Source organism: Medicago sativa, chromosome 8 (genome assembly GCF_051527215.1).
Source record: "Medicago sativa cultivar Bolivia chromosome 8, Bolivia_mono, whole genome shotgun sequence".
In the NCBI taxonomy this organism is placed as follows: domain Eukaryota; kingdom Viridiplantae; phylum Streptophyta; class Magnoliopsida; order Fabales; family Fabaceae; genus Medicago; species Medicago sativa.
The window spans coordinates 65,650,610-65,794,788 of NC_140756.1; the positions used below are offsets into that span (position 1 = coordinate 65,650,610).

Consider the following 144,179-nt stretch of genomic DNA (forward strand, 5'->3'; position numbering starts at 1 on the left):
CTTACGATGTTCCAAACGATGTTCCAACACAGGACACAGTAAACAGATGTTGTATATGATGTTTAGAACATTAAGCTAACAGACATAAATATAATAAAGCAAATAATAGACAGGAAAGAAAAGAGGCACAGAGAATTGTTAACCCAGTTCGGTGCAACGTCACCTACATCTGGGGGCTACCAAGCCAGGAAGGAAATCCACTAGTGCAGTCCGTATTCAAAAGCTCTCAGCAAACCACGTTTGCACTTATGACCTAGGACCTACCCCAACTAGACTTCAACCTAGGAACTCCTAGATTTGAGATCCCATCTCACTCCCTTACAACAGATCACAATCCCCTGTGATTCCCAAATTACAAACTCAATTCAAATGAGGTTACCCTCGAAAAACAACAACTTGCAACCTTGCTTAAAAGCTTAGATGCAGTCCACAATCTACCTAGCTCATTGCTTAAAAGCTTCGAAGTAGTGCAAAGTATTACAACTCAAAGCACAGTCCTAAACATGTATCAAGATGATACACGAAAGGCTCACAATATGTATGACTCAAAACCTAAACAAAACTCTATTTGTAAACCAATGTCTTGAATGAATATCTTAAGGTCTTGCAGCCTTTTATATACTGAAGCAAGGCGTGTCATTCCTTCAATCATGCTTCAGATTGGATCAGTGACTTCTTCATTAAGCAATGGACGGATATAGAAACTCCTATAAAATAGGCTTTATTAAAAGTCTCATAAAAATACTTTCCTAAGTCATTCCATCAATTCCTTAAGAAATCACATATGTTCTGATCTCTTCATAATTGCACACGGTTCATACCAACACATGCTGGTGTGGATTCCTTCAATCAAGCAAGCGCGTACGTAAACATAGGTCAGGCCTAGAATGTACAGAACAACTCTTAATGTTGGAACATTATGTTCCACATCTTAAGTGAATATTTGTTTTAGGCAAAAGTGAAGCCAACATACAAATATCCAACAATCTCCCCCTTTGGCAAATTTTTGGCTAAAACAAATTCAGCCCACACCTGTTAAAAACAGAGAGATAGCACACGCAACCTTTCCTTCAATCTTCACAAATAAAATCTTCCTTGAAGAAAGGTTCATATTCTCAGACTTCCAAAAGATACCAAAATATAGTTCTTCAGTCTTCACACATGATCTTCAGGACTAGAAGAATTATATTACAGGTCTTAGATACTGCTTTCATACACAACAATTAACATATGGAAATGAGCAGACTAGAAGGTATCAGAGAGAAGATCAGAGTTATGCAGCAAAGGACGTATAAGGAAAAATAAATTCATGTACATCCTAAACAGACAGTCAACTGTCACAACACGCTACTTAGAGAAATAGGAATATAGTACTCAGTAGCTCAAATCATCAGGATGTCTTAACATCCACAGGAACATTCAGGGACACAGAAGCTTACTCCCCCTCAAGGAGTACAAACAGATATTCTTTACTCCCCCTGAATATATGCAAAAAAAAATTTTTTTAAAACCAACACGAATACAAAAAAAAAATAACCAGAAGGCCAGAATCGGATGTCTCAACATCCTCAAGCACATAGTCAGGTAACATACAGCAAAGATATACCTACTCCCCCTTTTTAGCCATAAAATATGTCAAGATGTGATAAAAGCATAAATTACAGCTAAAAGTACCTGACATTTTGAACAGTGGTTGCTATTCCTCATGGATGCAAACACCCAGCTTGCTTCGTAGTTTCTCAAATTGCTTGATATCTAAGGCTTTTGTGAAGATGTCAGCCAGTTGTTCTTCAGTTGTTACATGCTCCAGAGTTACAATTTTGTCTTCAACAAGATCTCTAATGAAGTGATGTCGTATGTCAATGTGTTTTGTTCTGCTATGTTGTATAGGATTTTTGGAAATGTTGATAGCACTTAGATTGTCACAGTACAATGTTAGAACATTTTGTCGAACATCATACTCTTCCAGCATTTGCTTCATCCAGACTAACTGAGAGCAGCTACTACCTGCAGTAATATATTCTACCTCTGCGGTTGATAGAGACACAGAATTTTGTTTCTTGCTGAACCAAGACACCAAATTGTTTCTAAGGAAGAAACAGCCTCCTGAAGTACTTTTTCTGACATCTGCACTACCTGCCCAATCTGCATCATAATAGCCAATCAACCTGCAACTTCCACCGTGAGAATAGAGAATCCCATAGTCTGTGGTGTCGTTTATGTACTTCAGAATCCTTTTAACTTGAACAAGATGACTCATTTTAGGATCTGCTTGATATCTAGCACAAACCCCTACAGCAAAGGTTATGTCAGGTCTGCTTGCTATAAGATATAGGAGACTTCCAATCATGCTTCTGTACAGGCTTTGATCAACAGCTACACCATTTTCATCTTTGGATAGTTTTACATGAGTGGCTGCTGGTGTTCTTTTATGACTGGTTTTGTCCAGACCAACCCTTGTCACAAAATTCCTGGAATACTTGCTTTGACGGATACAAATGGTGTTCGTTATTTGCAAACCCAGAAAATAGATCACTATTCCTTCCAGCCTCTTCTTAGTCCCAGATTGTATTTGATAAATCAAATGTGGAAACATTTGATTCGACATTCCACCAAGCACAATATTATCAAGGTAGGTAAGGATAACCAGAAATCTTTCACGTTCTTTTGTTTTAGACCAGGTTTTGTCTGCATCACTTTTCTTGTACTCTTGAATGTTACAGGATTCTGAGAATCTTTTAAGCCAAGGTCTGGAAGCTTGCTCAAGGTACGGACAAGCTTTCTTGTACATAAGGACAGAAAAACATGAGTCATCATAAACTCTGTGTTCTTCTACACAGACATCTTTTTGAAGCTACCCATCATTATCCTTTAGAATAAGAGTTACACATACCAGAAGACAGATGAATTTAAACTCAACTATAGAGTCAAGGATTTCAACAATTTTGAACTTTTCTTCTAAAGCAGGACCTTGTATTGCTAGTTTGGCCTTGTTCCCTGTCACATCATCAGAACTGATATTGGAAATAGATTTGGTTTCAATAGTATTTTTAGTATCTGGCATAGACACCAAATCTCCGCCCATACTTCCTCCACCTTCAGTATCTTCAACTTGAGTAGTGGCAGATATCTTATGATGTTCAATCATTATTCGCAACATCTCAATTTGTTCCTCATATTCTGAGTCCCATTTGTAACAGTTGTCTCTAGATCTGACCCCTTTCATTATGGTTTCTCCTTCTTTGTTCACAACTCTGCATCCAGTCTTCCTGAAGGTAACTTCTAGATCCCGATCACACAACTGACTTATGCTAATTAGGTTTGAGTGGAGTCCTTCGACCAGAAACACATTAGTTAACTTAGGTAACTTGCTCATCTTAAGGCTTCCTATTCCTATAACTCTGGCTTTAAAGTTATCAGCAAAGGTAACAGGGCCAACATCAACCTGTCTCAAGTTTTCAAAGTAATTGTATTCACCAGTCATATGTCTAGAACAGCCACTATCAAAGAACCAACCCTTCTCATCAGATGTTGCTGGGGATGTATGAATCATCAGTCCCACACATTTAGATTTCCTTTCTTTATAAGTTTCACTCTCTACAGATCTGGATTGATACAGTTCAGGTGTTTTGCACAGATTGAAACACAACAGAGTTTTATGTCCTTGTAAGTTGCTAGGAGGACATTTCCAGGTGGAAAACTCTTTTTCAGGCTTAGTTAGGAGAGGTCTTGACGGATGTTCTAACATTTTGCCAGGGTTATCCACTGTGCTGGAAGAAGTTACAAAGTTTAACTTTTCAGCTGGGTTCACACTTTTATCTATCTCATGCTGATATAGAGACTGGACATAGTTACTAATCTTATGTTCATTTGTCAAGGGTTCATGAGTATGTTCTATGTCATTAGGTTCTTCTATTGTTTGACCATCTAACAACCTAGTAAAAACATTAGTTCCAGCACTCATCATTGTAACTTGTTGTGAGGCATTGTTAGGATGAGATTTGACAGATATTACCTTATGATTAAGATCAGAAATTTTGCTAGAATGATTAGTTCTTTTATACTGGAGCTGGTTGATAATCTCATCATGCCCTGCTAGGAGCTTAGACATGTCTGTATCATCATAGTCAGGTATCACAATTTCCTTACCAGAAAGGTCTTTATCAGAAGAATTATACAGGGGTATCATCCTTCCAGTCAAGGTAGTGACAATTTTGGCAGCATCTCCTTCACCATATCCATCTTCATCATCAGACCAAGAAACCAACATCCCTTTCTTTTGTTTCTTGAGCAAGGTTGCACATTCAGTTCTAATGTGACCATAACCTCCACATTCAAAGCATTGCACTCCTTTTTATTGAACATTTTTGTCATTATTTCTGTCATACCTTGGATTGCTTTGTTGCTTGTCAATGTTGAATCGGATGTTTTGCCGACTGCCTCTGATTCTGCTATTGACTTGTTTCAAAATTCTGTTGAACTGTCTACCCAGCATAGCCATATCATCTGCAATTTTGTCATCTTCTGTATCTTCATACCACTCATCATCATCAGCTGCATTTGCTGTAAGAGCAATACCTTTACCTTTCTTCTCACCTTTGTTGTCAACAACAAGCTCATAGTTCTATAAAGAGCCTATGAGTTCTTCCACTTGCATACTGGAGACATCCTGAGATTCTTCAATAGTTATCACCTTCATATCGAATTTCTTTGGAAGGGATCTGAGAATCTTTCTCACCAATTTTTCATCTGACAACTTTTCACCAAGAGAATCAAATGAATTTGCAATGTCTAAGACATTCATGTAGTAGTCTTGGATGGTCTCATCCTCCTGCATTTTCAGATTCTCAAATTTGGTTGTTAAGAGCTGAATTCTTGAGCTCTTTACTTTTGAGGTTCCTTCATGTGCTGTCTTGAGGATGTCCCAATCATCTTTGGCAACATCACACTTTTTGATGAGTCTGAACATATTTTTGTCTACCCCATTGAAGAGAGCATTCAACGCCTTTGAATTTGCGAGTGACAGTTAATCTTCAGGAGCAGTCCACTCCTCTTCTGGTTTCAGGACAGTTGTTTTGTTTCCATCTTTATCAAGGACAACTGGATGTTCCCAACCTCTTAACACTGCTTTCCAGGTTTTGTTGTCTATGGACTTGAGATATGCACACATACGTGATTTCCAGTAGTCATAATTGGTTCCATCTAACAGAGGTGGTCTGTTAATGAATCCTCCTTCTTTCTCCATATTGCCAGAATAGATCTCCTCTGGATCTCACCCAATAACAGGCAGGGTGCCTGCTCTGATGCCAATTGTTATTCTGGCACGTTAGACTTACGATGTTCCAAACGATGTTCCAACACAGGACACAGTAAACAGATGTTGTATATGATGTTTAGAACATTAAGCTAACAGACATAAATATAATAAAGCAAATAATAGACAGGAAAGAAAAGAGGCACAGAGAATTGTTAACCAAGTTCGGTGCAACGTCACCTACATTTGGGGGCTACAAAGCCAGGAAGGAAATCCACTAGTGCAGTCCGTATTCAAAAGCTCTCAGCAAACTACGTTTGCACTTATGACCTAGGACCTACCCCAACTAGACTTCAACCTAGGAACTCCTAGATTTGAGATCCCATCTCACTCCCTTACAACATATCACAATCCCCTGTGATTCCCAAATTACAGACTCAATTCAAATGAGGTTACCCTCGAAAAGCAACAACTTGCAACCTTGCTTAAAAGCTTAGATGCAGTCCACAATCTACCTAGCTCCTTGCTTAAAAGCTTCGGAGTAGTGCACAGTATTACAACTCAAAGCACAGTCCTAAACATGTATCAAGATGATACACGAAAGGCTCACAATATGCATGACTCAAAACCTAAACAAAACTCTATTTGTAAACCAATATCTTGAATGAATATCTTCAGGTCTTGCAGCCTTTTATATACTGAAGCAAGGCGTGTCATTCCTTCAATCATGCTTCAGATTGGATCAGTGACTTCTTCATTAAGCAATGGACGGATATAGAAACTCCTATAAAATAGGCTTTATTAAAAGTCTCATAAAAATACTTTCCTAAGTCATTTCATCAATTCCTTAAGAAATCACATATGTTCTGATCTCTTCATAATTGCACACGGTTCATACCAACACATGCTGGTGTGGATTCCTTCAATCAAGCAAGCGCGTGCGTAAACATAGGTCAGGCCCAGAACGTACAGAACAACTCTTAATGTTGGAACATTATGTTCCACATCTGAAGTGAATATTTGTTTTAGGCAAAAGTGAAGCCAACATACAAATATCCAACATGATATTATACCGAATAGGGACTAAGGTCTTAAAATCACACTTAATTTCAAAGGGATAGAAAAAGGAGAAGAGAAGAAGAATAACTCGTTAACACAAGCTAGATGGAGAAGAGAGAAAGAGTTCTCAGCAACTCAATAGGACTCTTTGATGTGATTTTTGAACAGAATGGAGTCCTCTATTTATATAGAGATTTTGTAACTGTTTTAACTAAAATTGCGGCAACAGTTACTCTAATGGTTAAGATCAAAAGGAAGCTTAATCATTAATCAGTTCAACAACACTTGTGGATAAGATAAAAAAAAAAAAATCAAATCCACAAAAGTGGAGGAAACAAACTCATTGGATATGACTGAAGGAACTAGGAAATTCAGTTAAATTTTTATTCTTATCACAACCAACATAAGTTATATTTATGGAAAGTGATATCTATGAATAAAAATAATAATGACTATTATATTTTTATCATTATCAAGTATTTAAAATTAAATATTGCAATTTAAACAATACTAATGTGTGTGTTCTATTTTACGTGGGACACCTACTCTCTATTTTTTCTATTCACATCACACTAGCTCAAAGTCTTATTACTTTGGTGTTTAATCTCTTCCAATTTCATTTCAACTTCACACCAATGTTTCAACATTCACTTTAAAGGTGAAATTCTTGCCTTGGGTAGTTGATTGCTTGAGTCAACGCAAAGAGTATAAAATAAGATAAGATATATATTCCTCATAAAAAAAAACTATTTCCACTATAATAAGTATAAGTAAATGAGGCTGAAGTTCCACAAGAACCTATATTCATGCCACCCACCTATATGCAGAAACTAAGTATTTGCTTCTACATCATAATTTTATGAGAATTTTTGTTGTTGTTTAAATTGTAGGTAGAGCAGGATACTTCTCAATGTCAAGACGTATGACAAAAGGGTATAAAATGGAACCACAATACATGTGATTCCCAATCTTAATCCCAGTGGTCAATGAAAATTTGGGATCATAGTAATGTGTTGTAGGTTTTCCTTCCAAGTCCACAGTGATAACTCCTCCGTTCTTTGACAAATTCAGACTTGAAACTTTTTTTGTGATGATTGCCAGAACCTTCCTAATGAAAGGGTATTTGAGCATTATGTCCAGTTCAGGAGAAAATGCCTGACAGAAGAAATACACAAACAACAACATTAATCTAATATGAGTTACCAATACATATAAGGGAAATGCTAACATGTGTCTATAAAGGCACATGTTAATGTATTAAACATAGAAATTTTGTATTGAAAATTTTGCTAAATTATTTCTCAACAAGTGAAATAATTCATGTGAATTAATTTTTCTCAATAAATTTACTATTTTTAGAATCCTTAACATGTGCTCTAAGTGAACAAGTTAGCAAGACCCAACATATAATTAGCACTTTTCTGTTCATTGTACAAATGGCCTTAAGAAAAACCTAAATTGGATGTCACATTTTTTTGGTAAATTAACATCGATCTTATCCCTTTTGTGTGTGTGTGTGTGAATTGGTATCTTCTGCCCACAATTGTAGAGATTAATCTCTTGAGTCGAATATGACGATAATGAATGACAAAACTCTACTTCTATAAATTTAACACTTCAATAAATAGTTAATAAAAATAAAATAGTGACATCAAATGATACCGTGGCTATTCCAATCCAGTACTGCCCATGTCCATCATAATGAATGTTATCAGGCATGCCAGGGAGGTCACAAAACTTTTCTGTGCTACCTTTTTTTGGGCCATGTATGTAATATTTCTTGCAATTCATCCTGCAACATTATCCCATAAAATAAAAATAAGTCCAATAACATTTAGAAGTAGGTCATTGTTTTTCCCATCCTATGAGTTTCTCGCACGCCCTATTCGAATTCTAAAATCTGAAATGTTTGAACGTGTTTTTTAAGTTTTATGGGGTGTTCATACTGTTCCGGTTATATAATCGAAACTACATAGGGCACGCGAGAAATCAACAATGTGAGAAAAGAATGATTCTTAGAAGTATGCAAGTAACATGGCTTGATCCCAAATTTCAATAAAGCACACCCCTTAGTTTGATGGAAATTTATTTGAGAATATGTATGCTATTTTCATTTTTCAAATTATTTTGACACTTTGATTTTACAATGTTTTTACTTCTTTTTTTATGTTCATGAAGACAATGATTTTTACTTTTATACTTGTACTAACAAGGTGATAAACAACTTACATGGAGGTTTCACAAAAGACGACAAAATTTTGATCCGGTGAGACTGCAACTCCATTAGGAAAGTAGAGGTCACTCACTAGTAGGGTTGTCTTTTTTGTTGATGGATTATAGCTCAGAAATCTACCATTAGGTTTGCCTTCTAATATATCTAGGACAGAATCCTTGATTGAGTATTTGGATGAAGCGTCGGTGAAATAAATAGTACCATCATGTGCTACATCAACCCCATCTGTTATTTTGAATATTAGGCCATCAATCTCAGTCACAAGTACTTCAATCTCTTTTTCTCTTGTTACTCTCAGTAGTCCCTGTAGCATATCATTGATTAATTAATTAGATTAGTGAATGAGTGGGTCACAAGCCATGCATGATGTGCCCACTAAATAAATAATAATGTATCATTTCAATAAAATTGTCTTTGCTCTTCCAAAAAAAAATGATAATGTAACTTGTCACAATTTAGTCCAATGATTTAACGCAAGAAAGAAAAGAATCTATAAAAACATAACAATCGACAATGATATTTTGGCTAATCATACACGAGGTATTTTGTAGTAACTATTTGGAAGAATTACATGCTGTCACATATGACTTTTTTGTTTCTTGTGAAAAAATCTTTCATTTTTATCAACTTTTGGGGACTTCTATGGTCCTGTCTTCTGCCCCTCGTTTCACCCAAAAAGAGGAGTAGCACTTTGGTGCCATAGCTTTGGTGCCATTGGTGCCATAGCTTGCATCTCCACCACACAGACACACATCACACATACATCCCCACACACATCAATGGCTAGGATTTCCCCAATGGCACCAATGACACCAAAACTATGTCATGGAAGTATTTCCCCAAAAAGAGGTCCCGTCTCAATTTTCCGTTTTTTACATTTTTTTATTTAAGTGAAATTTAATTTAATTTTTTAAATATTTTTTTATTTAAGTGGAATTTAATTTGTTTTACGAAAGTTACATTAAAGAGATGCACCCTATAAAGAGTGATGCTACCGATGGAAAGTTGTATCGCTACATGTGATGGAAGGATTGCCCCTATTTATAAACACATTGTGCCATCTCATATTCGATGTGAGATTCTTAACACACCCCCTCACGTCCAGAACCGGACATCTGGAGCATGGACATAAATGATGGGTGACCTGATAACGGAAACCTAATAGCAGGTGATCCAACGGATCTTGGAGGAGGCTCTGATACCACTTAGAAATTGTGGTTGGGCCTAACACAACTCCAGAAAACTGGCTTCTGAGGTAAGTATTGCCCCCACTTATAAACATATTGTCAGACCATCTCATATCCGATGTGAAACTCTTAACATTGCTAGCTATTTTTTAATTCACGATGCATTCGGGATAAGAATATTGTATAAAGTGTGTTTACACTAACACCCAATAAAATCCTACTGTTTTCTCAAGTCATTTTTTTAAATGAAATATTAAAAAAATTGCTCTGTCCATTTTTCAGTATCCCACCCCGTGAATGGTGGCTCTACATAAAAATAATTTGGACTGTCACGGTTTCAACAAGTCACTACTATAACATAAATTTCTGCATGGTCAAAAACAATAATATTTAGAATATACAATCAGTACTTTTCTTAAAACTCAAAAACAATACACCCTCCGGTCACTATTATAAGCAAAAATTAACATTTTAGATTCATTTATTAAATGATGTATGTGGTCTATAATAATGACCACATACATAATTAGGGAGCCTCTAATATGGACCCCTTTTTTAAGGACCACCCATAGTCCTTGCTAAATGACCTACAATAGTGGGTTGACACACTTCTTCTATGTTTACATAGATGGCTTCCATTTGAATCTTTATTTTGACTGGGCTTTTGCAATCAAAACCAGTAAATCATCTAATTCACTACAAATCACTATCTCACTCCTCGTCACCACAACTTTAATTTCACCATTCAACAAAATCTTAAGTTCAAATTTAACAATTTAACATAGCCATCCAAAATGGTTTCCGGTTCACAAACGTCATTCCCCTCTAAGCCAAACTGAGATTCAATTGCTACTCTAGCTTTTGAATAAGTCATTAAGCACAAAAGACAAGCTTCAATATGTTTTTTGAGAAAAAGGGCAAACAAAGCTAGCGTGATTGCAATTGTTAATGCTTTCACGCTCTTCGCATAAACAACTACAATCAACACCTCCATTATAATCACTTTCATACAACACCTCCATTATAATGGCTCCATGGACCGAGGATGTTAAGCGGATAAAACGTCATGAATAGGTGGTTTCAGAATCAACGGTGGTGACAGATCAAGCATTTCGTGGTTGTTGCATTCTTTGTGCGGGAGTTGTTCATCCTGATAGACTTGAAATGGATGGGAAAATAATAAAAAGTTAAACCGTACAAAATCTATACCGGAATGGAAGTGTAATTACCTGCTATTCCAGGTCATTTACTAAGGACCATGGGTGGACCCTAAAAAAAAGGGTCCATATTAGGGGCTCCCACATAATTAATTAAATGTAAAATGTAGATTTTTGTTTATAACAGTGACCGGAAGGTGTATTCTTCAAATGTCACATCTTGAGATGAACTAGAACTCACGGCACTCAAGTATTTCCCATATTCATGGCATGGGTGCCGGCTGCAAAGTTAGTTTTTTTTTGGTTACATAAAAGTTTAGGTTGGTTCGGCTCCGGTCATCACCAGGGTCAGGACACGCCTCTGGGTCCAAAGGACACTTATAGATGTACTTACAGATCATCCACCAACACTGTCCTCACATCGGCAGAGGGAATCGAACACACAACCTTCTGCAAGAAAATGGACCGTTCCTTACCAACTGAGTCAACGTGTGAAGTTAGTTATTCTGTGATGAGTTTTATAGTGAGATTTGAGATCCATATGGAGAACGTGGGAAGATGGGAAGATATGACAAAATAATAAACATGTCATATGTCGGAAAATGTGGGCTTCTTTATTTTAATTTAATTAATACATTTTTTTGAACAAGAAATTAATTAATATAATTTTTGATGTGACACGATAACAAAATTTGATTGGTCTACTTTGCATAAATAATTTACACCGTGCATGTCCATTGCACTCTAATTTATATTTTTTTTTTGTACAACCGGAAAAAAATTATATAACTCTTGTTACAATATTCACAATAAATATTAATAAGTATTTAAAAATTATTTGTACCAAAAAAAAAAGTATTTAAAAATTATTTCAAGACTTTTTTTTAAAAGAAGTTATTTCAAGACTAAAAAAAAAGATAGTTAATACATCTACAAATACCTATATTTTTAGTTGGATGCATTTGTAGAAATATTCACAGTAAATTTTAAAAATACTTAAAAGTTATTTCAAGACTTTGTTTTTCGACGGAAATTATTTCAAGATTTAAAAAAAGATAGTTAATCTTGAATAAATCAAAGATAGTTAATACTATAGCAAAATATTTGATGACTTTAAGGGTAGTGAGTTGACATTCTAAATCGATTTTTCACACATAACCAATCAAAATATGTAGAATTGTTGTAGGAAAATAGTTTTGTATTGTCAATCCACCATCTTCAAACTCATATTATATATGTGATTCATTGAAATTGATTTCTTATTTTAATATGTTCGTTTGAGGGATTTGTTTTATTTCAACCTATTCTTAGATTTTAAGAAAAAATCAATGGTTTTTTTTTTTGGTCAAGTCAATGGTTTTTTTTAGAAAAACTAAAACAATCCTGGGGGCTGGAACAGTAATTGCCTTAACTTTTTTTTACCTTAAAAAAAGAAAAAATTTAGTTGATTTCCATTTGCAGAAAAAACATTCAGATACAACATTTATATGACAACCAGTTACCTTATCTGCGTCTGCAACAATAAGTTCACCATTTCCATCAAAAGCCAAACCAAGTGGTCTTCCACCAGTGTTAACCCAATCTTCAACCACCGATTCATTCACTGTGATTCTCTTAATCCACCCATCTTCACAACTAGTATAAACCAAAGCCTTATCAGCGTCGTATACCAAATCTTCAGGTCCAAAAAGTTCTCCTTCTGCAACTTTTTCAGATCCTAATCTCATGTTGTTGTTACGTAAAGGAGCGGTTGTAGTGGACCGGGTTTGTTTGTCAAGGGGGAAAACAACCGGTTCGAAAGGGTCGAGCCGGTAGAAAACCGCTGAGGCTATAATAACTGGGAGAATTATAGCTATGAACGGTGTGAAAAGAGATGTTCTTGTTCTTGTTTGAGTTCTTGTGTTTGTGTTTGACTCAGACATCTTGGAACTGGTGAGGTTTAGTACTGGTGGGTGGTGATTTGTTTATGTTTCAATAGAGTTGAGTTGAATTGTATATAAATACAACGTTGTTTGTTTATTTTTTTGACGTCTTGTAAAGTTGTTTGTTGATGATAACAATGCAAGTTAAGTAAAAGAAGAGGCATGTGGCACAAGTAATGAAACAGTGGACTAGTAAGAGTTGTGTTGGATATATATGGAATACTATAATATTTATCTTTTTTGACCAATTCTTAAAAAAAAAAAAAAATCTTTTTTGACCAATCACACGATACTTATAGTCATGATCTGTCATTATCTTTTTTTAACAAGTATAATATAGTCATATGATGGATCAGTTTATGATATATATTGTCACCACAAAAATAATAATAATAATAAAAATAATAATAAATAATCACTGTTATCTCTCCTTTCGTCGCTAAAGTCACGGTTAACACATTTATCTTCATCATTCATTTTGAGTGAATCACCAACTTCACCTACAACGTTGTCAACACTAACAAGACAACCGACATCCTATGCATAATTTTTTTTTTTTTGACAAAATGCATTTGCACATTAATAATGAGTACACTAATATTTAATGATATTAATTTGGTAAAATTATTATTTTTTTCTTTTATTTATGGGTGCTGCTAACCGGTGCCTCCGGGGCACCGGTTAAGGAACAATAAAATTAATGAATTCCACTTAATTCACTTCAATTAAATTGAAAAATTAGTCAACTTAATTAAAATAGAAAAACGCTGCATTAAATACTCTTTAATGTATTCTTTTTTTTAATCATATTTTTTTTTTGAATCCACTTTCTTCATTTCATATCTTAACAATTATTTTTCTCTTCCTGTGAATTTTACTCTAATCGATCTTTTTTTCTGTGAATTTTCTTAATCACTTTTTTCTTTCAAACCAATTAACGGGAAAGTCTATACTCAAACCAGTTTTTTTCCATGAATTTTTTTTTTCTTCCGGTGAAAAAACCTATTTTTTTTATTAAAAGCTGTAGAAATAATTAAACTAAGACAAGACATTATAAAGTCCAAAATAAAGTTGCAATTCCAAAGATAATAGAATATGGTACCTGCAGAATTGAATTATACTGAAGGCAGAGAGATCATAGATAACTGTTGGAAGTCATATGGCTTTGAGAATTGAGAGAGTATTGAATATAGCTTTTATTAATTTTAATTAGTTGACTTATTTTTTTTTTTTTTTTGATTACAATTAGTTGACTTATTTTACTGTGAGGTCTACGTTACCCTCTCTTGTTTAGGGGGTAATTACCCTCCCATGATATCAACCAATCAAAATGTAATATACATAGACAACATTAAATGTCAAATAAATGAGTCAATTTTTTATAAGAATCTCTCAAAAAAATAGAATTTTTTAACAAACCATGAATTAAATATGATTTTTTTATATTTTTTGCAGTAAAAAAATCATATTTAATTCATATTTTCTTAAAAAATTCTATTTTCTTTTTGAATAGATTTTTACAATATTTTTCACAATATCATTGAAAAATACAAAGACTACACATGATTTGACTTAAAAATAGAGACCAAAACTGGTGACTAAAATTTTTATAGAGACTAAAAGTTGAAGGAAAATTTCAGAGGAACCAAAACGAAAAGTTGATATATTTATATGGACCAAAAAATATTTAACCCAAAATATTATATTGATATTATAGAAGAGACAAATAATTTGAGACAAAGAAAAATAGTTAATAAAACATGTAATTTGAGATGAAGGGATTAGTTTTTCATGTGTTACCTTGTATTCTTGAAACAACTCCCCCCCCACCCCTCGTTTTTTCCGAGTTAAGATCATCTTCATTTATGTCTTTCTCCATTTCTTCCATTTTGAGAGATACACAAATTTTTTTGAAAAAAGTATAATATAATTAATGATGGTGGAACCCACTTAGTAGTAAGACCAACCATCTATTTTTTGTGTCTATCTCTCTCCAAATTGCAAATTACATTTATTTTGCCAAATGGAGAGGATCTTAACCAGTTTTTCCCTTCTAAAAAGGGTATGATTAACTATCATAATTTTGTAACAAAAAAAAAAGGGAATGTTAACTTGCGCCCTTAAGACACAAGTTAATGAGTTAAATGTAGAAAATTTTAGTTGGAATTCGTGCATTGAATTTAATTTCTTAACTTTTATTGATTGATTACACAAACATGAATAAAATATTTCTATTTTTAGGTTGTTTAACATGTGCCCTTAAGGCACGAGTTAGCATGACCCAAAAAAATTATCTCAATTTTGTTTTTGGCATAAATCAGGTATCATTCGCGCAGAATTTTTTTTTAAGAGTTTTTGAACCAAGGACCATAATTAAATTAAAAGAGCATACACCATCTCATATAAGTGTTTTTGGGTAGTTATCAAATTTTTTAATGAAGCTATATTTGACTATATTAGTAGATCTATTTAATGCATCACAATTTCCGATGTGAGTGGATTTTATTTTTGCTTTTGTTTTTCGGGAAATGTTAACTTGTGTCCTTGGGGCATAAGTTAAGAAGACAAATGTAGAAAGTTTTTCTTGGAACTTGTGCATTTAATGTCTTAAAAGTTGCAAAAGTTATACTTTCATTATAAAATTTATTTTTAATTTCTTTTTTAAGCTCCTTAACTTGTGCCCTTAGGGCACAAGTTAACATAACCCTTGTTTTTCTTATAAGAAGACAAATGATGAAAATACATGTTAAAATTCATATTTATACTCTCTCATCTCTATTATATATATTTGCCTTAATTTTTTTTGAAAAGTACACTTGGCACTCTTCTATGTTAAACTTCATTTAATGTATTACACACTTAAGCATCACTAATACACATGTGCACCTCATCATCTAATTTTAGCTTGATTATTGGCTATTGATAAATCATTGTTAAATATTAACACATGTTTGACCTTTCCATTTATTACAATTGATACCGATATGAATGTCAATACAAAAGTGGCATCCTATAAGAATATTCTCTCTATTGAACCTACAACCATTTCATTTTGTATGTGTATTTCCACTAATCAAACAATCACCCTTTAATGTCCATAAATGTCTTATAATTACGTGTGAAAAAAGTTCTAATTTAAGATATGCATCAACAATTGTATTGCTCAATTTTTCTCTATAAATATTGGTTCAACTTTCACCATTTCATATTCATTCAAAGAATTCAGAATGCTTTCCAAATATCGTAACGAAAGTTGTATAAGATGGTGGTTCGGGTAAAAAGGTGTTTTCATTTATACTATTTTCTGTTAGTTTTCTCTCATTGTATTGTTTTTATTTGGTAGTATTATCTATCATTTTTTTTAAGTCACTTATAAATTCTAGACTTCTTTATCAAAGTCCAGGGATTATGGATCTAATATGTAACGTGGAGGCTAGACCTAGAAATTAGACATCTAAATTTTGAACTCACACCTTTCAAGCGATCATTTGATATCAAGATCAACACGTAGCAGCAGTACAATTTCGTCCAAGAATTTTTGAAGAATATTAAGATTGAGAAGGATTGATAAGGATCTATGAAACATGGAGATTTTTTTTTCTTTCTATATGAAACATGGATATAAACATGTACTAATGTTTTTTTTAGTGTTTACTGGCATTATCATCAAATTGTTTGTTGATAATTTATTTTTTTGGCTGAAATATATAATTTAGTTTTTTTTTTGAAGGAATAATTTAGTTGTTTCTCCTTAAAAAAATAATTTGGTCGTTTCAAATTATAATTTTGCTACGTTAATGTTGTTGGTTTTTTTTTTGAAGGAATGTTGCTGGTTGGTTTTTATTGTCTTTGTTTATTTTTTTCATATTTTTTAATTATATTTTAAAACAAAGCAATTTGATTAGGTGCACCAATAAAACAAAGTGATTTGATATATCAATAAAAAAAATTGTTGGTATATACAAATTAACTCATTCACTATATACGAAATTACGAATCTATATTATTATAAAGATAAAAAAAAAAGAGTACACATGACATTTTAATTTACTTACAAGACTTAATTGCTCTTAATTCTTCATTTGTAAATTTCCTACAATAAACACTTTACTTCTTTTTTGTTATTATTACTTACTCATATTAATAATTTAGTAATTTTTATGAACATTCAAAGTTATTATTACTTACTCATATTAATTTAGTAATTTTTATGAACAGTCTTAATCAAATCAAGAAAGAGAAGATTTTCACGTGCCAAAAGCAATTGCCCTTTTTTATGGTGAAAATTTTATAATTTGTTGTCAATCATTTCTATACATGCTAACAATTCAATTAATAATCTTAAACAAAATTAAAAAAATATCTACTTCGAATCTCTATAATAAACAAAAGGCATGCACAGCAAAAATAAATCAAAATAGGCGAATAATTATTGATTTAAATTGTACTAAAAAAAACTGATTATGATTTTATTATACAGTTTCCACTCTATTTTATTACTCAATTATAACTTAATCGTTGTATTTTCTTCATGATTTTTTTAATCTATGAAAATAATATTCTAAGTAAATAGAAAATCATTTTAACGTATTAATTTTCCTACGAAAAATTTAAAAAAATAGTTTTCCAAATATTTGTTTTAATTTTTGGAAAAATAAATCAAGGAAGGCAAATTTTCCAATCAAACTTATTAGGCCATATTTTGTTAAAAAATTGAACAAGCAAGAATTTTGGTTAAGAAGTGTCCATTTAATCATACATTATCACTGCAAGAATTTTGTTTTGAATGAAAATTATATGCATTGATTTTAGTTGATTACATAATATGCATGTTCAAAGATAATTAATAACATTTACCTTCAATTCCTTAATGGTGATCATCATTTACCTTCAATTCCTTTTTCCTCTAAAAAATAATTTGTTCAATTCCTTCAACATGATAAATGGATGATTTGCGTTTTTAATCATATGTTTAATGTTCAATAAATGTTTTTCTGCTCAACTTTCAACTAGCATGGTGACGTGACATTTTTTTTTCTTGGGCTTTCATTTTCATTTTTTTTTTCGTTTCTCAAATATGAAACGTATCATTGATGTCATTACAAGAACCATTGAATTGCTTCTAAAATGCAAGGACCATTGAGTACGAGTATATGATATAACATAATGAGTATGTGTAACATTCCAATTTGAGTATTAGAATTTAAAACTTTTTCAACTCAAATGGAGTTTTACTTTAAGCACTACTAGAAAAATCAATTTTAGAGAGGGTAGAAATCCGTCACTAAACTACCATAATTCCCTCACTAACGAATTTAGTGAGGGATTTAGTGACGACCGGTAATCCCTTAAGAATATTGGCCTTGCTAAATTTTTGTGAGGGATTTTGGTTTCCGTCCCTAATTGACACGGATACAATCCGTCCCTAATCATATAAATCCGTCACTAAATATGAACCAGAAATGTGCTAAACCTTGGACAAATCCGTCAGTAATTAGTGAGGAATTCTTGTTCCCTCTCTAATAGTGAGGGACTATTCCATCAATTTTTACCAATATTTCCGTCAGTAATTAGTGACGGATTGGTTTTCCCTCTCAAATTTTGAAGGCATAAATTGTGATGAAATTGAATTCCCTCACAAACTACAAGTTTAGTGAGAAATTTATTTCCCTCACTAATTCAAACAGAAATTTGCATCAGCGGATTAATGTTCCATTTCAAACCAGATTTCATTAATTGATTATATTAATATTGTATATGCATTTACTATATTAAACCATATTGAACTTGTTGGAAATTATAAATATACAACAAAAACCACTTCATAAATTGTCTTCATAGCCAACACATACATTTGTCACCATAAAAGTCATAAGGAAACTCTCAATAAGTTTACAACCATTGTTCAACTCTCAAAATACATAAAGAGACACAAGGAAACTTTCAAAAATACATAAAGAGTCACAAGGAAATTTATTCACGTCGAGCCATTGCAAGAAGCAAAAAAACTCGCGGATACAAGGGAAAAATACAATTGTAGCCGCAAATATACGGAACTACCAACAACCCAAAAAACCAAAAATAAGGTGGCATCAATCGCTGAGGTAGTAGAATACCTACGAGTACCAAGCATACCCCTGCCTCACCTATGAACAGGCCATAAAACACCAAACTAAACACACCAACAGCCGCTCAACAGAAAGGAGAGGGAGGGAAAAAGCAGAACAGCAAACCCCATGACAGAAAAACAAGCTGCAAAATAGCAGAGTGAATAACAGATGAATAACAGCAACAAACAAACAAACAAAATCCACCGCCTAAAACCTTATCTAAAAACAATGTTGTTGATTTTTACCCGGTATGTTGTCCTAAAAACTTATGACGTGTTCACTGCTTGCCTATATCAGTTTTCCAGAAGCATCAAACAAACTAACATTCTAATATATCGTTCTATCAAGACAATTCATTATTTTTCTCAATCTGCTTCTTAAATATGGACATAGTTTCATATGGAGTTCTTTATGTCAAAAAAATAATCAAGTGGAGTTAGGATTGGTATGGAAGAAAAAAAAAAAGAAAATTGAAATGGTAGTGCTCAATCTACGTCATAGGTACATTTATATTATTTCTTAATATGTGCTTAACAATTAGCATCAGTGCATAACCTCCATAAAATAGCATCAGTGAACAATTATTTCAGTGCAGAACTATTAAAACAATTAAAAATAGCATCAGTTCTTAACAATTAGCATCAGTGCAGAACCTCCATATCATAGTTCAACTACTTTAAAAATAGACTAAATATTCATCAAGTTCAATAAGGTCATGAAGAAATAACTTACAGCAATATCCTTTGATTTTGAGGAAACCCACTTGCTTGGATCAATGACTTAGTTTGAATCTATATCTTCATACATATCTTCATCTTCCTCCCTCTCATATTCATCTTCCTCCTCCTCCCCTTCATATTCCTCCTCCTCCTCCTCCTCCTCCTCCTCCTCCTCCTCATCATCATCATCATCATCATCCTCAACAATGGGTTTGGCACTTCTCCTCAACAAAGAGTTTGGCACTTCTTCGGCTACACCATTAACGTCAACAAGACATTGCTGAAAATCATCATTTGAAACAACTATAGGTAGTGTATTAGCATCATCATCTTGATATGCATCTGTTGTTTGCTGTTTTTTTTCCACAGTTTGAATGTTACTGCGGGCCTTGGTTTTTATGACACCTAGCCAACCTTGTTGCCCTTCAGGAAAAGATGTAAAGTAAACTTGATCTGCTTGTTGGGCTAATATAAAAGGATCATAATTTTGATATTTCCTAGATTTTTTTATTTCAACATTGCCATAGTTATCCGTCTTGGTCCCTTGAGAGCTCGGATCAAACCAATCACATTGAAACAAAACCACCTTCTTTGTAGGGTGACCGGTGTACTCTAATTCGACAATGTCAGTCAAAACACCATAGTAATCATTTTCTAAAGAATCTAATTGCCCTCCCCGAACACATAAATTGCAATTGGTTGTACTCATCCCTTCATTTCGAGATTTTGTCACAAACTTGTAGCCATTAATAACATAACTATGCCACTTGATAACATTTCTAAAGAATCCTATACCGCTCCTCTCCACAGATTTTACAACTTTGGAGCGCAGCATTCTCCTTATAATACAACATACATCCTTTCGGGCAACATTCAATCTTCATACTTGACAACCCTAGTTCAGCAACCGTCTTCTTTGCTTGATAAATTTTTTTTGGCATGCGGTTATTATCTGGCAATGCATTTCCCATAAATTGCATCAATGAATTAAAACAACCCTCGGAAAAACCATAGTCTGCTTTCAAATTTAATGCTGTTAAAGAAGCTGACAACACGGAATATCTATCACAACCATCCCATAAAGGAGATTGTGCGGCCTTCAACAATTCAAAGAATCCTTGAGCTTCTACGTTAGGAGATTCTTCCATTAGGTCTCCTTCGTCTTCACCTTGTTGATCCAGATAGTTGCCAATGTCTGGTCCCGCGGCATCCATTACTAATTGCTCATAATTGTCAAACATTTCCCTTTGATCTCTACTTGCATAATAAGAGTGATTAACAGCCACTTGCGGAATCGGGGGAATTTCCTCACCATGGTTCGTCCAATGATAATAATTACTCATGAATCCCTTCAAACATAGATGTGCCCTCACAGTTGCTGGACTTTCATGTTTCAAACACTTGCATGTATTACATGGGCATCTGATATCCCCTCCTCCAATGTTATCTTTATCTTGTTCCAAAGCAAACTTAATAAACTCCAGAACTCCAGTATTAAATTCTGCAGTAATGTTCTTGTAACAATCAACTCTGTTATACATCCACTTTCTATTTTCAGGTACTTCCATTGGTGATGTATTATTTAAAACGAATGGTTCAAGAACTGCGAGTGAGAAAACATCCATTCAATCAAAATCCAAATTAATAATCAAATATAACATTAAAAACATGTAAACATCACCAAATTATTAATAATCAAATATAACATTAAAAACATGTAAACAACACCAAATCTTGTTCCAAACACAACAACAGAGCATGTAAACAACATGGAATAGCACATCAACAGAGCATGTAAACAACACCAAATTATTTTTAAAAACATCTAGAAGAAGCATTTGTTTACCTGAAAAAGTAGAAGATTATGAAGTATATAAGTGGAACATTATACTACCAGTAGGCTCATTTTGCATTATTACTACAGTAGGTAAAAAAACTTTTAATTTCTTCAAAAAATTATATCAAACACAACAAAAAACACCAGGCGCTGATCACGCAACAAAAAAACAACGACAACAGCAGCACATTTTGCAGCTGCGGCAGCTAAACAGGTAAATACTATTAAGGCTCATATAGAGAGGTACCTTTAATATTAACTACCATCCTTTTGCTAGTATTTAATTACAGAGAGACATTAGTTAATCTTATAAAGTTACCTGTATAATATACCAACACAAAGTTTAGTCCAAATTCAACTTTTCTTCTTTTTTTAAAACCTGTATAATATACCTAACAACTTTTGAAGAAGTAACTACTAAGCTTGGTTGAGTGTCACAAGAAAGAACTAATGCAACATCAGTATTAGCTCCACTCAAATGCATGAAGTATGCACAGTGCAAATAAGAGAGATAGGCATACATATTAATTTCGATTTGACGGTGCAATATATGATATGTCAGCTGGCTATCTTGCTAAACATTATGTTTGAAAGTGAAGATCCGTCACATAACTAGTTGGGAGGTAATGCTAAAAAGACATCCCTGCACACAACTAGAAAGTACTTTTTTTTTTGTTGAAAAGCCAATATTATTAATAGGCACCAAAACTCTCAAGACAAGAGTCGGTACGAAAAACAAACAAAATACACCCCAACGCATAAGCATACAGGGCAGGAGCAAACAGAAAAAATAGCAGCACAAAAACGCTAGCTGCATAAAGTAAAAACAGCCCCTAATGCCCAGGCAATCAAAACAGCACCCCATTAACAGTTTCTACAGGCACCAAGCTGTCTAATTCAAGAAAAGACAGTACCAAAACAGCCACAACAGCAGCACTGTTACAACAGTCCCAAACACCCTCACTTGTTTACATGCTCTATAATGTCCATTAGCTTATGCAATACAAATGTATTATGGGAAAACCAATAAATGAATAAAATAGGACTGCAACAGAGCATGTAAACAAGCAGGAAGCAAAACCTACTCAATTTTCATTTACTAGACCTGCTTACATCTATATATTTTTTTTGCTACAAGCCTACATGTCTTGTTATAATTTTTGGTGAAATATGAAGAACATTTGGATCACATTATTATTTATAACTGAAAATGGGTTTAATCTATCACAAATAGACAATATATTGGACTGTCGGTCATGTTCATATAATAACTTGACAGAGCTTGAATTTAACTTTATGTTTTTTAAAGTATTATATGAACAAAACAAAAAGTTAAATTCACCAACATACTAGCAGAGGCAAAACTCCAACAAGACACGTAACAGTAACCATAAAGACACAACATTCACCAACATCAAAACGCAACAATACAAATCAGGGAAAGCTAAACAAACTCAAAAAAACCTGCTAACTGTCATACAACCATAGTGCAGCCGACTCTTATTGCTACATCAGGGAATGATCATGCAGCGGTTGAGCGACTTTTGGGAAACTCTGGACAGTAGCAGGTAAAATTGGCTGATTTCCTTTGGTGAAGGTTCTTCAGTGGATTGAGTTTGATCCATTCAAACTCAGTTGCGTTCAACCGCCTTGTTTGGCATTTAAATATAATTTCCAAATTATAATGGTTGAGACACAAAACTAACTGGCGATAAAGGTTATACGTTGGGCTGAATCTGTGATTATCACTTATCCTCTTTCAATTTCTGATGACATGTTTACTTCATGTACATATGTTAATAATTGTTTTAGACACCTGAAATTATATTTTAAGACCGTTCATGTATTAATATATTTTTTGGTTATTCATTTAATAATACTTCAATAACTTGACATAGGTTGTTAGCACTAGGAGTCTGTGTGCAGGCTGTGGCGTGACAGTTTTGGTTGCTGAGAGGTTCTGGCCGGCTGTTTCGTGTTTGTTTGGCTGTTATCAGTTTGGTTTAGGTGTTGTTTTTGGTTTGCTGTTGTACTGTTGTGGCATCTCAGCCTTTGTTTTTGGCCTTCAGGATGTGCACTAACTTCCTACGGTTGAGTAGTGAAGTTATGCCATGCCTTCTCTTTTGTATCATTCTCAGCCTGTCGTACTTCTTGTGCAAGACAATTAATATACGTGCTGTTTCAAAAAAAAAACCATAGTGCAGCCTAGGAAAATTATTTAAAACCATATATGATGTAGTTAAGTTAACATTTCTAAAAATTATTTAAAACTTTCTATTGTGTGGTAGTTTAAGGACACATATTTCATCAATGTAAATTCTTCTAGCCAAAACTCGATTGATTGAAAATCTTGGTAACTAACTTTGTTTACAATTTTTTTCATTTCTGTTTGCATTTGTTTTACAATATCATCCTTTTTTAATGTTCTAACCTTGCAATATATACCATGTAAAATTGAAGTAGCAGTTTAGCTGCAAAACCGTTATTTTTTTAAATTGTAACCTAACAGCTTACAAAACCAATTCTAGCACAAGCCTAGGAACTGAAGGATAGCTGAAAAACAGAAAGTCCAACACGAATTCATTGAAAAACAAGTCTTATACTACCAATCTTCAACAAAATCAAAAGTTAAATAATCTCAGTCTTCAACAACAATCATTCAAAATACAAAATTAAAAATCAAAATTAATAACAAACATAGGTAAGGGTTTGGATTCACCTGTTTCAGAGAATGTGTGTGAGCAAGTTCACTGATTCACTTTTGGATTCAGAAAGGAGAGTGAGTTCACTGTTACACCACAAAACCCAAAACAAATTGCAATAAAATATAAAAAATAAAAAAATAAATTAAATTCTTTGATTGATAGAGAGAGAGAGAGAGAGAGAGAGAGAGAGAGAGAGAGAGATGTTACCATGAGTGTGAGTTCATCGATGAGAAGGAAAGATTTCAGAGAAAGAAATTCTGAGAGATTCGGTGAGATTCGGAGAGATTCAGCGAGATTAAGTGAAGATTTGAGAGATTTTTGGTGAAGATTACGATTCTGGGAAGGATTACGATTCTGGGAGAACAAACGAAGGAAGGATTCTGAGATTAAGTGAAGATTCAATGAATTTGGGGGAAAATTTTGGAACGAGAGGGAGTATTAAGTGATTTTGGTACTGATTTCATCTTTGTGGGTTCAATGAATTTGAGAGAACATTCTAATTTTGGGTTCAAAACTTGGAGCCAAATTTTGGGGAAAAATGTTATTTTAGGGTTTGTGAAAAAAAAAGAGGGGGAATATTTTAGTATAAGAGAGGGAAAGCCAAAACGTGAAACAATTGGGGGGAATAATTCACTTTTCTCATTAATTGTTTGTGAGGGATTAATTGCCTCACCAACTATATAATTGACATAAGTGACGATTTTAGTGAGGGAATCGTTAGAGAGGGCTCAGTTCCATGACAAATTCCTTAACAAACATTTAACTCATCAATTTTGCAAGGGATTTAGTGACGGATGTTTTGTGAGGGATATTTTGTGAGGGATGTTTAAACCATTCCCTCACTAATAATTGGCAATTAAATATTTGTATTTAATACTAAAATCCGTCCCTAATTCCGTCACAATTAGTTAGGGAATTTTGTCCCTCCCTAAAATCCGTCTCTAATTCGCGTTTTTTTAGTAGTGAAGATTTCAACTTAAAACTTCATATAAATGACTTTGAATAACTTTATTTAGAAGAAAGATTTATAAAATATTTACATTTACATAAAAGACACCTTAAAAAATACAACGAATAATGAGACCCTAAACTAGACTCTACTGTGATCCGGCCTCTGATGATACTTTGAAAATTACTTATACCTGAAAAATAGAAATAAACGTGGGGTGAGAGTATGAGTGTATGTCATTGCAAGGACCTTTGAATTGCTTCTAAAATTGAATTAATTCAAATTATTTCTGGTCAATTTGTTTTGATAAAAAAAAAGGATCCTAAAAATATGTCAGATTATATAGTTGATTTAATTATAATGCTATGAAGAGTATCATTTTATTTTTCTACGAAAGATGCAAAATCATCTTAGCATTTAATGAAATATCAATTGTCTAATTGAATGTATTTATTGGTTTTCTTTGATTGTGTTTTTCAGATGATGTTAGAGGTTCTTGGTACAAACTCAGATGAAGAAAAAAATTAATTTTGTTTTGAGAAAGAAAGAAAAATTAATCTAACAACTAATTATTAAAATTTGCCATTAAAAAGCCTTTGGTTAATAGGATATATTTTTTCTTAATTAAATATATAACTTTTAACCTATGATGATCAATAAAATCTTATGTCTTTCATTTTAAATAGTATTCTAGACATTTTTTAAATTAAAAATAGAAAATAATTGATATTTTAAGGATCTTTTCTAATAAGTTTTCATAAGAAAAAAATTTATGGAGAAAAAACAAAAAAAAACTAGGAGACGTAAACCTAATCTGATAAAAATTTAGGGACATAAATCGAATCCAAGAAAAGAGCTAACATGAACTAAGTTATATAATCACATTAGGTTAAGAACAACCACATTAATTAACACTGCATCTTCGTCAAAATCCTTAAGACATTAGATATATGGATCATCTCATTTATATGTTTCTCCTCATCTACTGATGCATTCAATGTGAAACTTTAACTCACATATGACACATTAGCACCACTTAGTGCGATTTAATGGATGGAGGTTTATACTCATTTCTTTCATGAGAAAAGAGAAAGTAAATTAGGAAATGAAAGATGATAAAAAAAAATTGAACATGAGAGAAATGATAATGAATATCTCCGTAATCAATACATCATAAAGTTCAGAGTAGTTATGAGGAAGCCTACAATGAGTTGGATCATTACATTTGTCTAAGAGAAACCCCACAAATGAGATTGACACCACATCTTCATTCAAAACCTTTAGACATTAGGTATATTGGACATCTCATTTATATGTTTCTCAATATTTACTCTTGCATCAAATGTAAAAGGTTAACTCACACATGTCACATTAACTTCTTCTCTCTAAGGGTGCGAATCTTGGTGTCTATGATTTGACGAAATATCCAACTAAGATTGGAGACACAACCTGTAAAAAAGATGGGTTGGTGGCACTTTTATAGAGCGGCGTTTTTACCCATTTCTTTCATGAGAAGAGCGTAAGTAAAATAGAAAAAGAAAGAAGATGAAAACGAAATTTAAACATGAGAGAAATGGTAAGGGAAAATAACGAGTTTTTGATAATTTATGAGTTTGTTGATGAAGTTATAAATTATTGGGTAATTTTTCTACCTAATATTAGAATCATTAAAAAAAATGTCACATAAATTTAAAATGTCTAATAAATGTGTATTTTGTCAACTCATCATAACACGTCTACATTTTTCCTTTTTCAGATCCTCCAAAGACCAATAGAGAAGGAATTTTAAATATTGCTTTCACCAAAAAATAATTCCATCAAAGTGAATGACATCAAAAGTTTAAAATGTAAGATAATAAAATTAACACAAATGACACCTAAAAATTAACAAAAACAAATCATTGTAATGCTGGGACTTCCTATGAAGCTTACATTGAATTATATTCACTATCAGACTAAAAGAAATCAAACAAATGAGATTGACACCACATTTTTATCCAAAATCTTTAGATACATGTATATGAGTCATTCACTTCTATGTTATTCATCATCTACTCTTCCATCTATTGTAAAATTTTAACTCATATCAAACACATTAACATCTCTCTCTCTCTCTCTCTCTCTCTCTCTCTCTCTCTCTCTCTCTCTCTCCCCAATGTGCGACCCTGTGTCCTTAATTATGTGACATACTACATAGTCAAATAAGGTCAAATTAAGACACAACATGGTCAAAAAAGTGGATTGATGTAATTTAATGGATTGAGGTTTATGTTCCTATCTTTCATGAGAATAGAGATAAAAAAATTAGAAAAGAAAGAAGATCATGAAAAATAAATTTGAGATTAAGAGATGTGATAGTGGTAAAAAAAAAAAAAGAATTGTGTGTTTTGTCCATGAGGTTATAACAAAAGAGTGATTTTATAGTAATTTTATCGGTATTGAAGGAGTTTGAGATATTTGAGTAATCGATTTACCAAAAAATTAAACTCAATTAAAAATAAGCACAACATTTAAAAATGTTCAATAAACATGTATTTTGTCAACTCAACATAACACATCAATGTTTTTCTATCGTGAAATCCCAACGAAGACCAAAACTGAAGGAAGTTAAAATAATAGAGATTGATATTATAAAATATTGCTTGAAAGCGAACAACATCAAAAAATTTCAATTTAATATAGAAAGTATACAAACAATGTTGAAAAAACTAACAAAATAATTCATCAAAATGTTTAGAGTTTCATGGCCACCTGCAATGAGGTAGATCATCACAAAGCACACAACTGAGATTGACACCACATCATCGCCCAAAACCTTAAAATATTATGTATATTGGTCATCTCACTTATATGTTTTTAAAGATCTACTTGCATATATTGTGGAATTTTAAGTCACAATTGACACTTTAACATATCTCCCATAAGTGTGAGACTCTTGCGCATGAGGTCTGGTGAAATAGCCAAATAAGGTCAACCAGAGGCACAACATGGTAAAAAAATATGGGTTGATAGTGTTTTGATGGACGTAGGTTTATGATCATCTTTCATAAAAAAGAGAAAGGAAATTAGAAAAAGAAAGAATATAAAAAATATATTTAAAGATAATAGAAATGATAAAGGAAAAAAGTAGTGTGTGTTTTATTCATTGAAGTGTTAGGAATATAGCGGGTTACTGGTAATTTTATGATATATTTGAAGATTTATTAGTAATTATTTCACCCAAAAAGATAATCAATTAAAAAAATATTACATAATTTTTAAATGTCTGATAAGCATGTGATTTTTTTTGAGGGAGATAAGTATGTGATTTGTTAACTTAACATAACACGTCTGCATTTTTCTATTACTAGATCTCACCAAAGACCAAAAGTGAAGGTATTTAAAATAGTAGAGATTGAATATTTTTTTTTCTTTCATGAGAGTGAACATCTTAAAACTTATACTTAATATAATAAAATTAAACTAATGACATCCAAAAACTAAAAAAAAAATAGTTCATCATAGTGTTTGGAGTTTTGAGCGAGCTTATAATGGATTGATCATCACATTTGACTAAGAGAAACCCCAAAAATGAGATTGACACCACATCTTCACACAAAACCTGAAAGACATTATGTATATTGGTCATCTCACATTCATGTTTCTGAATATATACTTTTGCTTCCAAGGTAGAAGTTTAACTCACACATGACACATAAACATATCTCTATTATGTGTGAGACAGTCCGTATTTCTGATCTGGTGAGAGAGCCAAATAAGATCAGAGGCATAACATGTTAAAAAATATGGGTTGGTAGTGATTTTATAGAGAAATGTTTTTGTTCCTTTCTTTCATGAGAAAGGAGAAAGTATATTAGAAAAATAAAGAAGACGAAAAAGGAATTTGAACATGAGAGAAATGAAAAGAGAAACAAGTAAGGAGTGATTGTTTTTCTCTAAGATAATAAAGTATATAATGAGTTATTGGTAATATTATACATTTATTGAAGGAGATAAGAATTAATCTGTAATTATCTTACCAAAATATTAGACTCATTAAAAAAATTCCACAACAATTTAAAATTTCTAATAAACATGTATGTATTTTTTATCTCAACAAAACACATCTACATTTTACTATTGTCGGATCTTACCAAAGATCAAAAGTGAATGAATCAGATATAACAGAGGTTGAATAATTTTTTGACATTTAAGATAAAAAATTAAACAAAACGACATTCAAAAACTAACAAATAAAAATATCACAACGTTGGAACTTCTGTGAGAGTCAAAATTGAGTTGTATGATCACATTAGGTTAAGAGAAATCACACGAGTGAGCTTAACATCACACCTTCATCCAATGTCTCAAGGCATTTCAGCATGGATCATATTATTTATTTGTTGGTCACATCTACTCTTTCATACAATGTGGAATTTTAACCTACACTTAACACATTAACATCTCTCCACTAAGTGTCAGACTCTCCGTGTTCGTGATCCACCACCTAGAACACTCCCGCTCCCCTACAACGTTGAACCATGATATCATACCACAGTTGGACTTTCTGGAGAAGCCAACAATAATGTGGATCAACTCATCGGAGAAAGGGTAACCACACGGTGAAAATGAGACTACATTTTCATCCAAAAATTTAAGGCTTAAGTATGAGTTTTTCACTCTTTTGATGTTCAACCTGTACTCTTTCATCTAATGTTGAACTTTAACTGACTTTTGCTACATCGCAATATTATCTCTTAAGTTTGACGGAATTCTAGCCCGTGCTTGGCACGGGTTTCCATGCTAGTTATAACCAAAAGTCAAATGTATGTGCTCTAAAAGTTAAAACAATTTATTACTTCATCAATCTCAAAATAATTGTTACTATTTGATCATATCATTATTCACATAATCTACTTTGAGCATATTGGTTTACTAATATATAAACTATAAAGAGAAATATTTGTAAATAAGATGGTCGATTTATCTTAACGAATATTTTTAAAGTATTAACTCTTTGAAATTTTTGTTAATAAAGAGAAAGGTTTGCATTAACGAGAAATATTTGTAAATAAGATGGTCGATTTATCTTAACGAATATTTTTAAAGTATTAACTCTTTGTAATTTTTGCTAATAAAGAGAAAGGTTTGCATTAACATATGTAAAGGTTATAAACCATGACAACTATTTTAAGATGGAGGAAGTAGTATTAAACGAATTAATAATTGAACTATAGCTCATAATTAGAGATGCTCACAGAAACGATTAGATGTTTTTTTTGAATGGCAAAATATATATATATATATATATATAAACGGAAACAGTATCCAAAAAACACCTGAAGGCCATCCGAAAATGCCCAAAAAAAACAAAAAGAAACAGTCCGAGGAAAAACCAACGGGAAGACACCACCAGAAGCCCCTAAAAAACAAGGGAACTAACAAACAACCAACAGCGAGGAGAGACCGCCGAAAAGACCGCCAAAACCTGCAAGCACCTGAACGAGAAAAAGAAAAACACCAGTAAAAGCCAAGGGCACTAGGACGGGAAACGATGAGGCAGGGAACCCCACCCAACCCCCCCCCCCCCCCCCCCCACCCCCCCCCACCCCCCCCCCCCCCCCCCCCCCCCCACAGCCCCAGGACCACCACCACCAAATCCCTACCGCTGCCAACAAAGGACGAAACGATTAGATGTGATCAACTTTTTGTTTAAAGCAATTCAGAAAACCATGATTGAATATTGTTTTTGGAAATTTTTACTATATATACCACAACAATTATACCCTACCACTACAAACAATAAAAAAAATACCAATTTTAACCCTTTTCAAAATTACACCCACTTACCTACTTTTAACGATAGTTGTTTTGTCACAATTTGACCATGGCTAACCCGTAAACTATAGGTTGGTGATGCAGAATTTGAAAAATACGAGTAGGGCTGGCAAAATGAACTGAGTCAACTCGAACAAAGTTCGAGACTCGACTCGATAATTGATTCGTTGAACTTGGTTCATGAACCAGATTAATTGAACTTGAGCTGAAAATGAAGTTCGTTAATTAAATGAGCTGATCTTGAACTATATATAGTTCAACTCGTTTGGTTCATGAGTTACCTCGATTATATATATAATACATAAAAATATTTTTAACTTTATATAATTCATTCTATATATTTAAATAATTTATCTTGATTTAATTTTCAAAACTTCACATATTTTTAAGAATTATAAGACACATTCAATTGAACATAATTTAGCCCTATTATATGGATACACATATGAGTTTAGATTTGAAAAAAAAAAATAGAATATTTTTCGTTGTTACATGTATTAATTTTAATGTGCATTTGTATTATTTTTTTAAGTTGTTTGTAGCTTGTTCAAATATTAAAAACGGACCTTTAATAAAATAAAAAAAAATAGTACTTTGAAGGGATAAAATGAAACCACCATTAAAATGAAACCTATTCCCGCATCCAAAGCTGATACCTAACATTGATGTTTGAGGTTTGCGGGGTGGATCTTGGTTGTTGAGAACTATTCTTGTTGTTGTTAGGGATGTTGTAATAAAATGGGCTTTGTATTCATAAGTTTTGATGATAACAAAGTATTGAAGAATAATTGAATATGCTAGCATGTGTTTAAGTGTGCAGGACCATAAATTAAAATTTATCCAGTTCTGATCATATATGAGAGCATCTAAAGCACAAGAGAAACTAAAGACTTAGTAGAAGAAATGAAGAAAGGTCAACCAAAAGTCAACGTCTTGATAAGAAGTGAAAATGCATCCAGAAGCTACTGAAGATCATACACGGGATCACCAGACTTTGGAAGCATCAGACTTTAAAGACTGAGAAGCCACATCAGCTTTGTCTTTTTTTGAAGAAGTCGCTATCAACATCTGACCAAGTGCAATTTGTCATCTTCTCAAGCACGTGCTAAGTCAAATCAAGGAACATTTCAACGTATATGATCAAGCTTCTCAAAGACTCTAAATTATACGCTGACACCTCTACAGCTATATAAGGATCTGAAGGACTGAAGAAATTAACAAAACTCCGTAGTTTTTACAAGTGCCATTACTCTACTAAATTGAAAAGCGCGTAAACACTTAAGATTTCTTACCAAGTTTATATCTTAGAAATTCTAAAGTCTTAAGAGTCTTACTCTGTTTTGTGTTAGTTAACACCTCTTATTGTATATTAAGTGTAAAATCAAACCATCTTTTATTTGATTACGTTAGATTGTGATAAGTATCTTGCTGTTGTGATTGAGCATTATAAGTCTCTTTCTTGTGTGCTTGAATATTGAAAGTCTCTTGCTTGTGTGCTTAAGTATTTGTAATCTTTGTGATTATAGTGAAAATCCCTTGAAAGTGCAAGGGTACTTGACTATTCTCGATTTGTGAGAGGAACCAGTATAATTGTTTTGTGTCTTTTTTCTCTATGTCTCTCTTTGTGCTTGATTTTATCTGTTGCGTTCAGAACCAGGATCAGACTCTGACAAGTAAAACACTTAGAAATATTTTAAAGAAGCTAGCACAATTAACACCCCTCCCCCAGAAAAAGTTTGAAAAAACTAAGACAATTCAACTCCCTATGTTTTTCGCACCTACTTCAAGGGATTCCATGGCTGTAACGAGTCACTCAATGATTTCCTAAAATATTGACCAACACAAAACCAATTTCAAAGTGTATGTTTGCTTCAGCTTGTATAAGAATTAATTGAGTAAATTGATTTTGTAAAATTGATTCCGGATAAAAATGAGTTGAAAGTAAAATGATCTATGTTTAGATGTATTTATATAAAAGTGAATTTAACAAAAAAAAATTAAGAGTAAAATCAATTGTAAAAGTCACAATCTACAAACTGAATCATTCAAACATCATAAAATCAATTTTACGACCTCTAGAATCACTTTTAAGCGTGTAAAATCGAAATCAAACACATGCCCGTAGGCAGAAGGCATCTACATATACCATGACATATTTTGACATAAGATTAAGAACAGTAATAACAATAAAAAAAATAAAGTAAAGTCCTAAAATTAAGAGGGTTTTTCATAAAAAGTAATTAAAGGGACCGATTAAAGAAACCTAAGTCTAGACTGGCTTTTCCTGTTGACTGTTGTTCATGCTGAGGGAAGTGCAGGATATTGCTTCACATCTAGCCGTAGTAAAAACGGATAATAAGAGGAACCACAATATATATAATTATCAACTTTGATCCCACTTGAAATCAATGATAGTTGGAGATCATAATAGTGATCTGTAACCTTTCCTGCCAAATCCACAACTATAACTCCCCCATTAATCCCTAGTTTTGGTCTTCTAAAATGCTTTGTAACCATTGCTGCAGTTTTTCGAAGGAAAGGATATCTAAGTAATAATTCCCATTGAGAAGTTATTGACTGCCATTAAAACACAAAACATGCATTAGAAATCAGCTTCATTTTGTATACTATAAACCAGAGTATATAAGGGATTTATTTTGATTTTAGTTATGACTGTTTCATTATAAAAATCTTGCAATTTTACAAATCGACCGTGAAAACTTCGTAATAAAACAGAGGCTTTTCGTTATATGCTTGGTTTTGATCTTAGTTATTTTGATCTTAGTGAGACTTTGGTCCACTCAAATAAAACAGAGGCTTTTCGTTATATGCTTGGTTTTGAAAATTGTTTTGCTGTAAATAGTAATGGTCGAAGTGGTGGTTTAGCTTTATTCTGGCGCAATTCTTTTAATTGTAAGGTGCTGAATTTTTCTTCTAACCATATAAATGTTGAAGTCAATGATCCTAGTCGAGGACCGTGGCAACTTACAGGTTTTTACGGGTTTCCCGAAGGAGGTAGAAGGCGTGATTCGTGGAACTTTTTGAGGAATCTGTCTAATAATATTTCCTTACCTTGGTGTATCTTAGGTGACTTTAATGACATTCTGGATGCTAAAGAAAAACGTGGGGGTTCTGTTCGTGCTCGATGGTTAATTAATGGCTTTCGTCAAGCTGTTTCTGATGCTGGGTTGATTGATATTTTTATGGAAGGATATCCTTTTACATGGTTCAAAAGTTTAGGTACCCCTAGAGCTGTGGAGGAGCGGTTAGACCGTGCGCTCGCGAATGCATCTTGGCTTCAGATATTTCCAAATGCGAAGGTTGAAAACTTAGTAGCTCCGGCTTCTGATCACTATCCGATACTCCTTAATAGGGAGCCTGCTACACGAATTTGGGTGCCTAAAAGAACTTTTAAATTTGAAAATGCGTGGTGTGTTGAACCTGGTATCCATGATATTGTCTCAAATTGTTGGGTTTCTAGTGCAGGTATGGCGGTAACAGAAAGATTGGAGCATTGTGCCTCTGAGCTAAGCATGTGGAGCAAGACAACTAATGATGGCTTGAAAGACGAAATTGCAGATTGTCGTAAAGAACTAAACAGATGTCGTGACCAAGGTTTAGCAGCTGATCCTAATAGATTGACTTCCTTAAGGAAGAAGATGACTCAGTTACTGATACAAGAAGATAAATATTGGCGTCAGCGTGCCAAAACTCACTGGTATCGTGATGGTGACTTAAATACGAAGTTCTTTCATGCGTCTGCTACTTCTCGTAAAAAGGTAAATCGTATTCTTTCTCTTGAAAATGATGCTGGAGTTCGAGTAACTGATGATCAGGGTATGTGTCATATTGCAAAAGGTTATTTTGAGGAACTTTTTCTTGAAAATAATAGTATTCGTACTCCTGTTATTGATGTTATTGATAGAATAGTGATGGAGAAGGACAACGATTTATTAACTGCCCCGTTTCAGGTACAAGAATTCAAAGATGCTATGTTTGCTATGCATCCAGATAAAAGTCCTGGACCCGATGGTTTTAATCCAGGATTTTTTCAGCATTTTTGGTCTGTTTGTAATAATGATATTTTTACTGAATGTTGTGCTTGGCTCAATAATAATCGGTTTCCACCTTCTCTCAATTCTACCAATATTGCTTTAATTCCAAAAGGCACTGAACAGAAATCAATGAAGGATTGGAGGCCTATAGCTTTATGCAATGTCTTATATAAATTAGTGGCTAAAGTTCTGGCTAATAGACTTAAACTTGTTCTTCATAAATGTATTTCAGCTAATCAATCGGCGTTTGTTCCTGAGCGCTCAATTTTGGATAATGCTATGATTGCGATTGAAGTTGTCCATCATATGAAAATCAGCAGGCGTAACAGAGATAAAAATGTGGCGTTAAAGCTGGACATTAGCAAGGCCTATGATCGAATAGATTGGACATATCTCAAAGAGGTTATGATAAAAATGGGATTTGATAGGCGTTGGGTGAGGTGGGTTATGATGTGTGTTGAAACTGTGGACTATTCCGTGATTGTTAACAATGAGTCGGTGGGACCTATTTTCCCTGGGCGGGGCCTCCGCCAGGGTGACCCTCTTTCACCTTATCTGTTTATCCTGTGTGCGGAAGGTCTTTCAGCTCTTATTCGTAAAGCTGAACAGAGAGGAGATATACATGGCATTTCTATCTGTACTAACGCTCCTATTATTTCTCATCTTTTGTTTGCAGATGATTGCTTTTTGTTTTTCAGAGCTGAGGAAAGAGAAGCTAATATGATGAAACATATTCTTGAAGTGTACGAGGCAGCCTCTGGACAAGCTATTAGCCTGCCAAAGTCTGAAGTTTACTACAGTAGAAGTGTTCCAATCCATACACAGGAGTCTATCACATCAATTCTTGGTGTTCGTGCAGTTATGGGGACTGGTAAGTATCTTGGGCTCCCCTCTATGATTGGCCGAAGTAAAGAAGCCACTTTCAGTTTTATCAAAGATCGCGTTTGGCACAAAATTAATTCGTGGAGCAGTAAATGTCTTTCCAAAGCAGGCAGAGAAGTTCTAATTAAATCGGTACTCCAATCCATTCCTTCTTATGTCATGAGTATTTATTTGTTGCCAAATAAATTAGTCGATGCTATAGAGAAAATGATTAATGCCTTTTGGTGGGGACATGGTGGGTCTACTAGAAGAGGTATGCATTGGCTTTCTTGGGAAAGATTAACTGTTCATAAAAATGATGGTGGTATGGGATTTAAAGATCTCACATCCTTTAATGTAGCAATGCTCGGCAAACAGGGTTGGAAATTCCAAACAGATACAGAGAGCCTTGTGTCACGTTTGTTTAAGGCGCGATATTTTCCTCATACTGATTTTCTGAACTCACGTATTGGTGCTAATCCTAGTTATGTATGGCGCAGTATTTTTAGTGCTAAAATGGTTGTTCAACAGGGCGCTAGATGGAGGATTGGAACAGGCGCTAATATTCCTTTGTTTGGTGCTCCGTGGCTCAAAGATGGGCGTTCATTTACAACAAATTGCCCTATGTATAACTCTTTATCTCATGTTAAAGTCCAGGATATTATTGAGCCATCGACAAAGGTTTGGAATTCCACTCTTATATCTTCTCTTTTTGATCATAATACTACCCAAATTATTTTGAATACTCCTCTTCACCCACTTGTCAGTGAAGATAAATTAGTGTGGAAGGCTGAGAAAAATGGCAATTATTCTGTTCGTAGTGCATATCGTATTTGTGTAACTGATATTGCAGATAATTCTCATTTACATGTTCCGGGGAGATGGAATTTGATTTGGAAGCTAAAAGTTCCTCCTAAGATCAAAAACTTTGTGTGGCGTGTGTGTAGGGGCTGTTTCCCAACGCGCACACGCCTTAGTAGCCGAGGAGTTCATTGCCCGACAGATTGTGTTCTTTGTGGTAGCAACTTTGAAGATAGTATCCATGTGTTGGTGGAATGTCCAGGTGCAAAGCAAGCTTGGCGTGAGGTTCAGTTATGGGACAAGATTGATAGCACCCTCCGGAAAAACTATAATATGGATGCATTAATTTTTACTCTTCTTGATCAGCTGCCTTTGGTCCAAAGAGAACTATTTGTGACGATTATGTGGAGTTTGTGGAAGCGTAGGAACTTGAAGTTGTGGCAGCAGCAAAATGAAACAATCATGCAGGTCGTGGAGCGCGCAAAGCACCTTCTCGATGAATGGCGAATAGCCCAAAATATAAGAGCGCAACGAGAAGATGTTCCTTTGACTCATCAAGGCTATTCCGGCGATGGCAATGTGGTGGAATGGTCGAAGCCGACTTATGGTAGGTATAAATGCAACATTGACGCATCCTTTTCTTCTTCCATGAATATGGTGGGTATTGGAATCTGCCTTCGGGACTACAGGGGCGAATTTGTTAGTGCTAAAACAGATTGTTTTTCCCCACTTTGTGATGTTGATGTGGGTGAGGCCGTAGGCTTTCACACGGCGTTGAGGTGGATGGCGGATCTTCATTATGATAATATTGACTTTGCCTTAGATTCCAAGACAGTGGTTGATCAATTTCAGTCTTTTGTAGAGGATGACAGTGAGTTTGGTTGTATTATGCATGCTTGTAGGCAGTTGTTTGAGAATAGTTTTCAGAACTCTCATGTCGAGTTCAATAGGAGGCAAGCCAATGGGGTCGCTCATGAATTAGCAAGGGTAGCCCCATATAATGCTAGCTCCCATGTTTACGATAATGTACCGTCATGTATCTCTTCTTTGATTGATAATGAAAAGCAATGAATTCTTCCTTTCAAAAAAAAAAAAATAATAATACTTTAACCCAAAAATAATCTTGCTTTGACCAAAATTATTAAGGGGCTAAAACCGAACATAAATGCAATGTGACAAAATTTGTAATTAACCTATAGTTTTTTTTTTTTTTTAATAATTACCACTGTTCACTAGTATTCCAAGTGTAGCACAAAAATTATAATATTTTGTTAGTTCTTCCTTTCCAATCAAATTTTTCCATAGCCAAAAACTACAATTGAACTCTTGATCATTTCCTTAAAAAGTTCAAATTTTTTACCACTTTGATTAATCAGTTATTGGTGAACTTTAAAAACATATTTAACTCATTTAACTCTATGCAAAATAAATAATTTAGACTAGTCGATAATACTAAGTGAAAATTTAAAGTTAATTAAGAATCATCTTACCAAGGCCGTTCCAATAAAATACTGCCCTTTTCCAACATAATGAATATTATCTGGCATGCCGGGTAGGTCAGGAGAAAATTCGCCTATTCTTCCTTTTTTGGGACCTTGTAGGTAATATTTTCTGCACCTACTCCTGTAAAATCAGTCTTTCATAAATAAGTTTAATTCCCATAAAAAAAAGTTTAATTATTTAAACAAGGGCAAATTCTATGGTCCGCGACCAATAGTTGAAAATTATTCAAAACACTAACAATGACAATTGATGGTTGAGACAAAATTCAAGGATTTTGTATAATTTATAAGGATTACTTATTATATATAATTAAAAAATACTAACAAGTATTATAATGGCACAATTTAAGACAACTAATATAATTAAAAAGTGTGTATTCAACTCTTTTTTCTTTAAATTTAAAATGTTATTTTTAAAAAAAAGTTTTTTTTTTTTTAGAATTTTCTTTAACTAATATCTTAAGGGTACTCGATAGCATGATTGTCGACTAAATTGAAGAGTGGGTGCAACTAAATTGTTATTACTTACATAGCAGTTTCACAGTAGACAACAAATTTTTGATCAGGTGCAACTGCAACTCCATTAGCAAAGTAGAGGTTACGGGCAAGCAATGTAACCTTTTTTGTTGCTGGATTATAGCTCATGAATCTACCATGAGGTTCACCTTCCAAGATATCGTTGTAGAAATCATTCAAATTGTATTTGTATGTAGCGTCTGTGAAATAAATTGTACCATCTTCACCTACATCAACCCCATCTGTTAACTTGAATTTTAATCCGTCATGTTCATCTGCTAGAATTTCAACCTTCGTTTTCTTCCCTTCTTTTTGTGTCACTCTCAATAGTCCCTATATCATTATTACAATTATTATTGTGCACCATGATCAAATAAGTTAACTCCAATTAAATAATTTATGAGATTTATTTTGGTACAACTAAAGTTCTTTTACTATCTCAAAATCACAATCAATCATAGACGTAACTCAAACGCATTTTCAATATGATCCAACATTTTTTTTGAAACATATAATATAACATTTTTAATAATCTAATGATTAAAATTTATTGACAATGTAAAATTATAATGATTAAAATTGTCATTGCGATTTTGAGATAGTGTAAAAAAATTTTAGTTGTACCAAAAGTACTTGTACCAAAGAATTTTTCAAATGAATAGATATAAAAATTTTACAAGACATTCAATGATTAAATGACATGTACAGTACATACCAACATTACTCTAGTACATGCTATGCATATTCACCTTCTATACAACGTGTACATGCTAAAAAGTGCGTACAATAACTAAGATAAAAAATAGAAATTCTATAAAAAATTTAAACTTGTTTTAACTCTAAAATATAGGCTGAATTGCAATATTGGTCACACTATTTGACAGAATTGATTCATCTATTTTAAAATCTAACTGTTTTGGTCCCTCTATCATATTTTATATTAAAAATTAATGATGTAATATATTTTATATGACGTGATATATGATCGATTTGATGATGAGAAAAGATTAATATCGATGAAATTGTAAGAAAAATAATTTAAAACATGTCATATTATTGTATTTTAGATCAAATATTTGATGGAGATTAAAATTATCAAATTTTAAAATAAGAGGATCAATTTCGTAAAATAATAAAAATAGAGGGACCAAAACCGTTATTAAACTTAAAATAAAACATTTTCTCTTTCAATCCATTTTTTTGTAAAAATAATCTAAAGACTCTATTTACATAGATCCATTATGGGACATACCAAGTCAGCGTCCGCAACTATGAGTTCACCAGTTTTCTCCAAAGCAAGTCCAAGTGGTCTTCCACCAGTGTGAACCCAATTTTCAACCATCGAGTCTGCCACCGATTCATTCACAGTAATTCGTTTGATCCATCCATCCTCACAACCCGTATATATAAGACGCCTCTTCTTATCATAAGCCAAGTCTTCAGGTCCATCTACCCTACCCTCCACCACGACTTCGGAACCAACCCACATGTGCGGGTTGACAGTTGGAGCCGTGGGGGTTTGCGAGGGTAACTCCCTGGCTGGAAAGTGAACCAGTTCAAACTGTCCGAGTTTGTAGAGAATAGCAGCTAATGCTACCGGGAAAGCTATGATTAATAAGATTGTTGTTGTTGAAAGACATGATCTTGTTTGTTTTGTTTGAAGTGGCGGAGAAGAAACACTGCTTGATTCGGACGTTGTTGGTTTTGCCATTTTGAGGGACACTAATTGGAATGAGATGAAAGAATATATAACCGATCATGTATTTAAATTTTATTATTTTGTCCAATATTTCATCGAACACGTGCATGGGAGCATATGTCATAATATTTTTGGATAAGCAGGGTGGGTATACATGATGTACTTAGTATTTATCCCATATATTCTTTAAAAAAAAAAAGTATTTGTCCCATATATATATATATATATATATATATATATATATATATATATATATATATATATATATATATATATATATATATATATATGCAATGTTCAAATTATTTATTAAAATTAAATTAAGTACGATTTGGATATATTTTTCGTAAAACATATATAATTAATATTTTTAGGCATATAGAATTTTTTTTTTTTGACGTTGAAAAACAATTTCATTAACGAAAGTCTGGCAATAAATCAAATGTCAAGACTGCAGAAATACAAGACGGAGTGTCTTCGACCCATATGCAATCTAAATTCTTAAGAGCATATTTAGCTAAATAATGAGCAGCTTGGTTGGCTTCACGCCTAATATGCAAAAAAATTAAATTACAAAAACTACCCTTAAAACTAATACAATCTCGAATAATAGAGCCAACATAGTTGGAAGATTGTTGGTGAGCATTCAATGCTAAAACCACATTTGAAGCATCTGATTCTGCTATAAGATTTAGAAAAGACATGTCTTTTGCAAATTCCAAACCTTTCCGCATAGCTAAGGCTTCTGCAACCTCTGAATCTGGTAATGAAGATACTTGCCAAGAACTAGCACCAACAACAACACCTTCATAATCTCTCACTACAACACCAATACCCCACTTATCACCCTCCACCAGACCTGCTGCGTCAACATTAAGCTTATAGAAACCACTAAAAGGAGGTGTCCAATGAACATCAGATATTGGCAAAATTGGACCTTCACTTAGTGTCTCCACCAACACCTTACTAGCACTCTTAAAATTCACAATAGATCTTTGTGCCTTTTGAATAGTGGCAGCCACATCAACATCAGCCCCCTCAAAACATTTCTTATTTCTAGCACACCATATCTCATAACACAAGGCCAGAACATGGACTATAATATCTTCATCGACATCAATAATATTTTCCTCTAGCCACTTATGAAAAGGAACATACCTGGAATCATGCGAATTAAATACCACACCTAAAGAGGAAGCAAACCATATCTGCTTTGACCAATGACACTCCATAAAGAGGTGTGAAATTGTCTCATTATGTTCCCCACAAAGAACACACAATGGATCGATACTTACTCCTCTTTTAAACAGGTCATTTTTTACTGGTAGTTTTTCATGTAGAATCCTCCAAGAAAAGTGGATGTGTTTTGGAATACTTTTTATTTTCCATAATTTTTTCCACACTTGGTGATTATTGTCCTGCATTGAGCTATGTGAGTCATCTGCTTCACGCCTTGCCTTTAAGAAATGGTATGAACTCTTCAGAGAAAAAGTAGCTGACCGTGAAACACCCCACACAAATTCATCTTGCAATTGAGAGAAAGAAATTGGCAATTGAAGAATTTGTTGAGCCTCAAAAGGGAGAAAAATTTCGTTAATTAACGGAGCATTCCAACATCAAATATAATGGTGAATGAGATCTGAAACAAAACTAATACCACAATTAGGGGGTTTAGGGGACCAAATCTTGTGTCCATTTTGATAAGGAAGCCAATTATCCTCTCATACATTAATTAGACGACCGTCTCCTACTCTCCAAATACCAGCTTTCTCGATAACATCCACTCGCGCTTGCAAAATACTTCTCCATGTATAACTTGGGCAGTAACCAGTTGAAGCTTTCAAGAAATTGCTTCTAGGAAAATACCTTGCTTTCAAACATTGTGAGATCAATAAGTCGTCGTTGTGCATAATACGCCAACCTTGTTTAGACAACATTGCAAGGTTAAACTCATGAAATGTTCGAAAGCCTATTCCACCTTTCTTTTTTTCCTTACATAATGTCTCCCATTTAATCCGATGGATTTTACATTCACCTTGCTTGCTACCCCACCAGAACTTACTAATCATACTTTCAATATGCTCACATAAACCCATCGGAAGTAGAAAACAACTCATCACATACGTAGGAATAGCTTGCACAGCTTCAGTTTGCACAGCTTCAGTAATTCTTTCTAGGTGACTTGTAGAGAAAAGATCTTGAAAGAAATCATTAAAAACTCTGGCAATATCTTCCTCATCATCAAATTTTTCCTCATAATCGTCACATATAGATTCCACCCAATTTCTAGATTTTCTCTGAGAAGCTTTTTGATGAAATTTTTTTGTATTTTTATCCCCATGCTTTAACCACTCTGAGCCCACCAAATTTCTTCACTTTCCACCAAGTCATTCAATCTAGCCTCAACTCGTCGAATTTCTGACATCACCCCCTCATGTTGGGTTTGCTTATTAAGATCATCCAATTTCTTTTGAACAATTTTTATCTGATTGGGAACATCACCAAAACGGTCCTTACTCCAATTAGAAAGATCATTCACACATCGATTAATTTTGTCAGACATAGATGTTATACCCTAATTTTGGACCTAAAAATACTAGCTCAATTCTTCTTTTCTTGCATTTCAAGTCATCCAAAATATTTTTCTTGCATTTCAAGTCATTTGAATTTGCCCTTGATCAATTGCATCTTTCTCTGCATCTTATTTCAATGTTATTTGCAAAAGTCATGAAGAAGGGTATTTTAGTCATTTCCTGCATTCAAACTCATTTTAGTCCTTGACAATTGTTTGAGTCTTTTCAATTGGTTTGAATAAGTCCTTGTTTCACTCTCATGTTAAAATCCATTTCAAAAAATTACATTTGAAGTCATTTTGAGTCAGTTTAGCCCCTAGGGGCATTTTAGTCATTTCCTATGTTAAAATTTCTTTCAATCTTTGAAAAGTTGTCCCTGAGTCCTTTCAATTGGTTTGAATAAGTCCTTGTTTTAATCTCCTGTCAAAATCCATTTCAAAAAATCACAGTTGAAGTCATTTTGAGTCAGTTTAGCCCCTAGGGGCATTTCAGTCATTTCCTGTGTTAAAACCCTGTTTAATCCCTAAAAGTTGTCTCTAAGTCTTTTAATTTTGCTTGTATAAACTCTTGCTTTAATTCCATGTCAAAAACCATTTTAAAATTGCATTTGAGTCGTTTTGAGTCGTTTTAGTCCCTAGGGGGCATTTTGGTCATTTCACATAAAATTTTGGCAGAGAGAGGTTACTTTAAAGTACCTCATTTAAGTAATTGGTTCGTTTTAGTCCGTTTTGTTATTTTTAATTGTTTCACTTTACGTTTAGTCAAATTTACCAATTTTTAGTCCAATTTTATTTTTTTTATTTTTTCTATTCTTAAGGTCCTCAAATTTCTAATAATTGCATCCAAGTCCTTTTTTGTTTCGAATTTATTTTTTAAGTCCTTTTCTTTTAATAATTACAGAATAGTCCACATTTTGTCCAGTTTATTTTTTAGTCCTTTTAGTTATTTCCAGATTGGCCCTTTTAATTTTCGGAATTGCAGGGAAGTCCTCAAGGTCCAGATTTTAGTCCAAGTATAATCCAGGTACAGGTGGCAGTGTGTTATTGGTCCAGAGTGCACAAGTGTCAGCTTATAAAAGGCCAAGTCATCACAAAGGCCATAGATTCAGAGCCACATCAACAAGCACCAATTCCATTCTCTCTCCACAATCAAAAAATCAAACTCAGAAATTTCACAAGAACACGATGAAGGTTTGAAGAACCTTCAAACCCTAACCGTTTTTTCCAGAACCACAATTCATCCAAACTCTCTCAAAATCATACCAATCCTCACCAATTCAACACTGAAGCCATCAATTCACAACTATTCTCGTCTCAATTCATCACAAAACAACGGAAATCAACAAAAACCAATTCGAATTTACAAAAAAGAAAACTCTCAGAGATTTCAAAGAATCATCATCATTGAGTTTTACCTTCGCAATTCAAACGAAGGATCATCATCAACGATGACGAATCCAACGTGATCACGAAGGATTTGGAGAGAAGAGAAATTGAAGAATCAGGGAATACGAAGAGTGAGAAGACGAAGAGAGCTTCGATTTATTTTCGAAGTTCGAATCAAGAAGTTCACCAGAGGCAAGAAGAAAGCATCAGATCATCTTCTCACCATTCTTTTGCTCGAATCTCCAAATTCCAGCAGGTAAATATTTAGACTCTTCTTTCTCTTTCGAAATCCCATACTCTATCGTTTACGAATGCTTTTCACGCTCGAATCAGTGTAGATCGAAGCATTTCAAACCGTTTTCCCCAAAAAGGTTTCAAAAATCCAAAACGTTTCGAAACCGTAAAGGTTCAAAATCAAATCTGTTCGAATGAGTATAGATCGAAACGTTTCGAACTGTTTCCTTCAAAAGATATCAAGATCGAAACACTTCGAACAGCTTTCTTCAAAAAATATCAAGATCGAAACATTTCGAACAGTTTTCTTCAAAAAGTATCAAGATCCAAAACGTTTTGTGTCCGATCTACACTGATTTGTGGATTATTTGTGATTTACGGTTTGAAGTCATGTTCGTAGTGAAAGAACGAGTGAAAAATATGTAATCATGAAGATGAAAGAAGACGAGAGAAGATGAGAGAGTCTGAAGAGAAGAGAGAGAAATTAGGGTTAAGAATGAGTTAAACCGGCCTCTCCTGCCTTTATATTGGAGTGAACCGAATTGGTTCATTCGAACCGGTCTGGTTCACTCCTAGACCGTGTGTGTACGCCGTTTGATCTAGGGTTTGGGTCTCTGGATCAATCTTGTGGCTCTTGTGGCTTCCTGAGACCCGAATCCAGTTGGTGCTTGGGCTTGGGCTTAGGTCTGCGTAGGCTTCAGTTTTTTTTGTGTTTTTTTTTGCTATGTCCTGACACTGCTTCACTTTTTGCACCTCTGTTCATGTTCAAAATCTCTTGAAAAAATCTATAAAAAATTTGTGTGTGTTTCTTGACAATTTTGTAATGTTTTTATGCAATTTGTTTACTGAAAACCTTAATAAAAATATTAGTGCATTTTCTTGCTTTATTTCTTGATTTTATGTGAAAAATCTTATAAAAAATTGTCTAATTCCTTTTCAAATTCTTGATAATTGTTTGAGGTACATGTTATGTGATTCTTGGAATTTTTAGCTACTATTTGTATATAATTTTGCTGCATGAGTGTGAATCTTGATTAGTTACTTGCTTTGCAAGTTATGTCTATGAATAAATAATGCAAATGTGTCTAAGTTCACTTGAAAATGTAGGGTTCATCATGTGGCTTTAATTCTCATTTTAAAAAAACTGAGTATATACCTTTGAAAAATGCATTGAACTATGAGAGTTATAAGCCATGTGTTTCTTGCATTCCATGGGTGAATTTTAGTCATATTTTGCACTTGTTTTGGTTTTATTTTGTGTTAGTTTCCATGCTTTTGCTATAGTATTTTTCTTGCCTTATTTCTCTTTATATTATCATGTGCTACTAACCATTTTCTTGTGTTTCATGTCTCATAAGCATATTCCATCATTCAATCTTAGCTCCATTTCTTGCACTTTAATTCTCATGCTAAAACTTAGAGATTTTGTAATTTCCTTTATGTTTTAAATTCTCGCAAGACCATAGCATGTAAACTAGGGCCAATGTAAAGGACAATGGACTCTAATGATGTACACCGACACAAGCACCGACACATGCACACACATCACATAGATATCTTTAGATATATGCTTAGGTTATGCATGTTTAGATGTATGTTTAGGATTGAATGTTTAGATGAATGCCTAGGATTTACACTTAGAAAAATCATTTTCCAAATAAATATGAACAATATCACTCAAATCATTTTCTAAATAAACCTTGGGATTAAAATCCCATTGTATTTTCCCTTTATTTTCTTAATCAAATTTCAATGAAAATTAATCATACTTGACTTTTTCCAAAAATAACTAATCAAACCCCACTTTTTTCTTAAATCTCATGCCTTTAAGGCCTCTCAATCTCCATTCTTCAAAATTCCAATTTTCAAACTTAAAATCAACCAACAAAAACAAAAAACATTTTTTGGAAGAGAACTACGGTGGATTTGATCCCTTAAAAGGGTACGTAGGCAAGGAATCCAAATTCCTTCAATTCAAATAAAATAAAAATTCAAACATTCTTCTCCCTCCAATTCTTCACTTAGTAAACTCTTAGGTGTAAATATCACTTTTCAAATAGCATTTAAAAATAAAGCGCGCGCGTAGAAAGTAAAGACGGTTCCTATAGGATACTATAGTCGTTATGGGTGCCTAACACCTTCCCGTAGCGAAAACAACTCCCGGACCTCGATTCTCAAGGGTTTTGCTTATTTTTTCCCTTCCCAAGAAAAAAATGAGATATCAAAGGTTGAAAAGGTTCAAACGTAATCAATGTTTGACACCCGAAAAACCAAGATAAAACAATAGAATCCCCTGCCACCTCCCAAGAACCTTTCACTGCTTCCAAAATTCCACTATCACGTAGCCAACATTCTTCAAAACGTTGTAATTTAAGAACATTTTGTTTTTTCTTTGGCTTCCTAGAAGCAAGCTGCAACCACAAAGGTAGATGATCTGAAGCATATCTTGTTAAATGCACCATTGAAGTCGAGAGATAAAATGAGGACCAGGCTGGCGTAGCTATCATCCTATCAAGGCGTGCCTTGATATTAGACACACCATCTTGTCTATTATGCCAAGTAAATTTATCACCCTCAAAACCTAAGTCAGAAAGATTGTGATTTTGAAGAGTGTCCCTAAACATTGAAATCATATGAGAGCTTCCGAAATTCCCACCTTCCTTCTCATCTTGTGAAAGAATCAGATTAAAATCCCCCATGAGAAGCCACTTATCAGTACTTTCCACCAATGATAACTGGTCAATTAACTCACAAGTTTTATGCTTCATTTGAGACTCCGGAAAACCATATACCCCAGTAAGCCTCCATTTCTCATCTCCATTCTCAATAGCAATTAAGATATCAATATGGTTAGAGGAAAGAGATAATACCTCCACTTCAACTCCTTCCTTCCAAAACATTGCAAGACCGCCAACACGTCTATTACCTTCTCCTGACCAATTAACGGCAACAACACCAGATAAACCTTGAACATTCCTAAATTTGTTCATCTCAAAATCTTTTTTCTTAGTCTCTGAGAGAAATACACATGTGGGATTTTTATCTCGTAAAAGCTTTTTGAATGCACTAATCGTTCGTAGATTACCAAGCCCACGACAATTCCAAGCTATGCAACTCATTGTCAGGGCCGTTCCTAGAGTTTTACAGGCCTTAGGCATAATATGAGAAAAGGGCCCCTTACATCATAATTTTTGTTTAGCTCATTGTTGTAATTTTATCCGACCTTCTTTTCGTTTTTTTCCCGCTTTTTACTACCGAAAAAGAACAAAAAAAACAAAGAAAGATGAGTGGGCCACATGATCCTAAATTCATCTCACATGATTTAGCATAATGATATAATTTAATTTTTTGGAACATTTGAAAGACAACATTAAGATTAATTTCTCTAGTAAGCTTATTTTCAACTCAAATATAATTTGTTTTGTTATAAAATTCCCGATTTCTTCGATAATAAATATGACCAATATATTTAATATTAGTGAGACACATTATTAGAAACAAAGGTCCCAAAAAGATATCACAAATTTATTCAATACTAATTTTTTTTTGGCACATTATTAAGAAAAACTAAAAAAATTATAGGGAGGGTGTATATAGAAATCTTTGTATATAAGGGGGTATATATAGCAAATTGAGACAAAAGGGCCATAAACATTAACAGGCTTCAGCACAGCCTTTCAACATGTTTGAGCCTTTCAGTAAAATTTACTATACACACCCCACAAAAACCAAATATTTCTATATACACCCTCTAAAGTTAAAAAATATATATTTTAGGGCCCCCTACCGACAAGGGCCCTAGGCCGTCGCACCCCCAGCCTATGCATAGGGCCGGCCCTGCTCATTGTCTCCGATAAATACGAAAACTCCTTATTGAAAGGGAAAATCAATACTCCTTATTGAAAGAAAAAAACAATACTCCTTATTGAAAGGGAAAATCAATACTCCTTATTAAAAAGGAATACAAAAAATGATCTTTGGATTAAAAGACTAAGGTATCAATTTATGATGTTTGTGAAGGAGACATGGTGAGGTAATGATGACAATAAAAGACATAATCTTAGGAGAGAAAACTTGGAATCGCAAAAGGCAAAGTACTGACATATTAAAACATATCATGATGTCATAATAAAAAAGTAAAAAACATGAATCAATTACCAATTGAAGACTTGGAGGTTAACCGATTGGAAGAAATTGACAAAACATGCGATGTGAAGAAACAAAACGGCGGTAATCAGACCCTTTGATTATGTTATTGGCTTAAATCATCATCATCAGGTAAAAAACAAGAGAAGAACACGATTAAGATTGAAAGTCAATCTAATCGACAAAAACAGACTCTCACAAGGGGCGATGAGTGAAACCCTAGGAGAGAAAAGTCGCTTTTCTTCTTTAGGCATATAAAATTTAACTTTTGTGAAAGGAAGTAATTTATAATTTAACTAAACTTACTTGTTTTACGTAAATTAGAACTTTTTTTTTTATGTGAATTAGATTTCTTGACATTTACCTTAATATTGGGGGTAATGGACTTGATTTTTTTTTTTGTTACACTTGATTCAAATGTGGACCTTAATATTTGTAGTATATTTTAATCAAATATTATTTTTTATTTTCATTTTTTATTATTACAAAATTTGTTTTTTTACTAAAAATGGTTCATGTCCACCTTTTGATCATTTTAAGAGGTTCATATTGCATTGAAACTTGAAACTATCATTTTTTTAGTGACAATTTTTTGTAGAGAACCATATTACAAAAAATATAAGTTATTTTTATGAATTATATATAATTAGTTATTCCTAAATTATAAAAAAAGGGTTTGGGTAACTTGAGCTCTTGGAGCTCACTATGGTGGAGCATACATCAACGCTAAAAGAGCATTTATAGGAGTATTTACATATCATCCATCAAAGAGATCGTCACATCAACAATGGAAGATGAACTCACGACTTTAAGAGTGAGTCAACTCCTTACTAACTAAGTTTGCCGTCATTGTCGTATTATAAAATTGATTATTTGTGTGGTAGATATTGTTCTATATTTTTAATTATTTTAAAATTTACTTTTTTACTAAAATGGTAAGGGTCAATATCTATTCCCACCCACCTTATATCAACAAGTTAAGAATGACCAATATCTATTCCAAGTTGAGGACTGTTAAAGAATAAATATCCTACCAAAACTACTAAAGCAATTGTACATTCAACTATAACTTAGTTTTCCATAAGCTATCTTATGTTTTTACACAATCCCCATTTTACTAGATTGTATTTTCATCAATGTTATTAACTAGTATGGACACCCATCTTAAGCATAGTCTAGGGAACAATGATGAGATTTAGGTAAGACGAGTAATAGAAAGCTTCAAACATATTATTAACTACTAAGGATTTACAACTAACTTATTCCAAAGATTATGAATACATTATATGTCTACCTTACTTCTAAATCCATTATAATATTGTCTGCCTAACAATATCTTAGATTTCTTACTACAAAGAATTCTGACTCAACTAGTCCCTTTGTCTACCAAAAGAATATGGCTTCAAACTTAGTTCTTTAAGGATTTACAACTATGAAATTAATATGTTGTTTGATGTGAATATAAATTTACGCTCACAAAAAGGATAAGATAATTTCTAGCTTGATACAAGTGTTTTTTTTGTAGTGAAACTTGATACAAGTGTTTGATCATTCTATTAAAGTATACGAAAATTTCTAAATTTCTTACATACTCCAACTTAGCAAATTTGTTTCTCTAAAACAAATGTGAGTGTTTCTCAATATTTCTTGCGTAGTTGTGGTGTATGTTCTAGTTTGCTAAGTGTTGGAGTCAAGAGTAATTTGAACATTGTCAAGAATGATTTGTTGTAATTTTTTATATTTCAAAAGTTATATTGTCATACTGATCATGTGCTACTATGTTGCCATTTCTTAAATAATTCATTTGCTGAGTCATTGCAAATAACTATTATTAAAGCACATTTAAATTGCTTACTAAGTCAAGGCTGTTACCATTTTCTTCACAACGTTAACTTTGAGCTATTATTATGCCTTTATTCTAGCATGACTAAGCAGGTACTTGCTGATATATTATAAACTTCTTTTCACGTGTGAAATATACAAGTTAAGCACTATTCTTCTCAAGTTTTGATCAGTAGCAACAAAAATTAAAACCGATACCTCACAACTTTGTTTTTCTTCTCTTCCAATTTTACTTTCCTGAGATAAACATCTTCCTGATAAAATTATTATTCTTGCTGTTCTGTAACCTCCATAACTAGGAGAAGGACCTGTTGAATCCTGGGGAGTTTGCGCACATTGAGGCGGATAAATTCCAAGGACAGTCTTCGTGACGCCTCAGGTTAATACTAACGTGATTATATAGGTTTACTTTTTAGTTTGTTTTGCAGAATCTGGTTTGTTATTATTTAAAGTTGCGGTGTTGCGGTTGCTGTCTACACATCAGGTACAACAATCTTGGAATTTATCTCTAGAACTGTGACCGCAAGTTAAGATTTGGGTGACTAATTTAAAAGAATACCTCATAGAACTACCGGTAAGACACCATATGAACTTTGGAGAGGTCATCAACCTAACTTGAAATATTTAAGAGTGTGGGGGTGTCTTGCTAAAGTCATGTTACCTGAACCTAAGAAAAGAAAGTAAGGATCTAAAACATCTGATTGTATGTTTATAGGATATGCTCAAAATAGTGCTGCCTATAGGTTTCTTGTCTTGAAAAGTGATGTTTTAGATTGCAATACAATTATGGAAACTAAGAATGCTGAATTTTTTGAAAATATTTTTCCTTTGAAATCTAAATCTGAAGGTAGCTCTAAGCAACCTTTAGAAATTAATTTTGAAGGTCCTAATGAGGAATTAAGGAGAAGTACACGACAAAGAAAAGAGACATCCTTCGGAAGTGATTTTTATATCTATCTTGTTGATAATGAGCCTAAAAATTTTCATGAAGCTATTTCTTCTTCTGATTCAAAATTTTGGAAAGAAGCTATTAAAACTGAAATTGATTCTATTACCAAAAACAAAACTTGGATTTTAGTCGATTTACCTCCAGGATCAAAAACTATTGGTTGCAAATGGATTTTTAAAAGAAAATATAATCCTGATGGATCAATCGATAAATACAAAGCTCGTTTAGTTGCAAAAGGTTTTTCTCAAAAAGAAAACATTGATTATTTTGATACTTTTGCTCCGGTAACGAGAATTTCCTCAATTCGGATTTTAATAGCTTTAGCTTCTATTTATAAACTTGTTATACATCAAATGGATGTAAAAACTGCATTTTTAAACGGCGATTTAGAAGAGGAAATTTATATGGCTCAACCTGAAGGATGTGTAGTTTCTGGTCAAGAGAAAAAGGTGTGTAAACTCCTTAAATCTTTATATGGTTTGAAACAAGCACCAAAACAATGGCATGAAAAATTTAATGAAATTTTGATTAGTGATGGTTTCTCCTCTATTGAAGTTGATAAATGTGTTTATGTTAAATCTTTGGATGGAGAACATGTTATTATATGCTTATATGTGGATGACATGCTCATTTTTGGTACTTGCATTAATATTGTAATCAAAACTAAATCTTTTCTTTCATCTAAGTTTGATATGAAAGACATGGGCGAAGCAAGTGTTATTTTAGGAGTAAGAATCATAAGGAAGGGTGATAGTACAATACTATCCCAACAACATTATGTTGAGAAACTTCTTAAAAAGTTTGGTCATTTTGACTCTAATCCTGTGAGTACCCCTTATGATGCTAACTCTAAATTAGTGAAAAATAGAGGTGATCCTGTTAACCAGAATCAGTATTCTCAAGTAATTGGGAGCTTACTGCATCTGATGTATTTTTCTCGACCTGATATTGCATATGCAGTAGGTCGTTTGAGTAGATATACTCATAACCCGAGTCAGGATCACTGGCAGGCACTTGCTAGACTTATGAAATATTTGAAAGGTACCATGAATTATGGTATTGTATATAGTGGATTTCCCGCTGTACTAGAAGGGTATAGCGATGCTAACTGGATCTCTGATTCAGATGAGACAAAATCTACTAGTGGTTATGTATTCCCACTAGGTGGTGGTGCGATTACATGGAGATCAGCTAAACAAACAATAATTGCTAGATCAACTATGGAGTCAGAGTTTGTAGCTCTTGAGTTGACTGGTAGGTGAAGCTGAGTGGTTAAGAATTTTTTTGGCAAGTATTCCTTTAGGAACAAAGCCAACACCATCAGTGTCAATTCATTGTGATAGCCAATCGGCTATAGCTATTGCAAAGAATACATCTTACAATGGCAAAAATAGACATGTACGTCTGAGACATAATATAGTAAAGCAATTGCAAAAATATGGAACTATATCGATCGATTATGTGAAGTCAGAAGTGAATCTAGCCGATCCACTGACAAAGCCTCTAGGGATGAAATTAATATGTGGAACATCGAGGGGAATGGGACTTGAGCCAATTGAAAACGATAAGTAATGGTAACCCAACCTTTGTGATTGGAGATCCCATGAAGAAGGTTCAATGGGAAAAACAAGTTACTTGTTAGTTCTGTTAGCACTGAAACTTTTCGTCCTTTTCCTATGGTGTATGATATTGGATGTGAGAGTGCTAATCTATATAAAATTGATGGGTAAGCTTAAAAAGCTTTTAATGATTACCATAAGCCCTTATGGGTGGTGTGTGGTTGGAGCATGCACTAGATGGAATCACCTATATGAGTGTCAAGTGGGGCCGCTTGCATGAGACCGTGGCGGGTCTCTAGAGCACTCATGAATACCAGGCACGCGCATGGCCTAATAGCGCACAACGGCGTAACAACATGAATTGTGGGGGGTGTAATGTGATTGTGAGACCTCTAACACATAACAAGTGTCTTGGGTTCCATAGCTTGCTAAACCAATTCACTGTGTGTTAAGTCTTACTAGTCTAGGACGGGTTCCATAACTTGCTATACTGTTCCGATGCATTACATCTACCGATGTTTACTCAGGAAAATTCTTTATTTTAACTTTTGAAATATGTGGGGGATTGTTGTAATTTTTTATATTTCAAAAGTTATATTGTCATACTGATCATGTGCTACTATGTTGCCATTTCTTAAATAATTCATTTGCTGAGTCATTGCAAATAACTATTATTAAAGCACATTTAAATTGCTTACTAAGTCAAGGCTGTTACCATTTTCTTCACAACGTTAACTTTGAGCTATTATTATGCCTTTATTCTAGCATGACTAAGCAGGTACTTGCTGATATATTATAAACTTCTTTTCACGTGTGAAATATACAAGTTAAGCACTATTCTTCTCAAGTTTTGATCAGTAGCAACAAAAATTAAAACCGATACCTCACAACTTTGTTTTTCTTCTCTTCCAATTTTACTTTCCTGAGATAAACATCTTCCTGATAAAATTATTATTCTTGCTGTTCTGTAACCTCCATAACTAGGAGAAGGACCTGTTGAATCCTGGGGAGTTTGCGCACATTGAGGCGGATAAATTCCAAGGACAGTCTTCGTGACGCCTCAGGTTAATACTAACGTGATTATATAGGTTTACTTTTTAGTTTGTTTTGCAGAATCTGGTTTGTTATTATTTAAAGTTGCGGTGTTGCGGTTGCTGTCTACACATCAGGTACAACATGATTTGAACGTTGTAGAGTATATTCTTTAAAAAGAGAGCCATTGTATTGACTTGTACTCCCTCCGTCCCGGAATATCTGACCCATTTACTAAAAAAATGTGTCCCAAAATAACTGAGTCATTTCAATTTTCAATACAATTTTCATCATTCCCAATACAATATAACTCTAATTAATACTACCTTCATCATTCCCAATTCAATATATTCTATTTTCCCCTTTATTTATACATTTTTCTTAATCTGTGTGAAAAACCAAACTGGCTCAAATATACCGGGACGGAGGGAGTACTATTGTTGAGAGCAATTTTTCACAACTTTGTCTTGTTGCAAAAATTGTCTCTATGATCTTGTATTATTTGTAGATGATGTCTACACGATCTTGTACTATTGTACAAATTATGGTATATAACGTATACTATTGTACTTTGTGTATAACTTTTTAGTTGTCTATTCATTGGAACAAAACTAGAATGACACAATCTCGAAGCTCGTGTTGATGAAGACCTGGTACGACGAAGGAAGAGCTCCATTGCGACGGAGGTTTGTTTGTGTACATAGGGGAATGAACCTGCAAAACAGGTAAATGCTCTGATGCCCAAGTGAGTGTTTGTACTTGAGAGAAGAGTGTGAGAAAATGTATAAAAAAGTAATCATATATGAGGCGTGGCGTGGAGCGACGCTTTTATAGTTGAGTTTGGTGTAATTGTTTGCGTGGAATCATCGACTAATATTTCTTTTTTGAGTCAACTAATATATCTTTTTAGGATTTTATCATCGATCAGTATTCACCATTTTCTTTGTAGGACGAATTATTTTAACCAAATTCACTGTAGGTCTTAATTGCTTAGCTATGCCATGCAATCAACCTTAGCTCTAATGTGACAATTTGACTCAAATCCACACAACAAATTTACGGTTGAATGTCGACACAAATGAACCAATTCGAGTTTTATTTTCTTTCTATTTTTGTTTTTTGTGATCAGGAACCATGTTGCCCCCTTTTTTTTTTTGTCTGAATATCTTGCCCGTTTATTGCACGTTAATGTCGCATTCTTTCATAATTAATGATGTTGATACCATGTCATCTGAAGGACTTAATCAACAATAATTTGTGGTAAACTCTCCTTAAAAATTTTAACGTTGTTACATGCTCAATATTGGATTCAAATTCTAGATCTAAGTTAAGTTAGACAAAATCAAGTCATCTCATCTAAACGCTCTTGGATAATCAATTTGTTTATAATAAACGTGTGATAACACTCTAAATATTTAAGTATATGTAACAAAAATAAAATAAAGCTCCCACTGTGTGAATACGCATATCCAATACGAAATTTCGCCATGTATTACGGGTATATCCCAGTACAGGTGCACTGCATCGTTTATGCATGGGATGCAAAATTGTCACCTTTTTGAACCGATTGTAGTGGGAGTGCCGTGTCTTATATCTAACACAAAATTGTAGTGTATAACCATAGCGGTCACATTTTAATCTTGTCTGGTTTGAAATTGTCAAAGATAATATCAAAAACGTTACGTGTAGGATTGGGAACAAGAAAATATTATTTATTTTTCATAGAAGGAACAAGAAAGTATTTCTAGCTTGAACCGTGCATGGTGCATGGGAGAGAAATCAACGCCAAATCTATATAGTTTTTTCTTCATACAGTGATATCCTTAATTTCAATTTCACAATACACGTTTTCACTTAATTTACACTAACTTCATAGCACAGGTTTGCATGTTCTAGATGATTGAAAAAGTAGTTTTTTTTGTTAACAAAAGTAGCTTTATATTTTTTAAGAACCTATTTAAAATATTTTCTTACCCAGTAATAACATAAATTAATCTATTTCCTTTCAATTCAATTCCAAACATAAAAAAAAGTTAATATTTCTTTCAAAAAATAAAAAACAAAAAGGACTACTATAATTTAATTAGTTTGGATATTTTTTCAATTTGATTCCAAACATAAGAAAGCTACTAATTTAATTAAGGGAAATGTTAACCAGTGTCCCGAGGGCTTCGGGGCAGTGGTTAAGGAATCAAATGTACAAAGTATTACTCCATCCGTCCCTTAATGTAACCTCTCTTTACTTTTTTCACATTTCTTAAGAAAAGTTGTCAGTGTAATTATTATGTCTGTTTTGTGTGTTAATATTACCATATTGTCCTTTGTTTGTATATGTATTAAATTTGACTTTTTAAATTTCAAGATAAGTTAGTAGTATTAATTAGGGGTATGTTTAGGAAAATAATAATAAATGCATCTAGTAATTTGAAAAGGAGTTTAGATTTAGGGACAAAAATAAAGTCAAATGGGTGTTTAGATATAGAGACGGAGGGAGTATATTGGAACTTGTGTTGTGTCGACCTCTAAAAAACATAACAAGTGTTATTTTTATTTTAAAATTTCCTTTTTTAGGTTCCTTAATCAGTGCCCCGAGTGCACCGGTTAACATGACCCTTTAATTAATTTGGTTTTTATTGAATTTTCAAGTTAATCTCATCATTGGTTTGGTTTTTATTCATGTCTTCGACATCCGCCCGCAAAATACGGCAATCTTAGATCATCCATTCATCTCTAATTGTTTATCCATCCTTGAAAAAAAAAAAAAATCTCTAATAAGTATAAATTTCATGTTTGAATTCGTCAAAGTGTACAACACCTCACGACCCGGCAAGGACGATCTCATTGGCCCGACTACTTCAAATAATAAATTCTTTTGTGGATTGTGACCCAACATTAAATTAATAAAAAAAATAATCCGTCTCAGTTATAAATCACATATCATTAAAAGGTATCCTTCGGAAAATATCATTAAAAGGCATGTTTCATCTGTTAAAAAAACGGTGAACATGATAATTTCAGTTGTATAATGTTTGATTTATAAAACTTGTTTAGGGACAAAACAAACTTAGAGGTAAGAGATATGACAAAAACTTAAATTTTTTTGTCTCTTACTAAATTACAACACAATTTTCTTCTCACATACAAGTCGTCTAAAATACCAAAATAATCTTCTGTCTACCGAAAATTGTGTAATACCAAAAAATTATTCAAAAAACATTTCATTAAAGTTTATTGAATAACTAATCTATTTATTCTTTATTACAAATTAAATACATTAGTTATTCAATGAATTTTAAAAAAAATGATTTTTTGTTTATAATTGAGACCAAAGGAAGTAAATAGTTTTTCTTCCCTGTATGTGGAGAAAAATATCAATGAATCAAAGGAAATGCTAGCATGCGCTAGCTATTAGAGCACATGTTAAAATACCAAAGATAAAACTTATTTACTGAAAATTGTGTTAATTTATTTATCAAAATTTTACTATTTGTAAAATTTTTAACCTGTGTCATAAGAACACAAGTTAGTATAACTCATAAATCAATTAAACTACCTAATTATTTGGAGCGGTAAAACGTTTAAATTCCTTAAGCATGTGATTGTACATTTGAATTGATTCAATCGTAAGAGAATTCACCATAAGATACATGCAACTCTTAAGTATTTAAAATGCTCGAAGAGTTTTTTTTTTTTGAAGGAAGAAATGCTCGAAGAGTTAAATCATAAAGTTGTGCGTAAATATGTTCTTCTTGTGTTTGGTCTAGGCGATTGTCAGTTTTTATGTTACTCCTCCCAGCAGGATGCTTCTGGTTCCGATGTTCTTCTTTCTTTTCGTTGTTTATACTGCTTTTTGTTGAGTACTTTCTTGTACTCTTTGTTCATTTGCGTTTTGGTACTCTTGATAATAATAGTCACACTAAGAAATCTTTTTGACTAAACCTTTTACTTACTATATACAGTCACACTAATTAGTAGGTAATTTAACACTCAAACCTTCATTGTGTAAATAAAGTCAAGTGCACAAAAAGCAGCCAATTTTGAAAAAATATGTACACAAAAAAACAATCAATCCCATTAATGCTCATCTATAAATTAACATCTTACCTCATTCATGTCACACACCAAACCGACTCCACTCTTCAAAAATGGCGAATACAAACTTATCTTGCTTGATACTATGTTTACTACCTCTCTTTCTTGTAGCCAAAGCTGAGCAATGTGGTAGTCAAGCTAATGGAGCTCTTTGCCCAAATGGGCTATGTTGCAGCAAATTTGGCTTTTGTGGTAGCACTGATCAATACTGTGGAGCTGGTTGTCAGAGCCAATGTAAATCTTCTCCAACACCGACACCATCAACACCAACACCTAGTACAGGTGGTGGTGGAGATGTTGGAAGTATTATTCCATCATCTTTGTTTGATCAAATGCTTAAATATCGAAATGATCAACGTTGTGCTGGTCATGGATTTTATACCTATGATGGTTTCATTGCTGCGGCTAGATCTTTTAATGAATTTGGTACTACTGGTGATGATGCCACCCGTAAGAAGGAACTTGCTGCTTTTTTGGCTCAAACTTCTCATGAAACCACCGGTATATTTGTTATTCTATTTTTTTATTTAGCTAATTGGATATACCTACTTTACATAGAATACATTTGCTTACAAAAAAAAAAAAAATAGTATATTTAATTATAAGGCGAGAAAGCAAAAAATGGTTTCATTTATAAATAATTTATATTTCTAAAAACTATTCAACATCTACTATATATTAACGTTAAATTAAATAAGTAATATAATTATCTTAACACACCAACAAACTATAATATCAATGATTTTATGCTCCATTTTGAGGCTATGCCACAAATAAATTAATCTTATACAAATATATCTTATCATTAGATCAATAAAGTCACATGATATCATATGTGATCCATTGGTAAGATTTATTGATCCAATAATGAAAAGAAGCTTAAGCATGATATAAAACTCGTTTCATTTGTGCATCATATAATGATTTCACTTTAATATATTTAACTTGATGTTTTAGAGAATTTGACTTGATATGACATCATATTTCAATTCTAGCTAGTTTAGAAGAATATATTTAAATATGAAGAAAAAAAACTCAATATGCTAATATATTTAGATTACCGAGTTTGATTGCAAATTGATATATAGTTTAATACAAAAATATTTATATAGTACGTAATAATAGAAATATAATTTTTTTAGAGGATAAAATATATTATATTATACATATTAACTTAAGTAAGTCGATTTAATAGGTCAAAAATGTTATTTTTATGCATGTTACATGGTCTTTTTAATTAAATAGACTTCAAGTCTTAGTATTCTCTATTTTTTCTAAATCAAACCTAAACTTGGCATAGACTATATCGTATTCCCTATATTAGTCAAGCTTGGTCTATTCTTACTACTAATTGTGAAGATAATTAACCAACTATTTTATCTAATTGAATTAGATAGTTTAATCCCTTTGATTTTAATAAAATATTAAGAAAGTAATTTCCTTTTTTGCTAATAGAAATTTAGGGTAAAGAGATGGACTAGGGTCCTAGACAGTGAAGATTTCATATAACTGAAAGAATATACTTCCCTTCAAAAGGTAGCAAGGCTCGAACCCTAAACCCTTTGAGTCCAAACATGTCTTTTTACTATTGAATCAAACTCTTGAAATATGTTCAACATCTTAAGTGATATAAGATCTCTTTTAAACCAAAATAATCTCCTAAGATATTTAATGAATTTTGGATGCCGTACATTTTTATAAATAGAGTTATTCTCTTGATCTCATTTTTTTAGGGGTATTCTCTTGATCTCTTATTATTAAAAAATTTACATAATTTTTTTTTTTCAAAAACAATTTATGATAACGTACAATGAGTTAGATTTTTGCTATTAATGTGCGAGATCGTACGTTAAACTGATTTCCATGAAACCACACTTTTGTTGGTAAGTGTCGGTATAGATAATGTCATATTCATACATTTAATTTCATGCAAAAAGTCACGATTAATCTTGTTTGTGTGGCAATACTATAGCGCATAAAATTAACTGATGTTTATGAACATGCAGGAGGGTGGCCAAGTGCACCAGACGGACCATATGCGTGGGGATATTGCTTTGTCACCGAAAAGGATGCTCAAGGAGATTTTTGTACACCCGGAGATTGGCCATGTGCTCCTGGTAAAAGATATTATGGCAGAGGACCAATTCAACTCACTCAGTAAGCTTCTTTCACCTAGCATTTCAAACCACACCCCATAAAAAGACACAATTTCTAATCTATGGTTAACAGAACTAGAAAGAATTTTGAAACTGGAAATATTCTATCATATTAGTTTATGGAAAATATACCCTAAAGACATAGTCAAATATATATAGGAATATAATCTAAAAATTTGTGTATTTAATATCTTAAAAACTTATCTAATTTAAATATGAAATTTATTTTATAATTAGCTTAAGGCACAAGTTAATATGACCATTAGTTTATTTGAAACAAATTTTTTTTTTCTTATTTGTTAGTTAACTGGTAAGAGTTTTTGAGTTTATAAACTTGGAGTTGGAGTTCAAATCCTCTCAAGAACGATTATTATAAAATGGTCATTAGTACACACTTAAATTTATAATAATTTCTCATTTGATACTTTTCTTTTGAAAAGTTTATTTAAAACAATTTTAAGGAGTAAATTAACTGACTTAAAAGAATTTATGTGATCAAATTTATTTATTTATTTATTTTTGTAGTTATTTTGAAATTTAGATAATTTTAAAGACTAGTAGTCTATGCATGTAATTTTAGTGACAAAGTTGGTTATTCACTCATTAATAACTTGCATGAAAACATCATTATTTAGAGTTTGATAGAAACCTTAGGAGCAAAAACTTTAGGAGCAATTTATACTAAAGTATTTTGACTACTTTTATTTTGTTGCAAAGGCACAATACTGTGACTATTTTGATTCAAATTTCAGTGGAGTACATGAGTGTTTATTAGTGCTTCACCAAGAAAAATGAATGTTTAGTTTACTAATGGTATATTGACCCATTATTACAGCAACTACAATTATGGTCAAGCGGGTAAAGCCATTAATGAAGATTTAATAAACAATCCTGATTTAGTGTCCACAAATCCAACCGTGTCATTCAAGACAGCCATATGGTTTTGGATGACCCCTCAAGCAAACAAGCCATCAAGCCATGATGTGATTACTGGAAGATGGAAGCCATCTGCTTCTGACAGCTCAGCAGGGCGGGTCCCTGGATACGGCGTGATCACCAACATAATCAACGGCGGACTCGAATGCGGGCACGGTCAGGATCCTAAAGTCGAGGATCGGGTCGGATTTTATAGAAGGTATTGTCAAATATTGGGAGTGAACCCCGGTGATAATTTGGATTGCAACAACCAAAGGCCATTTGCCTAAGCGAAGTACCTATGTTAATGTTGTAATATAAAGTATAATAAAGGGATCACAATGAATGATCCTACATATGTAACTGGAATTTTCTTGCTGAATAAAACGGCTTCAATATAGTTCAAATAAAATAATTTAGTATTTTTATCTTCATTTATGACTAAAAAGCTAGACGTATAGTCTATGACAATAAGTGGTACAGGTATAGGTACGATACGATTTGGACACATTGATACACAAATTTTTTAAAATTTAGAAGACGATATGGCTAAAATACGTTAATAAAATTTGTATACTAAAACTTATATGCATGTAAAATACTTGAAGAAAATAAGCATTGATTACTCTATGATTTGATTATTATAAAAGTCAACAATTTTTAAAAAATAATACATGTGATTGAAATAAAAAAAAATGTAAAGTTTTCATATAAATCATATTATATTTTCACTCATATGTTAGGATATCAACATAAACATTATTAAAAGAACTCAACACAAATTTTGTCTAATCTTGATTATTTGAATCTCCTCTCTCTCGTTACCCTCATCCACAAGAAATATAATTTTAAGTCATTCATCAAAAAACAATTTTATCGATGCATATCTAAAATTAAATCATATACATCTGCACTGAATTTTTACAATATTGTCTCACTCTTTTACCCTTCATCTTTTCTAGGTTACGTATATCTAAAGTATTTTATAAGCATCATTGTGTATCTATGGACTATCCTATAAGTATTCGATAAATATATTTTTTTTTAAATTAAAATAATTAATTTTGATACTTCATGGATATGTAATCCGTAAGTATCCTTAGAGTATCGATATCCAATACGGGTAAGTCTTCCTGTGACATACACCTTTTGACCCCCGCACACAGATGTGACACATGTTCAAGTGCCCTCAACGCACAAATATAGTCAGCAACTTTGTCTCTCACCCTCATATCTCTTTTCTCTCTTCCTTCACCCTTTCTCCCTCACTGGTTACCATCACTGGCCACACCCACCACTGACCTCACCCTCTCTCTAGCCATCGTCGGAATCCGTATCGTCGTCGTTCAACTCCACCTCGACACCATGTTGGTCTGCCTTCTCTCTCTCTCTCTCCCTCTCTCTCTCTCTCCCTCCCTCCCTCTCCCTCTCTCTCCTACTCTTTTTTCTCCGAACGCCACTCTACCCCGTGGTCGCCGGCGCACATCTCATCCTCGTCGTCTCGTCTCTCTCTGTTTTGCACTTTTTAGTGTGGATCTGATCGCTGCCTGCGAGAAACAAACAAAGCACATCAGATAAAAAAGGAAACTAAAACACACGGTGGTGGTGATGGACAAAAAGCAGAGATGGAGAAGGGGTTGTAATTCACGTACTGGTGGTGGTGACAGATCGATGACGATGGTGTGGTGAGGTCACTATTCAGGGATAAAAGAGAGAAGAGGAAGAGATTGATAGTGCACAAAAAGAGAGAAGAGATTGTGTGGTTGTAAGATGAAACTACCAAAATACACTTAATGCCACATGGGTGTGTAGATTGGAGCTATGAAAAAAAGAGTGTTTAAGAATAATTATTTATTTTGGTAATTAAGGTTTATCCTCCCTTCATGTGATATGGTACAGAAAAAAGATACAGAGGGAGTTTTATTAATGGGTGTTTTGGTCGGTCCAAGAGTTAAACAATTTAAATTAGAAATTTAAAACTCAAAATTTTGTATCAAAGGAAATTTAAAAAAATATATATAAAAAATATAAACCGCTAAACATGAAGGCGACTTCATTTAGTAAGATAAGATTTAGTTATTGTTGTATATAAATATATAATATAATATATTAATCATAAATGTATGCCCAAATAAACAAGTTATGATGAGAGCCATATGTACTCCATGATCCAAGTTTGTATCCTTTACGATAGTTTTAAAAATCGGACCGGCTAGAAATCGGAGGGTGGCACAGTTTGTGTTGCATTACAGATCGGTCATATTTTCAAACCAGTGGAAACCGGTATGGCTCGGCCAAAACTGGTGAAAATCAATGACTTGGCGGTTTTTATAAACCAGACCGGGTCAATGGTAGACTTATTTAAAAAATTAATCCAAAAATTTAACGAAAAATCATATGGAAGAAATTATAAAGGATGGATGTGAAGAGTTTATGCTATTAAGCGTAATAAAAAAAACTTACTATTTAACTCTTGGATTTTTCTGAAGAAAAAAAAAAGGACACTTGGGTTCAAAAATTCTCACTGTAGTGAACTATTCTATTAGATTAGATGCACATGTGACACTGAGAAGGAGAGTTGAGATAAATCTAGACAAGAAAAGAAGAAATAAGCTTCTGAAAGAAAGAAAAAACATTGACCTCTCAACATGCATGAGTCTAGATGTTAACATCTAGCATCCACAATGGAGACTTTCATCTTTGCGATCTTAAATGGGTCCCACATTGACACATCACTTTTTAATAATTTTTTAACAATAGTACATAATAGGTACTCAACCACTCCAATGGAGACCTTTTAAACAAAAGGTCTAATTGGGTCCCACCAATATTATTTATTTAATACACTGTCTATTTTATAATATTAAATTGATTAAAATATAAAGTTACAAAATTTATATCAACCGTAGTTTATTAAAAAATTGAAAAATAATTAAAGTTTGAAAAATAATTAATAATAATATTGCCAAATATTTTCTCCTTTGTTTTTGTTTCTTTAGAAGAAATCTGAGCTGTTGGTTTTTCTTCATCATTAACCTCAATATTATCTAACCCAACTTGAGAGGAAAATGATGGATTTTGAATTTGTTGAGACGCTTGAGATGTTGTTTCTTGTTCTGTAGCAATACTCATTGAAGTTCCTTGATCAAATGTGGGGATAGAAGGTGAGGATTGAAACATAGGAATTTGATATGGAGGACTACAAAATGGAAAATTGTCAATATTTAGGTTGTTTTGTGAATTTGAATTAAAGAGTGGATTTTGTAAATTTGGAGTATTTTGAAAATTTGGATTAGGAGGAGATTGAAAATTAGACATGAAATTGTAGAAATTATTTTGGTTTGGATTCATTGTAGAAATTGTACAATACAGAGAGGAATATATTTTGTAGAAATTAAACAAGACAAGGATATATGTGTACTGTACGCAGAGGAATGTATATATATATATATAGGGGGCCGCTAACTTACTCCCACCCAAAATCATGAAGGTGTAAGTTAGCAAGTCTACTCCCATATATATATAAATAAGTTAGCAGTATATATATATATATATATATATATATGTATATGTATATGTATGTATATGTCTACGGTGCAGAGCAATGAAAAGATGCAACGGTACAAAAGTGTAACGGTCATATTTTAATAAAAAAAAACCATAAAAATTATTATTTTAATAAAAATGTGATGTGGGTCCATTTAAAAATGAGTTCTTAATTTAGACCTTGCATCTTTTAAGACCCTCAAATTTTTGTTTCCACAATGGGGTACCTATTAGGTACCAGGTCTTAAATGTTTAAGACTCTCCCATTGTGGATGCTCTAAAAGTTCATTTTGATGAGTGAAAAGTAGCTTATGGAATTTATTGATGAGATAGGCTTTTATAGATGCACCATTTAAGGTGGATCAGTGCTATGATTTTCACATGATAAGAAAAATGCGATTAAGCTCCAGTAGGCTAAATAGGATCATGGTGAAGGAGGGAGAAAGAGAGAATGAGGAGACTGAGAAGATCCAAATTCTCAATGGGCTGTTGTTGTTTGCATATCAATCATATTTTCTCTCCTTTAAAAGTAAATATAATCCTATGCGCCTATAATTTATGTTTATGCCTATTGTTGAATCGATATGCGACGATACAAATGTATATAGTATATAGAGGAGGTGAATATATACACAAATTTTTTTAGATTTTTCAAAGCTGGTGAAGTGAAAAAATGATTATTTTATATTATACTTATTCGAACATACAAATGAGAAATAGACCGTTAATGAAGATCAACGTAAAACACAAGATACTAAATAAGCTAAAACCAATTGAATTAATCAAATTAAATGACAAAGAGGGTCCCTTTTTTTTAAGATGAGAGGATCACTTATTTGTTAAAACTTGTTTTAAGCCAAATTAAATTATTAATTAAATGCATACAATACAAGATTGATTCAATTGAGTGATGAAGATGACGGATTCTAAGAACACCTTATTGATGCTATTGTTTATTAATAAAGAATTAACAATTAAGTGAGTTTATTTCAAATAAAAAAATTATAAAAAAAAAATATTTGGTTCAGATTTTGAGTGGTTGATTTTAAATGATATAAAGTTGATATTTCATTTTTTTTTTTTGAAGGATAAAGTTGATATTTCATATTGGATGTTAGTTTTGATCCGAGTACCACAAGGTTAAGGAGCGATCTTCCAAGCAAATGACCTCTCGAGTAACTCACATATAAGAAAAGTGAAATGCTAAAGTGCATGATGTTTTATCTTGGTTTTTCGGGTGTCAAACATTGATTAAGTTTGAACCTTTTTAACCTTTGATATCTCATTTTTTCTTGGGAAGGGAAAAATAAGAAAAAAACCCTTGAGAATCGAGGTCCGGGAGTTGTTTTCGCTACGGGAAGGTGTTAGGCACCCATAACGACTATAGTATCTTATAGGAACCGTCTTTACTTTCTACGCGCGCGCTTTATTTTTAAATACTATTTGAAAAATGATATTTACACCTAAGGTTTACTAAGTCAAGAATTAGAGGGAGAAGAAGATGTTTGAATTTTATTTTATTTGAATTGTAGGAATATTGGTTCCTTGCCTACGTACCCTTTTAAGGGATCAAATCCACCGTAGTTCTCTTCCAAAAATGTTTTTTGTTTTTGTTGATTGATTTTAAGTTTGAAAATGGGATTTTGAAGAATAAGAGAGAGAGGCCTCAAGGGCATAAGATTTGGAAAAAATGTGCGGTGGAATTAGTTATTTTGCAAAGAAAAGGTCTAAGTATGGTTAGAATTCATTAAGACTTTGTTTAAGAAAATAAAGGGAAAATCAATGGGATTTTGATCCCAAAGTTTATGTAGAAAATTATTTGAGTGAAGTTGTTCACATTTTTTGGAAAAGAGAATTTTTCTAAGTATCGCGATTCCTAAGCATACATCTAAAGCATACATTCCCTAAACATTCATCTAAAGCAACCATGTGATGTGTGTGCATTTGTCGGTGCTTGTGTCGGTGTACATCATTAGAGTCCATTGTCCTTTACATATGCCCTAGTTTACATTCTATGGTCTTGCAAGAAATTAAAAGCATAAGGTAAAGTACAAGAATTCCTAGGTTTTACATTCTAACTTTTGCATGAATTTTAAAGTGTAAGAAAATAAAGACCAAGAATATAAGATGGAGGATGAGATGCTTATGGAATGCATGAAACATGAAGTAAAGTGGTTAGTAGCATAATGCATAATAGAATGGAAATTATAAGCAAAAGAACCACTAAAAACTTGACAAAAAGTGATAAGATCCTTACCCTAAAAGTAGCAACATATGCCTAAAGTTTATCATAACATCAAAACAAGTATATGACCTATAATTCTCACACCATGACAATTTTCTAAAAGTTTTATTACAGTCAATGATGTGAGGATTATAAGAACACATTCAATTCAAGAATTATGATATGTTTAGACATATTTGGCACTTTATCTTCACAAACAAACATTAAGTTGCCTTGTAAAGCAAGTAATTAACCACACATATTCACATACAGCAAGAAGCACATCTAAACAGTGACAAATCAATTCCCAATCCACACATCCCAACTCACAAGCATACACTAAAAATTGGAATCAAAATTATGCATATTTTCACAAGTTCTAACACTAAACATCACAAAGAAACAAGAAAATCATCACATTATTTTTATTAACTTTTGATATGTAAAATCACCACAAAAACATCACAAAATGGATAAGAAACATGTATGAAATTTTCTAGAATTTTTAAAGGATTTTTAGGCTCAAGAACATGCAAAACTTCACAAATTTTAACAAAAAATAGTACACAACTAACAAGAAATACCACACATATTTTTAATCAGGATTTATCATGTAAAATAGATCAAGAATTACAAAAAAAATACAAGAAAACAACTAGGAAATTTTTTAGGAAGTTTAACAAAATTTTCAAGTGAAACAGTGGTGTAAACAACAATATGCAGTATTAAAATAGCAAGAAAATAGGCAAAAACGAAATCCAGTACAGAAAGTAGGTCCAAGCCCACACACATATGGATTCTGGATCACAAGGGAGCTTGTGGAACGTAGGATTGATCCAGGAAAGCTAACCCTAGATCTAACGGTGGAGATTCAAGGTCCAGGGGTGAACCAGACTGGTTCAAACGAACCGGTCTGGTTCATACACCTATATAAGTGTAACAGACCGGTCTAAAGTCATTTCACTCTTTTCTTTCTCTCTCTATGCCTCAGACTTCTCTCCCTTCTCTCTAAAACTCCGTCGTCTTCTCCGGCGGGTTTGACTACCGCCGGCGAAGATTCCGGTGACGGAACCCTAATCTTCTCCGATCTACATGGATCTAAACCCTAAACTACTCTATTTTTCATGCTGATTTCGAATACGAGCTTAGATTTGAGAAATAAACGGTGGAACTCTGTAGATCTACGTCTGATGTTTCGGTTTCGAATCTTTTTCAATCTTTTTCAACTTTTTTCGAAAGAACAAGTTCTGGAATTTGTTGATCTACTTCGTTTCACCGTTTATTTATGTTTATGAGCCTTCGATGAAGATTTGAAATAGAAACGAGAAGGTTTTATGAGTTTATCTGTTGGAAATTGGAGATTCGAACAAAGAGAACGGTGAGAAGGATATTGAAGCTTCCTTTTCGTCTTTGATGAATATTTTGATTCAAACTTCGAAAATAAATCGAAGTTTTCTTCGTCTTCTCACTCTTCGTCTTATGCTTCTTCTCTGTGAATTGATCGAACTGGTTCTTTTCTTCGATTCCTCTTCTTCTCACTTATTCGTCTCTGTGATCACACTGATTCGTCCTTGAGATGGATCGGTGTTGGAATTGCAGAGATCGTAGTTCGATGATGAAGATTCACTTTGAATCTCTGAGAACTGCGAAACAAATTGTTTTAATTCGAACTGATTTTATTATGTAGTTGTTGGATTGAGTTTTGTGTGATGAAATTGATGAGGATTTGTGATGAATTGGTGTGGATTAGTGTTCTGGAAAATTAGGGTTCATGATTTGGGGATGAAGTTCTTCATGAACTTCATCGTGTTCTTGGTGAATTTTCTGGGTTTGATTTGTTTGATTCTGGAGAGAGAATGGAATTGGTGTTTTTTGTGAGTTGGCACTGAATGAATGGTTCTTCTCCTGTGCATTGGTGATGTGGCCTATTTATAGCTGACATGTGTATTGCCTTGACCAATGGATTCGTGACACCTGGACTGGGCTCGTTTGGCTCGGCCTTGGACTAATTTGGGACTTGGGACTCTTTTGCAATTCTTGAAAGTTAAAGGACCAACCTGCAAAACTAAAAAAAAAAAAAACAAACTTGATACAAAATAAGGACCATTCTGCAATTGTTAGAAATAATGGGACTGGACTGCAATTTTAAGAAAAAGGGCTAAAACGTAAATTGAAAGAGACTTTTAAAAGGAAAATAAAAATGGAAGAAAGGACTAAAGTGCAATTTTAAAATCTTGAAGGACTGAAATGCAATTAATAATAAAATTGGAATAAAATTGGTAAATTGGAAAAAACGTAAAGTGAAACCAATAAAAAACTCAAAATGGACTAAAATGAACCAGCTACATAAATGAGGTACTTTAAAGTAACCTCTCTCTGTCAAAATTTTGTGTGAAATGACCAAAATGCCCCTAGGGACTAAACTGACTCCAAATGCCTCGGATGCAATTTTTTAAAATGGATTTTGACATGAATTAGATCAAGGACCTATACAAACAACTTGAAAAGACTCAGAGGCAATTTCATAGATTAAAAATGAAGTTGGACACATGAAATGACTAAAATACCCCTTTGTTATGAATTTTGCAAATAATATTGAAATAAAATGCAGAGAAACATGCAACTGATCAGAGACAACTTCAACATGACTTGATATGCAAGAAAAACATTTGGATGGTTTTAAATGTAAGAAGACATAGACAAATTCACAGTTTGAAAAGATTTTTGGGGCAAAAATTGGAAGATAAAGCAGGGTAAAATATCAGTGTAAAATAATAGCAAATTGGCAATCCTTCAAGAGTAATAGACACATATTAAAGATAGAAAAACATTTTGAGCAAGTATTTTTAGGTCCAAAATTAGGGTATGACACATGAGTGTATTATTGTACCAATTGCACGAGTGGAGTTTATTTATATTTTAGTCTCTCATGAGACTAATTTGATCAATATTTAAATGTTGAAGGACCCTAAGTTTTTTTTTTTTTTGAGGGAAGTTTTTTTTTTTTTTTATTTATTGTAGTCATTAATAAACAACGGCGTGCACTATTATAGGGTAGTGCTTCTAACTTTGCATGAATTTCCCATTTCTCTCTTAAGGATTGAGCTTTTTTTTTTTTTTTTTTTTGTTGAGATATTTGAATAAAATGAATTTTTTGGCACGTTTGGTTCAGTTTGAACTTGAACATGAAAAAAAAATCTAATTAGTTGATTTGGATTTGATTGAATTTTTATGTTGATCTGGTTATATCCACATCCACACGAATATCCACTCAATTTTTTTACTTCTGATCCGAATGCAGCACATATCCTTATCGCACAAGGTCTTCATGTTTTCTTTGTGTGTCCCTGTGCACGCATGGTCTTCGTATCCCCTCCTCCTCCTCCTCCTCCTCCTCCTCCTCCTTTGTTAGCGTATGATTGATGGCTTCTTGAAGAATGTTGACATTATCCTTAGTATTTCTTCTTGGAATGAAACTACTTTGTAAGGGAAAGATAATGTCATTCAAGGGTCGTAATCAATTATTATAACTTTAGAAATAACATTTTTAAGATAACACTACACTACAAGAATTTCTAATATTACTGGCAGAAATATTTTTTCAGTAATGCATAAAATCCGTTAGTAATGTACGTTAATGGTGGATCAGTGACAAAAAATCTATGTCCCTAATAACGTTGTTACTGGCAATTTTCCCGTCAATAATGCAAGGAAGAACCAAAAAAAGGACATTACTGGCTTGTTTTTACCACTAATTACTAATGGACAGATCTGTTAGTAATTACTTGCAGATTATTCCGCCAATAATGCATGGACAAATTTCAAAATCTCAGTTGTCAAACATTACCGGCATAATCTGGAAATTACATGCAGATTGCATAAGTGTGAAAACATTACTGGCGGATATAATTTCGCCACTAATGTAAAGAGGCCAACGATCATATGCTTTTCACGTTATTGGCGGATATAAATCTTCTGTAATACAAGGGCCGGATTTGAAAACGGGTGATGTCGGTACACAAGCATGATTTACCCACCAATAATGATAAGCCATTTTGAATTTCTTTTAATTATTGGCGGACTGGGCGCTAGTAGTGCTAACATTTATTATTGAAGGTGTATTTTGCACGCAGTAGTGCTATATCTCCCGATGGATTTTGCAGCGAAGGCCTCACGAACAACTAAATGGCCAATTAAAATCATGCCTGGCCACAAAAAACGGGGTTGCTGTTCCTATAATTTTGGATGTAGCAGTTAATCAAACAATTACAAGAGATCAAATGGACAAAAATGTGCCAATTCATTCCCAAAATTTCACGTATTTTAATTTCGCTTTACATAGAATTTTCCTTTTGCACGACCCTAGTAAATTACTAAGGGTCTAAATCCACCGGTAATACAATTTAAAACCTATCAATATTTTGAGGAATTCTTGTAATTAATGCTACTAATATTTTGAAAAAAATGATTAAAGATAATAACTTTATTTCTATAGCAAATGTTAGTAATTAGTTTTTTTTTTATAGAAAATATTAGTAATTAGTTGTTAAATTAATATTTATTCTTTTCTTTGAATTTGAGCCCATAACCTCTGACTTTTTTTAATAAAATATAATTACTTGATTTGAATTTTGAGTGATTGATTTTGAATCATATAAAATTGATATCTCCTCTGCTTCTTGGTGCTAGTTTCAAACCAAGTACCACAAGGTTGAAGAACGATCTTCCAACCAAGAAACCTCTTACGTAACGGGCGTATAAAAAAAAAAAAAAGATGATAAAAAATTGATATCTAAGCCAAATAGATATCATATTTATTTGGTTATGTTTGAATGAGAAAATTAAAAAGAAAAATTAAACTAATTGATTTGAATTTGATTGAATTCTTAAGTCTATCCCGTTATATTCACATCCACAAAATAGGGCAATATTATATCATCTATAATTTTTCAGAAATTTTTTAGGTACCCTTTCAACAAAATTCTAGAATATCATAATGTTTATCTATTTTTTATCCTATGAAAGCATATTTTATGTTCGCCACATTAGCATAAAAGTTGTGGTTTGAACTTTGAATTCATCAAAGTGTTCAACAGCACGGCAAGGACAATAAGGAGAAGTAACTAAATGATATATATATATATATATATATATATATATATATATATATATATATATATATATTAAATAAAAATAATATGTAAATACTTGACCAGAAAAAAATATGTAAATGAATTTGATTTGAGATTATGACTATCCAAATATTTCTCGTTTATGATTGTAAGTATACTTTATATTCTTGAGGTGTTAGAAATATTTCTCGTATAGTCACATAGTAGGTTTTTTGACACTTATAGTGCGCAGAAAATTTGGACACCATAAGTCTAGTGCGTAGAAAGCAGCCAATTTTGAAAATAAGTGCATAAAAAATAATTAATCCCATTAATGCTCATCTATAAATAAACATCTTCCTTAATTCATCGTGTCACACACCAAACAGAATCAACACACTTCACTAATGGCAAGTACAAAATTATCTTGCTTGATACTATGTTTACTACCTCTCTTTCTTGGATCCAAAGCAGAGCAATGTGGTAGCCAAGCTAATAGAGCTGTTTGCCCAAATGGGCTATGTTGTAGCAAATTTGGTTGGTGTGGCACCACTGATCAATATTGTGGAGCTGGTTGTCAGAGCCAGTGTAAAACTTCTTCAACACCGACACCATCGACACCAACACCTAGTACTGGTGGTGGTGGAGATGTTGGAAGGCTTGTACCTTCTTTGTTTGATCAAATGCTTAAATATCGAAATGATGCACGATGTCCTGGGCATGGATTTTATACCTACGATGGTTTCATTGCGGCTGCTAGATCTTTTAATGGATTTGGTACTACTGGCGATGATACCACCCGTAAGAGGGAGCTCGCGGCTTTCTTGGCTCAAACTTCTCATGAAACCACCGGTATATATATTCCTCATCTATTTTTTGTTTAGATAATTGGTTATGTCAACTTTGTATAGAGTATACTTAATTTTGAATTTTGTATACTTGAGAGACAATATTGAGGCTGATCAGACCAAATATTTCAAGGTTTAACCATGACTATCTTTAATTTATCAAAGACTTGTGTTTTAGGCTTTAATCTTATTATTTTTTAAAGTATGATATGACATGTTGCTTATATTTAATGTCTATTACAAAGCCTAACGAATACATATTGATTAAAATAATTTATTATAATCATTTACCTATCATTTTCTCTCATTAGAATACACTAAAGACACTAAAATCACACTTGACCTAAAATAGGCTAGATCATAGAATTTATTTTACGACCTAATATATCTATTCACTCTTCACTACCCCTAAAAAAAAATATTCACTTCACTAACCGTGAAAGTAATCCACCATTTCCTGTGATTGAATTAACCCCTTAGTTTTTAATAAATAAATAAGAGATCAAGATAATAATTTCATTTGGTCAATATGTTCAAGCTCCATATATAATCCTTAAAAAAAAAGTTTCAAGATCCATAAGTGAAAGATCTCTTTAGAGACTTAAATAGTCTCTAAAATGATGTAATATACCGAACATTTATAAATAGAATTATTCTCTTGATCTCTTATTTATTTTTATAATTCTTTTTCTCAAAATAAAACTATCATACGTAACATGAGTTAGAATTTTGTTATTAATGTGTGAGGTCCATGACACCACAATGGTTTAAATAATCAGATATTTATATGGCACGATAATACTTTTAATTTCTTGCAAGAAGTCACAACTCCCAAGTGATCTTGTTTGTGAGGCAAAACCCTAGTGCATGAAATTAACTGATAACTAATTTAAGATCAATTATTTGTCAAATGTTTTTGAACATCCAGGAGGGTGGTCAAGTGCACCAGACGGTCCATATGCATGGGGATATTGCTTTGTCAATGAACGCAATGCCCAGGAAAAAAGATACTATGGCAGAGGGCCGATTCAGCTCACTCAGTAAGCTTCCTTGTCTAGCATTTCAAACCATGTTATTATCAATTAAAGATTGGGTTATGCTATTCATTATAATAAATTTTATCTTGAAAACACAAATCAAAAACATGTAATAGTAGTAATAATTACACAAGCTTATGTGCAAAAGTTACTACTTGTCAAAGGGCACTTGTTAGCATTTCTCTAAAAAAAATTCTTTAAAGAAGAATGATTTTAAAAATTTAAAATGTATTATCAGTTTGCAGAATTTTAAGGATTAAATTAACTGACTTAAAAGAACTCATATGATCGAATGTCTTTTTATTTTTGTAATTACTTTAAAATATGGTTAGTTTTAGAGACTAATTGTCTATGCATGTACTAATTTCAGTAAAAAAAATAGATTATTCACTTGTTGAAAATATGTAAATATTTAGAGAAATGTTAAAGAGTGCCCTTAGGACATTGGTTAAGAAGACAAATTTAAAAATGTTGTATTGAGAAATGGTGAAAAGTGATAAATTTGACTTTTGAAAAGTTAAAAAGTTGCTGAATTCAATACAAACTTACCATTTTTTTTCCCCTTAACTAGTGCCCTAAGGGCAGTATAACCCAAAAATTTATCATTATTTAGAGTTTACTTTAGAACTAGCTATTTTCTATACTAGAGTAAGTATATGTATTGCTTTGTCAAAAAAAAAATATTTGAGTAAGTATTGTGACTATTTAAATTCCAATTTTAGTGGAGTACATGAGTGTTTATAGTGCTTGGCCAAGAATATAAATAAATGTTTAGTGTACTAATGGGATATATTGACCCTTTACAGCGACTACAATTATCGTCAAGCGGGAAAAGCCATCAATCAAGATTTGATAAACAATCCGGATTTAGTGTCCACAAACCCAACTGTATCATTCAAAACAGCCATATGGTTTTGGATGACCCCTCAAGCAAACAAGCCATCAAGCCATGATGTGATTACTGGAAGATGGACGCCATCGGGTGCAGACAGGTCAGCCGGACGGGTCCCCGGATACGGTGTGATCACCAACATAATCAACGGTGGGCTCGAATGCGGGCATGGACAGGATGCTCGAGTTAACGATCGGATCGGGTTTTATAGAAGGTATTGTCAAATATTGGGAGTGAGTCCTGGTGATAACTTGGATTGCAACAACCAAAGGTCATTTGCTTAAGCGAGTTACCTATGTTAATGTTATAAAGTATAGTAATAAAGGGATCACAAATCACAATGAGTGATCCTACATGTAACTGGAATCTTCTTGCTAAATAAAACCGCTTCTATAAAGTTTAAATAAATACTATTTTTATCATCTTTTATGACTAAAAGTTTAGAAGTATAGTTTAAGAATATTCAAAAGCTTTTGTAAAATAAAATAAAGAGTAATTTGAGAAGTGAGAAGAGTAATTTTTCATAAATATTTCACACAAAAACCTTTGGGCTAGGACCATTCTATGGGCTTTATATTTTGCAACTAATCTACCTTGCAAAGACAAAGAGAACAAGGAAATTCCTTTTTGGACCCCTTTAATTGCTCACAACCGCTCAAAATACTCTTATTTTAGATGATCAAAAGTTATAAACTGATCCCTTCAGAAGATAACTATTGGAAAAATATGGATCATAAGTTAAGTTCCGATGCGTATCAAATTTATGGTACATCATAGTTTCCGATTCAATCGTATAACTGATCCCTTCAGAAGATAACTATTGGAAAAATATGGATCATAAGTTAAGTTCCGATGCGTATCAAATTTATGGTACATCATAGTTTCCGATTCAATCGGAAGATAAATTCGATGGACTTGAACATGTTCGATAGAATTAAAAATGGTAGGATACATATAAAATGTTTTGTGTTTTAGTAATATACAAGAAAACATCAAAACATAAAAATAAGACCCTAACTATTGACTGGCACACTCTAAAACTCCTTTGTAACTCCTTCGCCTAAGCCTCAATTGATATTGGTTGGAAGACGTTGTTTTTGTGACAATATTGATGACGAAGCATCATATGATATTTTAGGCTATATTTTTAGTTATTTTATCTGCATTTGAAGGCAAATAACATGTAATTTAGAGGAGTTGTCAATGGTTTGAGGAATAAACTGTATTATTTTCATTCGAGTCGTTGTAATTTAGTTTTATCCTAAATCATGCAACTAGTTTTTTGTCTTTTTAGTGAGAAATCATATAAATCGACAAAACAAAACATTGAGGATATAAAGATTGAAGATCAATGGTTCTTAGAAGGTATTTGAAGACAATACAAAGTGACAAAAATTATTTCAAGTTCCAAGGCATTGCTAGACGGAAGAAAGCGCGAAAAAGGGACAAAAACTACATAATTCGAAAAGGATGGGCCGCTAGAAATGCACCTGCGCTTAGCCTATTTCCCCCTACACATGAGGCAGCAAATGCTACTGCCTCATGCGCCCCTGTGTGTGGTCTCATGCGCCCCACGAAAATGACATGCATGCAGAAGTTGATGTTTTCTTGATTTTTAAGCTAGATCAGTTAAAAAAGCCCAATTTTCTTCTCTTAAACGCTACAAGTTGACTGATTGAAGTTTCCTACAATTTCGTTATTATAGAGATGGAAGATGAGAAGGATGATGAGCTACCACTAGGAAGGCCATTCTTATCAACTACAATTGCAAGGATGGATTTTAGAAGCGGAATTACAATTTGGAAGTACAAAGATGAGTTCTCAACCTACAACATTTGTTCAGAGGCTCGTCACAACTGTCAAGGAACCAATTACAAGATCATGGTGAATGAGAACAAGAAAATGGGTGGCCAACAAGATACAACCAAACCAAAGAAACGTAGACACAAAGCGACAAGCTACTGAAGTTAAAGGAGCGCTGCATAGGAGGCAACCCATGTTCTTTACTGTTCAATTTAGAATTAGTTTTGCTATTTAATTTCGTAAACAAAGATGACTCGAGTTTTTCAATTTTGAAGCACCATGTGAGGTGTTAATTGTTATTGCTTTGTTTAATTAAAAATTTCAGTTTGTGAATGGCGTTTGTGATTTATTTGAATGCCAACACAAAATGTTCCATCTTGAGTGGAATTCTTTGTCTTCAATTACACTGATTAAAAATGTAAAGGGATGAAAAAAGAAGGACCAAAATGGTTAGCACAATCTCCACCAAATCATGACCGGTGAGAACTTTGAGCCACATAGATATCATATCCGGTGAGAACCAATATCTTATATGAGAAACGAAAACTTTCTATATTAGCCATCAGATTTAATTAACGCGTGAGATTTAATTATTTTCTTAAATCTTTCAGTGTAATTGATATACAAAATCACAAGTTAACAAATTGAGCTACAATTTAGGCACAATTTACTTTATTCCCTCATTAGTAGCACTCAGTTTCTCTTCTTCAAATAATGACCAATTATGTTTTACGCTTTCTTTGGTTTCTTGTTTGTTGCTGCCATTTGCATTCTCCAATCTCCAACATATAAGTAGCACTGCAATCTCTTGTCTGTTCCTTGATTTCGTGTGGCTTTCACTGCATTCTAATCTTTATACTCCCTCCGTCCCATATTACTTGACCTAGTTGACTCTGTCACGTATGCCAATGTACAATTTTAAACTTAAATTTCTTTAATAATCTAGTAGAAAAAATTACGAAAATTTGATATTTTGAAAATATTAATCGAGACGAATCTAACAACATCTTATATGCTATATTTTGTTTTTATATATTAGTAGAAAAATAGAGTTAAAGCATGGTACATGAATAGTGCAAATATTCTAAATAGGTCAAGTAATATGGGACGGAGGGAGTATTATTGTTCCCTCTTTTTTAATTAGGAAAAGTATTTTATGTTGTAGAAAACATTTTCCCAATTGATGCATGTACGTTGGATGAAGAAAAAAAAATACCTCAATGTAAGATGGAGAAACATGCATGGTGTTCTTAAAAAATAAAAAATAATTAAGAGGCAGGATGCGGTTGTAGTTGTTAGTGACAGTATGATTAGGAGGGAGTAGGATAAATTGGAGAATTTGTACCAAATAAAAAAAAGAATAAATTGGAAAATGAAACTGATCCCTACTAAGGAGGGAATAGAGTAAATTGTGCCTAAATTATAGCTCAATTTGTTAACTTGTGATTTTGTATATCAATTACACGGAAAGATTTAAGAAAATAATTAAATCTCATGCGTTAATTAAATCTGATGGCTAATATAGAAAGTTCTCGTTTCTCATATAAGATATTGGTTCTCACCGGATATGCTCCCTATATATATATATATATGTTTATGTTAGAAGTCATCCATGAAGGTGTCTTTTAGCAAGCCACACCTCAAGGTGTTATTTCCACTTTTTAGTTATAACTTTGCTAAAAGACACCTTCATAAAAATTAGTTGGTGTCTTTTAACAAATGCTCATAGAATAACTTACTAAAAGACACCTTCATAAAATGTATCTTCTAGCAAAACCCATATATATATATATATATATATATATATATTCCACAATTTACTTCTATGATCTACTATTTATTTATGGAGGAATGATTCTATCCATGTGTTTATTTCTTGAGCTTGCACTCACTTGTTACTTGTTTATTGGTTGTACATACACACACTGAGTCATTTTATTGTTTATCTAATGCATTTTGAAACCCCCTTTATGTTTTTAATATAGTTAATACTGCTTTTGGTCATTGTAATATTGCGCAAATCCGATTTTAGCCCCTTTAAAAAAAGTTTAGATTATGGCCATGTAATAGCAGATTATATACATATACTTTTAACATCATTCTTAATTTCAAAGGGACATTATTATTCATAAGAATGAACTATAGTCTTAAAATTACTCTTTATTCTGAAGGGACATAGATTGTCGAATGGACTATGCTCTTAAGATCATTCTTAATTCTGAAGGGACATTATTCCTAAAAAGGGATTATGGTCTTAAGAACACTCTTAATTCCGAAAGGACAGAAAAGAAAGTGGAGAAGTGGCTCAGAAGTGCGTCGAGCAGAAAGAGAGTGAAGAGAGAAAGTGTTCTCGCCAACTCAACAGAACTCTCTGGCATGTTTTTTTGAACTAAGTGGAATCGTTTATTATATACAGATTTTGTAGCTGGTTTAGCTAAAATTACGACATCAGTTACTCTAGTGGATATGATCAAAAGCAAACTCAATCACTGATAAGTTCAACAACTTTTGTGGATAATATCAAACCCGCAAAAGTGGAGGAAACAAACTAATTTCATATGAATGGATGAAAGATAGACAACTCACTTGGATCTCAAACTCATCAAACCAACATAATATAAAATTATAGGAAGTGATATGAATGAATAATTAATAATAATAATAATAATAATAATAATAATAATAATAATAATAATAATAATAATAATAATTTTTTATCATTGATAGGTATTTAAAATTCAATACCACAATTTAAACACTACTAATGGATGTGTTCTATTTTATGTGGGGCCCCATATTCAACTTTTGTAATTCACACCATATTAGCTCAAAATTTATTACTTGATGTATAATCTTTTAACCTTCCAATTTTCTTCAAACTTTGCACCAATGTTCCAACAAGAATGAAACATGATTGAGTTACAAAGAGTATTTTTCATTAACAATGAAGTTGGATTTGTTTCCTCCGGACTTTGGATGATTGTGTGCTGGATAAAACTATAGCTTTGATGGATGGGTTGGTATTAGGCAACTATGTTTTAATTGTCACAATTTTTAAGTAATGTGGTTGACTTGGATTTAGGTTATTTGGAAAGAACGCAACCTTTAAATGTTTTGGAACATATAGTTTGTGTTGGTTGAAGGCGTATAGACCTAATGTTTTATATGATTATCATGTTTGATGGAGTAAGTTGTTTGTTTTCTTAAGCTTTTTTTTTTTTTTTTTTTTTTTTTTTTTTCAGATTTTAATGTCGTTTCGTAGTGTTTTTGTTGTTTATAGTCTTTTGTTTGTTGTATTCTCAACTTTGTTGTTAGCTTAATTTTTTGAAGAAATTGTTGTTAGCTTAATTGGATCTCCTCATTTATTAATGTTTTTTTCTTGCTTCTTTTAAAAAAAAATCAGAAGAACATAACCAACAAAAGGATAAGTGAAAGCTCATAAAAGAAAGAAAGAAAGAGGACAAGTGAAAGGAAAGAAATAAGGCTTAAATGCTCAATTGGTCCTTTAACTTGATTTCAAGTATCAGTTTGGTTTCCTAAGTAATAAAAGGTCCGTTTAGGTCCTTAACTTTATTTAAAGTATCGGTTTGATCCATTCTGTTAATTTAATTCAAAAAACGTTAAGTTTAGGGACCAAACAAACTAATACTAATTAAATAAGTTAAGGGACCAAAATTTAACATTTTTTTGAATTAAATTAACAGAAGGGACCAAACCGTTATTTTAAATAATGTTAAGGGATCTAAACGAACATTTTATTACTTATAGGACCAAACTGATACTTGAAATCAAGTTAAGGGACTAATTGAGCATTTAAGCCAAGAAGAAAAGAAGAAAAAATTGTGAATGGTTGGTGTGTCATTCTATAATATTTAGGTGTGGGTAGATCAATCTAAGGCTTACTCTACTTGTGCACCATTCATTCAACATATAGTACATTAGAATAACCAGTCAAAGATATACTAACCAATGCCGTTACCCGTAGGATTGGGAACTGGAAATATTGTCAACTTCAGCCGTTCATGCATGGGTGAGAGGTTAATGCCAAATTATGTATACTCTTCAGCCGTAATCGGTGATCGAGTTGATTGCTTCATATATATATATATATATATATATATATGCTTATTAACATTTTTGATATTTAATATATTTAATTATTTACTAATGAAAATTATAAAAAAATTAATATTTTAAAAATATTTATTTAAGACAAATTCAAGAATATCTTATATGCTACCAAAAATTAATTTTTGTTTGTCCAACATAAAATTTAAATCTTTAAACAATGATCTTATTACTTTTTTTTTAAAGAAATGATGTTATGACATTTGGTAGCATGATCATATAAGTGAAATATATAGTCGGTTTAATTTGGTTTGATTTGTTTTGATTTTTGAAAAATGAACCAATTAAAAATATAGTCGGTTTTGTTTGATTTCGTTTACATAATATTTTCTCATGAAGTTTGAATCAAACCAAATCAATAAAGAACAAGGATGAATTGGTTCGGCTCAATCAAATTAATATTTTTTTTAAATTGAAATTTATTCTATAAAATCGAAAAAATTAACTTTCTTTTCCAAACACTTCTTTATATTATTAAAACAAATACATAAACTACAATGACAAAAATAATTTATACCTATACATAAATGAAATATTAAGTTTTGATGTGACATTTTTAGTCAAATTTTATCCTTCACAAACGCTGTTTTATTTTCAATTTTATCATTTTTTTGTCTAATCAAGTGATTAAATTTGATCCTAATTTCTAGATTAATCAAATTAAATTTAATCCAATTCTAATTTAAATTGTCAATACAATCAAATTATTTATTTATATCAATATTAAAAATTGAAATAATTCTAATTTATTATCAAATTATACTAAATAAAGTGGACAATAATAATTTTGACATATAAAAATAAAATATAACTTTAAAATAATACTAATTATAATTTAGTGTGAAAATAAAAAATAAATAATCATAAAAATGATTATTTGAATCAGACTTTAGGTAATATTAATTAAAAGTTTAAATGAATTATATCATCAAATGAATGAATTCTTTCAAAAAAAAATCATTAAATGAATGAATGTAATTTTATACTGAGTTTTTGTAACCTACGCAACATTGCATAGGATAAGATGTTCTGTAATGTATCATTATCTTTTTTTTCTAAACCAAAAGTTTGGAGAGGCATGAATGGGAAGCAACGACAATGTATCACTATCTTCAACATAAACTATCATATTGATTATCTGTTTCTTGAAAAATGATTATTTTCTCTATGCTATTAATCATTCTATTATTTTTTTTATAACTTCATACTACAAAAATAAAGAGTGATCATGGTTAATCCTGAAATTTGTTCATGCTATCTAAATTTTTGGAGTTAAATTTGATCTTGCTATCTAAATTCTACCATAATATTCTTGATATCGATCTCATATATATACTAATCCATGGATAAATTTTTTCTGGCTTCTACCTAAATAAATTTCATTCTTAAAGATAAATCCAAATAAGTTTTCGTGACACCCGTGTGCCACACACAAAGAAATGTCTTTCCATTTTTTTATTACAAATTAATGTTGTTCCATTTGATCCATGGATAATTTTCCATGCATTTATTATTGGAAGTAATCTTTGTTTTTATTGTATGAAGTTATAAAAAAATAAAAAAAATAGAAGGATTAATAGGATAGGGAAAATTATTATTTTTCAAGAAACGAATAATCTATATGATAATTTACGTTGAAGATAACGATATATTTATTGTACCTTATCCTATTGTTAGAAAAACCCTTTTATATTTAACAAAATTCAAATATGCTCGCCACATTACCATAAAGGTTGTAGTTTGAATTCGTCAAAGTGTCCAATGCCTCAAGACTAAGGCAAGGACAATCTCAATTAGTGAAGGACAATCTCATTGACTCCAACTTGGTCTATTAAATATATTCAGCAATCAAATTGTTGAAAGAAAGTTTTGCGTGGTCACAAGATTTACTGCATTTATACGCATGCAATAAAAAAATAGAAGAAAAAAGAAATAAATAATATTTTTTTGTCTATATAATTTTTATCTAAAGTTATGACTATCCATTTATTTCTCGTTTCTTTCGAGTTAACCGTATAATTGGAAATTGGATTTTTAATTTCGCCTAAGAAATAATTGTTACTAAGGTTGTGTTTAATCTGTTAAAAAAATAAAAGATTGAACATGACAACTTTAGTTATACTATGTTTGATTGTAAAATTGTTTCAGAGACTAGAAAAACTCGGGGTAAGAGACAAAACTAAATTGTTCAATATATCAAAGTTTTTGTTTCAAATACAAATTGTATAAAATACTCAAATAGTCTTTTGTCGTCAAATATCCTATAATACAAACAATTGTTAAATATTATGAAAGTTTGTCGTGTTTTGTTCTGTCTTGTGTTGTAATGTTTTGTCTGGTACATCATTTTAACTAATCAAATGCACCCTAAACCTTCTACTTACTGTAGTCACACTAATTAGTAGGTAATTTGAAACTTGAAGCTTCATCGTGTAAAATAAAGCCAAGGGGACAAACAGTTGTCAAATTTGAAAATAAGTACGTAAGAACAATTAATCCTATCATAGCTGATCTATATAAATAAACATCTTCCCTCGTTCATGTTAGACACCAAAGCAACTTTGTACTTATAAAAAATGGGAAGTACTACAAAATTATCTTGCTTGATACTATGTTTACTACCTTTCTTTCTTGGATCCAAAGCTCAGCAATGTGGTAGACAAGCTAATGGAGCTCTTTGCGCAAATAGGTTCTGTTGCAGCCAATTTGGTTATTGTGGCAACACTGCTGACTTCTGTGGAGCTGGTTGTCAGAGCCAGTGCACACCTACTTCAACACCGACACCAACAACACCTAGTGGTAGTGGTGTTGGAAGTATTATTTCTTCTTCTATGTTTGATCAAATGCTTAAATATCGAAATGATCCACGTTGTGCTGGAAATGGATTTTATACCTACAATAGTTTCATAACTGCTGCCAATTCTTTTCCCGGATTTGGTACTACCGGTGATGATAACACCCGTAAGCGCGAAATTTGTGCTTTCTTAGGTCAAACTTCTCATGAAACTACAGGTATATTTCTTACTCTAACTTTTTGTTTAGATAATTGGATATGTTAATTAACTTTATATAGAGTAATATGTTTGTTTTGAATTTTGGATATTTATACATCATATTCATACATTTAACTTTTTGCAAGAAGTCACAATCAATAGTGTTTGAGGTCAAATGTTTTTGAGAATGTAGGAGGGTGGCCAACTGCACCAGACGGTCCATACGCATGGGGATATTGCTTTGTGAACGAACGCAATCCCCCGAGTGACTATTGTACACCCGGAACTTGGCCATGTGCTCCTGGTAAAAGATACTACGGCAGAGGACCAATTCAACTCACTCAGTAAGCTTCTTTCGTCTTCATCCCTCTAGCATTTCAAACCATACCCCCATCTAAATATCAAACCATGTTATTTTATTTTTCTTAACATAATGAATTAACATTGATTTCCAGTTATAGATATGAGTGTTTAGTGAACTAATGGGATGTTGATCCTTTATTACAGCAACTACAATTATGGTCCAGCCGGTAGAGCCATTAACGAAGATTTGATAAACAATCCGGATTTAGTGTCCTCAAATGCAGTCGTGTCATTCAGGACATCCCTATGGTTTTGGATGACCCCGCAGGGAAACAAGCCATCAAGCCATGATGTGATTACTGGAAGATGGACACCATCTGCTGCTGACAACTCAGCAGGGAGGGTCCCCGGATATGGCGTGATCACCAACATAATCAACGGTGGGCTTGAATGTGGGCGCGGTCAGGATCCTCGGGTTGAAGACCGGATCGGGTTTTATAGAAGATATTGTCAACTGTTGGGAGTGGGCACCGGTGCTAACTTGGATTGCTACAATCAAAGGCCATTTGCTTAAGCCAATTACCTATGTTAATGTTATAATAGAAAGGAATAAAGGGATGTTGTTCAATAAAAAAAGTAATAAAGGAATCACAATGAATGATCCTACATGTAACTGAAATCTTCTTGCTCAATAAAACAACTTCTATATAGTTTTAAAATTTGATTTAGTAATTTTGCCATTTTTTATGACTAAGGTATTGTTGATGAATACCTATAATTTTGTACATGTGAGCTTAGCTCAGTTGGCAAGGACAAATGTATAATATATGCAAGGTCTGAGGTTCGAACCCCGCACACCAAAAAAAAAAAAAAAAACCCATAATTTCGATGAAGACTTTGAATATTCAATAGTTGTTCCCCGTAAAAAAAAAAAAAGAATTCAAAAGTTGAATAATTATTGTTTGGAAATTGCTCTTTAGGCATCTAGAAATTGCTCGCAAGCACCTTAAACTTTTGAAAAGACTCACATTGAGAGTTACAAACCATTCGGCGGGAAACGGTAGTGAAAAACCGTTCCCAAAGGCTTTTTTTGATCGGCTACATGTTTAACCGCTCTAAAAAGTCATAAGTCGGTATTTGAAACAAGGACTTATTCCTTTGGTTACACGTTTAAGCACTCTAAAAAATCGTAGAGTAAATAGGCAATTACCCCCTTGAAATTGTAAGTTTCGTCAATTACCCCCCTGACGTTAACGAAACTTCAATCACCCCCCTGAAATTGCACAACGTTAATCAATTTACCCCCTCCGTCAAATCCTTTTGTTAGTCAACATCACGTTTTGCAAATACCACCCTGAAGTTTTGCACTTATGTGCAAAATGCCCCCCGAACTTGAAAATTTATAATTTTTTTCTTATACTTGACTCAAAAGAAATTAAAGGCAAACAATTAACATAGTGATTGATATCCTTGTAAAAAATGTATAATTATAATATTTTTTAGCTAAGCTACATATTAAAAAATGTATAATTATAATATTTTTTAGCTAAGCTACATATTTAAATTGATATGCTTTGTTTCATAAATAGATTAGATGACATTTTTTTTAACCAATGATTAAATCATGACATTGTTACTAATGGTTTTAGTCTGCAATATACACTATTATCATTCAACAATATAATTCATTACCATGTGACATCAACCACTATTTTGAAATCACAGAGGATATGAAAGAATTAAATGAATAGTAAATAAATACACCTCTTAGATTAAGCAATAGTCTCCTAAATCTTGCTTTAGATTTGGATTGGAATTGGAGATGCATTAGTTTGTCAACAAAATTAGAAACTTATTTCACATATTGTTGGGTTTTGGGAGTTTTCTTGTGTCTCATTGTTGTTGTTTATGGATAGCTAAACAATTTATGTATGCTTATCTTCTTGTTTCATTCTTGCACATCTTGTGCTTGGATGTGGTTTTAATAGTATAAGTATATTTTGCCTTTGCAACAAAAAAGAAGTAGTAGGTAAGTAAATGTGAAAGGACTGAAGTTGAGCCTATTAAGTAGATCATGACAATATTGAAGCATAGGAATGAAATAGAAAAGTTTAGGTGCAGAAGAAACAAATATTCAGTTTCAAACATAATCTAAAGGGACAACCAAATAGTCCATATAACATAGATGAAGAACCAAGTATCAAGTGGAGATTCTAAAAGATTTTCATTAAAGCTAACTATTAATTTTTTGCCTTTAATATAAGAAAAAAATATAAATTTTCAAGTTCGGAGGGTATTTTGCACATAAGTGTAAAACTTCAGGGGGGGGGGGTATTTTGCAGAACGTGATGTTGACTAACAAAAGAATTTGATGGAGGGGGTAAATTGATTAACGTTGTGCAATTTCAGGGGGGGTAATTGAAGTTTTGTTAACGTCAGGGGGTAATTGACGGAACTTACAATTTCGGGGGGGGGGGGATTTATTAAAAAATCGTACTTATTTGAACCAAGAAGTAACATGAAGTCGATTTAAAAAGTGGCAAACGATTCCTAGTTATCATTCACAAGAGAACAATAGTTAACTATCGATGGAGGCATTTTCAGAAGTTTAAAGTGCTTGTGAACAATTTCTAGATGTTTAAAGAGCAATTTTGCTTTTGTGGGTAGAAGAAATTTAAGGTGAGGGTCAAAGCCCAAACCCACATGGATTAGGAATAAAAAAAGCTACCAAACTTAAAATGTGAAAATTGCTCTTTTAGCTTCCAAAATTGCTTTCAGACACTTTGTCGTTGACACTACAATATTTAACAACTGTAACTCAGAAACACCATTCCACAAGTAGTACAACAAATTGAACAAAAAGTTCACTCATAAGCTACAACATTACATAATCATTCATAATTGAATAACATTACAGAAATTCAAGATTACATTAACAATACACATGATTCAAATTCAACAACAATTCAACATACGAAAAATTTGACAACATATTACCCAACATTACATCAAACCACTGAAAAGTCCATAACATGACGCCAAATCTCTAGCGACAATTTGGGCAAATCTCTAGTGACAATTTGGGCACTTGAAGTTGGAATGAACTCAAAGATAGAGAGCTTATGATTTTCAACCATCCAAAAAAACATGGATGCTACCTCGTCATTATCTCCAAGCATCACATAATGATAAACAGTTTTTCAATGGTCTTCACATGCATCTGCCCCCCCCCCCCCAATCTACATGTGGTACATGTACAAGTACATGAGACGTAGTTTGTTTTAACCAAGATGAGAAAAGTATTTATTAAGTTGTGCCTTCAAACCACTCAACTTGATGGTGGGGGTTAAAAAATCTTAACCGTACTCTTGAAAGCTTCATATCAGACATGAGCTTCAACTTTTCCATCCTGAGACATGATTCACTTGACAGAAGTAAATACGAAAACAAATATTAGAATATGATTAAATGAAAGATACGATCATATGAATTGTAGATTAACCAAAGACATATATTCATATAAAATGCAGTGCAATATTATCAACATAAAACATAAGTGGTATATTGGCCACAAAACATGTCGATGCCTTATTGACCACAAAAAATATATTGGTGCATTATCGATCAAAAAAATTATGAACACCGCCAAAAAGTGTCATACTTCAATAACTTTTTCTTAATCTTCTTCAATAACTTCAAATTTTTCACTTTCTTCATTTTCACTATGACACAAAATTGAATTGACTTGATTTGATTATTTTTTTTCGTGGTTTATCTCCTTTTTCAATATCCATGAGGTCTCGGAACCATGTTAGTCTATAAATAAAAATATCTTTCAACGTCTCAACATCTTCTTTCTTGTGTATCTTTTACTTTGTACACAATGGAGATATTGGACAACCACATTTCAAACAAAAAAAGAACAGAATGTTTGGGGATTAAAATCCAAGCCATGTGATGTGGGTATTTGGGTTAAGTGGTGGAATACCTCTGATTGCAAAAAAAAAAAAAAAAAAATTAGAAATACCGATTTCATTATTTGTCAACTTAACTACAACTTTATTGTAGCAAGTTGCAACAATGTGACTCATGTCTGGTAATGTCAACCACTTATCTTCGAGTGCAAATCATTCATGGTATACTTAAAACAATCCTCGGACCCAAATATTGGCATGTGCTCACTATTATGAGTACTCAACTCTGTAATAAATGTTTTATGAATCAAAGAATGACTTTCTTCACTCAGAACCATATGCTATTCTACAAACGGGAATCCAGAATTATCATCGCCTTTAACATTCTCAATTGTTTTAATATATGGTTTCTTGAACAAAGGCGTATGATCAATATGTGGTAAATTTGGATTTGGGACTGTTGTAGGCCTTAGTATTAGAGAAGACAATGGTTTGACAACATGGGAAACTTTTCTTTTAGGGAATTAAGGCTTTGTTTGTGACATTTGACTATTTAGAAATTGTGAATCAACATGCTTCCACAATGATGGATCTCAACTAGTTAAAGTGTCGGTCGGTGTAGACCTTGCTATTTCTTTGGCTCCCTTGATTAGTACCTTTTTTGGAGGTGGAGTCACAATCGTCGTTTCTAGGTGTGTTAGCTGACACATATCTTCTTGATATGTAGTTTCATTTTGTATGGAACTTTTTTGAGACGTTCCTAGATACCATTTCACTCATCCATAAAAAAAACGCCATCTTCACATTCTTCTTCACCCATAGTTGCCTCAAAGCATAACTTTGGCCAGTGAGGTTTGATCTCATCCAATCGTATAGGTCTCTCGTTACGATCTTTATAACAAGAATACATGCACAAGACAACTCATACGATATCAATCAAGCAACCACACTTTTCTTATCCATGTCAGTTTTTATTGAGCGTTTTGATTTCTAAAATGTAAACCTCAAGCCATCTCCATAACCTTACCCTCCAACTCACAGTACAAAAAATTGTCTTTGTATCTATGTTCTAAGACAACACAACTCCTCCCAAAGGTTGTCTGTATCTCAGTGAATCGCCCCTCCAAATAGTGTTTATTTCCACCCAACGTTTAGCCAAATCTCCCATACTAGTACTCAAAATAGTGCTTGTGTTACTAAGATGCAAGACACAGTTTGTTCATGCCCTCACAATTTTTTCATACACTCTATTCAATATGTTACTTTCAACATAGGCAAGAAACTTCGAGAATTTCTTACAAACATCTCAGCATTGCACTATGACATCAACATATAATTCTTTTGAAGGAGACTCAACCACATTATCCCAAGTATTCATGATGTTGTCAACTAACTCACTAGACTTCACCTCTTTAACTTCCTTATCTTTCCCATACTTTGACATTCTTATATTTGACTATGCAGTCTGTGAAACATTTAGCTCTAACAATTCTAGCAATATTAAATTAACAAAGTAATGTGATAGGTTTAGGGAAAACCATGGCTACATCATTCATCAGAGTGGTATCCAGGTAAGTCACAATTACTTATGACATATTGTCTTTTAAGTTCATAAGATTAAGCAACATTTGTAGAAACCAAGTGAAGTTCTCCTCTTTTTCAGACATTCTCGGTTGAGGTTACCCCAACTATCTCAAACAATGGCATTTTTCACAAGTTGGTTTTATAAGTAAAGTTCATGATCAAAATTGTTGGAAAAGTGTTTGGCAACTTTATAGATTGAACAATAGTAGACTCACGCTTGGTTCTAGTGAAAATGAACATATTTGTGGTCCTCCATATGTTGCATCTCTGACTTGTCATCTCTGATTAATTTTTTTGTGTATTTGACATCCATTATACACTTGCTTTATATTTATGAAACTATATTTTCTTTTTACAAAATATTTTTTTAGGGAAGAAATTACGAAACATGTATTAACAAAAATAAAATATAATTGCAAAATATCCATGATTTAGGTAAATATTTATTATCGAGATCATATTGTTTTAACCTAGCCTTTACTCAATGATTTTGGAAACTTCATAGTGATGACATCTCTGCAGCAGCTACTACTTGGCTGAAGCAAAGGTTATTTCCCAACTAATCTTAATGAAATTAATTAATATTCGTGTTATTTGTAAATGTGAATATGATGGCAATGAAGGATTTAACGCCTATATAGCCTTTTGTAATGTTCTTTATAAGATGATTTCAAAACTTCTTACTAATGGACTTAAGTGTTGCCTTGACAAGTGTATTTCTCATGCACAATCGATCTTTGTAGAGGGGTATAACTATCTTTATAGTGGGTATATCTATCTTTATAGTGGGTATATCTATCGTAGACATCGCTCTTATTTTCATAGAAGTTATTCATGCTTTGAATAGGAAGACTAGGGGTAAAGGGGAGAAATGACTTTAAAGATTGATATTAGCAAGACTTATGATAAAATTAATTCGAGATTATTAAGAGGAGTTTTAGAGAGGATATATATTTGATGATAAGTGGATCTTTGGATGATGTTGTGTGTGCACTCGATAAATTATTCAATATTAATGAATTTTCACAAAGTTGACCCTATTTTTCCAATGATGGGGTTTCGTTAAGGGGATCCATTATCATCCTATCTTTTCATATTGGTTGTGGAGGGGATTCATAGTGATGAATTTCAATTGGTAGAGGGGATAATTATGGGGTGAAGATTGTAAAGGTGCCCACATAGTTTCTAACTTGCTTTTTGCGGATGTCTATTTATTGTTTTACGGGAAAAATGTTATTGAGGTGAATAATTTGTTGCAAATATTGAGATCATATGAGGAGGAATCTTACCTAGAGGTGAAATTGACAAAGTTGAAAATGTTCATTAATCGCAGCATGAGCCATGCAGCTCAAGAAAAACCTATCAAGAATTTCGGGAGTCTGTCATGTGCTTGGACCGAGTACTTACTCGGGGTTACCATCAATGGTAGGAAGGAGCAATAAAGCGACTTTTTAATTTATCAAGGATTGGGTATGGAAGAAAATAAATTATTGGAGAGCAAGAGCTTTGTCTAACCAAGATTGGAATATCATGCAAAATCCGACATGGATGTTGGAAAAAGTTGTAAAAAAGCAAAGGTTTTTTCCTCGATCAATCTTCTTTGAAGCTACTGTTGAGATAATCCTAGTTTTTCTTGGTGTAATATCTAGAATGCTTAGAGGTGTTAAAATGTACTATCCGACCCATTCATAACCGTCCCTAACAGACTTTAGGCTTTATTGGGTTGGGCCAAAAATATTTAAATATGAGGTCTAAAAATACTACCTGAACCCGACTTTACCCGGCCTTATATGATCATTCATAATCAAGATTCTTTCATTCCAATTATATTGGCAGTGCACCAAAAAAAGTAAGGGAAATGCTAACAAGTGCCCTCAGGGCACTTGATAAGAAACTTAAAGTAGTAACTTTATCTTGGAAATTGTGCATTTAACTTATTGAAATAGTAAAAAGCAACTTTTTCTACATGAAATTTCACAATTATTTCCTTTTTTTATTCCTTAACCATTGCCCTAAGGGCATTTGTTAGCAAAACCCAAAAAGTAATTAGCGTGTACCGCAAACCAAAAAACATAGGGGAACATGGACCAAAACCCATGAAAAGAAATCAAATAAACCTAATGAAAATAAGACTATTTTTGAAGGAATCCTCTAAAATATAACTAGGTGAAACAGCCCAACAACTATAATTTCTAAATGAAAACCAAACAAGGCTAACTTATGAGTGATACTATTGCAATTTGCAATTCCTATATGTACGAGACAATCCACTCTATTTGAGAACATAATTGAAAAACATTGCCCTGTCTGTTGTTTTTTGTTTTTTTTTTTTGTTATTCTCCATTCTCCACATAATAGATTGAGAATTCTTAAAAGCGTTTACCAAAAGAATATTGCTGGTTGTCCCAAACAACTATTCCACGAAAGCATCCCGATAAGATTTTTACACAGTGTCATTATTAAGTTATACCCCACCTCTCCTTTGTATTGTGGGCCAGGAAAGAATTTAATTGGGTGATGGCTTTTCGGGATCAAATCGGGATGATTTTTTCGGGGTAAATAGCAGCACTGTTACCAAAAATAAGGAATCACATTTCACTTAAAGACAAATTCAACCTTTATCAATAACAATTTCAATAGCCTTGGAAAAATATTTTAAAATAATCAACATTTAAGAGCAATACTTCGTAAAAAAAAAAAAATTAAGAGCAATACATTTTTATAAAATTTTATCGGTTAAACATTTATATATTTCAACATAAATTTTAATGATAACATTGACCTTACTTATTGAAATTTTTAGATCTCTAACTCACGGTGAAAGTTTCAATGCACCACATGTATAACATTTCAATTTTATAACCTCTTTTTATTGTTAAATGTATATTTTTTTAAAAGGCCAAAAATTAAAGATATATTATAAAACTCCCTTTGAAGCAAAAGGCGTGCCTAAAAGGGATTAAAAAGTATCGATAATACAAGAGAACAAAACAAGAACAAAAAGTAAACTACATAAGGGTGAACCCCAAACAAGCTAAGGGATTCATCCACCAAGAACAAAAGTCAATCAAAATATTTGTTTTGAGATTCTTCAGCCACCACAACGAATGAAGTTTAATGCATTCAAATTGCTGCTTCAAAGTCAACTCTTTGTTATAGAAAATATTAGGTTATGTTCTTTTCAAATAAATCATATAGATGTCAACCAAAGTGCCTGAAAAACTCAAGTTAACATCCTTCCTAAACATATGGCCACCAGTGAATTGCAAGGCATGATCACCGATGTCAGCAAAATGAACGAAATAAATTCTCATCAACTTAAGAACTAGATTCCCTACTCTACCAGAAAAAATCACAACCCAAAAATAGATGATTAATTGTTTCCTCTATGCCACAACCTCTCGCACAAAGCAACGTATTAGGAGGCACCACTCCACGACGAAATAAATTATCCTTTGTGGGACCCTTTCATTAAAAATTCTCCAAACAAATAAAGACACTTTCAGAGACACTCATTTGTTTCATATTATATGAGAGTGAGTATCGGTGCTTTTATGATTTGATTGAGTAAGAACCTGATAAGCTCATTTGACCGAATAACCATAATCCAGATTAAGGGACCAAACCCATTTGTCAGCCATGTTATTCTGCAAAAGAATATTATCTAACAACAAATTAGACACATTTTTCCAAATGATTTTGATTTCAATTTTGACATACTTTTTTTCATCGGTTAATCTATACAATATATAAAGAAAATAGGGGGTTTTGGGCTGACTTTTTTATTATTCCAATTGTACACATAAATAAATTTGCGTACAATATTGTTTTATTGTTGATGTTATAAAAGAAGATAAGAATTTTTGTTATATTTGTTATGCTATTGTTGTCATTGATAAATATTAATATGGTTTTTCTGAGTTTGTTACGATTTTTTTTTTTAAAAAATTGAGTTTGTTACATTTGAAAGTCACAAATACTCATACATATAATTTTAATCTATATACATTTTTTTTATATAAAATATCGTTTGTAATTTACACGTAAAATTTTTATAAAATATCGTGATAATCTACATACGTTAGCGCAGTAAAAAACGGAAAGACGGGCACGTGGATGCTCGTCTTTTCGCTAGTATCTTATAACTATTGTACGTAAAAAAAATCATGCATGCTACATCCGTATAAAATCCGACATATGTAAAAAAAGGTTATTTTCCCATAAGATCCTTTTTTTAAGTAATTATATTAGCTAGATATACGTCGAAGACGGAGTGTGAGGATATTTTTTAAGCATAATTTAAACATTAATTCGCTACAATGAGAGTGTAGATCATTCCATTAATATATGCAAGGTTCAGGGTTTGAACCCTGAACACCACCAAAAAAAAAAAAAATTCTTCCGCTAGATCAAACTCCTTAGTTGTGAAAACGTTATTCTACACAACTGTATTCAAGATAAAGAATATAAAATCTCTAATGCAGTGCTATAGGTTTACTTTGATCCCTAAAAAAAAAGGTTTACTTTGATGACTTAATTAAGTTTTGATTAGTTCAAATTAACACGATCACATGCAAGTCACGGGACGATCAGATTCTAAGAAGAAATTTTATGGACTTCTACTTGCATCAGACAAGACTTTCTTAATTAGTCACACCACTTATTTTCAATTAGAGAAAATGGGAACACACCACTTCCACATGGACATGGTGTTTATACTTTATTATAGAACATAAGAGAATGTGACTACCGTGATTTTGAATCTAATCACTAGTCATTGCCCCCCCCCCCCCCCCCCCAGACCTGTTGCCACCCTCTCTTTAGCAAGACATGCACACATGACATGAGAATTAGTGTGTCATTCTTATTCCACTTTAATTATTCTTAGTATTTAATCATTCTTAGTAAGTTTCCTTTCAAAAAAAAATCATTCTTTTTTTTTTGAGGGAAAAAAAAAATCATTCTTAGTAAGTTATGATGAACTTTAATACTTTTTAATACTTTAGAGTTGTTATCACTACTAGGAAAAACAAAATTAGCGAGGGAAATTAGTGACGGAGAAAATAAAATCTCTCACAAATTTCATGGGTACAATATTTAGTGACGGAATTAGAGAAAGATTTCATTTTTTCCCCTCACTTAATTTCCCTCAGTAATTTTTGTTTTTTTAGTACTGTATTATCATCTTGTGAAAGAATATAATCCAAAAATAAATTAAAATGGAATTGGCTTGCGTAACAAGTCGCAAACCGATTCCATTTTAATTTACACCTCCGAAAACTTTAGTTTGTTTTTTATTTGAGTTTAATTTTCACAAATTTACTATCGGTGTTTTTTTTACGTTGCCAATCAATTGTCCATTATTTTTTCGAAAATATGGTAACAAATGGCCTACAAGAACATGATAAGAAATTAAAAAAAATATATATTAAATGTGGTGTATCTAAAAGAAGAGAAAGCTTAACTAAATAGATATACAAAGAGTAGAAAAATAAAAGTTAGTAATGACTAACATAAATCTATATCTGCTAAAAAAAAATACAAAAATCTATATCCATTGGCCGAGCAAGAAATTTATTTTTTCCGAGTGGACCACGAAAATAAACTATAGTATATAAACACAAAATTTAAGTTGTAATAACACTCTTTCAAAAAAAAAAAATTGTAATAAGCATTGAGCATCTTGTGCCCGATTTTATAAAGTAAATTGTTATTTGATTTCATGCTTTGATTAATCTTTAAGCTTATTGTTCATCAATATATAATTTATTAATATATTATTATGCAAGATTAGTATGAAAAAATGATTGTTGAGAGGGATTCATAGGAGGCACCACGGGATGATGTTTCCTCTCATCAAAGTGACAACATTATCTTCGTAGATGTTTTTGGAGGAGTGGACAACAAGGGACATGTATATGGTTGGGCTCGAAAACATGGAAATACAAGTCGTCTAGATCTTCCAAATCTAATGACATCTCTCAATATAAATATGAACAAATGAGTGCTGAAAATGCATCTCTGAAATAACAATTGAAGACTCGTGAGGAGTTGATATGTCCATCGCAAGAAGATCATGTTTACTTAGGTAGAAATTGACTAAATTTATGGAAAGTTTTTCTCAAGGTCATCTACCTCCACCTCCATTGACTTGATATATATAGTATATGTTATGTTGAGAGTTTGATTGAAAACTTAGTCTCAAGAACAATGTGTTAGTACTAGTACCATTAAAAAATGTTGAAAAGTGTTTCTTATGAAATTTATTTTGAGAGTTTTCTTATGACTTGTATGTATATTGAGAGTGTTAAACAATGTGCTAGAACAATTGTTGTAAACTTATTTTGAGAGTTTCCTTATAACTATGTATTTTGGTGATGAATGTATGTGATACTTATTATAAAGTGTGTTCTTATTGTGTGTTTATGATTTTGCTTAGTAAATGCATTTGCAATTTTTTTTTATTTAAAAAACTTGGTATCCAGCCCAAGATCCGTTTAATTTGAGGAGTCCAATCCCACCGTACACTTAGCCCACAAAAATTGGCATCAGGGAGAATCGAACATGAGACCTTGAGAGAAGCTAAGCCAACCGCTAAACCAAACCCTAAATGGGTTTGCATTTGCAATATTAATATAATGAATGAAATCAGACAGGAAACTGAACGGTATATCATAAATGTATTAACTTATAATTTCCTCACTAATTAGTGACGAAAATAAAAACCTCATTAATCTACTTGTAGTGGTTAGTGACAGAAATCTATTTCGTCTCAAATTTGTGACGGAAGATACCCTTGTAATTGGAGAGAAAACACTATTCTATCGTTGATTAGTGACAAATCTTGTCTGTAAACATTAAATCTGTCACTAAAACGATACATATTATCATGTGTCGCTAAATTTGTCACTAAAACGGCGTGTGACAGAATTTAAGTGGTTTAGAGACGAATTTCTAATCTCTTTAAATCTGATTTTTCTACTAGTGACTTCATGCAAGGCCAACACGACCGGAGAAACCACAAATCTCATTGATGATCTGCGATAAACTTTAATTTGCGTACACCATATCCATTGCAAAATTTTAGACAAGAACTTGAGTCACACTTTGTGTGAGTTGAAAGTTTTATTACATGTCCCAACCACAATTGATCCAATGACATCATTTTCGTGCAATACCTTTCTTGGTACATTTGAAATGAAAGTTGAAAACAAAAACTACTATAAACATTTGTGGATACCTTTGAAAATTTTAACTCTGAATGCAAAATTTTGAACCCTAGTTGATTTTCTTTTAAAGGATGAACCCTAGTTGATGACAAGTCAAAACAAAATATATGGTGTTATACCCTAATTTTGGACCTAAAAATACTAATCAATCTTTCCTTTCTTGCATTTCAAGCTATTTGAACTGTCTCTGATCAATTGCATCTTTCTCTGCATTTTATTTCAATGTTATTTGCAAAATTTACATGCAAGGGTATTTTGGTCATTTCCTATGTCAAAATGTCTCTCAGTCTGTCAAAATTTGTTTAAGTCCTTTCAAATAGGTTGCATAAGTCTTTGTTTCATTCTATGTCAAAATCCAGTTCAAAGAGTGCATTTGAAGTCATTTTAAGTCAGTTTTGCCCCTAGGGGCATTTTGGTCTTTTCACATGTTAAAACCCTGTTTAAATTCTAAAATTGTCTCTGAGTCTTTCAAGTTGGTTTGAATAAACTGTTGTTTCATTCCTCTGTTAAAAATCCATTTCAAATTTGTTCCTGAGTCATTTTTTAGTCGTTTTAGCCCTAGGGGCATTTTGGTCATTTCACACAAAATTTCGGCAGAGAGGTACTTTAAAGTACCTCATTTAGGCCATTGTTTCATTTTAGTCCGTTTTGTCAAATTTTAGACGTTTCACTTTACGTTTAGTCAGGTTATCATCTTTTATTTTCAATTTTATTCTTAGTTTTTTTCTCTAAGTCCAAAACTTCCAAAAATTGCATCCAAGTCCTTTTCAATTTTCTTGTCAGGCCCTTCAGTTTCGTATTTTTGCATATTAGTTTTTTGTTGTTTTTTGATTTCTTTTAAGTTTTTATTTTTTGCAGTTTGGTCCTCTTTGACTTTTATTTTGCAGAATAGTCCTCCAAAGTTTCAAAAATTGCAGAAAGGGTCCCAAGGTCCAAAATCATGCCAAGGCCGAATCAGTTAGGGTTTTGTCCATGTGTCAATTTTCTATTGGGGCATATATCCACATGTCAGCTATATAAGGAGCCCCAATCATTGCTAAACCCATTGAATACACGCCAACTCAACAAACACATTTCAGATTTTCTCTCTGATCATCAAAGATCAAACACCAAAATTCTCAGAAAAGTTTCAAGAACATTCATAACAGAAACCCTAACCGTTTCCAAAATCTTCAAAGTTCCTCAAATTCACATCAATACAAAGCTTAAATTCAACAATTCATTGTGCAAATCAATCGAATCTGTCACGAACTCTCAGAGATTCATCAAGAACCTTCATCATCGAGTTCGTACCTTCGCAATTCAAGCACCAAAGTGCGATCACGAAGGGTTTGAGGCGAGAAGAAGAGTAACAGAAGCAATTGTGAATCAGTGAAGAAGAAGAAGAGGATCACCGATTTATTTTCGGTTCCAGAACTTACCAGACGCTTCAACAAGGATCTTTTGTTCGAATCTCCAAAAGTAAACCAGGTAATCCTCGAAAAACCTCTTCGTTCTCATCGCAAAAGCTCAACGAAGCTCAACAAACAGAAATAAACGGTGAAGTTGAAGAAGAGCTTCGAAAGAGATTCGAAGAACTTCGAAACGAAACCCTAACGATGTGAATCTTCAAAGATTCACCGTTTGTTTCTTGAAACGAGGCCTATAATCATCATCAATCTATATATAAAAGTTGCCCCAAGCAAACTTTGAAGCCCTAATTTTTCCTAAACCCTAATGACTAAAATTCCTATTTTACCCCTAACCTAACCCTTAATTTAGAAACAGCTGTAACAAAAGAAGAGCAAAAAAGCACGGGTTAATTCTTCTTCTTTCTCTCTCTTTATTTGAATCTCCTATTTCCCAAAACAAGGTCACGCGTTTCTTCTTCTTCTTCCTCTTATCATCACCACCGCCAACCCTCTCCCCCATCCATCGACGGCGACCACCAAACCTCTCCCACAACATATCAATAGCAAAACTTTCTACCATATCTATCCTCCATCATAGTCGTATTTCTCCTCTCATCCCTCGCCGTCGTCGACTCGATCGCCGCCGTCCGTCCTCTACCGCCTCAGCCTAAACATACTGTCGTTGTTTGCCTCAGCCTCAACAGATTGGCTCTGTTCCAATTTGGTTGAATTGTGTTTTAGTGGATTGGCTCTGTTTTAATTTGGTTGAATTGTGTTTTAGTGTTTGTTTATGGGTAAGTAAATTTGGTTGAGAGGTAGAGTGTGCAGACCGAGAAGAAAATCCCATATCACATCAAAATCTCGAAATTCACGGCATTTTCATTTGCTGGTTTCAATCCATGGCAACACATTGAATTTTCCTCTCCAGGTAATCAATTTATTAACCCTTTTGTTTTGTTAATCAAGTGCAGTTAGTTTGTTTTATTTTTTATTGTATGCTTCTTTTTCAATTTCAAAATAAACAAAAATAATTGAGTTTGGTTCTGTTCCAGTTTCATGAGTTAACATTAAACAACATAAATTTTCATCTTTTCTGTGTAATGGGTAAGCGTTGCTGTTGTTAAGAATGAAATGTGGTGTGCGGCTCTACTACTATTTTCTTTGATCAATTTTCAAGAAAAAATTCATCTTTAACCTTCTCTTTCGTCTGCTGAATTTTTTATTTGATTTTTTTGAATTTTTGAAGAAACAATTCTAGGGATTCATAGATCTTTGTGAGTATGGATTAATTATGCTATATATTTGCAACTCACAATTTCCGTTAACTTCAATCGGATTCTCTTAATTTTGCTTCCTTTAATCGGAACTCACAATTTCCGTTGACTTTACAAAAATAGACATTTTTTATTTGAACATCTTTTGAATATGCCAATTTTAGTTTCGATCCTCAAAAGAACTGATTTTGCCAAGTAATTCTTTTAGGTGGACAAATTCAGTGCAAAGTTTGATGCTGCTGGAAGCAATGCTCATATTCGTGTTGCAGCTTTTGAAAACTTTTAACAAGGTTTGCTCTAACTTTGGATAAAATAGTAGATTTTGAGTGTGTAGTATAATGTAAAATTGGTATTTTCAAACTTGGTGTGGTATTCATATTTTTCAAACTGATGGTGTTTCGGTCAGGAAAGAAGTAATTTTTGTATGTTTTGTGCTTGCTTTTGTATCTGCTGCTAGAGAGTTATAAATTGATGGTTTGTTGGTTTTGTGTCTTGGTGTTTTGCTAATGTCTATTATGTTATTTTCCCATTGAGTCCTGCTGTTTTTTCAGTATATGGCTGTTAAGGTTTGTCGTTTTGGCCGGCTGTTGCTAATGTAATCTATTTTCAACTGTGTATCCTTTCCTGTTAGTGCAGAGTTGCTGTAATTTCTATCCCAAGTCCGGTGATGCCTTCATGATTGCCTTTTTTAACTACAATTTTAGTGTTATTTTAGATTAGATTGTTTCTGTTTTTCTTTTTCTTTTTCAATCAACCAATTATACTGATGTAGGAAAATAGGAAAAAAAAAGTAAAAGCTTGCTGAAAACACATAAAATTTGCACTAAAACTAAACATACCAACTGCAGGCAAAAATGCCTAGAAAACCATATATAAGTACAAAAGAAAATTGCTTTAATCTGCATACCCGACATCAAAAACAATGCAGAATTTGGACGTTCCTCTTCAAATAATTTCTGGACCTTGGTTTGTTTGTTTTTCAATTTAGATTTGCATATTGGTGATTTCACAAATAAATGTAATTGTCCACATAAATAATCGTCCGAATTTTACACTTTGATTGCTTGGAAGCTTTTTTCTTCGTATTTATGGTTTAGGATAAATATGTTTATATGTCTTTGTATATATCTATTTTGCTTTCAACTGATTCTTTATATCTGATTTCCATTCATGGCTTAAGATGACTTTTGCTTTTGGTTGCTTTTGCTTTAGGTGACTTCTGATTCTTCTATTGTCTCTTATGATGCTGCCTATTGAGCAAAATCAAACCCTCCTTTCAAGTAAGCCTTGAAATAATCCATATCCTCAACAAAAAATTGCTTCTTTTTTATTTCTGCGGATGTATTAGTTTTCCTCTATGTTCCCTTACATACACTAATATAACTTATTTCAGTATTAATGTAGGTAACATGTGCCTTAACATTGTTGACAACGGAATAATGGATTAACAGATTAAGTTATAGTGATGAAGAAGTTGCTAAAATAATAAATATCCTTTGCCTTAAGGTTGTCTAGAACCATTGTTTTGTCATGCTGCCATATGTCATTCAATAGCAGCAAACTAAATGGAGAATCTATTGCAATCAAATATACTTTTCAAAACAATCATTTAGGTAGTTAATCAAAGTGATTTTATATTATGGTATTAGAACTCTCCTTTTGAATTGATAGATTTAATTGAAGATATGAACTGTGGTCATGAATTTACTACTCATTTCAACAAATAGTTCATATGTAGCTATGTACAATTTGGTATTAGAACTCTCCTTTTGAATTGATAGATTTAATTGAAGATATGAACTGTGGTCATGAATTTACTAATCATTTCGACAAATAGTTCATATGTAGCCATGTACAATTTGCTAATAATATTTTTTATCTTCTCATATTCATATTCCACTTGAGTCTTCTTGCTCTGTTTTTGACAATCTCTACTATCATTCCTATTATTGTTTAACTTATTTTGACATCTCAGTTATTTTTTTTCCTTTCTTGAGGGGTTATTCAATTGGCAATGTAGAAATGATATAACCAAAACCATCAAATGGGAGATATGATTGTGTAATAGTGGAAACTGAACTTTTAATACTTTAATGGCTAGGATATATCACATATTTTCATATATATGTTTTGATACTGTTGTTTTACCCCCCATGACTTTGGCTTATTGTCAGTTTTTTTCCTTTCAATGTGAATGCAACGCTTTTTTCAGTTGACTCTTTTGTATCCCTTTTTCAGTTTAGTTTTTTATGCAATACTTAGATGTGCATGTGGTATGCCTTTTAATTATCTAGGTGAGAAGCATTCCTTGGCCTGATATGAGTCTATTAATATGATTTTGTTGTCCTTATAATTTGTTTTTCGCTGTTATATATTCGAGATTGGAGATGAACAATGCCATGTAGTTTAATGATTGACTCACTTTTTTTGTGAAATTCATCTTTGTGGCCATCGTGATTTTGTATCAATTTTTATTATAATGTAGGTTTTGTGACCGTTGGGTATTTCAAAGGAAAAGATGGAGTAAGTTTGATATGGATTTTAGATAGAGTGCTTGGTGACTACTAATTGAGTTATTGTGGGAATTTGCAACTTTTAGTTCTGCACGAAAGGTTGTCTTGAGTCATGCCTTTTGGTGTGTTGATAATCAAGTGGTGCGGCCTTCTTGACCGTTTCCTATTTCTTCAACGTAGACAGTTTCCTATTTTTGTGTCGTTCGCTATGACCATGATTAAAAGCCAAGGACAATCACTGAAAAAAGTTGGTATATATCTACCTCAACCTGTATTTTCGCACGGTCAACTATACGTTGCGGTATCAAGAGTAACCTATCGAAACGGTCTGAAAATTTTATTGACAGATGAGGACAACAATTGCATCAATACTACATCAAACGTGGTGTATAAAGAAGTTTTTTTGCAATTTATGAATTGTTCGGTGCTGATGAAATATAGGTGTTGCCGTTTTGTTGATACATTTGTCTGCCATCAATACAAGTATGTACTGTATTGATATTAATCTTAAATAAATGTCTGAATCATGGTCGTCAAACCTAACTCATCAGTGTGTTGCTTAATTTGTTTTTACAGGTTTTGTTTGACCTGACTGTTGCATTTGCCATCATATCTGAAACGCATAAATTCATGTTTATAGTATACTCAATGATCAATCCTTCTGTCTATATGAAAGGCTTGATGTATACAGGTATGTTGATTAAAATTTCGCATAAATCAGTTCTTCTCATATTATAAATAACTTATAATAAGGATTGCAGCAACTAATGCTTCAATTTTATGCTATCTTTGTTTTTCTTCGCAGGTTGAGCACAATTAAGCCATTGCATTTTTGGAATCATTATCATTGTTTCACCATTATTATCTTTGCTAATATATGCTCCTAATTGTTTAAGAATTTCATCTATGGTCTATTATTGACAGTTTATTACTGATAGCATCTATGGTCTATCATTATCATCGTTGGTTAATTTGTGGTTTTAAGGTACTTTCATTCCATTTTACATTGTAATTTTAAGATTGGATTTAAGTTGCTAGAACAATTTGTTCAAGCAGTTTTCTTCTTCTTCTGTGTGATGTTTTCAGTGCATGTATTGAATTGTAGTGTCATGAACAATGACATTTTGTTTGGATGTAATGTTTGCTGCCATAACTATACAATTTCCTTCCACTTGGTGTGCTCGGTAGAATTTAAATGGTATATGAAGAACATGTTTTGTTGGCATGCAATGCAATGTGGTCTGAATATGTTTTTTGTGGTCTGCCATAACTATATGATAATACTTGCTAATTGTCAAGCCTAATGTCCCTTGCTTATTTTTTCTTTGCTTAGTTCATTTTTTGTAGTTTAGATGTGCATGATAGTATCTGATGGTAATTATGATTTTTGCTTGGATAACATGCCTTAATTAGAACACTAAGAGAAATGCATAATGAGTCTTATGAAAAAAAATGGTATAAGTTTAATTTTCAATGATAAAATTTTCTAACCAGTTAATTATGTTAGTATGAAAAATTTAACTTTGACAACAATATTCAATTACATTGTTGATATTTGTTTTAGCTGTGATTTCACAATGGTGATTCTTATTACATATGAGATGGGTTAGTATAGCTTGGTTGTTTGAGAGGAAGGTCAGTTTTTGATCTTTCAAAGTGTTTATTATGCATTGATTTATTTGCATAACAAAGTTTGCTAATTTATTTATCTTGCAATAATTTACAGGTAAAAGCTTTCATATTTGAATATGTTCCAAGAATCAAGCACCAATAGAGGGAAGGAATCATAGATTTAGATGATGAGGTTTTAATAATACGAAAATGAGCCTACAAGTGTTGTAGAATACTTATGTTGCGTTCTTTTCAAAGAAGTATAAGTGTTATTTAGTTATGTTATATTAGTAGTGTAGTTTTTTTAATGTCAAAGTCAATTGTGGAATCCGAAATAGTGTAATTTCTGTTTGCATTTGTATTTATCAATTGACCTCTTTGTATAGCTTGCATAGGATCATTGACCTTTTTGATTAACTTGATTGCAGCTTGCAAGAAGAAATTGATTATAATGTGTTGTTGACCGGCAAGCCAAGCAATCCAACTATCTTTAATTAAATTTAGTTGAAGCATTGTAAGTGATATGAGTTATTTATACATGTTACTAAGATTGGACATCAATTGGTCGCATGAAATTTAATGAAAGATGGATATTTGTAATGTTTCATTGTATATTTGGTATTTCCTTGATAGTTGTTGATAAACGAATTTTCAAATTCAAAACTTTCTGCTGAATTTAGTTAGAATGAATAAAATAATGCAGGTGAAGTCATCCCAATCCCAATATTATGAAAGATAAAGTTTAAGCATTGTGCATATGTGGAGTAACTTACCTCTTTTTTGAAGGAATTAGTCTAGGTTTGCTTTGATCAAATATGATATAATGTGTTCAAATGTCTTATTTAGGAGTGCGAGTGGATTAAGATTATATGAAACCAATGACAATAAAGTTGTCTATTCTATGCTATTATTTTTTTTTTTAAGGATATTCTATGCTATTCATATCAATTAGTAATAAAAATACATTTTACATGTGATGTAACTCACCCATGATGGACGGGTGTGCGATCGAGTTGAGTTCTGAATGCTAAAGTTAATAAAAAAAGATAGGAAATCATATGCTTGAAGGAAATGTGATATCATTGGTGGGAGGAAAGATTTTGAGGTTATCTCTAATACTTTAAAAGAAGGGATGAGGATATCTATAACCAATGAAGATAGTGACAATGCTACTATAACTTCAAATATGGTCAAATATATTAATGTTAATACAAGTAATATACGGTTTATTTAACATTAAAATTTTATATGATATACTTTATTTTTATATATTACCGTCAACATGACCCGTGCGTCGCACGGGTCGTTGGTCTAGTAAGTAAGAAAAGTACTTCAGTTTAGGGTTTCGTTTCGATATATTCAGAAAAAGTTTCAAAAGCTTCGAAAACGAAACCCTAAAAGACAGATCTGTACAATTCAACCGTTCGTTTTACAAAAATCAAGATCAAATCTATCATCAGCAGAAGAAATAACATGGATTAAAGCCTCGTTTCAAAAGTACGAAGAGTTTTCGAAAAACTTAAAACCGTAAAGTTTGAGCCTCGATCTGCATAGATTTAAGTCTTGTTTGTGATGTCTGATGCTTGATTCGTGTTTAGATTGAAAAATAAACGGTGAAAAGCTTTAGATCGGAGAGTTTTGGTATGTTTGAGTATTAGTTAGGTTTCCGGCATCGGAATCTTCACCGGCGGCGGTGAAACCCGCCGGAGAAGATGAGTCTAGAGAGAAGAGAGGAGAGAACGATAGAAGAGAGAGAGAGACATGTTGAGAATGAGGATTGGACCGGTCTCATGCCTTATATAAAGGTGTTGAACCGGTCCGGTTTGTTCCTGGTTCAGTTTCTTTTCATTTCACCCGTTAGATCTAGGTTTTGGAAACCCTGGATCAATCCAACGCCTCTGAGGCTCTTGGATGATCCAGACATGTCCATGGGTTTGGGCTTGGGCTTGGTATCTGTGCAGAATTCGTTTTCCTTTTTATTTTTTGCTATTTCCTAACACTGTTTTGCTTTTTACACCTCTGTTCATGATCAAAATTACTTGAAAAATTCCATAAATTTTTGTACATGTTCTTGTTAATTTTTGTGGTGTTTTTATGCATTTTGTTTACTGAAAATCTTGATGGAAAATATTATTTCATTTTTCTTGCTTTATTTCCTTAAATTGTTTGAAAATCCATGAAGATTTTGTCCAAATTCTATTTCAAATTCTTGATAATTGTTTGTGATACATGCTAGATGTTTTGTGGGTTTATTGCTACTGTTTGTGTTAGATTTTACTGTATGCATGTGAATATTGATTAGTTACTTAGCTTGCAAGTCATTAAGTAAATAAATAATGTAAATATGCTTCAAACTTGTTTTAAAATGTCAAGTAAACCATGTAGCCTTAATTCCCATTCCAATACTTGTTTCTAAACCCTTAAAATGTAATTGGAATGTGAGAATTATAGGTCACTTGGTTCTTGCATTTTATGAACAAATTTTAGCCATGTTTGCACTTATTTTCTACCTTTTACATTCTAATATTTCTCTTACTTCACTTCTTTGATATTTGCCTTATGCTACTAACCATTTTCCTTTCATATTCACCATAAGCATCATCATTGCATCCCATTTTCATCTCTATTTTCTTTCTTGCAACTTAATTTGTACCAAAAGTTAGAATGTAAACACTTAGGAAATTTTGTAATATTCTTTCATGCTTTTAATTTCTTGGCAAAGAGGATATAGAATGTATCTAGGGTATGATGTAAAGGACAATGGACTCTAATGATGTACACCGACACAAGCACCGACACACGCACACACATCACTATATAGCTAGAATATGCATGTTTAGATGTATGTTTAGGATTGTATGTTTAGATGAATGCCTAGGATTCATACTTAGAAAAAACCAATTTTCCAAACAAATGTGAACAACTTCACTCAAACCTTTTCCAAATAAACCTTGGGATCCAATATCCCATTGTATTTTCTTTTCCATTTTCTTAATCAAATTTCAATGAAAATAATCAAACTTTGACTTCTTTTGCAATTCACTAATTCAACCTCACTATTTTCCAATCTCATGCCCTTGAGGCCTCTTTCTATTCTTCAAACTCCATTTTCAAACTTAAAATCAACCAACAAAAACAAAAACATTTTTGAGAGAGAACTACGGTGGATTTGATCCCTTAAATGGGTACGTAGGCAAGGAACAAAATTCCTTCAATTCAACTAAAATAAAAATCCAAAAAACATTCTTCTCCCTCCAATTCTTCACTTAGAAACTCTTAGGTTTAAATAAACACTTTCAAAATAGCATTTAAAAATAAAGCGCGCGCGTAGAAATTAAAGACGGTTCCTATAGGTTACTATAGTCGTTATGGGTGCCTAACACCTTCCCGTAGCGAAAACAACTCCCGGACCTCGATTCTCAAGGGTTTTGCTTACCTTTTCCCTTCCCAAGAAAAAATAAGATATCACCGGTTTAAAAGGTTCAAACGTAATCAATGTTTGACACCCGAAAACCAAGATAAAACAGCTGGCGACTTCACTGGGGAAATTCGAGAGTTACGCCTAGTCTTTATTTCCACGCTTGCGCTTGTATTTTTACTTGCTTCCTTTACTTGCTTTCCTATGTGAATAAATGTTTAAATTCTTGTAAACGTGTGGGGTGAGAATATCAAAAGTCCTGCACCCGGGCTGAGTGAACTTAGGATTTAGGGGGGATATAATCGACAATTCATTCCGGGGGTTGCCTCGTGTTTTGGATTATGCGATCAATCCCACATAGCTGAGGCATTTTGGGGGTGATGTTGTCGGCGCGAGTTGTCGCGTTTAGGCACTTTACTTCTAATTGTTCTATGACGCTATGAACCGTAGATAACCAAACCCATCCATGGCCATTTTCTAGGACGTAGTGCGGAGGCTAAACCGGGTGTTGTCTCGAGTTTTAGTCGTCACGCGATACTACACTCAAGTTAGACCTTCCACGTATAATCATGGAGCGAGTGTCGTCTCGTGACACCATGAGATACGTCGGAGAGGTTGCAACTTGGGAACCTTCTTAGAACCCGGTCACTATTATCCTAAAACCCTAGTTTCACCGGACACCGTGTCCACCCATGACTCCTCGACTTTGAACTTCAAACCCACCATGTTTTCTCCGAACTTGAACATGATCATGCATTCATGCATACATGCATACATGCATAAACTTTTTGTCATGCATTGTTATCGAAGGGCTTAGACAAGTTGAATTTGTAAACATTGTAGGCATGAAGATGACTAAGTCCTACAAGTTCAAGGAAGTGGATTTGGCAAGTTTGAGGGATTTGGCACTCAAGATTGAGGATCCGACTGGTTTCCGACGCCGTTACGGGGCTTTACTTCCTATTCTTCATACTAATGTGGATGAGAAGCTTGTGCACACTCTAGTGCAATTCTATGATCCGGGGTATCGGTGCTTCACTTTTCCAGACTTTCAGTTGGTACCTACTCTAGAGGCTTATTCTTCCTTGATGGGTTTATCTATTGCTAAGGGGATACCTTTCTCAGGACCTGAAAATCCTCTTCCTCCATTGGTTATTGCTAAAGATCTCTATCTCAAGACCACCGATGTCTCCAAGAATCTTGTCACTAAGGCACGCATCCGAGGGTTCACTTCAGAGTATCTTCTTGGGAAGGCCAACCTCAATACCACTTGTCAAGACACTCTTGAGGCTATTCTTGCACTCCTCATCTATGGGCTTATTCTCTTTCCGAATCTGGATGGCTTCGTGGACATGAATGCTATTATGATCTTCCACTCCAAGAATCCGGTTCCTACTTTGCTAGCTGACACATACCATGCTATCCACGATCGTTCCGCCAAAGGTCGTGGATACATTCTTTGTTGTGTGCCTCTCCTCTATAGGTGGTTTATTTCGCACCTTCCGCAGTCTTTCCACGACAACCCGAGGAATTGGTCTATTTCACAGAGGATTATGGCTCTCACTCCTAATGAAGTGGTTTGGCTCACCCCCGCTTCTAGGGTTAAGGAAATTATCTTTGGTGGTGGAAAGTTTCTTAATGTACCTCTTCTTGGTACCCGGGGTGGAATCAACTACAACCCGGAGCTTGCTTTGCGACAATTTGGTTTTCCGATGAAAGATAAGCCCATCAATCTTGCTACAGCTCCCTACTTCTTTCACTACTCCAATGCCCCCACGGGAATTAGAGAGGATTTCATGGAAGCTTGGACTAAGCTTCGGAAGAAAGAGGTAAAGCATATGGGTGTAAGGTCCGGTATTGCTCATGAGGCCTATACACAGTGGGTGATAAACCGAGCTGAGGAGGCTGGTACGCCTTACCCCTCTATGAGATATGTGTCTGCAACTGTTCCTACTATGCCTTTGCCTCTACTCCCACCTACCCAGGAGATGTATCAGGAGCATCTAGCTATGGAGAGTCGGGAGAAGCATCAGTGGAGAGCTAGATACTATGAGGCTGAGAACTTGATCATGACTTTGGATGGAAAAGGTGAGCAGCAGACTCATGAAGTCTTGACACTGAAGAAAGAGTTAGCTAAGGCTAAGAGGGAGATTGAAGAGAAAGATAGGTTGCTTATGAGGGACTCCAAGAGGGCTAGGAGTGCCCGTAACTTCTACGCACGATACTGCAGCTATGAGTCCGACTCTGAGGACGACGCTTCCACTTCCTATGCTTGAGGATTTCCATTTTCTGTTGTTATATCCATTTGTTTATGTTGAAATTGTCTTGTAAAACCATATGTTGGTTGTTTCCCGTTTATGTTAACTGTTGTTTAGTAATGTTTACGAGTTCATAATTTGTCTAAAACCCTTCGATAACCTAAAAAGAGTCTTTTTGCATATACATCAACACATTTCATGCATCATATGCATTCATTGGCTACAAAAAACTTCTCTCGTGCTCATTGCCTCCTGGTTTTGTCCGCCGCAGTCTGAAAAGTGGCTCGTGTTCGCAAAGTCTACCAACCAGACAGAATTCATCAAACAAGATTTCACAAGAGAAGGATGATGGCTAATTTTGAAGAAGAGAATGCTCAGCTCCGTGCCGAACTGGCTGCTATGAAAGAAGACTTGGCTAAGGCTCATGACGCTATGTCCGCTATGATGGCTTCACAGGAACAGCCAGCCACTTCTATTCCAGTTACTGCTGAGGTGATTCCCTCTATCCCACTATCTACTGTGGCTACTGATGCTCGTTTTGTTATGCCCAACGGCCGTCCTTATGGCCTCTCAGCTTACTACTCTCCTAATACTGCTGCTGGTGTCTCTGGTTTTGCTGGTCAAGGACAGATTCCTGTGTCTACTGCTATGCCTCAAGTAACTACTGTTGTTACCGACCCTATTGTACACACTGTGCAACAGGTGATTGATGTTGATACTCCGCGTGGACAAGATCCCGCAATGGAAGCTATGAAGAGACAGTTAAGGGAGTTGGCTGGAGAACTCCGTGAGGTCAAGGCTAGCCGAGGAAACAATGGTGCTCCTGCTAAAGCTCGTGATCTGTGCTTGGTATCCCGATTTGAGGTTCCGAAGAAATTCAAAGAGCCAGAATTTGACAAGTACAATGGGACTTCTTGCCCACATAACCATGTTATCCGGTATGTCCGAAAGATGGCTAACTACGCCGACAATGATGCACTGATGATCCACTGCTTTCAGAGTAGCTTGACAGATGATGCAGCAGATTGGTACACTAGTCTGAGCAAAGATAACATCCATACCTTTGAGGAACTCGCGGCTGCTTTTGAAGGTCAATATGAGTTCAACACCCGTCTGAGGCCAAACAGGGACTCTCTCAAAGCCCTATCTCAGAAATCAGATGAAACATTCCGTGAATATGCTCAAAGGTGGAGAGGGGCAGCTGCCCGTGTCTCTCCTCGACTTGATGAGGAAGAGTTAACACAGACATTCCTGAAGACTCTGAAGAAGGAATATAAGGAGAGAATGATAGTCTCTGCCCCAAACAACTTCTCTGATATGGTTACAATGGGAACGCGTCTAGAGGAGGCCGTCCGAGATGGTATTATTGTCCTAGAAAAAGGTGAATCTTCAAACAGTGCACCAAAGAAGTACGGTAACGGACACCACAAGAGAAAAGAATCTGACGTAGGAATGGTGTCTGGTAACCCATCTGCAGCTGCTACACAATTACCTCTACCTTATCACTACATGCAATACTCTCAACACCCTTTCTTCCCTCCATTTTATCAGCAATATCCTCTACCACCGAGTCAACCACCAATGCCCGTCAATGCTATCCCCCAGCAAGCACAACAACAGCCTCCCGCTCAACAGCAACGGCAGCAACAACAGGGTCCCCGACCCAAACCTTCTTTTCCAACAATACCAATGCGGTATGGTGAGCTGCTCCCAACTCTGTTGGCCAAGGGGCACTGTGTCACCAGACCAGGCAAGCCTCCGCCTAATCCACTACCTCCGAGGTTCCGTCAGGACTTAACATGTGAATTTCATCAGGGTGCTCAAGGCCATGATATCGAAGGTTGCTTTGCTCTGAAATATATTGTGAAAGATCTGATAGAAAAGGGACGGTTGACTTTTGAGAACAGTGTTCCCCATGTCCTTGACAACCCGCTTCCAAACCATGCTGCTGTCAATATGATTGAGGCCTTTGAAAGGGTTCCTGTCCATCAAGAGGATCCCAGGCTGGATGTCCGCAATGTCGTTACTCCCTTGGTGCCATTACATGTCAAACTTTGCCAGGCTTCTCTGTTCAATCATGATCATGATTCTTGTTCAGAATGTCTGCAGAATTCTATGGGCTGTTGTGTTGTGCAAAGTGATATCCAGAGCCTGATGGATGACAAGTACTTGATTGCCAGTGATGTATGTGTGATTGTACCAGTGTTCCATGATTCTCCTGTTGAAAGTGCAAAGAATGTTGAGCCTCTGGTGATCAGGCTACCTGGTCCTGTATCTTATACCTCTACCAAAGCAATTCCCTACAAATACAATGCAACCATGGTTGAAAATGGGGTGGAAGTACCTCTGGTATCCCCAGCTACAGTTGATAATGTTGCTAGTGAAGTTACAGCTCTGAGAAGTGGAAAAGTCCGTCCGCCCTTGTTTCAAAGACAGGTGGTAACACCTATTGCCACGGTAACTCCACCAGTTGCTCCTCCTGTTGACAAGAACACCGGCCCAGCAGGCCAATCTATTGAAGAGTCCAATCTGGACGAAATCCTGAGACTTATCAAGAAAAGTGACTATAAGATTGTTGACCAGCTGCTACAAACCCCATCAAAGATATCCATCTTGTCTCTGCTCATGAGCTCAGAGGCTCACAGGAAGGTGTTAATGAAGATACTGGAGCAAGCTTATGTTGACCACGAAGTCTCTGTGGATCAATTTGATGGAATAGTGAGTAATATTACTGCCTGCAACAACCTAGGGTTTGGAGATGATGAGCTCCCCGAAGCAGGGAAACGCCACAACTTGGCTCTACATATCTCAGTACATTGTGGATCTGACCTGATATCCAACGTATTGGTAGACACTGGATCGTCTCTGAATGTAATGCCTGAATCCACGCTAAGGCAATTGAGCCATCATGGAATTTCTCTGAGGGGTAGCAGTTATCTGGTTAAAGCTTTTGATGGATCCCGCAAGGATGTTCTCGGGGAAGTGGACTTGCCAATTACCGTTGGACCCGAGACATTCCAAATAACCTTCCAAGTCATGGGTATCAATGCCTCTTACAGCTGTCTCCTCGGAAGACCATGGATCCACGACGCTGGAGCAGTCACATCCACTTTGCATCAGAAGCTCAAGTTCATGAGAAACGGTAAGGTTGTCACCGTATATGGTGAGGAAGCATATCTGGTTAGCCAAGTGTCATCTTTCTCTTGTGTTGAAGCAGGGTTCGCAGAAGGGACGTCATTCCAAGGCTTGACTGTTGAGGGTGCAGAGCCCCGGAGGGCTGGTACTAGCATAGCTTCATTGAAGGACGCCCAGAAGGCTGTTCAAGCAGGGCAAGCTGCTGGCTGGGGCAAAGTGATTCAGATTTTGGAAAACAAGCGTAAAGAAGGCCTTGGATTCTCCCCAACATCTGCTGTTTCAAAGGGAACTTTCTACAGTGCTGGGTTCATCAATGCTATTACCGAAGATGCTGCTGAAAGAAACCATGTGCCTACATTTGTTGTACCAGGAGGCACTGTGAGAAATTGGGAAGCCATTGATGTTCCTTTAGTCATGCATGCTTCCATGTAATGTGTTTTGTTGCTCATGTTTCTTGTTTTCAAAATAACAATCCTTTCGCTCTGCCCAAGGCGAAAGTGATATCTTTGTAAGGGCGTGTTTGTTTCGGCATTGTCGTTGTCAATAAAAGTTGTCGTTTTTCTCACGACTCTTTGTTTTTACTTTCTAGTGCCTTTTTCTTGGAAATAATGGTAATGCCAGAAAAAACCAAAACATCTGTATTGTTCTTATTAATTTCAAAAATCTGCATGAAAAACTTTTTCTAAAATCATCCCAATCATATTATGCAGATTGAACCATAATAAACCCGTTGAACACAGTGACCCTATGGTTCATCCAAATTTTGAATTCCCTGTATATGAAGCTGAAGATGAGGACGATAATGAAGAGATACCATATGAGATCACTCGACTGCTTGAGCAAGAAAGAAGAGCCATTCAGCCTCACCAGGAAGAGATTGAGCTTATCAACCTGGGTACTGAAGAAAACAAGCGAGAGATCAAGATTGGTGCAGCACTTGAGCCAGAAGTGAAAAAGAAGATTATTCAGCTTCTCCATGATTATCCAGATGTCTTTGCATGGTCCTATGAAGATATGCCGGGTCTAGATCCCAAGATTGTGGAACATCGGATACCGACAAGACCTGAATGTCCTCCTGTCAAACAGAAATTGAGAAGGTCTCGTCCAGACATGGCTCTTAAGATCAAGGCTGAGGTACAGAAGCAAATTGATGCGGGTTTCCTCATGACAGCTGAATATCCTGAGTGGATTGCCAACATCGTACCAGTACCTAAGAAAGATGGGAAAGTTCGAATGTGTGTTGATTACAGAGATCTGAATAAAGCTAGTCCAAAAGATAACTTCCCATTGCCTCATATTGATGTGCTTGTTGACAGTACTGCTCAATCCAAAGTGTTCTCTTTCATGGATGGTTTCTCTGGTTATAACCAGATACGAATGTCTCCTGAAGATAGAGAAAAGACGTCCTTCATCACTCCGTGGGGAACGTTCTGTTATAAAGTAATGCCGTTTGGCTTGATAAATGCTGGTGCTACCTATCAAAGAGGTATGACAACTCTGTTTCATGATATGATTCACAAAGAAATTGAAGTATATGTTGATGATATGATTGTGAAGTCAAGTGATGAAGAGCAGCATGTCGTGTATTTGAAAAAGATGTTTGAAAGATTGAGAAAGTACAAGCTGCGGTTGAATCCCAACAAGTGCACATTTGGTGTACGATCTGGAAAGTTGCTAGGCTTCATTGTCAGTCAGAGAGGCATTGAAGTTGACCCTGACAAAGTCCGAGCCATCAGAGAGATGCCGGCCCCTCAAACTGAGAAGCAAGTCAGAGGTTTCCTCGGACGTCTAAACTATATTTCAAGATTCATATCTCACATGACTACTACCTGTGGACCAATTTTCAAATTGCTCAGAAAGAATCAGCCTGTTGTATGGAATGAGGAATGTCAGGAAGCTTTTGATAGCATTAAAGAATACCTGTTGGAACCACCTATTCTTGTCCCGCCAGTGGAAGGGAGGCCTTTGATTATGTATCTGTCAGTGTTAGACGATTCAGTGGGCTGTGTTCTCGGTCAACAAGATGAGACTGGTAAGAAAGAGCATGCTATCTACTATCTGAGCAAGAAGTTCACCGACTGTGAGACTCGGTATACAATGCTTGAAAAGACTTGTTGTGCCTTAGCTTGGGCTGCCAAACGCCTTCGTCATTATATGGTGAATCATACAACTTGGTTGATATCCCGAATGGATCCAATCAAGTACATCTTTGAAAAGCCTGCTGTTACTGGAAAGATTGCACGTTGGCAAATGTTGTTGTCTGAATATGATATTGTGTATAAAGCTCGGAAAGCAATCAAGGGAAGCATCCTTGCTGAGCATCTTGCTTGTCAGCCTCTTGATGATTACCAGCCAATTAAGTTTGATTTCCCTGACGAAGAGATTATGTATCTGAAAGCAAAAGACTGTGAAGAGCCACTGATCAATGAAGGGCCAGATCCCAATAGCAAGTGGGGATTGGTGTTTGATGGTGCTGTTAATGCTTATGGTAAAGGAATTGGAGCCATCATTGTGACTCCGCAGGGGCACCACATTCCTTTCACCGCTCGAATAACTTTTGAATGCACGAATAACATAGCTGAGTATGAAGCATGCATCTTGGGCATTGAAGAAGCCCTTGACCTGAGAATCAAACACCTTGACATCTATGGAGATTCTGCACTTGTCATTAATCAGATAAAGGGTGAATGGGAGACTCATCATGAGAAGCTGATCCCTTACCGTGACTATGCAAGACGTCTGTTGACGTACTTTACAAAGGTTGAGCTGCACCATATCCCTCGGGATGAAAATCAAATGGCTGACGCGCTTGCTACTTTGTCTTCTATGTTTCGTGTCAATCACTGGAATGACGTGCCTGTGATAAAAGTGCAACGGCTTGATAGACCCGCTCATGTGTTTACCATTGAAAATATGCCAAATCAAGCTGATAAAGATGTGAATGATAAAAAGCCTTGGTATCACAACATCAAACAATTCTTGCAGAATCGTGAATATCCACCTGGTGCTTCCAACAGGGATAAAAAGACTCTGAGACGATGGGCTAGCAAATTCCTTCTGGACGGAGAAATCCTATACAAGAGGAACTATGATATGGTCTTGTTGAGATGTGTTGACAAACAAGAAGCTGAGAAGTTGATGCATGATGTACATGATGGTACCTTTGGGACCCACGCTTCGGGTCACACCATGTCAAGGAAACTGTTAAGAGCCGGCTATTACTGGATCACTATGGAACGTGACTGCAACAGACATGCCAAAAAATGCCACAAATGTCAAGTTTATGCTGACAAGATTCATGTGCCTCCACATGCTCTCAATGTTATCTCTTCCCCATGGCCTTTCTCTATGTGGGGCATTGAGATGATCGGAAGAATCGAACCAAAAGCTTCCAATGGACATCGTTTCATTCTAGTGGCAATTGACTATTTCACCAAGTGGGTTGAAGCTGCTTCCTATGCAAATGTGACCAAACAAGTGGTTGTCAAGTTTATCAAGAATAACATCATCTGTCGATATGGTGTCCCCAACAAAATTATCACTGACAATGGTTCCAATCTGAACAATAGCATGATGCAGGCTTTATGTGAAGAATTCAAAATTGAACATCACAACTCTTCTCCTTATAGACCTCAGATGAATGGTGCAGTTGAGGCCGCTAACAAGAACATCAAGAAGATTGTTCAGAAGATGGTCACTACTTACAAAGACTGGCATGAAATGCTACCTTTTGCCTTGCATGGTTACCGTACTACAGTGCGCAGCTCAACCGGGGCAACCCCTTTCTCTCTGGTATATGGTATGGAAGCAGTTCTCCCTCTGGAAGTGGAGATTCCATCTCTTCGAGTAATCATGGAAGCAAAGTTAACTGAGGCTGAATGGTGTCAAAGTCGGTATGATCAATTGAATCTAATTGAAGAGAAACGTATGAATGCTATGACTCATGGACAGTTGTATCAAGTGCGAATGAAGAATGCCTTTGACAAGAAAGTCCGACCTCGAGAATTCAAGGAAGGCGAACTTGTATTGAAGAGAAGAATAAGTCAGCAACCCGACCCAAGGGGCAAGTGGACACCTAACTATGAAGGTCCTTATGTTGTCAAGAAGGCTTTCTCTGGTGGCGCTTTGATTCTTACACACATGGATGGTGTTGAACTCCCAAATCCTGTTAATGCCGATATAGTCAAGAAATACTTTGTCTAAAAAGAAAAGAACAGCGTGGTAGGTCGAAAACCCGAAAGGGCGGCCTAGGCAAGAATGCGCTTCCCGGTGGATCGAAAACCCGAAAGGGCGATCCAGGCAAAAGTTAGGGACAAAAAAAATGAATATGAAAGAGCTCGCTGAGATTGTACGCAACTCAGGCAAGAATGAGCGCCTCGATGAGCCGAAAACCCGAAAGGGCGGTTCATGCAAAAATGAGGTTGATAAAAGACAAGTAACTATATCTGGCAAATCACCATCACCCCTTGGGGCATCTGCAACTGTCAATGATCGTCTTCATCAGAGGCTTCTGTACCTGTGAATTCAAAATTTCTATGAAATGTAGCGGTCATCGTGTTCAATGTATCACCAACCAATAAAATTACCATTTTCCAAGCTTTGTAAATCCGTGAAGTCATGCCTTTGGCTGACTTTCACTCTTCTACATCAATTTGAGCCTGTGCTATTGTTTGAAACTCTGTTTTTCTTGCTACTTTCAATGCTATATACAAATGTTTTCTTTCTATTTTGATAATGTTAATGTCTGAAACAAACACTTTTGAAAATTGAAAAACCTTTTCCTGTCTATTTTGAAAGCAAACCTGAGCAATAGGGTACATTTCAATGAAACATGCATGAACAAATGAATGTCAATGTCTCTTTCAATACACGTTACAAGCAGGTTACTCCCCAGGATGATCTGTGGTCAATGGCAAGAATGAAAAAACAAGAATGAAAATGAAAAATGAAAATGAAAAGCTCGCTAAGTTGAAAACCCGAAAGGGCGGCTTAGGCAAAAAATGAGCACCCCGCTGATTGACAACCTATAAAGGCAATTCAGGCAAAAATGGGGCAATGAAAAGAATTTATTCCCCGGTGAATCGAAAACCCGAAAGGGCGGTTCAGGCAAAAGTGGGATTTGAAAATGAAAAATGAAAGAATGAAATATTGAAAAAGCATTGACCACAGATGCGAACATCCAATGTTTACCCAGCACTGACACGCCTAGCAACGGCGACCTGTATCCAAGGACCTTCCAAGGGTCCTCCTCTACAAGTTTTTACTGCCCTCAGCCATGGTTTTTGATACATCTCAACGACGGTCTCTCCAAAGAGGTTTTCCCCTGTGAATATGTTGCAGCACGAGCCACTATGTGCCCAATCTTCCGATGTTTCGTCTGCCTTTGTGAAACTTCTCTGTCAAACTGTCAATCAATCATGCATTTCAAGCATTCATACATGCATAATCATGCATTTTATGTGCTCATACATCCAATAATCTTGCTATACCATACATACATGTTGCATATCCAACTTTCGACTGCCAAGTTCAATGCAAGTTTCAACTCTCCAACTTCAATTCCAATCATGTCAACTGTCGCATTCGAAGCAATTTCCAATCTCCAATGTCAATTCCAATCTCAACTTCAATGTCAAACTGTCAATTTCAACTCAATTTTAAATGTCAAATTCGAAGCAATCTCAACTTCAATGACAATGTCAATGTTGACATCCAATGACAATGTCAATGTCAATCTCCAATTCCAATATTGACATCCAATGACAATGTCAATGTCAATCTCCAATTCCAATTCCAATGCCAAATTCCAATTCCAATGTCAGTTTCAATGTCAATTTCCAATTTCAATCCAATTCCAATGCCAATTTTCAATCCAATTCCAATGCCAATTTTCAATCCAATTCCAATACCAATTTTCAATCCAATTTCAATCCAATTTCAAGGTCAATTGCAACTTTCCAATATCCAATGTCAATGTCAATTCCAATTTCAATGACAATCTCCAATGTCAGTCTCCAATTTCAATTCCAATCTCAATTCCAATGTCAATGTCAATGTCAATTTCAAGTTCCAAGCCAATGTCGATGTCAATGTCAATGTTAATTGCAACTGTCAATTCAATTCAAATCAATGTCAATTTACTCTTGGGCCAACAAAAAGGGTCATGTCTATTTCCAAATCAAGTCAATAACAATTTACCCTCAATTGGTATCTTGTTAAGCCAGGCTCTCAATTTGTATCTTGTTACTGGTCAAGTGCCAGGTTCGATCCAAAAAGAACCACTTGTACCTGCTTATATACCTATGCTTCCGGACAAACGGCAGGTTCGATAGAACAGTTTGTACCCAGCTTATGCTGTGTTATTGGTCAAACGGCAAGTTCGATTTGAAGAACAGTTTGTATCCAGCTCATGCTCTGTTATCAGTCAGACGGCAAGTTCAAATCTGAAGAACAGTTTGTACCCAGCTTATGCTTTGTTATCGGTCAAACGACGAGTTCGTTCTAAGAGAACAGTCTGCACTCTCCCACATGATGTGGTGATAATCCAACAAGCAAGTTCGATCCAAAGAAGCAGCTTGTATCAACCCTTTTGTCTATGTCTCCGGCCAAACAGCCAGTTCAATCCAAAAGAACAGTTTGTGTCTGCCTATCTGTTTGTATCTTCAACCAAGTGTCAAGTTCGATCCAAAGAACAGCTCGTATCTGCCTATATGTCTACGTTTCCGGTCAAGTGCCAAGCTCAATCCCAAGAACAGCTTGCACCTATCTTTTGTTTTGTATTCCTTGGTCAAGTGGCTAGTTCGACCCAAAGAACAACTTGTACCCTATTTTCTACTCCGTGGGTTGTCTATCCTGTCCATGTCCACCTGAATCCCCAGTGACATCACAGGTTCCATAGACTCCAGTTGTTTGTCTTGCATTCATAATCAAAGCATTGCATGGCACGTACATTTTTGAAAATCTGAAAGCGTATTTTTATGTCCAAAAGCAGTGCAAATGCTAGTATTTAAGTATCTTCGTCCTGTCAACTCTAAGACTTCGTCTCTTGACTCTCCGGACAAAGAAACTTAAATAGGGGCAGCTGTTATACCCTAATTTTGGACCTAAAAATACTAATCAATCTTTCCTTTCTTGCATTTCAAGCTATTTGAACTGTCTCTGATCAATTGCATCTTTCTCTGCATTTTATTTCAATGTTATTTGCAAAATTTACATGCAAGGGTATTTTGGTCATTTCCTATGTCAAAATGTCTCTCAGTCTGTCAAAATTTGTTTAAGTCCTTTCAAATAGGTTGCATAAGTCTTTGTTTCATTCTATGTCAAAATCCAGTTCAAAGAGTGCATTTGAAGTCATTTTAAGTCAGTTTTGCCCCTAGGGGCATTTTGGTCTTTTCACATGTTAAAACCCTGTTTAAATTCTAAAATTGTCTCTGAGTCTTTCAAGTTGGTTTGAATAAACTGTTGTTTCATTCCTCTGTTAAAAATCCATTTCAAATTTGTTCCTGAGTCATTTTTTAGTCGTTTTAGCCCTAGGGGCATTTTGGTCATTTCACACAAAATTTCGGCAGAGAGGTACTTTAAAGTACCTCATTTAGGCCATTGGTTCATTTTAGTCCGTTTTGTCAAATTTTAGACGTTTCACTTTACGTTTAGTCAGGTTATCATCTTTTATTTTCAATTTTATTCTTAGTTTTTTTCTCTAAGTCCAAAACTTCCAAAAATTGCATCCAAGTCCTTTTCAATTTTCTTGTCAGGCCCTTCAGTTTCGTATTTTTGCATATTAGTTTTTTGTTGTTTTTTGATTTCTTTTAAGTTTTTATTTTTTGCAGTTTGGTCCTCTTTGACTTTTATTTTGCAGAATAGTCCTCCAAAGTTTCAAAAATTGCAGAAAGGGTCCCAAGGTCCAAAATCATGCCAAGGCCGAATCAGTTAGGGTTTTGTCCATGTGTCAATTTTCTATTGGGGCATATATCCACATGTCAGCTATATAAGGAGCCCCAATCATTGCTAAACCCATTGAATACACGCCAACTCAACAAACACATTTCAGATTTTCTCTCTGATCATCAAAGATCAAACACCAAAATTCTCAGAAAAGTTTCAAGAACATTCATAACAGAAACCCTAACCGTTTCCAAAATCTTCAAAGTTCCTCAAATTCACATCAATACAAAGCTTAAATTCAACAATTCATTGTGCAAATCAATCGAATCTGTCACGAACTCTCAAAGATTCATCAAGAACCTTCATCATCGAGTTCGTACCTTCGCAATTCAAGCACCAAAGTGCGATCACGAAGGGTTTGAGGCGAGAAGAAGAGTAACAGAAGCAATTGTGAATCAGTGAAGAAGAAGAAGAGGATCACCGATTTATTTTCGGTTCCAGAACTTACCAGACGCTTCAACAAGGATCTTTTGTTCGAATCTCCAAAAGTAAACCAGGTAATCCTCGAAAAACCTCTTCGTTCTCATCGCAAAAGCTCAACGAAGCTCAACAAACAGAAATAAACGGTGAAGTTGAAGAAGAGCTTCGAAAGAGATTCGAAGAACTTCGAAACGAAACCCTAACGATGTGAATCTTCAAAGATTCACCGTTTGTTTCTTGAAACGAGGCCTATAATCATCATAAGTAAGAAAAGTACTTCAGTTTAGGGTTTCGTTTCGATATATTCAGAAAAAGTTTCAAAAGCTTCGAAAACGAAACCCTAAAAGACAGATCTGTACAATTCAACCGTTCGTTTTACAAAAATCAAGATCAAATCTATCATCAGCAGAAGAAATAACATGGATTAAAGCCTCGTTTCAAAAGTACGAAGAGTTTTCGAAAAACTTAAAACCGTAAAGTTTGAGCCTCGATCTGCATAGATTTAAGTCTTGTTTGTGATGTCTGATGCTTGATTCGTGTTTAGATTGAAAAATAAACGGTGAAAAGCTTTAGATCGGAGAGTTTTGGTATGTTTGAGTATTAGTTAGGTTTCCGGCATCGGAATCTTCACCGGCGGCGGTGAAACCCGCCGGAGAAGATGAGTCTAGAGAGAAGAGAGGAGAGAACGATAGAAGAGAGAGAGAGACATGTTGAGAATGAGGATTGGACCGGTCTCATGCCTTATATAAAGGTGTTGAACCGGTCCGGTTTGTTCCTGGTTCAGTTTCTTTTCATTTCACCCGTTAGATCTAGGTTTTGGAAACCCTGGATCAATCCAACGCCTCTGAGGCTCTTGGATGATCCAGACATGTCCATGGGTTTGGGCTTGGGCTTGGTATCTGTGCAGAATTCGTTTTCCTTTTTATTTTTTGCTATTTCCTAACACTGTTTTGCTTTTTACACCTCTGTTCATGATCAAAATTACTTGAAAAATTCCATAAATTTTTGTACATGTTCTTGTTAATTTTTGTGGTGTTTTTATGCATTTTGTTTACTGAAAATCTTGATGGAAAATATTATTTCATTTTTCTTGCTTTATTTCCTTAAATTGTTTGAAAATCCATGAAGATTTTGTCCAAATTCTATTTCAAATTCTTGATAATTGTTTGTGATACATGCTAGATGTTTTGTGGGTTTATTGCTACTGTTTGTGTTAGATTTTACTGTATGCATGTGAATATTGATTAGTTACTTAGCTTGCAAGTCATTAAGTAAATAAATAATGTAAATATGCTTCAAACTTGTTTTAAAATGTCAAGTAAACCATGTAGCCTTAATTCCCATTCCAATACTTGTTTCTAAACCCTTAAAATGTAATTGGAATGTGAGAATTATAGGTCACTTGGTTCTTGCATTTTATGAACAAATTTTAGCCATGTTTGCACTTATTTTCTACCTTTTACATTCTAATATTTCTCTTACTTCACTTCTTTGATATTTGCCTTATGCTACTAACCATTTTCCTTTCATATTCACCATAAGCATCATCATTGCATCCCATTTTCATCTCTATTTTCTTTCTTGCAACTTAATTTGTACCAAAAGTTAGAATGTAAACACTTAGGAAATTTTGTAATATTCTTTCATGCTTTTAATTTCTTGGCAAAGAGGCTATAGAATGTATCTAGGGTATGATGTAAAGGACAATGGACTCTAATGATGTACACCGACACAAGCACCGACACACGCACACACATCACTATATAGCTAGAATATGCATGTTTAGATGTATGTTTAGGATTGTATGTTTAGATGAATGCCTAGGATTCATACTTAGAAAAAACCAATTTTCCAAACAAATGTGAACAACTTCACTCAAACCTTTTCCAAATAAACCTTGGGATCCAATATCCCATTGTATTTTCTTTTCCATTTTCTTAATCAAATTTCAATGAAAATAATCAAACTTTGACTTCTTTTGCAATTCACTAATTCAACCTCACTATTTTCCAATCTCATGCCCTTGAGGCCTCTTTCTATTCTTCAAACTCCATTTTCAAACTTAAAATCAACCAACAAAAACAAAAACATTTTTGAGAGAGAACTACGGTGGATTTGATCCCTTAAATGGGTACGTAGGCAAGGAACAAAATTCCTTCAATTCAACTAAAATAAAAATCCAAAAAACATTCTTCTCCCTCCAATTCTTCACTTAGAAACTCTTAGGTTTAAATAAACACTTTCAAAATAGCATTTAAAAATAAAGCGCGCGCGTAGAAATTAAAGACGGTTCCTATAGGTTACTATAGTCGTTATGGGTGCCTAACACCTTCCCGTAGCGAAAACAACTCCCGGACCTCGATTCTCAAGGGTTTTGCTTACCTTTTCCCTTCCCAAGAAAAAATAAGATATCACCGGTTTAAAAGGTTCAAACGTAATCAATGTTTGACACCCGAAAACCAAGATAAAACATATGGACCCATTTTAGCTCTTTAAATTAAATAATTCAAGGCCGGCTGAAAATGAGTCATTAATGGCATATGGGAATAGGAATAATTCATGTTAAGAGCATTAGCTCATTGTTTTCTTGTGCTTATTTGCTTGAACTGATAATGATTGATGATTAAACCTCTGTATTTTTTTGTCTTCCATGTTTGATTAATGATAGTGGCCAAGCCTCGAATAATGTCTTTTTTTTTCATTTTATTTTCTAATATAAATAAATTCCACCCATTAATAGTGTCAAGTAATATAATATGACACAATTTTTCTCTTAGATGAGATTGATGTCCCAGGAGGACTCAAATCTCGGTAGAACTTAGAAGGACCACTTTATTACATGCAATAATGAATCTCGATCATTAATTTTAGATCAGACGATTTAGATTATATTATCTATAAATTAATTTTAAATGATCTCGATTGTTATTAACTAGATATATGTAATTGTGTCACGCAGGTGCAAGACATGCAACACATTTATTTACTACTACGTATGAGGATATACACATATTTTTTATTTATATTTTGTATATAGTTAAATAAATAAATTCATTTCACATGGCATCATTCCCTAGGGTCAAGCTTTCTATAACTTTTTTTTTAATTCAATCATCAACACTGCTTAATTAAAACAAATTCAGTCGACCTTTCTTGACCTCTATTGAATAATACTAAAGACAATATAAACACACAAATGTTATATTGATCAAAATTTACAAGTATTAATGCTATACTAAGTATGAGGCATATTCAAAAGATCCAACAAACACATGCAGTGGCAGTGCAATAAATAGATGAATTCTTACTTACAAGCCTCTCCTAAAGATGCATTACATGGCCAACTTGCCAAGCCATTCACTGCCATAAACTTTAATTTGTCTCAATTGATAATGGGGCAGGCAGCAAATGATACTCAGTTTTACAGCACATGAACATGTTGCATAACAAAGCCTTTTGGATTGGATTTATTAAACTCATCATATGGTTATTATGGATGGGTAAGTTTAGATTTATGAGTTTATGACAAGGCATCTTGTCACAAATGAAGCCCACATATCTGTTTTTGGTTGGCATATGGACCTATAAGTAGTTAATATATGCTGACATTCATGCAGGGCACAACTAGCAAATGTCACTTCAGTCCTAGAAAATATACAAGTTTTGTCATTTTATATAGGGGAATTAGTTACCTTAATCCCTATATAGGAAAGGAGTCGTCACTTTAGTCTCTGAAAGCAGATAAATTGCAAAATAGTTTCTGAATGTAGACTTTGTTAGTCAATTTAGTCCCTGAATGCAGACTCTGTTAGTTAATTTAGTCCCTGAATGTAGACTCCGTTAGTCACTTTAGTCCCTGAAAGAAATTGACCAACAAAGTCTACATTCAGGGACTGTTTTGCAATTTCTCTGCATTCAGGGACTAAAGTGACCACTCCTTTCCTATTCAGGGACTAAAGTGACTAATTCCCCTTTTATATATTTTGGAAGTGTAGCTTTTTTTTTTTAATTAATTGATTTAAATATCTTATTCTTAATTTCTCTCCATTAAGTTCACTCACACAAAATTATATGGAAAATGTTGCTTGGACATCTAAATGCTATTTTACATCTAGAGAGATAGAGATAAAAGAGATAGAAGAGAGGAAAATGACCGACATGATAAATAAGTGATGGAGAAAGATAGAGAGAATGAAAGGTGTTGAATGGATGTTAGTTTTTATTGGATGTTTAAATATCACCACTGAAATTATATAGAGAGATGATATATAGATAACAACCATGTATAGTCAATAATTCTTATAATCACTTTAGTTAGTCGATCTGAACCGCTGGATAAATATCAAATATCACATCAAACTTAAGCCTTCATGTGTTATCTAAATATAATTGAATTAACGATTAGATTTGAATGGATAAAACTACATTTTAAATAACCTGACCAAAAAATATATATTATCCTTGAATTATCAAAATATCAATTTGTTCTACTTAAAATAAATAGTAAGCCAAACAATATGAGGAATGTGGCATATAATTTATTTGAACATTTTAAGGGGCAACGTGTAGGTTTTAAGGACCATAAATTCCTAATCTTAACCTGCTGCTACCTATCACAAATTGTGGTTCTTAAATCTTAATTAGGTACATTGTTCTTGAAACATAATGTTATTTAAGGTGCAGATGCATCCGAAAAGAAACACAAAGGAGACAACAAGATCAGTTTCTTACCTATACAATTAAAATTTGATTCTTATACTACCCCCTTTACCCTTAAATTACTTCCTTAATTCCTTTCATATATTCCTAACACAAGTCACCCACCCAACAAAAATACCAGAACTTCTATGCTGTAATGTTTTCATTATTATACTAAACATATCAATTTCCAAAATATATACAAAAATGAATATTAATTTATTGCCCCCTTTGTCTCCTAAAATTGGCAAACTCTCTGTCACACAATACATATGGTTTCCATTATTCATTCACTTAAATTGATAAATTATAGCAATTTGAACAAACATCAATCAAATGTCCCCCAATAACACCTTAATGCTACGTAGCCTAGATTCCAGGCCTATGATGCAAACTTTGGGCTACAGCTCACAACATTGCTTGCACTAGCCATGATTTTTTAAATCCACCCCTCCTTCACATACTTTGAAGAAAGACAAACTTTAATTTTTAATTTAAAAAACGAAGTTTAATTATACACATGATAGTTTAGAGATCATGTTGAGGGGTAACCTTGGCACAACTGATAAAGTTGTTATCATATGACTGAAAGGTTACAGGTTCAAGTCATGAAAACAACCTCTTGTTTGATAAGGCTGCGTACAATACACCAAAAATGGTGGGACCCCTTATCAAACCCTGCGTGTGCGGGTGCTTTAGTGTATCGAGTAGGCTCACTTGGATTAGGAAAATCTTAAGTTTCAGAGAATGCTAGCATAGATACTTATAGATCATCTACCAAGAAAGTCTTGTCATCGACAACCGAAATCGAACCCAAATCTTTGTAAAATCTAAGTTAAATTTTTACAAATTAAATTAACCTATTTTGGCAAAGATATGTTATAGTGTTGACATATGGTTGAGTAGATGGGAATATTGATTCATCATAAGGGGAAACCAGGAAGCATATACTTGCAATGTCATGTATCAATTGTTTGTGTACGACCACCAATTTACACAGTCCATCTTACCGCCTTAGGATTAATTAAATCACAATGTTAAGGAATTGTAGGCCTAAAATAAAACAAAACAATCGAAAAGGTAGGGAGACCCACATTGCATCACATGCACGTATAATACTCAAATAATTAAAGTCCTACAATTCTCTTTTAACACATTCCTATAAATAGATTGAAGAAGCACTAATTGCAAAACAAGCAACATTTAATCCTTGTTTTAGTGCTCTTCTAAGTAAACAACAAAAGAACAAATAAAAATGGAAACAATTTCAATGTTACCATCTACTCATCAACCATTAAGATCAATTAGTTTACCAACAAGAGTGCACCCATCTTCACAAAGAGTTGAAGCATTATTGAACCATCTTAAACCACAATGTTCATCTCAATCTTTTTCAAACACTTTATGTTTTGAATCAGAAACAATTCAGAGTGATTTGGTTGTGCTTGCAGAGTTATACAATTGCATGGAAGAACTCTTCCAATCTCAACAAACACAACAATCACTTTTGCACTATCAAAATGGGAAGCTAGTGGAAGATTCATTAAGTGGTTCAGTTACACTTTTAGATGCATGTAATTCATCAAGGGAATTACTCTTGAATCTCAAGGAACATGTGCAAACACTTCAATCAGCTATACGTAGAAGACGAGGAAATTCATCTTCAAGCATTGAAAGCAGCATATATGAGTATGATTGCTTTAGAAAGAAGGCAAAGAAGGAAATTTCAAAGCAACTTGGTGAAATGAAGAAAATGGAAAACAGAGTAAAGCTTTTTTCTATAATGGGCCAAGATCAAAATTTAATATTTTTGGCTAAAGTTTTAAGAGAAGCAAGTACCATCACAATATCTATATTTCGTTCTCTTTTGCTATTCATATCAACTCCAAGACTTCGAACAACAAAAGGGTCATCGTTGATCTCGAAGCTTAATCCAACAAGATTGTTTTCTTCAGAGAATGAACATAAGAACACAGATTTGGTAGCACTCTTGAGAGTGTTAGAGACATTGAATGTTAATGTGTGTGGACTTGAAGGTGGATTGGATTGCATTTTTAGATGTTTAGTAAGAAATAGAGTTTCATTTCTTAATATGCTTGCTCATTAGGAAAATGATGAGTAATGTATAAATCAGACTCCAATATTGTAAATGTGAATATGAGTGGTCATGTAGTCCAAATTTTTTAGGATTTGCTCTTTTACAAATCTATACTTGTTTGAATGAGCATCAACATGATTCAGATTTATATTATATCTTCACATATTTTCTATATGTTCTTGTTCATTTTATTTTTGCTTTATATTGTGAATTTTTTTTAATGTAAATATATAGAATTAATTAATATTCTTTGAATATGAGTCTTGAAAATGCATTAAAACTATGCAGTACTTTTTTTCTTAATTAAAACAATGTACTCGCTGTAACAGCAATTGCGTGCGAGGAAAAAAATAATTAAAGCTCTTTCCTCAAGCTACTAATTCCCCAGAAATTACTAGCTACTCTATTTTAGTTTGTAAAAAACAATTAAATTAAATTAATAAACGCTTAGATAAAATGATTTTGATAGTTCATGATATTTTTTGTCGCTACAAGAAATAATCTAATTTCACATACAATGTGATTTCTCCCCTCTTTTTCTCTACGCAAAAGTCAGAAATCAAACTCATGATTACTTGTTGAAGGGGTTTAAGTCCCCTTCTATTTGGACCAAATCTATTGTTATATAATCATGCTTGGAGTAATCAAATTCATGATTTGATTTCATATCATCAATCACCCATGTTATCTGGGTCATTTGGATTGCCTGAAATAGCATAAAATTCTAAGAGAAAGCAATCACCAAACCTGCAGCAATATCCCTGATTTTGGCTTCAATTAATGCTAGTACTTCTATTTCGAATACCCCAATTTTTTGCATCAACTATTTGAAAATTGCTGAAAATTTCAAAAAATTTGCCAAGCTCAAAAAATTGTGTAGTTGCTATGGAGGAACCTTGATGTTGATTGGATAAAAGTAAACACAAATGGATATGCAGTTGGCACTCCCTCCATAGTTGCAAGTGTTTCTATTTTCAGAGATTCTAGAGAAACTTTTGTGACTTGCTTTTCAATGAACATGAAATAATGCTCCTTGTGTTGAATTTCCTGCAATAATAACTGCAAAGGAGCACGCCAAGAATGAAGGTTGGACCAAGCTTTGGATAGAATCATATTCTCAAGTTGCGATTACGGCCTTTTCAAGTGACAATATTGTTTCTTGGAGTATAAGGAATAAATGGAACAATTGCACCCTCTTTACCAAAGTGATTCATTTTAAATGCAGTCACATCTTTAGAGAAGGGAATGATTGTACATATAAATTAGCTGATTATAGTCATATCAAGATATTGGTTTGTGGTCTAATTGTCCTTACTTCATTAGGAATGAGTTTCTTAGAGAGAGATTTGGATTTCCAAACTATCATTTTACCGGGGACAACCATATACAAGTGCAGCAAGATTCTTGGCACATGGTCTCAAACTTAGAGGAGTCTCAAAATTTTAAAAAATATTGAAAAAAAAAAACTTGTACCTATTGCCAAATTCCGTCACTAAATGTCTTTTTCCGTAGGTAAAAATATGAAAGACATCAATTTACTGTCAATTATGCATTGTTCGTAGATAAATGTCTATTTTTCTGCGGATAAAAGTCATGTTTGAATTATCCTCATATATTCAACTACAACTTAGTTGTATGTCACTATAAGTGGTGCTAGATTTTTTTCAATTCTTTTTAAATGATAAATTGTCAATATATAACGGGGCATCAGCATTGACGGAGACGGCCCTGCATTTTACTTTTTCTATTTTGTTGGGTTTCTTTAGGTCCTCCAACCTTGTATTTTTCCTTTAATAATATTAGATTAGATTAGATAGTGTTGTAGATGATTAGTGAGATTTTACTATGACAACCTACTTGAGATCTCAAAATCTCACAATGATGTCTTTGCAATCATCATGTTTTAAAAAAATGTATTATTATTGTTTCAATAATTACATACTTTATCAATAACTTATTTTTGTCAAAAAAATTAAAATAAATATTTGTTTTTTAATAGAAAATAACATCAAGCCATATTTGCTTCAAAAAAAAAAAACATCAAGCCATATCATTAGTAATCAAATAGCAATACAAGTACTACTATTATTTTTGTTCAATAACATTAATAATCAAAGGCATCTCAATAATTAAATATTTAGTTTTTTTCATAGTTAATAAATATTTAGTTTTGTTGAAGTTAATTGCAACTTGCAAGTACTATTATTAGTACCAGTCATCCGTACATTGTTACTCAAAATCCTTTCTCTCACTATTCAATGAATCTGGTTCTTCTTCCTTTGTTTAGAGGACAACATGTTAGCTCATGAGGTAGCACTTTCTTACACAAGAAAAATTTGTTGCAGATCGCTATACATAAAACATCTCCTATATAATATAAAACAATGTTGATAACTATACATAAAACATCTCATATTTTCCTAGTTAGTATATTTAAAAAAGGTGAAAAAGAGAAGTGAGAAAATAAGAAATGGAAAAAGATAAGTTTGAATATCTACTTATATATATAAGAAAGGAAATGTCCGTTGAAATTACCAATTTGCCCCTATGAGGGGCATTTTGGTAATTCAATTATTGGAAGTGGTTTTTTTTTTTTTAAGGTTTGGCCTATGAATTTCCATTTTTGCCCCTAACCAATTTTTTTAATTATTTTCTTATTTTTATATTTTTAATAAAATTTAATTATTTTCCAATTTTTATATTTTTAACTATTTTTCAATTTTTCCTCCCAAATTCAATTGTTTCTACATTGCCGTTGTGGGAGATTAAGGTATCGTTTGACCCGACTTTTTTCAAACTTCTCTACATTTTGAAGGAGAAGTTAGGCCGAATACAATATCAATTAAGTACTTACTAAAAAAAGTACTTTTTTTTGAACGCATAAAATTGAATGGAATGAGCTTTGACCAGAAGCTGTTGAATGTTACTTTAAAAAACTACTTCTTGACAATTTATTTCACAAGCACCTCTTTTCAACTCACGCTGGGAACATTTTCTTTATTTTTTAATATTTTTTTTTGACAAAACTTTATTTTTTAATATTATATTTCAATATGTTTTTTTCTTCCATTTAACTTTATTTTTGTTAACCGTTCCATTAATTTTTTAAGGAGATTCCATTTAATTTTATTACCTTTTTTTCAAAGGAATTTTATTATCTTTTTATCACTTATATATTTAATTTCAATATCGTTTAATCATCACAATCTCACAAATATTTTTATTCACGCTGTCATTTAATGATCCCAAATATTTTTATCTCCTTTCTTCAACCTCACGAATATATACACACATTAACGTTTAGAGTAATATTTTACGTCCGTCTGTCTATTTTTTTTGTTACGCTAATGCATATAATTTTTTTAGTGTTGCTTGGTTGAGTGCTACCTCACCAATTTTTTTTAACTATTTTCCAATTTTTATATTTTTAAGAACTTTTAACTATTTTACAATTTTTTATTTTTAACTATTTAAAACTAAGTTGATGGTTCATGGTTTTTAAGGTTTATATTTTGACATATTACAATGATTCACAATTATCTGTCATTTTACCATCTATCCTTTCAATGTAATCTTCCAGACTGAATATTACTAAGCATATGTGAAGAGACTGAATATTGCTCAGTTGATATTACTTTTTTGACGTCAAAGAGATTTTTCATTTTTTAACGGTCAAAGTATTAATAACCAAGTTCCTACACAAGACGCTAAAGAGTTTAATGTGTTTCTTTCGTTCATTTTGTGTCATGTAAATATTGGTGTTAATCCCTTTTTGGTAACTCTATGACAGTAGCGCTCACTTTTATAATTTTAACTATTATGTAATTTATGTTGTTTTCCTGCTCTTGATAAAGCTTTCATAAATATTTTGATAAAGTTTTTTAATTTTTGTGCAATATTCATTAATTTGTTCATTTTTCCTTCGGAACAGTTTTTTTACAAAATACGTTACTGAACCCCATGCCTTAAACCATGCATCACAAATATTTGGATTATGCGAACTTCATTCTCAAATTTACTAAGAATGGTAATATTCCGTAATTTGAACATCTCTCCTTTAAAACAAGTTTTTAAAAGTGCGTATAATTCACATGAAAGGACTTGATACTAAATTGCAGTTAATATCTGCCTTTGCTGTAGATCATGTGAAATGATTTATATACGTTGAAACTGAAAGGCAAAATGATATAAATCAAGTAGAGAGGCATTCAACTATCTGTCTGATTCAGAAGTTTGTTCACCTGAAAGGAATGGATACTAAATTGCAGTTACTATCTACCTTTGTTGTAGATCATGTGAAAGGATTTATATACGTGGTACTAAATTGCAGTTAATATCTGCCTTTGCTAGGGGTGGCAAAAATACCCATGCCCACGGGTACCCGTGGGTAAAATCCGTCACGGGTAGCTAAACTGGTATCCACGGGTATAATAAACGGGTATTTAACTACCCATTATTATATGGACACAGACACGGATTGGATTGTATCCATACCTACGGGTACCTATACCCGATAATAAATTAAGTAAATTACTGATATATCTTTATATATCATATCTTATTACTTAAAGTTGGTACTGTTGGAACAAAATGTGTTTAACAATGAACCTTAAAGGGTTTTGATGATAACAAGGTATTAAAAATTGTAAATTGGACTAGCTAATATTTGTTCAAGTGTACAGGACCATAATTATAAAGTTACATCATCATTGGTTCTGAATGAGCAAATAAAGAGCTATGGAAACAACAAAAATTTGAAGCTTGGACGCTCCTGAAGGCAACTTGCTACTGAAGAGAAAAAGCGCTCCTGAAGTCAAGCTGCTCCTGAAGAAATAGCGCTCCTGAAGTAAGCTGCTTCTGAAGAATAGTGCTTCTGAAGACAAGAGGTCCAGAAGCCACATCATCAGAAGCTGCGTCATCAGAAGCTGCAGAAGTCATATCATCAGAAGCTGCATCATCAGAAGCTGCCTCATCAGAAGCCATTTCACCAGAAGCTGAATATCAACTGGATTTGCAAAGAATCAAGAATTGAAGAATTATCAATGCAAAAGCTGTCTATTGGATTCGAAAACACAAACAAAGGATTAGTGGAGTTTGCAACGGTCATTTCAAAGGTGTTTGAAGGCGTGTGTTTGCAATTTGGACGAAAGCGTTGACATTGTACTTTGTACGAATTGTACAACCACGTTCTCCACTACTCTGTTTTGTGTCCGAGCTACAGGACAAGAAAACAGCTCCAGAATACGGTTTCGCCTGCATAGATGTTCCTTTGGATAAGGAATGGATTTCAAATTTGTTCTTCATAGGATAACAGCCAAATCAGGCAAAAGATTATTGGTGAAAGATCAAGCTTCAACAACGACTCTTTGGTGTGCTGGCAATTTCACAACGTCTCTCTCACACCTCTATATAAAGGAGTGAAGACCTAGAGAATTGGTAATGCATGAACTCTGAACGAAAGACTCGCAAAGATTTTCATAAGTACCAAACCTCTGCTGAAATTGTTCTGCATTCACTTAGAATTTCTGTGTCTCAAAGTCATATCTTAGAAATTCTTAAGTCCATTGAGTCTGTATCTGATTTGTATTGTGAGCACCTCTGATTGTATATCAAGTGTTCAACCTTAAACAATTTTCTGTGTAATTTTGTTTAGTTAGGAAGTCTCTTGCAGTTGTGCTTGAGCAGGAAGTCTCTTGCTTGTGTGCTTGAGCATTGGAAGTCTCTTGCTTGTGTGCTTGAGCATTGGAAGTCTCTTGCTTGTGTGCTTGAGCATTTGTAATCAGATATTACTCATAGTGAAATCTCCTTGGAAGTGCAAGGGGGACTGGACTACTTCCGGATTGTGGAAGGAACCAGTATAATTACTTTGTGTCGTTCTTCTTCTCTCTCTCTCTGTTTTATTCCGCTGCATTTAGATTCTGATTATCACTTCAGAAGCTGTCTCGCTTAGCTTCTGATCAGTGTGTTCAGTTCTTAGGAGAAAAGAAGAATTTTTCTAAAACACAATTCAACCCCCCTTCTTGTGTTTTTCTCACCTTCAATTGGTATCTAGAGCCTTGGTCTGTTGTGTATCACTTAACCGTGCAACAGTCAAAGATCTGAGAAAAACATGTCTACTCCTACTCCTACTGGTCCTGGTGATACTAGCTATAAACATGTCTCACATGATTATAGTGATAGTAAGAAAACCAGTATTGGAAAAGTTCCAAAGTTCAATGGAGATGCTGAAGAGTTCTCTTGGTGGAAGACCAACTTTTACAGTTACATCATGAGCCTAGATGAAGAATTATGGGATATTCTGGAAGATGGTGTTGGTGATTTAGTCCTTGATGAAGAAGGAGCTGCTGTGGATAGAAAGAAACATACTCCAGAACTGAGGAAACTTTACAAGAAGCATCATATTATCAGAGGAGCTCTTGTCACTGCCATACCCAAAGCAGAATACATGAAGATGAGTGACAAATCCACTGCTAAAGCTATGTTTGCTTCTCTCTGTTCAAATTATGAAGGGAGCAAGAAGGTCAAAGAAGCAAAGGCTCTCCTGCTTGTACATCAGTATGAGTTATTCAAAATGAAGGATGATGAAACTATTGAGGAGATGTACTCAAGGTTTCAAACCTTAGTTTCTGGTCTACAGATTCTAAAGAAGAGCTATGTTGCTTCTGATCATGTAAGCAAGATACTCAGAAGCTTACCTGCCAGATGGAGACCAAAAGTGACTGCCATTGAGGAAGCTAAAGATTTAAACACTTTAAGTGTCGAAGATCTTGTTAGTTCTCTCAAAGTTCATGAGTTAAGTCTTAATGAACATGAGTCTACTAAGAAGAGTAAATCAATAGCTCTTCCATCCAAAGGCAAGTCATCAAAAGCTCTCAAAGTGGTTGAATCTGAAGAGGAAGAACAGTCAAGTTCAGACTCTGAACCAGATGCTGCAGAAATGGCCATGCTCTCAAACAGACTTCAATATCTGGCCAAGAAGAACAGAAAGTTTCTCTCCAGAAGGGGTAACTCCAGAAGCTCAAGGAAAGAAGATCAGAAGGGATGCTTCAACTGTAAGAAGCCAGGTCACTTCATTGCTGAATGCCCTGATCTTCAAAGAGAAAAGTCAAAGGACAAGTCAAAGAGGTCTACATTCAAACCAAGCAAATTCAAGAAGCAGATTAAGCAGAGTTTAATGGCAACCTGGGATGATTTGGGTAGTGAATCTGGATCTGATAAAGAGGAAGCTGATGAAGATGCAAAGGTAGCTGTTGGGTTGGTAGCAACAGCAACTTCAGAAGCTGGGTCAGATTCAGACTCAGAAGATGAAAACGAGGTATATTCCAAAATTCCCAGAGATGAACTTGTTGAGTCACTTAAAGAACTTCTTACACATTTTGAAGTAAGAACCAATGAGTTGAAGGATTTAAAAGAAAAATATGCTGATTTGGTACAACAGCAAAAATCAACTTTATTGGATCTGAAAGCTTCTGAACAAGGACTTAGGGGCTTTGACTTCATGTGTAAAACATATGAAGATCAGCTCAGGTTCTTATGTCAGAAGCTACAAGAAAAGTGTAATGAAAAACCTTTAAGTAACCATGAAATTGCTCTTGAAGATTTTATTATATCTGGCATTGACAGAAGCAGAGTGGCTTCTATGATTTATAGCATTTACAAGAACAATGGCAGAGGAATTGGTTTTCCAGAAGTGAAACTGGAGAAAACCAATCTAAAGTCTTGTTGTGAATGCATCAAGGAAGGTCTGAAAACATTCTTTGTACCAGAAGGGGCTGAGTTGGAAACTGTTGTTCAATCAGAACCTGAAGCTTCTAGTTCTAAGGCTAAGATTATTTCAAAGCCAAAGAACTCTAAGTCAAAGGCTATGATCAAATCTGATTCCAAGACTTCAAAGGTTAGGATCCTGAAAAGATCAGAACCTATTCCTCAGAGTCTGGTGAAACCAAAATCTGGGGTTCTGAAGTCTAAGTTTCAGAAGAAGACAGTTACTGCTTCTGAAGTACCAAAACCTAAGGTGATGGTTAATCAGAAGCAACCCAACTCACAGCACAAGGTACAAGAAGTGAAGAGTAAAGCCTTAAGTACTAACCTTCCAGGACCCATAGAACAATGGGTACCTAAATCTAAAAATGTCAATGATGCAGGTATGTCTAAGAGCAGTGCCAAAGCAAAGATCATGGTACCTAGACAGTGGTTGCTCAAGACACATGACAGGAGATAAGTCCATGTTCCTCAGCCTAACAATGAAAGAGGGAGGAAATGTGAAATTTGGAGGCAACCAGTCAGGCAAGATCATAGGTACAGGAACTATTGGTAACTCCTCTACCTCAATTAATAATGTATGGTTGGTAGATGGTCTTGAACATAACCTTTTGAGCATTAGTCAATTTTGTGATAATGGTTATGATGTGCTTTTTGAAAAACCCAACTGTACAGTAATCAACAAGGAAGACAAATCCATTGTGTTCAAAGGAAAGAGAGTTGACAATGTCTATAAAATCAATTTTTCTGAACTGGCTGATCAGAAGGTGATGTGCCTACTATCAGTGAATGATAAGAAATGGATGTGGCACAGAAGGTTGGGACATGCTAACTGGAGGTTAATCTCTAAGCTTAGTAAGTTACAACTTGTGAAAGGGCTACCAGACATTGACTATCATTCAGATGCACTCTGTGGTGCATGTCAGAGAGGGAAAATTGTGAAATCATCTTTTAAATCCAAAGACATTGTTTCAACCTCAAGACCGTTAGAATTACTCCATATTGATTTATTTGGACCAGTAAGTACTGCATCCTTATATGGAAGTAGATATGGATTAGTCATTGTTGATGATTACAGCAGATGGACTTGGGTGAAATTCATAAAGAGTAAAGATGTTGCGTGTGATGTATTCAGTAGCTTCTGCACTCAAATTCAATCTGAAAAAGAATCAAAAATTTTGAAAATCAGAAGTGATCATGGTGGAGAATTTGAAAATGAGCCATTTGAAGCTTTTTGTGAAAAACATGGAATTTTCCATGAATTCTCTTCTCCTAGAACACCACAACAAAATGGGGTTGTAGAGAGAAAGAATAGAACTTTACAAGAAATGGCCAGAACCATGATTCATGAAAACAATTTACCAAAACATTTTTGGGCAGAAGCAGTGAATACAGCATGCTATGTTCAAAACAGGATCTATATTAGACCTATTTTGGAGAAAACAGCATATGAACTCTTTAAAGGAAGAAAACCCAATATCTCTTACTTTCATCAATTTGGATGTACATGTTACATTCTGAACAACAAGCTCTACCTAAAGAAATTTGATGCCAAGGCCCAAAGAGGAATCTTTTTAGGTTACTCTGAAAGGTCAAAGGCATACAGGGTGTATAATTCAGAAACACTCTGTGTTGAAGAATCTATGCACGTTAAATTTGATGACAAAGAGCTTGAAGATAAAACTTCAAAGCAAGGTGAAAGTTTTGCAGAGATACAGGTTCCTGAAGCTACTCCAGAACCTGATCAGATAGCTGAGTCTGAAGATAGTCCAGAAGCTGAACCCACATCAGAAGCACAAGATGAAGCTGCTTCTGATGAAGCACAAGATGGCTCACATCAAGAAGATCCTCCCAGAAACACATTCAAACACAAGTCTTCACATCCTGAGGAGCTAATCATTGGAAACAAAGATAGTCCAAGAAGAACAAGATCACATTTCAGACAAGAAGAGTCAATGATTGGACTAATCTCAATGATTGAACCTACAACAGTTGATGAAGCACTTTCAGATGATGGATGGATCCTAGCTATGCAAGAAGAGTTGAATCAATTTCAAAGAAATGATGTGTGGGATCTGGTACCCAAACCTCAGCACAAGAACATTATTGGAACAAAATGGGTATTCAGAAACAAGCTGAATGAGCAAGGTGAAGTAACAAGAAACAAAGCCAGACTTGTTGCACAAGGGTATAGTCAACAAGAAGGCATTGATTACACTGAAACGTTTGCTCCAGTTGCAAGATTGGAAGCAATCAGGTTACTTCTTTCCTATGCAGTTAATCATGGCATAATATTATATCAGATGGATGTCAAGAGTGCATTTCTCAATGGTGTCATAGAAGAAGAAGTGTATGTTAAGCAACCTCCTGGATTTGAGGATATTAAATATCCTGACCATGTTTTTAAATTGAAGAAATCACTATATGGCTTGAAACAAGCTCCCAGAGCTTGGTATGATAGACTAAGTAATTTCTTAATCAAAAATGATTTTAAGAGAGGACAGGTTGACACTACACTCTTCAGAAGGACCCTTGGGAAAGATATTCTTGTTGTGCAAATATATGTTGATGATATAATATTTGGTTCTACTAATGCATCTCTTTGCAAGGAATTTTCTGAGTTAATGCAGGATGAATTTGAAATGAGCATGATGGGAGAGCTGAAGTTCTTCCTTGGCATTCAAATCAATCAATGCAAAGATGGAGTCTATGTTCATCAATCAAAGTACACAAAGGAGCTTCTGAAGAAGTTCAAACTTGAAGATTGTAAAGTGATGAACACTCCAATGCATCCTACGTGCAACCTGAGCAAAGAAGATGAAGGAACTAAAGTAGATCAGAAGCTGTATAGAGGTATGATTGGTTCTTTGTTATACCTCACTGCATCTAGGCCAGATATTTTATTCAGTGTATGCTTGTGTGCAAGATTCCAATCAGATCCTAGAGAATCTCATATGACTGCTGTCAAGAGAATCTTCAGGTATTTGAAAGGAACAACTAATCTTGGACTCCTTTATAGGAAATCCTTAGATTATAAGCTAATTGGATTCTGTGATGCTGATTATGCTGGTGATAGGATTGAAAGAAAGTCAACCAGTGGCAATTGTCAATTTCTGGGTGATAATCTTATATCCTGGGCTAGCAAAAGACAAACAACTATTGCTATGTCTACAGCAGAAGCAGAATACATTTCAGCTGCAAGTTGTTGTACACAACTACTTTGGATGAAACATCAGTTGGAAGATTATCAGATAACTGCTAACAGTATTCCCATTTATTGTGATAATACTGCTGCTATTTGTTTGTCTAAAAATCCAATTTTGCATTCAAGAGCGAAGCACATTGAAATCAAACACCATTTTATCAGAGATTATGTTCAAAAAGGAATTTTAGATATACAATTCATTGATACTGAAAATCAATGGGCTGATATATTTACTAAGCCTTTAACTGTTGAAAGATTTGATTTTATAAAGAAAAATTTGAACATGCACTTTGTATCTGATTAAATGCTTGCTTGCTCCTGAATAGGATTTTAGGTTCTGAAGTTAGTTCAGAAGCAGTAGTCCATCAGAAGCTCTTTATTGAGGTTCTGAGGAAAACTCGCTTCTGATGATGACGTCAGCATCTGAAGTCCAGAAGCTGGATTTATTGCTTCTGAATAGTTGAATTAGTGGAAACGTTGGAAGTTACCTTTTAAAAAGTAACTTCTGGCCCACTAACTTGGTAGTTACTCTGTGAACCTCTTACGTGGCCTGTATGTGTTGGTGTATAACTAAAAGGGCAATGATGATTTAAAAGCTTTGAAAGTACTTTTCACGCGCCCCCAATTTTGTCATTAATGTTATGTTTGTTTGTCTCTTTTGAATTGCAATCGTTTTACTTTTAACACTTTGTCAATTCACACACTACTCACTCACAACAAACACATTTGCTCTCAAACCTCTTGCGAAGTAAGCGCATTCTCTCAACCTTAGAACCCTAAAATCTTCATCTTCTTCAAATCTTCGTAAATCATCAAATGGCATCATCAAGCTTAAAAGTTTCAGAATCTACATCAAACAAGCAAAGCGTATCAGAATCTGGGTCCATCTACAAAAAGAAGACTATGGATATTCCATGGGAATCCTTAATAGTTCAAGTAGAGTCACCGGTGGATTTTGCTTCACTCAAGAAGTATGAAGTAAACATGGAAGGTTTGATAGAAACTCAGATGATGTCTGAGTATTTCAAGATGCTAAATGGGCCAACATATGTGAACTTGGTCAAGGACTTTTGGTTAAAAGCTGTAGTGTACAATGAAAAGCCTGCAAAAGTCGTAAGCAAACAAGCGGGGTCAAAGAAAGGGAAAATGGTCATGGATATGAATCCTACATCATTTGATAGCTTAGAAATAAGGTCTGAAGTGATGGGCATTCCTATAATCATCACTGAGGACGTTATAGCTAAAGCTTGTAGGATGCATGCAGAGGGAAGATTCCAAGAAATAGTCAGGAAGGAAGATGTCCTGCTAAAAGGTTACTACAACTCTCTTCTGGGTGGGAAGAAAGATGCCAAGCCTTCAGAGATGGAGATTCACAACAGAATGTTGGTGAAATTCAGTAATGATTGCTTCTTTCAAAGAGCAGGAGGGTCTGACCAACCCAACAACCAACAGAAGCTAGCAATTTATTTCATGACCAATCTTGAAAAGATAAACTTCCCCAGATATGTAATGGATCATCTCTGCTGGGCCATAAACGAAAGCACTACAAGAGGAAGAAAACAAGTACCCTATGGAAGATTGCTTTCTGAAATCTTTCATCAAGGAAGGGTGCTGGAGTTCTTAAAAAGGACAAGGAGTGCTTCTGATAAATGTTTCGAAGTTTCTACTGCTGAAAGGACTATCAGTAGCAGGAGCTTATGCTCTATGAAGTTCATCAAAGAAGCCCCTAAAGATGAAAAGTGGTTAGAGATGACAACTGCTGAAACTGAGATAATCAGGGACTTTCCTCCCATCTTTAAGGAAAGTGACTTTGATTTCCTAGTTCAATCAGTAGCTGAGTACGTCTTGGAGGAAGATGCAAGGTCTCAGGAGGAAGCTGCTCTTGCTAAAGGGAAAGGCAAGAAGGCCAAGGCAGTTGCTGTGTCAGAAGCTGCTGTTTCTGAGGCACTGAAGGGAAAAGGGCCAGAACTAGTTCTGAATCAGAAGCTGCTCCTACTAAAGGAAAGAAGGCCAGAACTAGTACTGAGTCAGAAGCTGCTAAACCTGTTTTTATCAAGGAAAAAGGAAAGATGCAGAAGGTTGGTGCTGCTTCTATTCCACAGAAGAGGAGAAAAGGTAAGGCAGACTTGGTAATCACTCAAGAGCAGCTGGATGAAGCTCTTGAAGAAATAGAGAAAGAGGAGGCTGATCCCAAGCTGAAGAAGAAGAAGGCTCCCCTTCAACTTGTGAGTCCTATGGTTGAGATGACTCGAATAAGGAAAAGGATGGCAGATGAACGTGCTTCTGAACTTATTTCAGACAACAAGTATCTAAAAGCACAATACACTCATCAAAGAGATGAAAAGCTCAAGGCCTTGGGTATGGAAGATTGTGATAGGTACTTCAAAGAGAAATTGGCTGAAGTAAGAGCCATTGCTGGTAAGCCTTCTGAAGACAATGAGGAAGACGATATGATGCTCGTCTTTAAAAATGCTCCAGAAGAGGGAACTTCAGAAGCAGTTTCTCAATCTGCTGATCCACAGAAGATCACTTCTGAAGCTGACCCTGCAGATCAGGTAATCCAGATTCCAGTCACCTCTATCCCCACTTCACCCTCTTCACCATCAGCACCTGAACAAATAGAAGACACTTCTGTCTTAGACAATCTTGCTCTCCACTACTCAGGTGAATTACCCATAGACAAATCTACCTCAGAAAAGGCCTCTGAAACAACTCCAGAAGCAGCTGCTTCTGAAAATGTTGTTTCAGAAAACCCCCATCAACAAACACCTGAACCACAAAAACCCACAACACCCCCACAATCACCAATAGCTACTATTGACCCCCAACTCAACACTCAAACATCATCTTCACCACAACAACCATCAACTGAAACTGAATTTCAACCTTTACCTGAACACTCCCCTGAACCAACTCCCATGGATGTTGACATCTCTCTAGTCAATGTTCAAGCCTCAACCTCTACCACTCACATTGCCTCTGACCAGCCTTCATCTTCAAACACACAAACACACTTTACCATTCCACTTCCTAACCCTGTTCAAGATCTGGAAATCAGTGATTCTGATCTTGAAATCCTTGAACAACCACCCTCAAACATCCTGGAATCTGGATATATTACTTCTGAGCTTCTGACAATCCTTAGTCAATTGCTTAATCTTGTGGATCAACGAAGGACAGTTGATCTCACAAGTGCATATGAAGACTCCTGGGCATCACTTCAGAACCGGGCAACTGAGCTAATTGAAAGCTTAAGGGCTAAGTGCATCAGAAGCAAGGAAGCCTCTGTCAGGAAGTTAATGGAGCATCTGAATCAGAGTCTCAGAGTAAGAAGTTCTACACTGCTCTTGGCAAACCAGCCTTTCTTCTTTGAAACGGATTACTTGACCAGAGAAGCAAGGCTGTGTAAGCTTCTGAAGAAACAGATGGCACAGCAGCAGCAAGAAGCTAGAGAAAGGGAACAAGCTCTTCTTCAGAGGCAACAACAACTTGAAGAACTGTTGAAGAAGAAGATTGAAGAAATGGAAGAGATGAAGAAACAACAACAAACCAACCCTTAGTTGCACACCCTTGTGTTTTTCTTTGTTTGTTGTCTGTTTTAAAATTTCTTAGTCCTTGCTTCTGAAACCATCTTGTCTTATTTCTCTTGCTTCTGAATGCTTACTGATTCTGACTGTTTAGCTGCTTCTGACAATTGATATGCATGTTCATATATTTTGCTCTGACTTATTTAGTTCACTTTCTTTTATACTCTCTCCTGTTTGAGTTTTTCTCATATCTTTTTGTCTTTTATGCTTAAATTTATTTTAATTTTTTTTGATAATGACAAAAGGGGGAGTATATGTGACAAGTATTTAAAGGCTCTGAGCCCCATTAATGGCATTTGAAATTTTTGAAAACCTTCTATCATTTTTTTTACCTTATTGGTATAAGCTATGAACGAACGAAGGAGTATCAAAATTCAAGTAAAATTAATTGAACCATTCTTCTTATCTATAAGTTAATTCTTTCAATGATTCAATTTTGTTTTTAAGCTCTGATAATATTATTGCGCGAAAAATGAATTTAATTAACCTGGATAGAACTTAGGGGGAGCTTACAAACCTCACCTTAAAGACTATCAGACTCAGGGGGAGTTTGAGCTTACAAACCTCGGATTCTGAGCTTACAAACCTCAGAACCCCAAAGTCAACTTGTTAATTAGATTAACAACAATTGATCAATTTTAAATACTTTTGTTTGTCATCATCAAAAAGGGGGAGATTGTTGGAACAAAATGTGTTTAACAATGAACCTTAAAGGGTTTTGATGATAACAAGGTATTAAAAATTGTAAATTGGACTAGCTAATATTTGTTCAAGTGTACAGGACCATAATTATAAAGTTACATCATCATTGGTTCTGAATGAGCAAATAAAGAGCTATGGAAACAACAAAAATTTGAAGCTTGGACGCTCCTGAAGGCAACTTGCTACTGAAGAGAAAAAGCGCTCCTGAAGTCAAGCTGCTCCTGAAGAAATAGCGCTCCTGAAGTAAGCTGCTCCTGAAGAATAGTGCTTCTGAAGACAAGAGGTCCAGAAGCCACATCATCAGAAGCTGCGTCATCAGAAGCTGCAGAAGTCATATCATCAGAAGCTGCATCATCAGAAGCTGCCTCATCAGAAGCCATTTCACCAGAAGCTGAATATCAACTGGATTTGCAAAGAATCAAGAATTGAAGAATTATCAATGCAAAAGCTGTCTATTGGATTCGAAAACACAAACAAAGGATTAGTGGAGTTTGCAACGGTCATTTCAAAGGTGTTTGAAGGCGTGTGTTTGCAATTTGGACGAAAGCGTTGACATTGTACTTTGTACGAATTGTACAACCACGTTCTCCACTACTCTGTTTTGTGTCCGCGCTACAGGACAAGAAAACAGCTCCAGAATACGGTTTCGCCTGCATAGATGTTCCTTTGGATAAGGAATGGATTTCAAATTTGTTCTTCATAGGACAACAGCCAAATCAGGCAAAAGATTATTGGTGAAAGATCAAGCTTCAACAACGACTCTTTGGTGTGCTGGCAATTTCACAACGTCTCTCTCACACCTCTATATAAAGGAGTGAAGACCTAGAGAATTGGTAATGCATGAACTCTGAACGAAAGACTCACAAAGATTTTCACAAGTACCAAACCTCTGCTGAAATTGTTCTGCATTCACTTAGAATTTCTGTGTCTCAAAGTCATATCTTAGAAATTCTTAAGTCCATTGAGTCTGTATCTGATTTGTATTGTGAGCACCTCTGATTGTATATCAAGTGTTCAACCTTAAACAATTTTCTGTGTAATTTTGTTTAGTTAGGAAGTCTCTTGCAGTTGTGCTTGAGCAGGAAGTCTCTTGCTTGTGTGCTTGAGCATTGGAAGTCTCTTGCTTGTGTGCTTGAGCATTGGAAGTCTCTTGCTTGTGTGCTTGAGCATTTGTAATCAGATATTACTCATAGTGAAATCTCCTTGGAAGTGCAAGGGGGACTGGACTACTTCCGGATTGTGGAAGGAACCAGTATAATTGCTTTGTGTCGTTCTTCTTCTCTCTC

The 144,179-nt window shown here is 34.0% G+C and overlaps 8 protein-coding genes and 1 long non-coding RNA gene across 17 annotated transcripts; 5 read left to right on the forward strand and 4 right to left on the reverse strand.

The window, feature by feature from the left end:
* Positions 1-1,696: 1,696 nt before the first annotated feature.
* On the reverse strand, positions 1,697-4,969 carry LOC146900587 (uncharacterized). Its single transcript, XM_085736963.1, has 4 exons — positions 4,660-4,969; positions 4,389-4,596; positions 2,894-4,310; positions 1,697-2,782 (listed from the first exon to the last, which is right to left on the reverse strand). Exons 1-4 carry the CDS (start codon positions 4,967-4,969, stop codon positions 1,697-1,699), a joined length of 3,021 nt encoding a protein of 1,006 aa, XP_085593089.1.
* Positions 4,970-7,021: 2,052 nt separating this feature from the next.
* On the reverse strand, positions 7,022-12,862 carry LOC146900588 (protein STRICTOSIDINE SYNTHASE-LIKE 7-like). Its single transcript, XM_085731598.1, has 4 exons — positions 12,393-12,862; positions 8,543-8,850; positions 7,976-8,105; positions 7,022-7,468 (listed from the first exon to the last, which is right to left on the reverse strand). The coding sequence occupies exons 1-4, from the start codon at positions 12,810-12,812 to the stop codon at positions 7,193-7,195; spliced, it is 1,134 nt and encodes a 377-aa protein (XP_085587724.1). The 5' UTR covers positions 12,813-12,862; the 3' UTR covers positions 7,022-7,192.
* Positions 12,863-18,618: 5,756 nt separating this feature from the next.
* Positions 18,619-25,148, reverse strand: LOC146900589 (uncharacterized). The gene is made up of 4 exons (XM_085731599.1): positions 24,391-25,148; positions 24,198-24,266; positions 19,655-21,244; positions 18,619-19,064 (listed from the first exon to the last, which is right to left on the reverse strand). The coding sequence occupies exon 3, from the start codon at positions 20,474-20,476 to the stop codon at positions 19,703-19,705; it is 774 nt and encodes a 257-aa protein (XP_085587725.1). The 5' UTR covers positions 20,477-21,244; positions 24,198-24,266; positions 24,391-25,148; the 3' UTR covers positions 18,619-19,064; positions 19,655-19,702.
* A 7,783-nt stretch (positions 25,149-32,931) lies between these two features.
* LOC146900590 (protein STRICTOSIDINE SYNTHASE-LIKE 6-like) lies at positions 32,932-40,499 on the reverse strand. Its single transcript, XM_085731600.1, has 4 exons — positions 39,937-40,499; positions 38,698-39,017; positions 38,157-38,289; positions 32,932-33,526 (listed from the first exon to the last, which is right to left on the reverse strand). Exons 1-4 carry the CDS (start codon positions 40,393-40,395, stop codon positions 33,248-33,250), a joined length of 1,191 nt encoding a protein of 396 aa, XP_085587726.1. The 5' UTR covers positions 40,396-40,499; the 3' UTR covers positions 32,932-33,247.
* Positions 40,500-58,219: 17,720 nt separating this feature from the next.
* LOC146900591 (endochitinase-like) lies at positions 58,220-61,678 on the forward strand. Its single transcript, XM_085737692.1, has 3 exons — positions 58,220-58,696; positions 60,202-60,352; positions 61,187-61,678. The coding sequence occupies exons 1-3, from the start codon at positions 58,249-58,251 to the stop codon at positions 61,554-61,556; spliced, it is 969 nt and encodes a 322-aa protein (XP_085593818.1). The 5' UTR covers positions 58,220-58,248; the 3' UTR covers positions 61,557-61,678.
* Positions 61,679-72,523: 10,845 nt separating this feature from the next.
* LOC146900592 (endochitinase-like) lies at positions 72,524-75,332 on the forward strand. Its single transcript, XM_085737694.1, has 3 exons — positions 72,524-72,999; positions 73,924-74,035; positions 74,839-75,332. The coding sequence occupies exons 1-3, from the start codon at positions 72,555-72,557 to the stop codon at positions 75,206-75,208; spliced, it is 927 nt and encodes a 308-aa protein (XP_085593820.1). The 5' UTR covers positions 72,524-72,554; the 3' UTR covers positions 75,209-75,332.
* Positions 75,333-83,400: 8,068 nt separating this feature from the next.
* Positions 83,401-84,870, forward strand: LOC146900593 (endochitinase-like). The gene is made up of 3 exons (XM_085737693.1): positions 83,401-83,867; positions 84,042-84,192; positions 84,356-84,870. Exons 1-3 carry the CDS (start codon positions 83,432-83,434, stop codon positions 84,723-84,725), a joined length of 957 nt encoding a protein of 318 aa, XP_085593819.1. The 5' UTR covers positions 83,401-83,431; the 3' UTR covers positions 84,726-84,870.
* Positions 84,871-98,542: 13,672 nt separating this feature from the next.
* Positions 98,543-104,922, forward strand: LOC146900594 (uncharacterized). 9 transcript variants are annotated; one of them, XR_015023480.1, is made up of 9 exons: positions 98,543-99,197; positions 99,752-99,833; positions 100,756-100,823; positions 100,937-101,837; positions 102,029-102,539; positions 102,633-102,747; positions 102,862-103,041; positions 103,621-104,181; positions 104,371-104,922. It is a non-coding gene; the product is annotated as an uncharacterized LOC146900594 (long non-coding RNA). The 9 variants fall into 9 exon arrangements; XR_015023484.1 differs by lacking the exon at positions 104,371-104,922 and having other exon boundaries at positions 103,621-103,691; positions 103,783-104,279; XR_015023486.1 differs by lacking the exon at positions 104,371-104,922 and having other exon boundaries at positions 102,029-102,307; positions 102,404-102,539; positions 103,621-104,279.
* Positions 104,923-126,725: 21,803 nt separating this feature from the next.
* On the forward strand, positions 126,726-127,824 carry LOC146900595 (uncharacterized). The gene has a single exon (XM_085732092.1). It carries the CDS (start codon positions 126,796-126,798, stop codon positions 127,645-127,647), a length of 852 nt encoding a protein of 283 aa, XP_085588218.1. The 5' UTR covers positions 126,726-126,795; the 3' UTR covers positions 127,648-127,824.
* The last annotated feature ends 16,355 nt before the right edge of the window (positions 127,825-144,179 follow it).

Excerpts from the sequence above, each read along its gene's own strand:
- LOC146900592 (XM_085737694.1), top strand. The coding sequence starts at position 72,555 with ATGGCAAGTACAAAATTATCTTGCTTGATACTATGTTTACTACCTCTC. Across the intron at positions 73,000-73,923 it reads AACTTCTCATGAAACCACCG|GAGGGTGGTCAAGTGCACCA; the intron begins GTATATATATTC and ends TTGAACATCCAG. Across the intron at positions 74,036-74,838 it reads GGGCCGATTCAGCTCACTCA|CGACTACAATTATCGTCAAG; the intron begins GTAAGCTTCCTT and ends GACCCTTTACAG.
- LOC146900591 (XM_085737692.1), top strand. The coding sequence starts at position 58,249 with ATGGCGAATACAAACTTATCTTGCTTGATACTATGTTTACTACCTCTC. Across the intron at positions 58,697-60,201 it reads AACTTCTCATGAAACCACCG|GAGGGTGGCCAAGTGCACCA; the intron begins GTATATTTGTTA and ends ATGAACATGCAG. Across the intron at positions 60,353-61,186 it reads GGACCAATTCAACTCACTCA|CAACTACAATTATGGTCAAG; the intron begins GTAAGCTTCTTT and ends CCATTATTACAG.
- LOC146900593 (XM_085737693.1), top strand. The coding sequence starts at position 83,432 with ATGGGAAGTACTACAAAATTATCTTGCTTGATACTATGTTTACTACCT. Across the intron at positions 83,868-84,041 it reads AACTTCTCATGAAACTACAG|GAGGGTGGCCAACTGCACCA; the intron begins GTATATTTCTTA and ends TTGAGAATGTAG. Across the intron at positions 84,193-84,355 it reads GGACCAATTCAACTCACTCA|CAACTACAATTATGGTCCAG; the intron begins GTAAGCTTCTTT and ends CCTTTATTACAG.
- LOC146900587 (XM_085736963.1), bottom strand. The coding sequence starts at position 4,969 with ATGTTCAGACTCATCAAAAAGTGTGATGTTGCCAAAGATGATTGGGAC. Across the intron at positions 4,597-4,659 it reads AGAATCTCAGGATGTCTCCA|GTGAGAAGAAAGGTAAAGGT; the intron begins GTATGCAAGTGG and ends TTGACAACAAAG. Across the intron at positions 2,783-2,893 it reads TTAAATTCATCTGTCTTCTG|AAAGCTTGTCCGTACCTTGA; the intron begins GTATGTGTAACT and ends CTTATGTACAAG.
- LOC146900590 (XM_085731600.1), bottom strand. The coding sequence starts at position 40,395 with ATGGCAAAACCAACAACGTCCGAATCAAGCAGTGTTTCTTCTCCGCCA. Across the intron at positions 39,018-39,936 it reads TAGTTGCGGACGCTGACTTG|GGACTATTGAGAGTGACACA; the intron begins GTATGTCCCATA and ends ATAATGATATAG. Across the intron at positions 38,290-38,697 it reads GTCTACTGTGAAACTGCTAT|GAGTAGGTGCAGAAAATATT; the intron begins GTAAGTAATAAC and ends CTGATTTTACAG.
- LOC146900589 (XM_085731599.1), bottom strand. The coding sequence starts at position 20,476 with ATGCTGCGCTCCAAAGTTGTAAAATCTGTGGAGAGGAGCGGTATAGGA.
- LOC146900588 (XM_085731598.1), bottom strand. The coding sequence starts at position 12,812 with ATGTCTGAGTCAAACACAAACACAAGAACTCAAACAAGAACAAGAACA. Across the intron at positions 8,851-12,392 it reads TTGTTGCAGACGCAGATAAG|GGACTACTGAGAGTAACAAG; the intron begins GTAACTGGTTGT and ends GATATGCTACAG. Across the intron at positions 8,106-8,542 it reads GTCTTTTGTGAAACCTCCAT|GATGAATTGCAAGAAATATT; the intron begins GTAAGTTGTTTA and ends ATAATGTTGCAG.
- LOC146900595 (XM_085732092.1), top strand. The coding sequence starts at position 126,796 with ATGGAAACAATTTCAATGTTACCATCTACTCATCAACCATTAAGATCA.